The 144,179-nt window shown below is 43.8% G+C and overlaps 3 protein-coding genes, 2 long non-coding RNA genes and 1 other non-coding gene across 18 annotated transcripts; 3 read left to right on the top strand and 3 right to left on the bottom strand.

Moving 5' to 3' along the window:
• The first annotated feature begins 6,024 nt into the window (after positions 1-6,024).
• RD3 (RD3 regulator of GUCY2D) lies at positions 6,025-8,259 on the top strand. The gene is made up of 2 exons (XM_036442658.2): positions 6,025-6,332; positions 6,820-8,259. Exons 1-2 carry the CDS (start codon positions 6,037-6,039, stop codon positions 7,115-7,117), a joined length of 594 nt encoding a protein of 197 aa, XP_036298551.1. The 5' UTR covers positions 6,025-6,036; the 3' UTR covers positions 7,118-8,259.
• Positions 8,260-23,353: 15,094 nt separating this feature from the next.
• Positions 23,354-39,984, bottom strand: LOC118721537. 2 transcript variants are annotated; one of them, XR_004988761.2, is made up of 5 exons: positions 39,261-39,984; positions 31,531-31,612; positions 31,269-31,403; positions 24,888-24,961; positions 23,354-23,548 (listed from the first exon to the last, which is right to left on the bottom strand). It is a non-coding gene; the product is annotated as an uncharacterized LOC118721537 (long non-coding RNA). The 2 variants fall into 2 exon arrangements; XR_004988760.2 differs by lacking the exons at positions 23,354-23,548; positions 24,888-24,961 and adding an exon at positions 29,472-29,538 and having other exon boundaries at positions 39,261-39,978.
• On the top strand, positions 33,649-33,781 carry LOC118721847. The gene has a single exon (XR_004988857.1). It is a non-coding gene; the product is annotated as a small nucleolar RNA SNORA42/SNORA80 family (small nucleolar RNA).
• A 2,595-nt stretch (positions 39,985-42,579) lies between the features above and the next one.
• Positions 42,580-80,150, bottom strand: TRAF5 (TNF receptor associated factor 5). Of its 3 annotated transcripts, XM_036442631.2 has the most exons (11): positions 80,043-80,148; positions 57,643-57,861; positions 56,406-56,463; positions 53,737-53,838; positions 51,336-51,500; positions 50,384-50,461; positions 49,974-50,048; positions 48,538-48,630; positions 47,133-47,273; positions 45,478-45,646; positions 42,580-44,301 (listed from the first exon to the last, which is right to left on the bottom strand). In XM_036442631.2, the coding sequence occupies exons 2-11, from the start codon at positions 57,858-57,860 to the stop codon at positions 43,724-43,726; spliced, it is 1,677 nt and encodes a 558-aa protein (XP_036298524.1). In that variant the 5' UTR covers position 57,861; positions 80,043-80,148; the 3' UTR covers positions 42,580-43,723. The 3 variants fall into 3 exon arrangements, with proteins under 3 accessions (XP_036298524.1, XP_045439067.1, XP_045439066.1); XM_045583111.1 differs by lacking the exon at positions 47,133-47,273 and having other exon boundaries at positions 80,043-80,150; XM_045583110.1 differs by lacking the exon at positions 53,737-53,838.
• A 6,006-nt stretch (positions 80,151-86,156) lies between these two features.
• On the bottom strand, positions 86,157-129,082 carry RCOR3 (REST corepressor 3). 10 transcript variants are annotated; one of them, XM_036442620.2, is made up of 12 exons: positions 128,675-129,079; positions 128,143-128,199; positions 119,809-119,886; positions 116,965-117,017; positions 115,199-115,360; positions 113,168-113,292; positions 112,206-112,284; positions 107,406-107,624; positions 105,179-105,256; positions 97,692-97,749; positions 89,237-89,478; positions 86,157-88,756 (listed from the first exon to the last, which is right to left on the bottom strand). In XM_036442620.2, exons 1-12 carry the CDS (start codon positions 128,859-128,861, stop codon positions 88,412-88,414), a joined length of 1,683 nt encoding a protein of 560 aa, XP_036298513.1. In that variant the 5' UTR covers positions 128,862-129,079; the 3' UTR covers positions 86,157-88,411. The 10 variants fall into 10 exon arrangements, with proteins under 10 accessions (XP_036298513.1, XP_036298514.1, XP_045439065.1 ...); XM_036442621.2 differs by having other exon boundaries at positions 128,678-129,078; XM_045583109.1 differs by lacking the exon at positions 128,675-129,079 and adding an exon at positions 119,250-119,506 and having other exon boundaries at positions 128,143-128,213.
• A 12,590-nt stretch (positions 129,083-141,672) lies between these two features.
• On the top strand, positions 141,673-143,488 carry LOC118721538. Its single transcript, XR_004988763.2, has 2 exons — positions 141,673-142,569; positions 142,806-143,488. It is a non-coding gene; the product is annotated as an uncharacterized LOC118721538 (long non-coding RNA).
• Positions 143,489-144,179: the final 691 nt, after the last annotated feature.

Raw genomic sequence — 144,179 nt, 5'->3', positions numbered from 1 at the left:
AGACGCCCACCCAGGAGAGGGAGCCGGGACTGGGCGGCTGGCTGCACTCCGGGGAGGGGGTCGAGCTTGGGGGCAGGGAAGGTCTGAGCTGTGACCATGGGGTCAGCCCCTTCCAGCTGTGGTCTGTCTCCTGATTGCACATTAAAAGATGAAACAGAGAAGGGCTGGAGACCAGGATGCCAGGACACAGGCTTTATCGAAGAGCAGAGTACCACTGCCAGCTGCTTCCAGAGAGAGAGGGGCGGAAGAGACCGAGGGCCGGGGTACAAGCACCTTTAAGGGGAGGAGAGGAGACGGGGCTTAGGGCACTCAGCACACGCTGATTGGTGGTTTCATGTAAGGCCTCTGATTAGGGTCCTAGGGACTTAGGAATCAGGGGGCTTAGGGTATTTGGCAGGTGCTGATTGGTGGTTCAGCGCTCAGGAATGGAGGAAGGGAGGACCTATCACACCTCTGCTTCAGAGTGAGGAAGAATGCCACTCATTCATTAGTTCATCTGTTCATTTATTCGTTCAGGACCCACTGAGCAAGTGCTTACTGCATGCCAGCAGATTCAACAAATTCAGCTCTTGCCCTCACACAGCTTGTGGCCGGGTGGGGAGCGAGGAACATGTCTGTTTCGGATGCCATGGGGACAGGCCGTGGTGCCAGGCAGTGCCAGGCACGCCGTTCTGCCTCGGTGCGGGGCAGCGAGGGGCGGGCTGCGGGGGGTGGCTGCAGACCTCCCGGGCGCGTCCTAAAAGGTGAGCAGGTGGTGGGCAGGTGGGCAGAGGCGCACAGGTCAGGCTGGGCCACACCCGGCTTGGCGAATGACGTTTATTATTTTTCCAAACAAAAATAAGGTCAGTTTGCAGTCTGTGACGTTAGCCTTGGACCTTGGCGAAAGCCGGGCTGGGAGGAAGGTCATCCATCCAGAGAGGGAGCCCCCACGCTGCAGCCACATCGGGGCCTCTGTCCAGCCGCCTGCCTGCTCCGTGAGGCAGTGGGCACCCTGAGACAGGCTGGCCCAGGTGCTCGGGGTCCGGGGGACTGGGCAGAGCACCCCTCGCCCTGGCCTGCCGCTGCCCAGCTCAGCTGTTAGAGCCCAGCGTCAGAGGGGGAGCCGGAGTGGGGCTCCCCTTGTAGCAAGAAAGCAGCTTCCTGACAGGGACCGCACTGTCCTTCCTTCGCTGGCCCGGGGCGTTGGCCTTAGTGCTCACCGAGTGCTCCTCCTGCAAGGGCGTCGGAGCCTGGCTTCCTCCAACTCTGACGTACAACCCACATTGTTCCCGCCGACCACCCTGGTCCCCGGCCCCGGCCCCTTCCCACGGCTCACTGCCTGGAACCAGGCTCCTTTGGCCCTGAGTCACGGAGGCGGTGTCTTGGGCGTATCTTACGAGCTACAGCTGGTGTAGGTTCGCCCAGGGAGCCTCGGAAAAGACATTGTCCTCAGGGAAGTTTAAAAATAGGCTGAAAGGAAGGCCCGGAGAGGGTGGTGGTGGGAGGGGTAAGGAGGGGGAGAGGAAGGAGGAGGGGGAAGAGCAGAGAATGAGAGAGAAAGGGTTTGGCCACAGGGCAGAGACCGTACTTTCCTACTGGTGCTGGGTAAACTGAGGCTTCACCCCTGAGCCTTCCCCTCATGGGGGGCAGGGGATTCAGCTCCCCGAGAAGCCAGGGTTGGGCAAGGCCAGGCCCAGGATTGGGGTCAAGCTGGCACCAAACCAGGGGGTCCCTTACTTCTTGTGTTATAGACCCCGCTTTGGAAAGAACCCTGTGGACACATTTCCAGCAAAGTGTTTCTAAAGGCATAAGATGACGTGTGTGAGATTACAAAAGAAACCAGCTGTATTAAAATACAGCTATCAACCTAGTTTTAAAATATGTCTTTATTGATTTCATAGAGGAGGGGAGAGGGGGAGATAGAAACATCAATGAGCCAAAACCAGTTTGGCTTAGTGGATTGAAAGGTCCCAGGTTCGATTCCGGTGAAGGGCATGTACATTGGTTGCGGGCACATCCCTGGTGGGGGTGTGCAGGAGGCAGCTGATCGATGTTTCTCTCTCATCAATGTTTCTAGCTCTCTATCCCTCTCCCTTTTTATAAAAGAAAAAAGAAAAGAAAACATCAATGATGAGAGAGAATCATTGATCAACTGCCTCCTATACACCCCCAACTGGGGACCAGGCCCAAAACCCTGCATGTACCCTGACAGGGAATTGAACCCTGACCTCCTGGTTCATAGATCGACCCTCAACCACTGAGCCACACCAAGGACCTTCCGAACGACCTCGAGGACAAAGCGGGGCCTTTGCACGAATTTCGTGAATCAGGCCTCTAGTATAAAATAATAAAATCTAGCAGCAGGTCTACTCTGACCAATACCATGATTTCCCAGGAGTGATGAGCTGACGTGATATTTCAGCACTGCAGTGTTGTACCTGTGGTCTCTGTCTGCCGGGGATACAGTCACAGGAGGGATGGGGCAGCTGAGGTCTGGGGACACGCTCTCATAACTGGCGGAAACACTATACTTTCGTTCCAGTTAGTGAAAGCAAAGGTGGTTTTTACCCCATTCTGTGTTCATTAACCACTGAATTATCCCTGTGGGCCCCAGGACACGACACTGAGGGACAGTCACAGACCTTGTTAGTTTAGTGAACACTTACACGGACATGGCTACTCTTATCACCTCATCTTACAGCCCAGGACACGGAGGCTTGGAGCCACGGAGGTGATTGGGGCACAGGCAGCATATGGCAGGGAGGGAAGGCTGGTGGCATTGAACTTGGGTTCCCTCTCCTAAAGCCTGTACTCTCCCCCAAAACCTGCCTCCTCACCCGAGCAGGCCATCCACCGGGGCCAGAGCGGGCACGACCTTCATTGGCATTGGAGCCGGTTCACAGCGGTGACCCTGAAGGTAGAGGGTGGCACCCTGGCTTGCCCTCAGCAGGGCCGCGGTGGCTTGTCTACTTGTTCCCACGGCTCTCTCAGGGAGCCCAGCACAGCATGGTGTCAGGCTCACCGCGCACTCCCACCTGTGTCTGCTGGTCCTCAGTGGGTCAGAGCTCAGGCCTGGTGTTCAGGCTCCAGAGCCCAGACCTGCCCAGAACCCACCTCAGTTTGTTCCCTTGACACCACACCCGACCCTGAGAAATGCCACAGCGCCCCAAACGGGGGAGGGGCGCTGAGGAGCAAGCCAGGCCCCCAGACAGAGTAAATTGAGGAGGCTTCCTACAAAGAGTGAGTTTTGAGCTGGACTTTTTCCAACTTTTAAATTATGGTCAGCCCTAGCTGGTTTGGCTCAGTGGATAGAGTGTCGGCCCCTGGACTGAAGGGTGGTCCCAGGTTTGATTCTGGTTTGGAGCACACGCCCTGGTTGTGGGCTTGATATCCAGTAGGGGGCAGCCGACCAATGATTCTCTCTCATCATTGATGTTTCTCTCTCTCCCTTCCTCTCTGAAATCAATAAACACATGTTTTAAAAAATAAGGTTCAATTATGAATACGGAAATGAAGAAAATTTGGAAGAATAGTGCAATAAACACCCATAAATTCTCCCCAGAGAAAACGATTGTTAGCATTTTGCCACATTGCCCTGTGTGTGTGAGCATATATATGTAACGTTCTCTGAAGGATTTGAATGTGGGACATTGCAGACACATCACATACTCATCATTATTCCCCTTGGACCCTAATGCCATTTTTTTATGCCTCAGAAAACCAATACTCATTTCTTAACCCCAAGCTCATATTCAAATTTTCTGAAATGTCCTAACTTTTTCTCAAATAAGGATTCAATCCATGTTCCAGCATCGGGGCAGACTGTCCGAGCTGTTGACTGAATGGGAAGCGGGCATTCCCCCCCGGAAGGTTCCAGAGTCACCACGGTGCCTGCTCCCAGGGTGGGGGGTGAGCAGGAGTGAGGGGCCTTGAAGCTAACATGGGGGAGTTTGGTTCTGCCATGGGGGTTAACCCAGAACAAGGGGCGGGGAGTGGGAAGAATCCCAATTGTGCAGAGCACTCAGCAAAGACCGTCCCTGTTCTTCTGACGAACTTCTGGGTGTCTTTCTTTCTTTCTTTCTTTTTTTTAAATATATTTTATTGATTTTTTTACAGAGAGGGAGAGGGATAGATAGTTAGAAACATCAATGAGAGAGAATCAGCTGCCTCTTGCACACCTCCTACTGGGGATGTGTCCGCAACCCAGGTACATGCCCTTGACTGGAATCGAACCTGGGACCTTTCAGTCCGCAGGCTGACGCTCTAGCCACTGAGCCACACCGGTTTCGGCCCTCTGGGCGTCTTTATCAGACCACACCTGCCATCACTTTCTTCCCTAGACACTCAGTCACAACTCGCACTCACACGGGGTCTCAGCCGTGAGTCAGGATGTGGGGAGACCCTGGGATAAACCTCTGGGGCGGTCTGGCCGGCCTGCCAATCTTGGCTGCTCTCCCTCCTGCCACCTGCCTCCCCGCTTTGCCCTTAAGAACTTAATCAGACCAAAGAGCCTCCAGGGAGAGCAGCTGGCACCAGGGACAGAAATAGCCGGGCAGAAAGCCTGTCTCTGTCCAAGCCTCCAGCTCCGGCCGGCCAGGGTTGGAGGCAGAGAGCGTGGGTGTTGGGGAAGGAGAAAATTCAGAGCATGCTCCTGTCCCCCTGAGACCCGCCCTGGGCCAGAGAAGCTAAGCACTCACCGGGCCCAGGACTCGTGTGGGGTCACGCCACCCAGTCCCTGCCGCCTGGTGATGTGGGTTGGGCATCTATCTCAGGGGCACGAGCCTGACCCTGGGAAGAGGGCCCCTGCCCCGGCCTCCACCCTGGCTCTCCTCCGGCCCAGCCGCACCTGAGTGAGGAGTCCGGGGGATGAAGGAGATGGATGTGTCCATCCTGATCAGGCCTTAGGTACTGAGGTCCAGAAATCCCTGCCCAGGCAGTCTCCTGCCCACTTCCTGAGCCTGAGCTGGTGTCCTCCACGGGCCCAGTCGCCGAGGGTGGATGGCATCACCAGCGTGAACAGCTGTTGGTAGGGTTGTGGGTGAGGCTTGGACGTGAAGGCTGGGGTGTCCATCCTCCCTCGGGATGTAAGGAGGGGAGGGGGCAGGCTGAGGGCCAGAGGCTGCTCAGCCCACACTGCCAGGTGCCAGCGGAGAACTCTAAGGAGGCAAACCATCCTCAGTTCCAAGCTGACCCTCCAGGTTGCTATGCAGGTATATTGACAAGGAAGGGAGACGTGCCCGTTTTACTTTGTAAGTGTCAGGCAGAGGGAGGGACGCTGAAGAAGGCACGGAGCTCTGGAGTGGCCCAGCACAGTCCCTGGCCCCTGCGGGCACTGCTGACCCATGTGTATTCGGAGTACCTTCAGTGGGGCAAGCGGACACTCGAAATGACACCTTTTGGTGCTAGGCATCAACCTGACCCGAGTATCTTATTTGGCTTTGAAATACTCATAATTTTAAAATTTATTTGAATTTTTTAAAAAAATCTTTATTGTTCAAAGGATTACATTGGTCTTTCTCTTCTCCCATCCTCCCTTCCCCTCACCGCCAGGCCCTCACGGCCCCATGGCCTGTGTCCACAGGTTATGCATGTATGCACACAAGTTCATGGGCTGATCTCCTCCCACCCACCCTCCCCTGCCTTCCCTCTGAGGTTCAGCAGCCTGTTCGTGCTTCTATTCTCTGGCTGGCCCATGTGCTTTAAACCTCAGCAGGTTTCCTTCTCCGTTTGGCGTTAGCAGGGGTTCAGGAGGCAGTTTCCCTGGGCTCAGTCATCTGGGTGTTCTAGAGATTATTCTAACCACGGAAGTACCTCGCGTTTATGGGGTGCTTGGGACATGCCACATTTATTCACCACGGGTTCTCACACAGCCCCACCTTGTCTTCCAGAGTTAGAGACGATGGCTCCGAGGGGTTAAGCGGCGTCCTCGGGACCACTCCGCTGTGAGGACAGGACCGAGCGAGCGGGTCTTCTTCCTCCGGCCCAGCTCTCCCTCCTCCCTGCTCCTCCCACCCTCACCGGCCGGCCGTGGGGCCTCAGCAGCAGGGTTCGGGGGCCATGTCCCTCCTCCCGTGGCTCCGGTGGAACGAGGCCCTGCCCCGGCTGTCGCCCCGGAGCCCGGCTGAGACGGTGCTGGAGACGCTCATGCTGGAGCTGGCGGGGCAGATGCGGGAGGCGGAGCGGCAGCGGCGGGAGCGCGGCGGGGCGGCCGGGAGGGTCCGCACCGGCGTGGACTACAGCTGGCTGGCCAGCGCGCCCCGGGCCGCCTATGACCTCAGCCCCGCGGAGCGCCTGCACCTGGAGGGGGTCTGCGCCAAGATCCCCCCGGCCTCCTGCGGGCCTGCCATCCTCAGGTAGGCCTGGCCCTGGCCCGGGGCCCCGCTGCTGAGCTGCAGGCTCCGGGGAGGGTGGCAGCTGTGGCAGGGCCCGGGGTTACCAGGGCTGAGGCCAGGGCGCCCGGATGACCCGCTGTCGGTCAGAAAGAGCAAGGCAGGAGGAGGAATCTGGAACATCAGGCCGTGCGAGGGGCCCAGAGTGGCTCCTGGGTGCAGGCTCATGCGTTTTGATAGGAGAGAACCTCAGGCCTTTGGACTTGCTGATCTCCCTGTCAGGTTATTATCCTGAATTTATTTATATATATAATTTCTTTACAGAGAGGAAGGGAGAGGGACAGAGAGCTAGAACGAGGGGTGGGCTGGGGCCACAGGGAGGGGGGGTGACTCTGAGTTACTTCAGGAGAAGTGGGGACGTGGAGGACTTGGGACTTGACGTTAGGGGGTGCACGTGGAAGCCCCGAGCCCAGGTGTCACCGCCAGGTGACCTCCCCTCTCCGCCCCGCAGGTTCCGGCAGCTGCTGGCGGAGCAGGAGCCGGAGGTGCGGGAGGTGTCCCGGCTCTTCCTCTCGGTGCTGCACGAGGTGCTGGAGGGGAGGAGGCGGGAGGAGGAGGCCCGCAGGCTGACCCGGCAGTGGAGCCTGCGGCCCCGCCGCGGCCTGGCCCTGCCTGCCTTCAGGCCCCGCGCCCGCATCTCCCCCTTCGCCAGCGACATCCCCACCGTCTCCGAGGACGTGGAGCGGGGTGCCCGGCCGCCGGCCCGGGCCTGGAGCATGCCCGAGTTCAGGGCACCCCAGGAGGACTGACCCCCCGGCTCTGGGGGCAAAGCCACCGGTGGGAGGGTGTGAAAGGCCTGGGACCACCCCAGGCTCTGGAACCTCCTGCCAGGCAGCCACGGGCAGCCCCAGCCTAAGGCACTCCTGTGAGATGGAGCAAGCCCCTGCCCACCCACCCCTCCCCCTAAAGCAGGGCCCCTCCCTACGCGGGGTCTCCGCAGACAGACCAGGGCCCCACCTTCTGCTTCTGTCTGGAAGACAGATAATTGCCCTGATGTTTTGCCACGCCCCGAGTCCTCACCCCACCTCCAGGGCTGTCCCATTCACCCCATCTCCCTGGGTAACTAACGATGAGGGTCCATTCTCTGCCAGTGTCTGGCGGTCCCGCCACTGCAGGTGGGTCCCAGCCTCGTGGGCCAGCAGAGCTGGAAGTGGCCACAGAGGTCACCGGGTCCACCCTCCTGACTTCTGAACGAGGACCCTAAGGCTCAGACCAGGCTGCTTCTTCCACCTTAAACGGATCCCTGTGGGTGGCAGGTTGTCCCTGAACACTGTCTCTGCCCCTGAGTCCTGGAGTCCTGGGCTATGAGGGGACAGGTCCAAGGACTGCACCAGCACCTGCCCATGGTTTGACTGCTGTCTGGCCTTGGCCTTGGCCTTGGCCTGGGGGGGCTAAGCTGCTCTCCAAGAAAATCGCTGGGGCAGAGGTAGGCTGCCATCACCCCACCCCAGGGCGTCATCTCCTGGGGGGTGGCTGGTCCCCACAGCTCCTCCTAGAAGCTCAGCTCCCCGCTGGATGCTCTGGAGAGTCCGGGTCTCTGAGCCAGGGCCCCTTCGGAATCTGGCCATGCCTGCCCTCGGCCTTCCCCGGAGCCCACGCCCCTAACTGGCCTCGAGGCACCGGACATGCCTTAGGAGAGCCTGCCAGCCTGTGGTTAGCGCTCGGTGATGGGCATGTGGAGTCTCCCCTGTGGGGGTCACCCACAGTGAGTCCGCACACTCTCTGGGCTGCAGTGGGGCATGGGGGACGGTGGGGAAAGTGTCTGTCCCAGTTACCCATGCACACTCAGAAAACCAAGGGAAGCAAGTACTTCAGTGGCAAGTTTGTCCCCAGCCCTGGCTGGGGCGTGTGCAGGAACCAATCACTATGTTTTGTTTCTCTCTCTTCCTCTCTCTCCTCGCTCACTCTCTCTCTCTCTCCCTCTCTCTCTCTCCCTCCCTCCCTCCCTCCCTCCCTCCCTCCCAGTTCCTTCCACTCTTCTTAAAAATGAATGGAAAAATATCCTCTGGTGAGGCTTAACAACAACAAAAATAAAAGATTTCTGTTAAAAAAGAGCTTCTGGCCCCGACCAGCCTGGGAGTCTGTGGAGGGGGGCCAGGTGTGGCCCATCTTCCTGATGAGTTTCACCTCCTCACCGGAAGTGGTTCTCCCGGAAGTCAGAGCTGAGCGTCTGCGGGGTCAGAACCAGGCTTGCAGGTCCACAAGGGCCTGGGTCAGGCTCCTCCCTGGCGCCCTGAGTTCTGCCCGCTCATCCTGGGGGGCCTCAGCGCGTCCTGGGGGAGAGGGCCACCACCGCGCTGGGTTTGCATCTCTAAGAGACTTGGAGCCCTGGTGCTGCTTCTCTGCCAACTCGCCCAGAGAGAGGTAGGTGTGGGCGCCCGCAGAGGCAGGGGGTGGGGGAGGTGAGGGGGTAGGGTGGTGGAGCGGTGGGAGTCGTGGGGGGGCTGGGGGGTGGTGAGGATGGTGGTGGTGGGAGGAGTGGGGGTGGGGGTGGGGGAGTGGTGAGAGTAGGGGAGCCGGGTGGTTGAAGGCAGCCTTCACTTCGGTGGGGTAATTCTGAGGCATTTGGGAGCTCATGTTGTTGGGCAATAAGGAGTTAAGGCAGAAGAAACTGGTGTGTTGGCTGGTCTTAGAGGTGGTTCTGAAGGTGGTGACTGGCCAGAGGCTGGGAGAAGGGGCGTCCCTAGGTCTGTTCCCTCCAAACACTGTTGAAGCAAGAGGTGGATCCGGACCACCAAGGGCACTGGCTAGTGAATCTTAATGTAAATAAAATGCCAGGAGAAGGCAAGTCAGCAGGGGGAAATCCGTATATTCCCTCACTCAGCTCAGTGGGGAAGAAATTTTGTTTTCACTCAAATCTGGACAGAGAATCGTAAAATGGTTAAAAAAAAAACAAAACAAAAAAAACAACAACAACAACAAAAAAAAAAACACCCTCTCACCCAACACTGTCAAGACGGAGTTGTTTTGCTCATTCACATAATTGGTAAAGGTTAAGAATGACAAAAATATACTCGTACATCTTAAACATCTTAGATATTTTATGTTAAGATATAAAATATGGCTCATTTAACAGCAAAATTTTTAGTGTAGGCCCCAGCTGTGTACACTTTTGTGTGTGTGTGTGTGTGTGTGTGTGGCAGGTGTGGGTTGTCTGATGGGAGTGCTACACGTCTGGTGCATTGGGTTGTGTGTCTTTCATTATACAGTAACAGTAAGAACTGGTACAAACAAGTTTTGGAAACAACAGAGGAGAATCATGGTAAGCAGATAACTGAGTTGGAAGGGGCAGAAGATTTGGAAGAGAATTAGAAAAGGATCTACTAGCCTGGACCTTTCAAGTGCCCGCGGGAGGAAATGCGGGGTCAGGGCTAACCCCGTGGGGGTTCAGAGGTCAGTTAACAGAATGTCCGATGTTTCCTCCTTCCCCACCACCTGACAGGCGCCTCTTCTCCCCAGAGGAGAGGGAGACCCGTAGCTCTCCGTCTTGTGTTGCTTTTTCAGTTGAGGTAACTGGCCACGAAAGCCTTATCCACACATCTCAGTAGAACAGACGGAACCCACCAGCCTAGGGTCGGCCTGCAATGAATCCCAATTGGGAATCAAATCTCGAAAGCCTTATCCACGCGTCTCAGTAGAACAGATGGAACCCACCAGCCTAGGGTCGGCCTGCAATGAATCCCAATTGGGAATCAAATCTCAATTGAGATTCAGATTGTTAAAGGGAGTAAGGATGTCCGCCTCCGTTTCTAGTTTAAAAACTCAGGAACGTATGAAAGAACAAAACAGCTTGAGAGGCTCCTGGTGAGTGTGTGTGTTAGCAGCTGTTGGCTGTTGAAGGGATTGGGGTTAAGGATGCTCAGGACTTCCAGGATTATCTGTTTGCCTGAACTCACCACCACTGGCCATTGGAGGGAGCCAGTGGGGTTGGACCACTCAGCAGTTCCATGCTATTTCACTTTGGGTTTTTGTTGGGAACATTTTCAAACAACAAAACAGAGGGAAAGTGTAAGGAGCTCTCATAGCCCCATCTTTAGGGTTTAATGGTCATTAACATTTTACTGTATTTGCTTTCTTTTTTTGTGAAGTACTTTAAAATAAATCCCAGACACCGTGACATTGCACCCCTGAGTATTTCAGTATGCACTGCAAAGGAAATTTACCTGTGTCTCCACAATACCATGGCTCCCAGCAAAATTAACAGTGATTTTTTAAAATGCCATCTAATACCCAGGTCCATATTCAAATTTCTCTATTCCCAACAAGTGATTTTTGCAATTTGTTTTTTAATCCTCACCCGAGGATATACCCACTGATGGAGAAAGAGAGAGAGAGAGAGAGAGAGAGAGAGAGAGAGAGAGAGAGAGAGATTAATGTGAGAAACATCGATTGCACCCCCAGGTATGTGCTCTGATCAGGAATCAAACCCATAACACTCCACCCCATTGAGCCACCCAGCCAGGGATGCAGTTTATTTCTCTGAATAAGAATCTAATCAATCCACACATTGACAAGAAAGTTGTGATCTGTTTTACCTTTGATCATGCTGTACATCCCCTTGACCGGAATCAAACTAGGAAGCCTTCAGCCCACAGGCCAGCGCTCTCTCCACTGTGCCAAACCGGCTAGGTCAGCAACCGAGATTCTTTAATATGTTGCAATAATGCTAAAAATTGATAGTGACAGTATATTTAATCTGATTTCTCATTTGATTAAAATTCTCTCCTCCTCCATATGTTTTATTTTCTCAAACATGCTTGCAAATAGCCAGCTAAAACCTTCCTTTTTCCTGCCATTTAGAAACAAAACACTAAACTATATATATATATATATATATATATATATATATATACACACATATATATATGTGTGTGTGTGTGTGTGTGTATACACACACACACATATATATAGTTTAGAATTCACATGTGTCAAACACAAGGCCCACGGGCCAAATCCGTCCCGCCAGGCCTTGCAATGTGGCCCACACCGCGCTGTCATCACTGCACTCCGCTGCGTTTCCATCACAATGACAGTTTATGACTGTTCAGTAAACCATTCGGCCCGCGATTTAGGCTGGATTTTAGATTTTGGCCCCTTCTCTGATTGAGTTCGACACCCCTAGTTTAGATATATATATCTATACACACTATATATATGTGTGTGTGTATATATATATATATATATATATATATATATATATAGTGTGTACACACCGTATTTTTCGGACCATAAGACGCACCAGTTTTTAGAGAAGGGAAATGAAGAAAAAAAGATTCTGAAACAAATAGTGTCCTAAAATATTTTATGTGCATTAAAACCCAACATCACAGTCATAAACACATGTAATCAACCCTGTAAAGTAAACAGCAGCATTTAGAACCATTTTAGAGCCGGGCAAGCACACAGAGACCACACAGAGCCGGGCAAGTAAAAAAACTTTTTTTTTAAAGTATATGTGTAGGCTATATTTGGACCATAAGACGCAGGGACTTTTCCCCCCCACTTCTGGGGGAAGAAAAGTGCGTCTTATGGTCCGAAAAATACGGTATCTTGAGGGAAATCTCAAGAATTCTAAGAGTGGCTAGTGAAAAACGTGTATTTTTTTTTTTTTTTATGCTATCGTTCAACACGTAGTTATATCTCAGTCTGTCTTAATATATTCACCTGGCTCTCCAACAAAACATGATCCATTTCAAAAGTTATTCATCAGCAAATCATTTTTTTTTACAGTTATTGTAATTTAATTTAACACTTTGCATCATTTGTTAAATGGGGGAATTAGTTGTTTCTTTCTGGTGAGTATTATTACATATTGTATTGATATTATAAGCGGTTAGACATGAGCAGAGCCAGGATGATGGACTGGGTACCGAAGGCCAGCAAGACCCCAGGTGCCTAACAATGGCAGTCACTTGTAGGGAGGGACCTCGCCCCCAGGTGACTTTTCCTCCCCAAGCAGATGGCTGGGCACAAGGTTTGGACCCCTTGGTCTTTCCTCCCTAGAGGTACTAGCGAGGCCTCGGCTGTATTTCAGCTCCAGGCCCAGTGAAGCAGCAAGACCAGCCATGGCTGAGGTCAGCACCAGCTGCACTGGATAATGACCCTGCCCTGGGGCCGGCCAATCCCTCAGTGGAGACCACAGCTCTGACAGGCCACACCTGGAAAACTACTGAATATTCTATTAGGATCTTTCCCTGGGATCTCCCCTAAAATCTCTGCTCTTAAAACCCTTCTGATGCCGAAACTGGTTTTGCTCAGTGGATAGAGAGTCGGTCTGCGGACTGAAAGGTCCCAGGTTTGATTCCGGTCAAGGGCATGTACATTGGTTGCAGGCACATCCCCAGAAGGGTGTGTGCAGGAGGCAGCTAGTCAATATTTCTTTCTCATTGATGTTTCTAGCTCTCTATCCCTCTCCCTTCCTCTCTGTAAAAAATCAATAAAATATATTTTAAACAAACAAACAAACACACACACACACACCCTTAGGATGGAGTGCCCAGTGCACTTTCCCTCCAGGGAGCACACCCACCTTTCCCTTCCTCCCTTCCCTCCCCCTCCTTTAGCTTCCTCCCTGCCAAGCTCCTATGGCCTTCCTTTACCTCTATAACTTGTTTCCTAAGCCGTTTCTTCTAGGAATTACTTCTTCTACCTCCGTAAGTTGCCAAGCCAATGTTCTCTTACAGTTTGGGTCTTTCTCTGAATTCTTTCCTAGCCAGAAGCTAAGGCTGCTGAACCCAGGTCCGGTCTGACCCCACAGGTCAGACCCCGAGTGCCCTCCCCACAGTCTACAGCAGTGTGAAGTCAGCATGCTAGATTGAGTAGAGGGCCCATCTGAAAGTAAAATCATTGACTCCAAATCGTGACTTTATCATAGTTAAGGGGGAAATAACAAAATAATGTTTTCAAGTTCCTAAACCTGTCCAAGAGTTTTATATTACTGAGAAGGGCATTCAACAAGCCAACAGAGATGGCAGCATTTTTATATGGCTCTTCGGCCCCTTGAGTGTGGCTCTTCCACAAAATACCACGGCCTGGGCGAGTCTATTTTGAGGAAGTGGCATTAGAAGAAGTTTACGTTTAAAAAATGTGGCTCTCAAAAGAAATTTCAATCGTCGTCCTGTTGCTGTTTGGCTCTGTTGACTAATGAGTTTGAGTGCATTGCATTCCAGTCAGGAGCAGAGGCAGCTTTGCCAAAGCCTGCAGCCGAACCTGGCGGTTCTCCAGCCGTGTCCCCTCCTGGCTGGGACTTGGTGGTGCGGGTGCAATTCCATTCCAGGAGCAAGCTGCTCCTCCCACTGGGAGCTGAGTCCTGAGGCGAACAGCTCAGAAGCTGCTCTGGCAGCTCCTCGGGGCTGTAGGTCTCGCTGCTCGGCTCTCACTAAGGGTCCAGGGCACAGGGCGGAGGAGACACTGTTGGGGTCAGCACCTCCTGCGCAGAAAAGAAGCTGAGCCAATAGGCAAAGAAACTGCTCCAAAATGCGAAAGGGATGGGAGAAATACAGCTTTTATCCAAAAAAGCCTGCCCACCCATATTGATATGGACAGAAATGGCTTTGTCATCGAGAAAACTTTTCACTATAGATGCAAGGGGGGAAAAAATGTGATCCCTTTCTGTCTGCGGCAGACAAGATGGAATGGGACGACACAGGAAAAGAAAAAAATTCCTTTATTAATATTTGAATGGTCCTTTGCAATTTACAAATGCTTTCTTTTTTTATTGAGGGATTATATGTGTACATATCTTACCATTGCCCTCCCCCCACCTCATTCGCATACATGCCCTCACCCCCCAGAGTTTTATGTCCATTGGTTATGCTTATTTGCATGCATACAGGTCCTTCGGTTGATCTCTTATCTCCCCTACCTCTTCCTACAGGAAGCTGCTGTAATTTGACAGTCTGTTTAATGCTTTACTGACTCTGTATCTATCTTTTTGTTCATCGGTTTATAATGTTCTTTACTATCCATAAATGAGTGAGATCATGTTGTATTTTTCTTTCATTGTCTGGCTTATTTCACTTAGCATAATGTTCTCCAATTCCATCCAGGTTGCTGCAAATGGTAAGAATTCCTTCTTTTTTATGGCAGCATAGTATTCCATTGTGTAGATTACCACAGTTTTCTGATCCAGTCATCTGCAGACAGGCACCCAGGCTGTTTCCAAATCTTAGCTATTATAAATTGTGTTGCTATAAATATAGGGGTGCATATATCCTTTCTGATTGGTGTTTCTAGTTTCTTAGGAAATATTCCTAGGAGTGGAATTACTAGGTCAAATGGGAGTTCCATTTTTAATTTTTTGAGGAAACTCCATACTGCTCTCTACAGTGGCTGCACCAGTCTGCATTCCTACCAGCATTGCATGAGTCTTCCTTTTTCTCTATATCCTCGCCAACACTTGTCATTTGTTGATTTGTTGATGATAATCATTCTGACAGGTGTGAGGTGGTACCGCATTGTTGTTTTGAATTGCATCTCTCGGATAATTAGTGACTTTGAACATGTTTTCATGTGTCTCTTGGCCTTTCTTCTGTCTTCTTTCGAAAACATTCTATTTAGGTCCATGGCCCATTTTTTATTGGGTCATTTATTTTTCTTTTATTAAGTTGTATAAGCTGCCTGAGGGTGTTGGAGATTAAACCTTTATCGGTGATAACATTTGCAAATATTTTCTCTCATACGGTGGGTTTTTTCATTGTTTTGTTGATGGTTTCTTTTGCTGTAAAAAAGCTTTTTATTTTGATGTAGTCCCATTTGTTTATTGTTTATTTTCTCTTTAGCTTCCATTGCCCAAGGGGCAGTATCAGTGAAGTTCTTTTGGCATATGTCTGAGATTTTGCTGCCTTTGGATTCCTCTAGTATTTTTATGGTTTCCCGTCTTATGTTTAAGTCCTGTATGAAATTTGAGTTTATTTTTGTGTATGGTGTAAGTGGGTGATCTAGTTTCATTTTTTTGCATATTTTCCCAACACCATTTATTTAAGAGACTGTCTTGACTCCATTGTATGTTCATGCCTCCTTTGTCAAGTATTGAGAATAGTGGTTAGGGTCAATATCTGGATTCTCTATTCCATTGATCTATATGTCTGTTCTTGTGCCAGGACCAGACAGTTTTGAGAACAGTGGCTTTGTAATATGGCCTGAAATCTGGTATTGAGATCCCTCCTACTTTATTCTTCTTTCTCAGGATATCTCAATTTGGCTATTAGGGGTCTTTTTTTATTCCATATGGATTTTTGGAGAGTTCTTTTTAGGTCTATGAAATATGCCGTTGATATTTTAATGGGGAGTGCATTGAATCTATAGATTGCTTTGGGTAATATGGACATTTTAATGATGTTGATTCTACCAATCCATCTTCCTCTATCACTTTTTTCAGTGTCCTGTAGTTTTCTACATATAGCTCTTTTACCTCCTTAGTTAAGATTATCCCTCGATATCTTAATTTTTTTTGGTGCAATGATAAATGGGATTGCTTTTTTAATCTCTCTTTCTATAAGTTTACTATTGGTGTATAGAAAGGCCATAGATTTCTTCGTGTTAATTTTGTATCCTGCTACATTGCCGAATTCATTTATTAAGTCTATTAGTTTTTTGATGGAGTCTTTCGGGTTTTTTTTTTTTTTTTATGTATAATATCCTGTCATCTGCAAATAAAAACAGCTTTACTTCCTCTTTTCCAATTTTTATTTCTTCTTGTTGTCTAATTGCAATGGCTAATACTTCCAGTGCTATGTCAAACAGGAGTGGTGAGAGTGGGCATCCCTGTCTTGTTCCTGTTCTTAGGGAAAATGGTTTTAGTTTTTGCCTATTGAGTATGATGTTTGCTGTGGGTTTATCATAAATAGCTTTTATTATGTTGAGGTATGATCTTTCTATTTACACCTTGAGAGTTTTTATCAAGGGTGTTGAATTTTGTCAAATGCTTTTTCTGTATCAATTGATATGACTATGTCATTTTTATATCTCAATTTGTTTATGTGATGTATCACATTTATTGATTTGTGGATATTGTACCATCCTTGCATTCCTGGGATAAATCCTACTTTATCATTGTGTATGATCTTTCTGATTTACTGCTGGAGCCGATTTGCTACAATTTTGTTGAGGATCTTGGTATCTATGTTCATGAGGGATATTGGCCTATAATTCTCTTTCATTATATCGTCTTTATCTGGTTTTGGTATTAGGGTGATGCTGGCTTCATTGAAGGAGCTTGGAAGTGTTCCTCTTGAATTTTTTGGAATAGTCTGAGAAAGATAGGTTTTAGTTCTCCCTTGAATGTTTGGTAAAACTCTCCTGTGTAGCCATCTGGTCCTGGGCTTTTGTTTGCCAGAAGCTTTTTGATAACTGCTTCAATTTCTTCCATAGTTACTGGCCTATTGAGCTGTTTAGATTTTTCCTGATTGAGTTATGGAAGGTTATATTTTCCTAGGAATATGTCCATTTTCTCCAGGTTGTCCAGTTTGTTGGAATAGAGTTGTTCATAGTATTTTTTAACAATCCTTTGTATTTCGGCGGGGTCTGTTGTTATTTCACCTCTTTCATTTCTGATTTTGTTTATTTGGGTCCTCTCTCTTTGCTTTTTGGTGAGTCTGGCTAGAGGTTCATCAATCTTGTTTATCCTTTCAAAGAACCAACTCTTGGTTTTGTTGATCTTTTGTAGTGTTTCTTAGGTCTCTATGTCATTTATCTCCACTCTGATCTTTATTATTTTCTTCCTTCTGCTTACACTGGGCTTTTCTAGTTGCTCTTTTTCTAATTCTTTGAGTTGTAGGGTTAGGTAATTTATTATCATTGTTTCTTGTTTTTTGCAGTAGGCTTGTAGAGATATGAACTTCCCTCTCAAAACTGCTTTTGCTGTGTCCCATAAATTTTGGATTATTGTGTTATCATTGTCATTTGTTGCCATGATGTTTTATTTCTTCCTTGATCTCTCTGGTAACCCAGTCATTGTTTAATAGCATGCTGTTTAGTCTCCATGTGTTTGATTTCCTTGGATTTTTTTTTTTTTTAAGTTGATTTCCAGTTTTATGCCACTGTGACCGGAGAAGATGCTTGATATGATTTCTATCTTCTTGAATTTGAAGAGATTTTGCCTATGTCCAACATATAGTCTATCTTTGAAAATGACCCATGCCCACTTGAGAAGAATGTATATTCTGTGGCTTTGGGGTGAAATGTTCTGAAGATGTCAATTAATTCCATCTGGTCTAGTGAGTCATTTAGGATTGATATTTCTTCACTGATTTTTTGTTAGAGGATTTGTCCAACGGCGATAGTGGGGTATTAAAGTCTCTTACTATGATTGTATTGCTGTTAATCTATCCCTTGATATCCTCTAGGAGGGGTTTTTTTTTTGTTTTTGTTTTTTTGTTTTTGGTTCTTCTTCATTTCCTCTTGGTTCTTACTCATATTGTCAAATTAGTCTTCCATTATTTTCAGCCACCTCTGACCATGTCTCTGAATTCTTTCTCTGACAGGTTGCTTGCCTCTATATTGTTTACTTCTCTTTCTGGTGATGCCTGCTTTTCTTTTATGTGCGGGCTGTTTCTTTGTCTCCCCATGGTCTCTCTTCTCAGGATGTATGGTTATGTAGTTCTTTCTCTCCTGCATTGATTTAAAGGTTCAAAATACAACACATCCAGGTAAAACACAAGGCACTGAACAGAAATGTATTCACGATATTAATGACCTCCAATAAAGGTGACCACCAGAGAAAGGCAAATTAGGCAATAGGAGAGAAGGAAGAAGAGTAAAAAGAAAATGAAAAAGAGAAGTGTCAAAATGAAATTGGGAAAAGAAAAAGAAAAAAGAAGTAAGAGAGACAAGAACAAGACTAAGAGAGAAAAGGGGAACCAACTATATAAATGAGGAGTAAACTCCAGTAGAACAACCACTAATCCTAGCAAATGCCAGCAACAAGTACCTGGAGATTAATACAAACTACAACACCAACTAATATTAAGCGAGGCAAGGGAAAACAGAAGTAAAAAAACAAACCAAACCAAACAAACAAACAAAAAAAGAATAAGCAAAACCAATCTCATAAGAATTTGATATGATCAACATTCAAGCAAACAACAAAAGGACAGAGAGAAAAACAATTGTTGAACAGTTATGACAGCAAAGAGAGAGTTGTGTATGGACTTGGAGCAGGGGATTGGAAATTAGGTATATAAGTAGGGTGAAATTTTAGCAGGGAATAAACAGAAAGAATAGGGAAAATCTGAAGCAGGAAAGTGTTAAGATAAATAGGACACCAAAAGGGAAAAAGTTAGGAAGAGAGTGATGGCATAAAGGTAGAGTTAAGATAGGGTAAAATGATGCTAAAGGAAAGATGAAAATAGGGTATAAAATACTGATCCCAAAGTAAAATAGAGAAAATAAAATGACACTTTAAAAAAAAAAGGAAAAAAAGGTAAAATAGTACTAGTAGTAATAATAATGATTGAAAATAATTAATAAGGAAAAATCAAGTGAGGAAAAAAGAAAAATTAGTTTCTTAAGTAAAAGATGCAAATAAGGAAAAAAAAAAAGTGCAGTAGTGAAGGTCATTCACTTCCTCTATCGTTCTGTTTGGCACGCCTGTTTCCCAGTCTGGATAGTTTTGCAATTCCCTGTGTTCCACTGCTCCTCAGTGTTGTAGCCAGTCCTGATTTTTAAGCAGGTGGTGTTTTACTTTCTCGTATTACTTTATTTTTGATTGCACAGAGTCAATTTGATTCAGCCCCTGGTGGCAGTTTTTCTGGATTGACTTCCGGGTCTCTCCAGCCTTCTTTTCTGGGGCACTCAATACCGGTTTGGAGGTGGGCTGCCTCAGAGCTGGCTCTCCTATGGTCACTCCCAGCTCTGATCCCCAGGTTCCAGAAAAACAATTTCCCCCTGCAGTCTCTCAGGGTATCCCCAACTGGGTTATCCTATGTATTGGGCTTAGTAATCAGAATTGGAAAAAGCCCAAGTGTGCGGACAGTGGGTCTGCGTGCCAAGACCAAGCAGCCTGCACTCCTGTGAAATTCTTAGTCTGACCCTCCGAGTCAGATTAAAATGGGGTGCTTTTTAGAGATCCCCTCTGGGTACACAGTAGGTACTTTCCAAATGTACAGTCAGATGGATGCATATGGACACCAAGTTGCAACTTACACAGGGCAGGGACAGAGCGGAGCTATGAATGAACATAGAGGCATGTATCGATCTGTATCATACATTACATTGTAAATTCAATGAAGCCAGGTCTGATTTCAGTTGGTATTCCCCAAGATATACCTGATACATAGTAAGTGATCAGTACACTTCTTAGGAATTCATGCTTTCATTCATTCACTCATCAAATGTTTACTGAGTGCCTCTGTGTGTAGTCACCATAAAGAGGATGGGCAGGGGTGTGGTTCTCTCTAAGCGTTTCAGACAGAGAACACTCAGCTGAGCTTTCAGCTCTTCTCTGACTCACCCTGGAAGGCTTCCTGGAGGAGGCAGGCTTTCCCAAGCGTTAGGGGCAGAAATAGAATATTGGAGACTAGCTATTATAAGAAATACAAATCATATTCTGTTAACTGATTGTTTTGTTCTGATTAAAGAAAGCATTCTAACCTGGCTTGGAGTTGTACGCATCCTCTCCTCCTCACCTCCTCCCATACACCACCACCTGGAAGTCAACCTTGGAATGTGGTACGTTCTCATCTGTGATCATGGAAAGATGAACCACCTTATTGTCCACAAGCAATTGAGTCCCAGAGGGGTACCCCAGCCCAAATTGCATGTAATCTGTAACCATTATACCCATTTTTATTCCTTTTGCCTACTTCCCCATGTAATCTTTGTCCTGCTCAATATAAGCAACTGGCTTATGGTGGGGTGGAGAGCAGATTTTTATGGATGACCTGCTGCTCTCCCATCCTGCCCGCAGTATTGGAAGGAACACTCATATATGATTCAACCCTGTCTCTGCTTAATTGGCTCAAGTAGTGACAGGCAGCTGGGATTGCCGTTTCAGAATGTGTGAAAGGCTACTTCAGGCTTGGCCCATAAAAACTTCCTAAAGCAATGTAATTTAGCTCCTCCATTGTACACTGAGCAGGGACAGAGCTAGGCTTTTTAAAAAGAAATTTCTTTATTGACTAAGGTGTTATATATGTGTCCTTATTTCCCCATTATCCCCCAGTCCCCCTACTCATGTCCTCACCCCCGTTTGTGTCCCTTGGATAGGCTTATATGCATGCATACAAATCCTTTGGTTGGTCTCTTCCCCTTACCCCAACCCTCCCCTATCTTCCCTCTGAGGTTTGACCGTCTGATCGATTCTTCTGTCTGTGGATCTGTTTTTGTTCATCAGTTTATGTTCATTATATTCCATAAATGAGATCATGTGATATTTATCTTTCTCTGACTGGCTTATTTCACTTAGCATAATGGTCTCCAGCTTCATCCATGCTGTTGCAAATGGTAAGAACTTTTTTTTTTTAAACCACAGCAGAGTATTCCACTGTGTAGATGTACCATTGTTTTTGTTTTTAGAGAGAGTAGAGGGAGGGAGGAACATCAATGTGGGTCACACACATTGGTTGCCTACCGCATGCGCCCCTGGGGCTGAGAATCAAACCTGTAACTCAGGCATGTGCCCCTGACAGGGCACTGAACCTAAGACCCTCCTGTGTGCAGGCAGATGCCTTAACCACTGGCCGGGGCAAGCTAGGTTTTATGGGACGTAAAGCATATGCAATTTGGAGGGCCCACTAAGAAAAATACACAATTAGGCACTACAGATGTGAATATTTATTTAGAATAGAAATTGCAAATTTTATAACTTGACAATTTCCAGAAAAACATTCTAGTTTTATTAACTGTTTGACATTATCTCTATATTGCTTTATTTATTTATTTGGGGAGAAAGGAGTGTAAATGTCTTTGTAATGATTTTGTATTTTTTTTATACATAGAGAACTGAAAGATTCAGTTTTTCCTCTTTCATGGTTGATCAAAATTATTTTTAAATGAAAGGATGCAAAATAAATGTCCTCACCCACAGGTACATGAGCTGGAGCATGGCTATAAGTCTGTGCCCTACATAAAGCAGAATTCAGATTAATTCTATTCTGTAGGATTCCCATAAACAACAAGCACAGTGCCTTTGTAACTCTATACGCTCCATTATCAAGTTGTGGACCGAATCTTTATTTTGATAGATAGATGAAAACTAATCTCTTACAGCTTCACATATCTCATTATTGGACATTTTCCATAACCTACTCTCTGGCTCCGTATTGCAGGAAGACGCCCTGTACCTGCTGGTGCTACGAAAGCTCAAGACCATGTGACACAGTGCTAAGGACCTCGCTGGCCTTGGCAGGGCCCTGATGCTTCATCGGCTTCCTGGAACCCCAGCCCCTGCTGAGGAGGAAATGGAGAGGAAAAGTTCAGGAGGGACAATCAGCATGGGGCTCACAGCTCCTGGTCACACACAGACCCGCAGGTTTTTCTACTAGAACATACTTTACAAGCCTCTTTTCAGGTTTTCTTCATTAAAACCCTCTCTGCTATCAGGGTGGGTACTAGATTGATCAGGGTGATCACTTCATAAGTTCTATAAATGTCAAATCACTATCTTGTACAGCTGAAACTAACATATTGCATGTCAACGATAATGAAAAACTTATAAAAACTACTTCGTGCTTGTCTGAAATTGTTTACAATTCAGCCAATTTAACTTCTATCTTGGAAAGCATTATAGTTCTCCAAAGTGAGGTTTTTAAAGTAATTTGACCCATTATAACACCATTTAATTTGACCCATTATAACACCATTCACTTGGGTAACTGCATGCTAGGAGAGAAGGGTGCTGTCCAGACCTCCGTCTGTGCTGTCAGTCTCGCCTCCAGAAAGCACGTGCCCTATTTCAATTAGCCTACAAATTAAAAAATAGTTTTGAAATAATGTCTCATGCCTACATTTTATTTTATTCTTCTTCATGCTCATCCCATAATTATGAATATTAGTTTTCCTGGAGGGGAAAAAGTCTATTCATAAACTAAACTATCTATTTCTTCAGTAAAAAAACATTAAAAACCCCACCTGAGTCCTCTGATAGCACATGCCAGAAAGTCACCATTTCAACTATAATATAAGGAAGTAACAACACATCAGTACTATGAGCCCAGACAATATTGGGGGGGATAATTATGTTAAACCTCTCTGTAATTAAAGATAATTTAAGTACAAAATTATAATATTGTTTTGAGTTACTATTACCGGGGGGGAGGGGACCCTTCAAGGAATTGCACTCAGTGACACTAAGATTTTATCCATATTGCTATACTGTAAACTCAGCAAATGGCATTTAAGATTTTTTTAAGGTATTTTGCCTGAATAACAACATAATACCTCAACTTCCAATTAAAAATATAAACCTAGCCCTCTCTCACTTCTAACAAGGCCTTCTTTTAAAGGCAACTATCAAATACATGGTTAGACTGGATATGCCTTCACCCACAAACCCAAAGGGCCCAGAAGCCCAGCGATGTGTGAAACCCAAGAGGCAGCAGAAAGGCTGACCCGGGGAACTGCTTTCTCCTCCTCATTTCATCAAACACTGCTCACCTTTGAGGTGAAAACTTTGGCGGCAATGCGTAACCAGGACAGAGCAACAGGAGTTAAAGAACACTACCTCATGCTCCACACAACACTGAGATTATGAAAACAGATGCTACTTGTTGAAAGAAGGGGACATTACTAAAAATAGTCTTCCTGGGTTTTATGCTTCTAAGTAAGAAGCACATGGGTAAGCCTTTGTCTTTCCCATGCCATTGGCAAGTCTTCTGCTTTGTGTAGGACTGGGTATAAGTGTAGATGCAATTATTAGGCATATTCCCCAGAGCAGACTCAGTTTCTTTCCCCAGTACCTGAATACAGCGTAAGCATCCTACCATTGCCACCACCGGCTTGAGCTTCAGGCTCGCACGTGTTGGATGCGGACCTTTGCAAGCAAAATGTGACGTCCCAACCCTTTATTGCCTGTTACAGAGGATGCAAAGACTGTTCTCCGGAGTCTAGACGTGTGTCAAGACACCTTCCCCCAGCTCTGCAGTGTTTCTGTGGTTTCAGTTTAGGCTCTGCATCCTCATTGGCCACTTAAACCGAAAGGCTGAGTTTTGGAAATCAAGAAGTTGAGTCTGGCTTCAGACCCTCTGCAGACAAAAATTAAAATTGATTAGAATAAATTCACGACATGCTATATTATATATACTTACACTTTTCTTGATACTTAGTGTATCTTTGGATAACATAATGTTAAGATGAGAGCACATTAAACCTTGAAAACAAAGTTAAATTAACAGTGGAGCTTTACTTCAAACGCAATAAACAGTCATTAAACTTTAATACTATTAATCATCAAGGTTTACCATCAGATTAAACAAACATTTTATATACAGTGGCTTTCAGCAACCCCCTTTTCTGTGACCTAAAAAAGTGGGAGAAAAATAAAGTACACCTATGAAAATCTACATTTCAATTAAGAGGTTGCCCTGTTGGGGAAAACCCACAAATAAGGACTTGGAAAGAATGAACAAAAAGAATAGCAAAGGAAATAACAGGTAATAAATTTCTTGTATTTGCAAATCATAGATAGTTACTTTGAATGTTAGAATGTTTCAGCCACTTCTAACCTCAAATTATTTCAAGTATTTAATATCAATATTGCATTAATTTTGAGAGAAGTAAAGCTTATCAGTAAATTTCTAATTCCATAGCAATTAAATCAAATGCCAACTACCAGGTGAAATTCTAAAGTTTCTACCTAATGAACCTTATGTGTCCTTCAAGGTTCAAGTCAAATACTATGATCTCCTTTGGGGAGGCATGCATGACCTGCTAATCTGAAACAGATTAATCATTGCTCTGGATACCCATCCAATTTGTATGGGCAGTATTTCTTTTTCTAGAAGTCTCTGCCTTCTTAAAGCCCATAAAAAAATGGACAACTACAAAAAGAAGAGTAATCACAAATACAGATATAAAATATTCAAGTTTAGATATCATGTTTAGCAACTTAATTTCTAAGCACCTGATGATTTAGAAGAGCAGATTGTATCCTAACTATTCCAACACAAGACAGAAGATGAAAACCAACTCGGTCATTTTGATATTTAAGAATCTTTGGATATTTTTCTTTTTAACAGATTCCTTTTCTAAGAACTTGAAATTCTGTATTTTAATTATACTAAAGTACTCTAACAAGCTTTATAAAATATGTTAGTGTGTACTTTTTAAAAGATTACAATAATCTAACTGGCCTTTTTTGATGTTTTGAAGCATGTGGGTTGCTCTACTAATCTTGATCAACATATTTAAAAGATGACAAAAATCTAATTTTTGAATTATATTTACAATGTAAGTCACCAACAAACAAAATTATTTTTTTCTTTAACATATTGCACACTGTAACTGCTGTGCTCTTGAGAAACCAGAAAAAATGTAAAAAAAAAAAAGTATCATAAAATAAACTTAACAGGAAGTTCATGAGACCTTGGGAAGGTGATATGTGGTTGTTTCCTCCTTTTTTCCTTCTTGTTCTTTTTCTTGATGTTTCATCTTTTGTCCTAGAAAACAAAAACAAAAATCTATTAATGATTGCTTCAATAAGTCAGAGATACAAAGACTTCCTTTCATGTTTTTATTGACTTGAGAGAGGAAAGGAAAGGGAGAAACATCAAGGATGAGAATCACTGATCGGCTGCCTCCTGCACACCCTCTACTGGGGATTGAGCCTGCAACCCGGGGATGTGCCTTTGACCAGAATTGAACCTGGGACCCTTCAGTCTGCCGGCTGACACTCTATCCACTGAGCCAAATTGGCTAGTGCATAGACTTTATTTTTTCAGTAGTGATTATAGTCACATGGTTTGAAATTTAAAAGATAAAAAGTCCCCCTTTCACCCTGGTCATCCAGCTACCTAATTCTTCCCAAAGTCTACAACAAAGACTTCAGATTTCTTATGTATCTTTCAAAAACATTTGTAGGTATTTGGAGAGTTTATTGTCCCAGAACCATCTGTTAAGAGGACTATCATTCTCTGCTGAATTGCCTTGGCACTTTTGTCAACTGCCATAAATGTAAGGGTTTATTCCTGAACTCATGTCTGTGTGCCCTTTCCTCTTATAACAATGCCAGTGATGGAATTTAGAACACTCCAGTTCCCCTTTCCAGCATGACCTTATATTAACTAATCACAGCTGCAAAGACTATTTCCAAATAAGGTCACATTCTGAAGTTCTGGGTGAACATGAATTTGGGAGAGGATACCATTCAACTCACAACAGCATGAATACATTTATACTTGTTATATCTTCCCCTTTTATCATAATAAAATTTCCTCATTGTCTCTATTTTTCAAAATCTAATTTTCCTACTTTGTTAATTTCATAAAATTAAAAGGCAATCTATTTCTTTTCATATTCCAGAAGAGAATAGCCTAAGAGTAGTATGCAAATTGACCATCACTCCAACACACAAGATGGCCAGCAGGAGAGGGCAGTTGGAAGGGACCAGGCATGCAAGGGAGGGCAGTTGGGGGCAATAAAGCCTGCAGGGGAGGGCAGTTAGGGCCAACCAGGCCAGCAGAAGAGGAAAGTTGGGGGTGACCAGGCCTGCAGGGAAGGGCAGTTGGGCAGTACCAGGCCTGCAGGGGACGGCAGTTAATGGTGACCAGGCCTCCAGGGGAGGGCAGTTAGGGGAAAACAGGCTGGCGGGGGAGCAGTTAGGCATCAATCAGGCTGGCAGGAGAGTGGTTAGGGGGTGATCAGGCTAGCAGGCAGAAGCAGTTAGGAGCAAGCGGGAAGACAGGCAGGCAGGCAGGCAAGCACTTGGGAGCCTGTAGCCCTAGATTGTGAGAGGGATGTCCGACTGCCTGTTTAGAGCTGGAATTGGGCCTAAACGGGCAGTCAGACATCCCTTGAGGGGCCCCAGATTGGAGAGGGTGCAGGCTGGGCTGAGGGACACCCCATCCCCCCAAGCACGAATTTCATGCACTGGGCCTCTAGTTATATATAATATCCAACTTCCCTATTCCCTGAAAAAAAATCTTAAAAGAACTAGGTTTCCACTGCCTATCAATTTATTTTCAGGTAACATTTGCAATGTTTTCCATAAAGAGTAGTCTATGTTTTTTAAAAAAACTTTTTGAGTCAATCTCGGCAGTTTGGAGCCTATACCATTGTAAGGTATGGTTTCTCAACAAGTGTTCTATGTAGATTCTAGAGCACATGTGTCAAACACAAGGCCTGCGGGCCAAATCCGTCCCGCCAGGCCTTGCAATGTGGCCCGCACCGCGCTGTCATCACTGCACTCCGCTGCGTTTCCATCACAATGACAGTTTATGACTGTTCAGTAAACCATTCAGCCCGCGATTTAGGCTGGATTTTAGATTTTGGTCCCTTCTCTGATTGAGTTCGACACCCCTATTCTAGAGGAATCAATTCTTTATTGTTCATAACCATTTCTCACACGATAGAACATTTAACATTCTGGGCCCCTATCCACTAACTCTTTCCAATATTAAAAAAAAAAAAAGTGTATATATTTGTATTGATTTTAGAGAGGAAGGGAGAGGGAGAGAAATTGAAACATCAATGATGAAGGAGAACCACCTATCAGCCACCTCCTGCATGCCCCACAGGGAATGGAACTGCCCCCTCCTGGTTCACGGTTGACACTCAACCACTGAGACATGCCAGTCTTCATGAAAACCCGATTCCTACCCTCTCTGCATTTCCAAGTGTCCCTTGGAAAAGGGGAGGGGGGTATCACTTGAGGACCAATGTCATAGTAGTTAAGGTGAACTACAGGGAAGTGAGGGCATGTGCTTAGCATCCTGTACCACGGAGCCCGACATCAGCAGGGGCTGGGGCCTCCTGTCTGTTCTGGACCCTATGCTACGACTCTGGGGAGACAGAAGATGAAGCAGAACAGAAAAGAAGCAAAAGGGAAAACAAGAAGGGAGATGTGGGGACTCCAGTGGTATTGGGGACAGAGCCCGCTCCCCAAGCTGGTTCTCCTGGAAGAGGCCAGAGGAAGAGGCCCCGAGCTTCTGCCCGGAGCTCAGAGTCCTGTGAACCCACTGGAGCCCGTGCAGGCCGGCCCCTCCTGCTGCAGTTCCCTCTCCTCTGGACTCGAGGCTATGCTGGGTGTGCAGCCTCCCAAAAGGAGTTATATGAACTACAAGGTTTTGCAGGAGCAGATCAAAGAGGGGAAAAAGGCAGCAAAGGAAGAAGAATGGCCCAGGACACAGGTATTTTTTTCAGAAAAGAGGAAAGGGCAGGAAGACAGGAAATCTGAAAAAAAGAGATCAGTCCCAGTATTCTGTCAAGTGGACAGACTGGACAGGTTGGAAAATTCCAAAAGGGACAATGATTCTGAACCCAGTGGATATTAAGAAAATAAATTATTTCTGAGTGGCTAAGTACTATATGAAATGAAGAGAGGAATGGGAAAGGGCCCCGTGCAAGACTTCCACGCTATTATTTATTTCAGATTTCAGGGGCTGATTTCTTAGAGAGAAAAATCAAATAGAAACAATAAAGCTTCTGGTTGCTGGGGGGGGGGGGGGGGGGGGGGGGGCAGGAGAGAAAGTAAACTACAGAGCCAGATTTCTTGGGTTTGAATACAGGTTCTGAGACATTGAAAAAGAGACAGACACCTAGTACAATTACTTGACTCCTCTGTATGTTTCCTTATCTGTAAAATCAGAATAGTAATAGTACTTATTTAATTACTGATTAAATAAGATTACCTGAGACATGTAAAGTTCTTAAAACATCTCTGGTACATAGTAAATATTGGTAAATATTAGCAAATATTATTCCCTAAATTTGTCATTTCAATAATTTTTCTAGCACAGGATAACAGTTTTGAAATACTTTTTTCTCTATTAGTTCATTTTTTCCTTATTCCTCTTCCTATACTCCTTTTAAGTAGCTAGGCAGCTGTGAGCTCATTGATTTAGGAAGAAATAAACCAGGGTAGTAAATGGAAGAAAAAAAAAGTCTTCCTGAACTTGATTCCTAAAAATGTAAGCCATTTGGGGTCCAGAGAAGCTTCCACATGTAGATAACACTTTAGGAACAAATACAACTGAAAAGAACAAGAATTAGTCTCACCTCCCAACAACCCGAGTCCAAGTTGCAATAAAAACAGAAATTTCTCCAGACTAAGGGGAAGAGATATTGTGGGGAAGTGCTAAGAGTATAGACATTGATAGATTCTAAAACGAAGGGCCTTGTGTCCTGACTCACAGAGCACTGGGGAAGCAGTAAAATCCCACAGAAATCGAAGGTGGGGGTGGGGGGAAGGAGGCTTGGGATCTAACAATGACTGGGAGAGGAGGTTATGCTGACCAGGCTTTAAACGGCCTTGCATTTAGTATCCTGAATGGCAGTGAGGAAGCTGAATTATGCCAGGTCCTTACATGTGACATGGAAGTAACAGAGAGAGCCACTATACCCGAAGGGACAGGCAGACAGGAGTAAAGACATGTCAGGGCCAGACAGAACGATAGACATCCCAGAATATACCTGTATGAGCAGACAATACTGAGAACTAGGTGAGTATCTTCTCCCCATCCATGCCTTGGAAACATACAGACTGCCCCCCGCCTCCTCACCCCTCTACCACTTCACTTCACCCCTGAAACTGAACTCAAAGTTGGGAAGTAAGTTTTTAATCTATCTGTAGTTTTCTGAGTTTTTTTTTTTTTTTTTTTTTTTTAAAGAAAAAGGACAGTACTGGGTTAGCTCCATGTTAGCTATGCTGTTAAACACTTCCTCCCTTATACCTCATTAAAATTCCATGTAGAGCTCACATGGTGTGTCTCAGTGGCTGGACACTGACCTATGGACCAGGAAGTCATGGTTTGATCCCCCGTCAGGGCATATGCCCGGGTTGTGAGCTCAATCCCCAGTGTGGAGTATGCAGGAGGCAGCGAATCAATTCTCTCCCTTTCCCTCTGAAATCAATAAAAATAAATTTTTTTTTAATTTCCTTGATTTTATTTTAATTAATAAGGTACAGAATCCTATAACCAAATTTTATATTAAATTATTCAGTTACCTACTTTTCTTTCTTTTCTCTTTTTATTCCTTTTTGGTCCTCTTTTAGTATTAACTTCTCTGTTGGTAGAATCTAAAAGAATTAGATTTTAAAAGAATTAGAAATAGTCTAATTTATAATAGGCAAGCAAGAACATCTCTAGGGAAAAGAAATAAACTTCATGATCAAAGGATGGAAAATCTTTTTGTTATAGTAACGTTACATTAACTTCCTGTCAACAATAAAAAACAAATGTTAGAACTAGAAACCCTAAGAAAAACCAAACTATACAAGAAAGTCAGTTCCAATACGAAGTAATACTAACACATGGCATGGTTTTAAGCAAGTGATGAACTATCAATGCACTTGATATCATGACTGGAAACATTCTCCTTTGAGTCCCAGAAACCAGGACATTAGGTCCACAAAAGGGAATATAACCCTAGCACACAACTTGACACCGCAATAACAATATTTATAGTGCGATAGTAATTTAAATGCTGATTAGTTTTGAACCTTTAAAGTGAGAACACGAACAAAAAAATGAATGAGTTACTTTTGGTTGTAGATCATACTATAAATATTAACTACTGAAAACAAAAAATATATATACAGTAGGGAGAAAAGATGGAGTAAAGAAAGGGTGTAAAATAATTGACTAAAGTTGATGGAACAGAAAGTAGAATTACAAGTATCTTATAATACTGATGCCTAATTAACTAATGAAAAAACTAATTACACTACGACTAGCACACACTGAGAGGAATAGGTGAGACAAAGGAGTAATTTAATGTGAACTAATCATGGATATTGCCTAAAGCTGAATGTGGAGAACATCTGCTATAATTTGATTGCCTGGTATCTGATTCTCCTTTCTGTGTTTGGTGAAGGTTCTTCTGTGTGCCTCCCACTGTCAGTGCTGAAAAGGCCAATACTAGCTTTTCCAGTTTCCTATGCAGCTGGGACATGGGCATGTGATCAGGCTCAGTCAATCACTGCCTAGGAGCTGGTGACACAAGAAGCAGAGATACTTAAGAATGAACTTTGTAGTGATGGCAGAAATACTCAGTGGCTGCAGTGGCAGGGATGCCAGTGGCGGCATTTGGTGACCATGGTCATGCAGGCGGAGGGATCCAGGTATAGGAATGGCAGTGGTCGCAGTGTCCCCTTGGCAGACTGAGCTCTGTGGCACGACTTTGCCTGTGGTTTTAGCTGCAAAGTTTCACTTTGTTCCTATCGATAGACAGAGATTAATTCTCTAGCTTCTTGGCAATTCTGTGGGCTACTCACTGTCCTCTCATGCCTTCTCCATTTAAACCAGCCAGAGCTGTTTCCTTTACTTACAACCAAGAACTCCTACAAGCCCACTGATAAATTGAGAAATAGAAGTGAAAGCACGTTACTTAAGAATCAGAAACCCAAATGTCAACAGTGGTTATTTAGCACATTCAATTCCTTTAGCTTATAATAAACCTTCCTGAATACTACTCCCCTGGCTTTTGTCTAGAAAATACCTTTTCCCCCCTCCAATTCTCAATTTAGAGAGAATTTCCTCTTAGAGTCTTTCCTGGTCTCCATAATTCATGTAAACCAAGTCACAGCTCTCACCTATATTGTAATGGACTATTGGTCTTTATTGTCCAACAAAATAAAAGTTTCTTGGCTGATGGGGTCATGGCCTGCTGACCATTATGCCTGGAGCACAGTGAAGTATTCTCAATAAACGTTTGTTGAATAAACAGAAGTTATAAAGGATTTTAATACTTTTTCTCTAAATAATTTAACTTATAAACAAAAAAACCTCAACAGGGTGATAAACACACCGTTAATACTTGAATCTGTCTCGCTTTCAGAAGACGAAGAAGAAGAGGGAAACACACGGTCATCTGAAGAGTAAGATGTTGATCTATGTTGGTGTTTCTGGCTTTGCTCTTTTTCCCCCGTTTGTTTGTATTTGCCTTAGATTGATATCAAACATGACACAATTAGTCTCTCAAATATTAGCAACAAATGAAAGAGAAACAAATAATTTATAGAACGTATGTGAAATTGCTGAAAAGTAATTAAAGTGAGAAAAGCTCCTACCTTCATTTCTGCTGGTCCTGGCATCTTCAGGACTTGTGCGTGGGGACTTCTTACTCATGTCTACAGAACCTGCCTGCCATGGCTGTAACACCAAAATATTGGCAAGTTATTAGAGAATGTAAAAGCAAAATAATGGCTTTTGGAACAAAGAAAATAGAAACCACATTTTAAATTCTTTCTGAATGGAAAGAGGGTCAGGTGTTAGTCATTCATAAAGTAGTTTTATATTTCTATTAAATGATAACCATTCATATCCCTAATTTGCATATCTGCCATCAAAACAAAAGTCAAGTATGTATTTCCATAACCTTGGCAAAAATCTCATACAGATTTTATCAAAATAAGGACCCTGTTTTATTTTTATTTTTTTATTTAAAAAAAATATATTTTATTGATTTTACACAGAGAGGAATTGAGAGGGACAGAGTCAGAAACGTCGATGAGAGAGAATCATCGATCAGCTGCCTCCTGCACACCCCCCACTGGGGATTTGCCTGCAACCAAGGTACATGCCCTTGACCGGAATCGAACCCGGGACCTTTCAGTCCGCAGGCCAACGCTCTATCCACTGAGCCAAACCAGTCCCGGCAGGACCCTGTTTTAGTTGAATTTTGCTTTGTAATCTACAAGAACAAGAATATAGTATTGATGTGGTGATACTATGGATTACATTAGTCAAACTGGTTTTCTTCATTAATGAAAGGAAACACCAACTGCTACAAACTGAACTTTTCCAGTTAATTCGTGCAAAAGTCATTTACTATTGAAGCTCAAACCCAATATGACTGAATTTAGAGAGAGTTTTCAAGAGGTGAAGTTAAATAAGGTCATAGCAGTGCACCCTTAATTGATAGGACTGATGGCTTTCTAAGAGAAAAGACACACACACCACACACACACACACACACACACACACACACACACAGGAGCAACACAAGTAGAAAAGGCCATGTGAGGATGCACCAAAAAGGAGGCCAGGAAGAGTTCTCTGTAAGCCAGGAAGAGTTCTCTCCAGAAACCAAACTCTGCTGGAACTTGATCTTGGACTTTCCAGCCTCCAGAGCTGTGAGAAAATAAATTCCTGCTGTTTGAAAGCCGTGCAGCCTGTGGAACTGTAGCATTGTGGCAGCACAAGCAGACTAACAAACCGAGGAAGGACAGCTGCGATTGTGGCTGCCCTTCAGAACCCGGTGTTCCCCCTGGCACCTGCAGCCCACCATTCCCATCTCCTTGGGCTTCATGTTTCCCTCCCACCCTTAACACAGCCATCTTATTATAGGATGAAGCTTTTGATGTTCCTCTCTATCACTATTCCATTGGTTCCTAAACTTTAATACACATAAAAAAGACAAAGAAGCTTTAAAAAGGCAATTCCTGTGCTCCACACCCAGAGACCTTCACTAGAACATCTGGAGGGAGACCTCGAGCAATTCAAGAAGCCGTGACACCACACTTTGAGAAGCAGTGCTCTCTTAGAAATCTCATCTAGTCACACTATTTCAATGAATTTATTACTTTATTTGTCCAGCTCTTCAATCCCACATCTCTAATAAACACTTTCCTTGGAATATCTATTATCACTCTGCTCTTTAAAGTAAAACTAAGCTCTTTGGAGACATAGCCATTTCTGTAAGTAAAACCATTTTTTCTCCTAATACATGCATTCATACACCTAATTTATTTACTAAGCCCCCAATCCAGTACGAAAAATATAGTGGTGAACAAAACAGACCAGATTTCTACATCCACAGAGCTTATATTCTAGCTTCAGGAGGAGAAGCAAAATGATTTCTAAGGGTAATTGTTAGGAAGAAAGTAAACAGGTGCTATAATTGAAGTGCCCTGCTGGACAGGAATGTCTGCTTCTAAATAGGTGACACTTGACCTGAGATTTGAAAGATGAGAACCATCCAACCATGTGAAAGAAAAAACTTGCAGGAAAAAAACTTTTGATCAGATGGAAGATAAGTTCAAAGGCCTTGAGGTGGAACAAGTTTAGCATTTTTTTGATATTCAGAAGGATGGAAGGTAAGTCTCAAGCACTGTCATCAAAGGGGAATGATATGAACTGAGCTAAGAGGTAGACATGGACCAGGCAATGTAAAAGTACAAAACCGGGCACGGGTTCGGATGGATGGCAGGCCTGTCCCCCTCGGTCTCTCATATGCCCCGTGCCAGAGCAAACTGTGGCCTCCAACCATTGCCCAACCTCTTCCCATAGGCTGCTGGCATTGAAGCAGGTTGCACAGGGGGAAGCAAAAAAAAAAAAAAATTATATAAGTAAAATCAATTTTATGTTAAGGAGTTGAGATTTCATTCTAAGTACTAGAGGCCTAGTGCATGGTTCGGGACCTCTGGCTCCTAACCACTTACCTGCCTGCCTGATCGCCCCTAACCACTCTGCCTCAGTTCCTGTACCCAGGACCCAGGCTTCCCTCCCTCTTGCCGGCCACAGGCACCCGGAACCCCAGGCGGCGCCATCCGGGTCCCAGCTCTGTCAGGAAGGACATCAGGGAAGAAGACATCTGGTCTAATTAGCATATTACCCTTTTATTAGTATAGATTAATATAGATAGTGGGAAGCGACTAGAGGCTTTTAAGCAGGGGAGTGTCAAGATATGACATAACAAAACACAGTCATATGATCAAAAACACAAACCAAATTTTAAAAATCACTACCAAAACAGATGTCAAGGAGCTTATACCCTATGTTTTGTTTTCTTCTCTTTTTTCTTTTTTCTTTTTTTTTTAATATATCTTATTGATTTTTTACAGAGAGGAAGAGAGAGAGAGAGAGAGAATTAGAAACATCAATGAGAGAGAAACATTGATCAGCTGTTTCTTGCACACCCCCTACTGGGCTATGTGCCCACAACCAAAGTACATGCCCTTGACCAGTACTGAACGCTCTATCCACTGAGGCAAACTTGTTTTGGCTCCATATGTTTTCTTAAAGTTTTATAGTTTCAGGTCTTATATTCAAGCTTTAATCCATTTTTGTGTCTGTCCAGTTTCGCCATTACCATTTACTGAAGAAGTACTTCCTTCCCCATTGTGATTTTGGTACCCTCGTCAAGGATGTGTTGCCTATATATGTATGAGTTTATTTCTGGGCACTCTATTCTGTTTTATTGGCCTATGTTGGTTTTTTTTTTAATGTCTGAAACAATTTTTGGTTATCACAAAACAAGTTGCTACTTGGAATCTAGTAGTTAAGAGGCCAGGGATATAGCTAAATATCCTAAAATGCACAGGAAAGTTCTTCACAATTAAAATAATCCAGCCCCGCCCTGACTGGTTTGGTTCAGTGGATGGAGTGTCGGTCTGTGGACTGAAGGTTCCCAGGTTCGATTCCAGTCAAGGGCATGTACCATGGTTGTGGGCACATCCCTGGTAGGGGGTGTGTAAGGAGGCAGCTGATCGATGTTTCTAACTCTCTATCCCTCTCCCTTCCTCTCTGTAAAAAAAAAAAAAAAAAAAATATATATATATATATATATATATATATATATATGTTTTAAAAAAATAAAATAATCCAGCCCCAACGACAAAATTGAGAAAGTCTGTTCTAGCCCAAACCACCAAAATCTCTTACCTGAAGTACTGTTAACAGCCAATAACTGGGTCTCCTGATTTTACTTTTATACAGTCTCTCTCCCACAAAGCACAGCTATATGATCTTTTAAAAACAATTTTACAAACTGATGAACAAAATAGATCCAGAGACACAGAAGCATGGAACAGACTGACAAATCTCAGAGGGAAGGCGAGGGGGGCAGTGGCGGTTTTGGGAAGAGATTAACTGAAGAATTTACATGCATACATGCATAATCCATGGACACACAATAGTGTGGTGAAGGCCTGGGTAGGGGGCAGGTACGGGGCGGAGGATTAATGCGGACGATGGAAAGGGGGACATCTGTAATATTTTCAGCAATAAAGATAAAAGAAAAAATAACAACTTTAATTGAATTATAATTGACATACAATATTATATCACGATTAGGGGACATTCAGCCTTTCACCATTAAGCATGTTAGCTCTAGGTTTTGTAGATTCCTTTTATCAGAGTCCCTAGTTTGTTATTTATTCATTTGTTTGTTTTTGGAACACTGATATGAACACAGGTACATATTTTATGTAACTTAAGTACACATTCTATTTGTTTGCTCTCTATAAACAGAGATAATTTTTAAGACAGAAAGCAAAGTAAAGAGCCCTAGCTGGTTTGGTTCAGTGGCTAGAGCATTGACCTGTGGATGGAAGGGTCCTGGATTTGATTCCAGCCAAGGGCACATGGCGGGTTGCAGGCCCCATCCCCACTAGGGGGCATGCAGGAGGCAGCCAATCAATGATTCTCATTCTTTTTTCCCCCTTCTTCTTAAGCAAAATGGCTGCACTCTCTTATTCTTGATGTTTCTCTCTCTCCCTTTCTAAAATCTCTCTCTCTCTATCTCTCTTTCTCTCTCTCTCTCTCTCTCTCTCTCTCTCTCTCTCTCTCTCTCTCACACACACACACACACACACACACACACACACACACACGTAGTGAATGCCATCTCCTGGAGAGACTATCAAGACCATATCAAATGCTACCACCACCTCTCCTCACTCTTTACCATCTCACTACCATTTCATCAATGTAGCCTCTTTGATGGAGATGGGAACAGGGGTGCTGAATTGCAGGTGCAAAGAAACTTATTTGGGAAGCACAAGCCAGGCCAGGCAAAGCTCAGCTGGCCAGGAGCTCCAGCTACTGAGTCCTTTATGAAGCAAGTGACACTGCTAGTTCTCTGGATTATAGACAGTAGTTATTTCTACAGCTTTTAAAGAACCAACCACTTCTAGATGGATTAGACTCTGTTTGGGATTCCAAACATGATTTTCCTCAAGTTGGTTGAGTTTATTTTATTTTTATTTTTTATTTTTTTAAAGAACACAGCTGAATCTGTTGTGTTCATGGTGCTGAGTTTTTAAAATAATCAATACTGAATTTTGCCAAGTGCTTGTTTGTTTGTTTTTTGCAGCTATTAATAGAAACATGTAGTTTTTCTTATGTAGTCTGTTAATATGATAAGATATATTAATTTATTTTCAATTGTTGAACCTGCCTTGAATTCCTGGGTTAAATGTTAGTCACAAAGTGTTTTTCTTTGACACACTACTGGATTCAATTTGCTAATTTTATTTTATTTTTTTAGAATGTTTTTGCATCTTTGTTTATGAGGGGCCCTGATTTGTTTTTTTTAAAATCTGGCTTTGTTTTTTTTTAAATCTGGTTTTTAAAAATCTGGTTTTGGTATACCAAAAACGTTTGGTATCAGGAAACGTTAGGTTAATAAAATGAATTGGGAAGTTTCCCTTCCTCTTCTATTCTCTGAATAGCTTGCATAGAATGACTATTACTTTGTCTTAGAAATAGTAATTAATTTCACTGGTGAATTTAACCAAATGTTTGGTTAAGTTTGCCAGTGAAACTACATGGCACTGGAGAGTTTTTCTTTTTGGTATAGAACTACTCAGCTTATCTCTTGCTTCTTGGGTGAATTTTGGTAGTTTTGATGGCGATCCATTTCATCTAAGTATAGAGTTATTTGAAGAATCCCCTTATTGTGCTTTTAATGTCCAACATGATCAGTAAAAACACCTCCTCTTGGAGCATGTATGTTATAGAAATGACCAAGTACAATGGTCGGCAAACTCATTAGTCAACAGAGCCAACTATCAACAAATTGAAATTTCTTTTGAGAACCACATTTTTTAAACTTAAACTTCTTCTAACGCCACTTCTTCAAAATAGACTCGCCCAGGCCGTGGTATTTTGTGGAAGAGCCACACGCAAGGGGCCAAAGAACCGCATGTGGCTCGCGAGCCGCGGTTTGCCGATCAGACCTAGTACAATCAAATACAAGACAAAGCACAGAAAGGACATACCTGCAGCAGTACTAGCCTCAAGCCTTGTTACCACTGACTTTCAATTCCATTTTCAGTCAGATACCGAGTCCTTTTGGTTTGTCCTAGCAAATTCCTCCTAGGCCCAATACTGCTTGGCACAGCCCGTTAAGACCCCTCATCTATCTACCTAAAATATTCCACCTGTCACCTAATGAGTCTCACTGCCTTTCTCCACATCCTTCACATTGCTGCCAGACTTACCTTCTTATACTCCAATGTTTCCACACTGCCTACAAGATAAAGACCCTTCACATCTGGCTTAGTCTTGCCTTTTGAATTGCAGTTCATCTTATGCCTCTAGATAACTCCTTTTAAAATATATTTTATTGATTTTTATTTTTTTTTTACAGAGAGTAAGAGAGAGTGATAGAGTTAGAAACATCAAAGAGAGAAAATCATCCATCAGCTGCCTCTTGCACGCCCACCCTGGGGATATGCCCGCAACCAAGGTACATGCCTTTGACTGGAATGGAACCTGAGACCTTTCAGTCCACAGGCTGACGCTCTATCCACTGAACCAAACCGGTCTCAGCTCATGCTATGTCTCTAAATCAGGTGTTTTTAACACGTAGGCTTCAGAGGGGAGGGCTGCAATCATCTTGTCTTATACAAACTGCTCAAATGTTTGCCGAGAACAAACATGCGCGCACGCCAGCGGCAGGTGATAACAATAATGGCATGCAGGGGAAGAAAGTTGATGGAAGAGGACTGGGTGAGAGGTACCTAACGAAGCATCGAGTACATTTTGAGGATGTGAAATCTGTATTACTGAACTCAGAGCTTAAGATACCCGATAAAAATGGAACGGTCAAGGGCCAGTGTGGACAGCTCTGAAAAAAGTGTGTAAACAATGGCCAACTTTTCAGAAACAGGAACTTTCTAGACAGTATCCAGAAAAAAAAATTCCTCATGAAAAACAGCTAGAAGGGAGATGCCCAGGTGTATGGGAAAGAGAAAGTGGTAACAGCACCAGCTTTGGGGTAAGCTACCCAGGAGATTCACATTTCAACTCCATCACACCCAGCTGTCACTGCAAGCAAATTACGTCAATTCTCTGTGCCTCAGTATTCTCATCCGTATCTAATTATGGAGTGGTGCGGTGATGAAATAAAATACGTGTAAAACGCTTAGGTCAATGTCTTATTCTTAAGGGATTCTTTCCTTAATTGTTTATTTAATAAGAGGAAAGATTAGGAAGGGAACCTGCACCGAGATGGGTGGTCCTTGGGAGAGATTTTCATGCAAAGTGGAACAATTCAGAAGCAGCCACAAAGAGTAGGTTCCCAAAGAAAGTTGGAGGAAAGAACATTTCCAGGGGAGATGAGGGGGGTGTCTGCGGGCTCTCAAAATGGGAGGCAGAGCAAGACCTGAGAACAGGGTCAGACCAAGGTCACACCTTGCCGAGTTCAGCGGGACCTCCAATAACGTGGTGTTACTCATCCTGGTTTGGTTGAGGAGATGCCCTGGGAATGGTGCTGGTTAATATCAGCCTATGCTACAATGACTTTCCTGATACTAGTTTTGCTTCAAGTCGCAGAAACCACCCACAATATTGAGGATTTACTATTATGGATATGACAAGCCAATGACTATGAGTAAGAAACGGTTACCAGAAAGGGCTCATCTCCTGGGGGGAACCCTGAGTGCTGGGCGCAGCCTGACTTGGGAATGAGAGGCCCACCATCATGGCTTTGACCTTAGAGGCCTGCTGGGGAGGGAGTTGGGGGAAAGGGAGAAAGAAAATGCCCGCGCAGCCTCTGCCCGGCCACACTTACTGTAAACTGCAGGGGCAACGACCTTCCTGGGCCGGCTCCAGCCGGGGCCCGAGGGTGCAGAGGAACGAGGGGAGCTGACGCCCGACGCTGGACCACGAGCTACTGAGCGGGGTGGGCGGGGCGGGGCCTCCACGCATGCGTGCACTCGCCAGCCGCCGGAAACGTTCGGTCCACGACACAGATAGGGGCGGGGCCCACGTGGCTCTTCCGGCGCAAGGCCTGCAGTCAAGCCTGTGGGCCAGGGGTTGCCCGGAATCTCAAATCGTGGGGCCAAATTCTATAACAGAGTGTCAACAAATGGCAGCATTTACCCCCAGGAATTTGTTAGAGATTTCATTTCAGGTTCTGTTACAAGATTGTGGCCACGTGGCCAAGTTTTCCAGGATTTGTGTTGGTTTTTTTTTGTAGATTAATTTGCCCAGATTTGATACTAATAAGATATTGAGACTGTCTGGTAATGTGGTTTTTGCTCCATGAATTGGAGTCTTCCCTGTGGTTCCTGTGAAGTCTTCCGGTCTTCGTGCTGTTCTGCACATGTCCTTTTACGTTTAACCTACCAGCTTTTGTTGTTGTTTACTTTTCATAATGGGCCCTAGGATAATTTGTTTTTTTTGGTATGTTGATCCATCTGCTCATTCAGCTGAACCTTTGTATTCTTTTGGATTTTATAGGTAAGAATCTATCTGTAAATATCAATTTTGTCTCTCCCCCCTCCCCCCAAAAATTTTTTTTTTCAGTACAACATTGTATAGTAGCATCAGGGGTAGTTCTTTCCAGAAGTTATTTGGATTGCCTATTATGTGTTCATTTTTTTTTTAAAATATATTTTATTGATTTTTCACAGAGAGGAAGAGAGAGGGATACAGAGTTAGAAACATCGATGAGAGAGAATCATCGATCAGCTGCCTCTTGCACAGCCCCCACTGGGGATGTGCCCGCAACCAAGGTACATGCCCTTGCCCGGAATCGAACCCGGGACCTTTCAGTCCGCAGGCCGACGCTCTATCCACTGAGCCAAACCGGTCCCGGCTTATGTGTTCATGTTTTTTGAAGGTTTCTGGTAGATAACCTTTTTAAAAAATGTAGACCATAGGGGGTAAGTAGTTAGGAATAATTTTTAAAAGTTATCTGGGGGTCGCCGAGACCGGTTTGGCTCAATGGATAGAGCGTCGGCTTGGGGACTGAGGGGACCCAGGTTCGATTCTGGTCAGGGGCATGTACCTTGGTTGCGGGCATATCCCCAGTGGGGGGTGTGCAGGAGGCAGCTGGTCAATGACTCTCTCTCATCGATGTTTCTAGCTATCTCTCTCCCTTTCTCTCTGTACAAAATCAATAAAATATATTTTTTAAAAAAAAAGTTATCTGGGGGTCATATTGGCAGAAATGGGTGGGAGATTAGATGCAGACAGTGAGGAAGGAATCTAGATCAGTGTCCAAACTTCTCATTCGGATGGTGAAGTCATTATCTGGGGTAGAATGCACAGAGGATTCGTGTGGAGAGAGTGGGCAGATTTCCGGTTCAGTTATACTAAAGCTGACTTTAAAGGCCCTGTAGGACTTCTCAGTTTAGATTAGGGGTGTCGAACTCAATCAGAGAAGGGACCAAAATCTAAAATCCAGCCTAAATCGTGGGCCGAATGGTTTACTGAACAGTCATAAACTGTCATTGTGATGGAAACACAGCGGAGTGCAGTGATGACAGCGCGGCGGTGCGGGCCACATTGCAAGGCCTGGCGGGACGGATTTGGCCCGCGGGCCTTGTGTTTGACACATGTGGTTTAGATGATAGGTAGGTAAAAACCTAAAAGGAAATGTGCAGAACAGCACGAAAACTGGAAGACGTCACATGAATCACAGGGATATAGCAATCTGCAGCTTAAAGACCAGGGTCAGAGAGTCAGAGGAGGGAGCAGCATGGGGGTAGATAATGAGTTCGAGAATCAGCTGTGGGTGCACCGGAACAACTACTGTCCTCAGGGTGGCATTTGGTCCTACGGACATTCCTTTCCCATCTCCCCTGTACTTCCCTTACCTCTGAACGTTCCTTCTCCAAATGCTTTGGAGGCTCCTCTCACTCCTCCCCTAAACAGTAGGGATCTCAGGTGATTTCACCACCTGATTTCCCTGCTGTGTATCTAGCAAAACTTTATCTCCAGCCCAGAGTTCTTGGTAAGATTAAGACCCATGTATCCAACCATTTTCTAGAAGAAAAGAGGCAGTCGGCATTGGCGGTGTCAGTGGATTGTCTGAGGGACCACACAAAGGCTTGGTATCTCCTGTTTACTTTCATTCAAGGCCGGCCGTATGAGTTGAACTTGGCCGTGACTATTTCTTGTTTCTCTGAACACGTCAAATTTGGAAGTCAGGGTTTGCAAGTCAGATCTGTTAGTATGCATTAATATGACCCCACCTCCACACCCTTCTTTAATCCTGCACATATATTTCTGAACGTTAATGCCCCTTTTATGCCCAGTATATTGTTTTTTTCTTCACCAGGAATTGATATAAAATAAAAATGGAAATAAAATTGAAATCTTATTGACATAGATAAAAATGATTTCATATTGTAAAAGAGGAAAAATGTTTTACATGGATCTGCCTCTTTAAAACAAAAATTGTAACTCTTATTTTGTAGGAAAGGAGGGCTTTTTACTCTAGGATACCTTTTTTTGTGTGATCAGTTTCAATGATGAAGGGATTCCGAACCTGTAAGCAGACCATGCCATCGCTTGTACTTTTTATGTGGAGAAATTGGATAAAACACAAAACTAGTATTTTAATAAATTCACTTTAAAATGTTTTTCACATCATCTACTTAAAATGAGTTACAATGATATGATCTCCCACTCCCCAGGAGGACGGGTGATCTTGAACCTGATTAGGAACACCGAAAATGAACACAGAGAACCACCTGTGTGGTCTAGAGGAAGGCTTCCTGAGTTAGTCTGACCTAACATATTGACCACTGACTGTACCAGGGTTCACCGGCAGCTACAGTGTAGTTCTTGAGTGTGTTTCTATTGTGAACTTATTTCTTTGAATTTAACCCCTTTGAGATGATTTCTGCACCATAGTGCTTTAGCATCTTGAAAATTTCAGTTATTCCTGAAGCCACTGGTATAAATCATGCTTCTTCTTCAGGTTAACTGTTTAGAAGTTGTAAGGTGCGTGGTCATTGCCTCAGTGAGCTGCGCTGAGTGGCCTTCAACCGGTGACACTTGTCCTTGCAGGATCAAGGGAGCCAGGCCAGGAGGGGAGGGGGCGGTGCTCAGTTGCATGAGAATGAATTAGGACTCAGGTAAACTGGGTATTTTTTTGATAACCTCAGGTCTATCAAGAGTCAGAAGGACTCAGTCTTGCCTTGTATACCTTCAGACCTATACAGAAAACATATGTAAGAACATAATTATTTCTTCACAGAATACTTAGGTTTTCAACAAGGAAAGTCAAGAGTTTATATAAATACCCATTTTCATATCAATTTATGAAATAAAAATTTTCTCAAGAAGAACAGAACTGTTTTTAGCAGTCAGTTTTAGATGGGAGTGCTTCTGACGCCCATGGGAAACTGTAATGATGTCTTCCCTCGGTTTTAAATTCCTCACTCATTTATGCCATTTCCTCCATCGTATACTAACTTCTGCCCATCCTCACATTAATTTACTGTTAATACCAAAATATCTTTAAATTATTTGTATACATATACATATATATTAAGTTGAACCTTATTAAACTCTTAATATTTGATTTTGATCTATGAAAACAGTTTTCCATATGGTTGACCTTAGTAAAATCTGGACTTTAGTTGGATGTTTATATCTCCTTTTTTTATATGCTATGTGGTACTTTTATCTGTATTTATGCAGGGAGAATGAAGATGCCTACTCTTGTCACCACTTATGCAGCCTTCAAAAATTGTGTCTGTTGACTACTGGTGACTTTCATGAAAATATTTAGTCGCTCAGTATCTGACCCAAAAAACGTCTGTTCCAACTGGTCATACTGTCTTGTAATTACACCATCCATCTACTGATCTGGAACAATCCACCCTAGAGTACGGCTTTCATAGGCATACGGTCAAGTCTAGAACGAGCAGACCAAATACCAAACATTTTCAACTGGGAATTCCACACCTGCGTCCTCCTTGACATTTAACATAGAGAGCCTGCCCTGAGAAACCCTTGCTAAGCACCAGCAAAAAAGAGATGTCCCGGCCCTTGCTTTCAAGAAACTTACCATCTTTGGAGAGACAGAAAAATATAAATAAGAAGATATCCTAAGTGTTTTAAGTTTCAAACTGGAAAAGAAGGCAGCACTTAGGAAGCTTTAAAGTGACTTCCCATGCTAAGGGCAAAAGCCAAACACAAATGTGGACTGAGTTGAAATTCAGTCGCTGTGCTAACCAAAGGTTTCCTGCACGGTTGTGGAGCCAAGAAATCCTTTTATCCCCCCAGAAAGAGGGACTAGAGCTCCTCCAGGTCAGTTAAATCCACTGTCACTTTCAAGAAGACGGTGTCATCTTTGATGTAGGTGCTCTTGGCGTTCTCCAGAACGGAGTGCGCCACGAAGCGCGGGCAGCCGGAGGCAATGTTCATCTCCCCATCGGGACGCTTAAAGCTGCTGCTGTTGGGGTCGGCCTTGAAGGTCTCCACGATGTGGTTCTTTTTGCCACTCTGGTCCAGCAGCATGAGGGTGACCCTCTGCCGGAACGGCCACTGCAGCAGGGAGTCAAACTCCCCTCGCATCACCACGAAGTACAGCGACAGGTGCGTGCCCTTCCCGGAGCCGTCCCCGTTGAGGTAGGCTCTGGCGCAGAGGCGGTAGCCGCACCGGCTGGTGTAGAAGGGCTGGCTGAAGATGGACACCGTGTGCCCGTCCAGCGCCTCCCTCTTCTTCGCTGCGTAGTCCGTCACCTTCCAGATGAGCTTGCCGTTGTAGCAGGCGCCTTCCAGCAGCTTGAACCGCTCTTCGTTCTTATTCAGCTGTGCTTTGTGAATATTGATGTGGGCGTCGTGTCTGCTCGTCTCCCCTTCCAGGACAACTGCAAAGAGAAGCAAACACACACATGAGCACACAGATGCTGTAGGCCTGAGCTGTGTTTAGAATTTGCCCAAAGTGGAATTTTGCTCTCTGAGAAGAACCGATAAAACTCTGACATCCTAAAGATGAAGTGGATTCGATGTCCACCAATGGGCCCCTAGAATTACTAAGAGCAACTCAGTGAATCTCATGTCTTGGCAAGAACGGCACCAAGCAAACTTGAATGTGTCCTCTTGAGGGGAGGGGGGGAGGGAAAAAGGAGAAACAATTGTAATAATATGAACAATAAATATTTATTAAAAAAAAAAAAAAAAGAATGTGTCCTCTGGAACTGAAACCCACCGACGTGTAGAGAAGACACTCAGCATTCAACTAACGTGTGTGAGCACTTGAGCCCCTAGTTTTCAAACCGGGATGCTTTTAAACAACCAAACCCTCTTATATCTCCCTGTACAACCCTGCCTCGAGCAAGTCTATCGGCATGGCACCAATTTTTCAGCAGCATGTGCTCACTTCCTGTCTCTGTGTCACATTCTGGGAATTGTGGCAATACATCAAAATTTTTCATTACATTTGTTACGGTGATCTGTGATCAGGGATCTCTGATGTTACGAGGATAAGAGCCGTCACCCAGCAAACTGATTACGACTCACTGAAACCTCAGATGACAGCATTCCTTGGTGATAAAGTATTATTTAATAAAGACGAGTATATTATTTTTTTTTCAGGCAACTCTATTGCACACTTAATAGACTAAAGTATAGTGTAAATATAACTTTTATATGTACTGGGAAACCAAAAAACCTGTGACCCACTCCATTGCAATATCTGCTTTATTTCAGTGGCCAGTATTTCCAAAGTCTGCTTCCACTAAAAACAATGTTCCAACCACGTTTCTCTTAGCTTTCTCATGATTTTCCACTCTCAATTAAAAACCATCGTTCCCTTGTTCTTGATATTTCCTGGGAAATATCTACCCTTTGCCTCTTCAAGCCCCTGCTAAGGCTCTTCATAATTTTTATCTGAGTAGCCAGACTACCATGCTATTTCGAAAATACCAGATTCAACCAGTTTGTCCTGGACAGCTGTGACTCCATTTGGCCAGATGTTAGCTTGTTGCATGAACACCTGCAGACAAAAGAGTCCTCAAAAGGGAAGTAGAAAATATGAGACATACCTAATCTTTGATCATTGCTTTCCAGCAGGGTGATCTTCTCTTTCACTGTATCAATCACTTCCACCAAAGGCCTCAGATCAAGTCTATTTTGTTGCTGGTTTGCCATCTGTAATAACTGACGCACTTGAGCTTCTAGCCAAGCCGACTTGTCAATGTGACTGGCAAGAACCTTTCAGTATAAAATGGGCATTCATACCTTAGTCAATTAATATCTTAGTAATTTATCAAGATGCAATTTTCAATTCAAACATTTCACATTTAATTAATCAATTAATGAAATGAAAACTATATAGTCCAGAACAGAAAATTCAATGAGGATGCAGAGAGATTAACCACCTATATCTCTTCTCTTCCTCCTCCTCCTCTTTCTCCTCCTTCTCCTTTTCTTCCTCCTCTCTCACCCAGCTCCTGTTCCAAATCTTTAAATTTCTCTTTACCTGATTTTTAATCCTCTCTCAATTTCTCTTCACTTAGCTAACCTCTCTTTAGGTCTCCGGTCTCATGTTGTGTCTCCTCTTACCTATCATTGCCTTCTTAGAAGTTATCCTCCTGACTCACTTCTGTGAGAAGGCAGAGAAGGAGCTGGAAGTCAGCCCAGCTGTTCTGGCCTGAGCACTACAAATGTACACAGTGCCCCGAGATGAGGCCTGAACTTCTGATAGCTCTGTTTACATGGAAGAGGTTAAGTATGGCTAAAACTATAGTTCCCCTCTCCCATGCTTTAATTCTGACTTCTCACTTTATCAGAAAAAGAATTTAAATGGTAACATATGATGCATTTCCTTTTCTCTCTACACACACACACACACACACACACACAGTGTATTGACAAACTATGCAAACTATATGGTCTGCATCTTCTTGGATCCAAATTTCAAAACTATTGCCCATACCACATGTCTTGAAATCTTTTTCACTATAAACTTTATAATTTTATAATCACAATAAAGACATTATCCATTAGGAATTTGTTTATGGTTATTTCACATTCATGATTTACAAATAATTTTGCTATATCTTAATAGTATTTAAAGCATTTTCTTCCCAAGAGAATTAATAGTTTTACTGTGTTGACTATAAAATGCAGAACTATAGATGTTCTCAATGAACCAAGTGACTAATATCGGCCCAACATTAATTAAAACCCTAAATGCCATAAATGATATAAAAGAACTAATGTTAAACTTGCTAAATGTACTAGGATTCTGTAAAAGATCTTGATTCTTACAAAATACATACTTAAGCATAGAGGAGTGAAATGCCACAATATATGCAGCTTATTCTCAACTGGTTCAAAAGGAACGAAGGGAGAAGCCTGACTGGTGTTCACAGTGGTTAGAGCATCGTTCTGCAGACCAAAGGGTCGCGGGTTCGATTTTTGGTAAAGGGCACATACCTGGGTTGCAGGTTTGATCTCTGGCCCCCGTCAGGGAGCTTACAGGAGGCAACCATTCAATGTGTCTCTCTCACATCAAAGTTTCTCTCTCTCTCTCTCTTTTTCTCCCCCTCCCTCCCCCTCTTCCACTCTCTCTAAAAATCAATGGAAAATATATCCTTGGGTGAGGAGTAACAACAAAAAAACCGTATAAGAGAAACCCTCACTGCCAATTAATTGGAGACTACTTCTTGGCTATGAACAGCAAGGTCATTCTCACCTGGATGTTTGAGAGGAAGTTTCCGTTTTTGCCAAACAGCTGTGTGAACTGCTTGAACTCCTTTTCGAATTTCTTTACAGTTTCTGCGAGCTGCTGGATTTTACTTTCTTTCTGTTCTAGGCTCTTATGTAAGTCAGAAATCTAATAACAGGAATGCGAATGAGGTCATTTAAATGCATGCATACAAATTAAAATTAATATAGTTCTAGGCAAATATTGCAGGTAAGAAAGTGTTTTGAGAAAAACCATATGTGTGTGTGTGTGTGTGTGTGTGTGTGTGTGCGCGCGTATTTCTAGGAAAATATTTACAGGTGCTTTGAAAAAGGCTTGATTCACAGATTTCTCATCAGCTTTTCCTATGCCTAACCCGCTATGATGGTTCATCTAATGACAGTGACATCATGTGGCTGAATTTACTGAACTGGTTCTCTTCATTCACTCAGGATGCACTTACTACAGAACCACAGTGTGCTGATCACCATGCCATGTTAGAGGCCATGTGCATAGTACCAAATAATAGCTGAAATCTGCTGAATCTATCATCTGTAATAATAAAAGTATAATATGCTAATTAGACCAGACAGCCAAATGACCTTCCGGACATCTTTCCGGATGTCCTTCTGGACAACCTTCCAGACGAAGCCAGGGCTGTGAGGGCCGAGGTAAGCGAGGGCCAAGCCCCTTGTATCAATTACGTGCATCAGGCCGCTAGTAGCTTTTATAATTCATGAGCTCTTTTATCCTCAAAGAACTCTGAGTGTCAGGTATGAATATCACTCCCATTTTACAGATGACAAAACAGAGGAACAGAGAGTTTGAGTAATCTGCCCAGCACAGAGCTAGCCAGTGGTAGGCAAAACGCACTACTCTCTCAGAATTTGTAATTTGTTTGAAAGAAATAACCAAACATCTAAGCGTGACCTAGGCAACTCTTCTCTCAGCAAAGCTTCTCAAAGGCAGGAGTTAGGACTTACTACAAAACACATAAACCCATAGTGCCTAGAAGAGATTGTCAACTGTTATTTCACGGTAACATAGACTTCGTTTAAAACATCAGACACCTCCTAGGCACCTCCTAGGTGCCAGGTATCATTAACTAAAAGGAGTGTGGAGAGCCTCCAGACAGGACTATGGGACATGGGTTTGAGATCGAATCCCCACACAAGTTACAAACACATGAAACTTTCTTTTGAGTTGAGTTCCTTCCTCTGTTGAACGAGGAACTTCAAGGCATCTTCCACTTCTAATATTCTACAATCCTAGGACTCTGGCCACTTGATAGAGAAAGGCCTACCTCCAGTCGATGTCCACAGAAACAGAATACAAGAATACCAAGAATGGCAAACCCCAGCAAGTCTGCTGCCCGCCCCCCCTTGTATATTTGAACCCTTGACTATTCATTTACCTGTTCTTCCAATTTCAAGTTCTTTTCTAAAACGAGAAGCATGTGGTCCCGTAAGGCTGAGTTCTCATGCTCCTTCAGGTTTAACCGTTTACCCTTCAACAGGAAGAGAAAAAATGAGGCAAGAGGTGGAAAGGGTCCCCAAATGAGGATGGTGATGGGATACTTTGCTAAAACAGAACTTGAACAACTTTGCTTATTTGTTTCAAGGTGGGTTGCCGGGGGTGGGGGTGAGGGGGGAGGACGGCCCTCCAGTCCCCTTTCCAGCGTTAAGATTCTACAGTATCCATGAGACAATCTTAAACTTACAGGGGCGGAGAATCAGGCCATTATCAAAATTCTCAGTGCTGATTTTCTTCCTTGTCCTGAGAATAAAGGGTGGGGCCCAGTAGGTTTACAGTTGTGAGTACGGGAAACAGAGTTTATTCTTGTATTATGTAAGATAGAGTTTTAGCGATCACAGTTGCTAAAGGCTTCCTGTTTATTGTATATCTGCAGGAGTATTAATGGGGGCCCTTTGAACTTAGGAGAAAGAGAGAGGTAAGGAAAATGTGCCGGAGAGAGGGGGGTGGTGGTGGAAGAGGTGGGGAATGCATAAGTGTGCTATTCTTATATTACTATTTATTAATTATTATCTTCTTTGCCATACAAACAACTGTAATCCTACTTTTGCCCCACCCTGTATATGACTGTGGGCTAAATGTAATTATTGTCATCTTTCAACTCTTCCCACATAAAACCTATCTCCTAGGTGGATTAGTTCCCGATCAGTTCTAAGCTAGGTTAGTTCTCCCTCCTGCGAAGCACATTTCCATCCTTCTATCACCATCCTGCTATCACAGGCTGAAGGTGTGCAACCTAATTATAATTCCAGCCCAAGCAAATGTAGTGCCCTCACAATCATTGCAAAGTGCCTATGTTACCAATAGAAGCAGATCTTAGGGATTCTGGGTGGCCCATGAATTCGAAGCAAACATTTGTTAGCGATTGCCCTTCAATTTAGGGTTGGCCCCTTGGCCAGAGAATAAATCCCTTCCCCAGCTTTGGTACGGAGGTGAATTCCAGAATACAATCCAATTGGAAGTTTGGGTGGAACTATAAAGACGATTTCTTTCAGAGCTGGAAAGCAATTCTGTATTTCATGCACTGGAAGGATATATATATATATATATATATATATATATATATATATGCGCAAATATAAATGTATATTTACATATATTATGTATTTAAGTACATATTATATATATTTAGTATATACTACATGTCTCCTGTTGGTTCTATTTCTCTGGAGAACCCTGACAAATACAATTTCCAGTCTTCAAGTTCTCAGAAGTGAATGTGCTTTTCCATCCCAGATGGAATCGAAGAGTACCAGGAACTCACCCAGTGAATTACACAGTAGACTGTAGAGGCAGAAACCAAAAGGCGCACCATACCTTTACACAACAGCCATAGTGCTTGAAAGGACAGTCTTGCTCCACCTCAGGACACACAGCCAGGTGTTTATCCACCTACGAAACGGACAGCCTCACGCTACAGACACGCATCGGCCATCCTCCAACTGTCTGGTGTAACTGCAGCAAGCAGGGAGCCCAGGGAGGCTTGGGGAGAAGGGCGGGAACAGGGGGAGGAAAAGGCGATGCTAAGGCTTGGTGGAGGGAGTGCTACGGTGACAACGGGGGAGAATTCTCGGGAAATGGGAGGGGCAGACAGAGACATGGTTATCATGGGTATGTATCGCTGAAGCCTTGGGCCTTCGCCTAGGCTATTTTGTCAGACACACCCCGTCATGACTGCTAAGACTTTATCTTACATGAAATCTACCGAGAGAATTATTTACAGTTACCTCAGATCTGAGAATAACATGCGAACACTTGTTGGGACAAGGCACTGGGTACTCGGGACACAAGTTTTCTTCGTGATTCTGAAACAGAAAAAGTGTGATGAGACAAAGCCCCCTTTGCTTTTATGCCCTCGGAGAGTTTATTCAGATGTCTCTCGGGGAACCTATGCATGTGGCTTACCGTCAGAAAGGTATGGCCTGCCGAAACCGGTTTGGCTCAATGGATAGAGCGTTGCCTGAGGACTGAAAGGTCCCAGGTTTGATTCCGGTCAAGGGCATATACCTCGGTTGCGGGCACATCCCCAGTAGGGGGTGTGCAAGAGGCAACTGATCGGTGTTTCTCTCTCATCGATGTTTCTAGCTCTCTATCCCTCTCTCTTCCTCTCTGTGAAAAATCAATAAAATTAAATTAAAAAAAAAAAAAAAAGAAGGTATGGTCTACTTCCAGAAAGGATTGCATGTAGATGGCCGCCTTCTTGGTATAAAGGAATTCAACTCCATTAAGGTTCCCAGTTATTCCGAAAGGAAGTCAGAGGGCACAGGACGCTGAGAGGGCAGGCTGTGGGAGTGATCAGCGTGGCTCCTCTGGCCCAGGTGAAAGGCAGCCATGCTCTTGTCTTATGCCTACAGCCAACCTCCCCGGTCAGACCACAGCATCTGAGGACAGACAGCACCGCCACCTCCTGGTGACCCGTCTCTGCGTCACTCCTTGCACACTCTCCTCAGCAGGTGCCCAAACAAACACGTTTGCCAATAATTAACGAATGCCACCCAGAAGGCTTTTGTTCCTTACAGAACTTCTCTCACATCAAGTTCCTCTTTAGACCTAGTGCCTCTGCACAAACATAAATCCAGAATGGTGGGCTTCTGGTAGCCCATCTGATGCCCTGTGATCACTCAAGCACAATTCAGCCCCATAAAGGTGAGGAATCTTTTTATTTTTTTTATTTTTTACCTGTAGATTGATGACGACCACCTCCTTTTTGCAATAAATGCATTTTTCCTCTCGAAACTGGCAGTCGGCACTCAGATGCTCTTTCAGATCTTTCCGGAGGACTGACTGCTGACAGCTCTCATTGGAACACTGCACAGCTTGAAATAAGCACTGCAGAAGGTGGTCCTGCGACAAACACAACAGGGCGGTGGGAAGGAGGCGCTGAAAGGCCTAGGGAGAGCCACTAGGGGGCGCTGGGAGGAAGGACGGCCATGCCTGCTGGCTCTGAGCACTGAAGAGAGGGACTGCTTGGACCTAGGCTGTGAAAGCCAGTCTTGAGAGGTGGGAGTTGGGAGGATGGGGGAAGATGGGAGAAGAAGGAGGAGGTATAACGAGTTTATTTTAGATTACTTAGGAACAGGCTCATATTCTCAGGTTAGTTCTTGAATATTTCCTTGAGGTGTGCCAATGAATTGACCAGACCTCAAGAATATTTATTTCCTTTGTGCACGCTTTATCCCCTCCCCTAGCACCAGGCACTAATTTGCAGATGGTAAAAGCCAGCACAGAGGGGGAAAGGGGGAAGAAAAGAAAGGATTAAAGGAAGAAAAGGGAGGGAGAGGAAGCTGGTCCAGAAAAGGAGATAGGGGACATATAGGACCCACAGGCCCACGAGGAACTGGGAATGGCCAGTCTTACAAGGTCAGGAAATATTTTCAACTGGAATATAGGAGACTAATGCCATCATCAGAATTCATTCTAGCTGTCTTCACATTAGAGATGTATGAAAACAGACATAGTTTAATAGAATGTTTGAATGACTGTAAGTTACTGTGATTCTGACAAGTGATCAAAATCCTAATAAGGTTTGTCTGCCTGAAAAAAAAAAGTCCTTTAAAACAAGGTTGGAAAGCTATGGCCCTTGGGCCAACCTGGCCTGCTACTTGTGTTTGTAAATAAAGTTTTACTGGAGAATAGCCACATGTCTATCTATTTGTTCTCGGGTGATCTAGCCTCTAAAATGGGGAAGCTGAGCACTGGTGACAGACACTGCAAAGCCTAAACTATTTACTGTCTGGCTCTTGGCAGCCACAGTTTGCTGACTCCTTCTCTGAAGGGGAAAAAAAAAAAAAAAAAAAAAGAGCAAGGAGTTTTTCTATGGGAGATAAATAAATACACCTATTTTTCCTCTGCCTCTGCTGGCAAGAAACAAATGGTGATGACAACTGAAATCCACATCTTATCCAAAATTCACTGCCGTTACCCTCAACTCATCAAAGCAGTCAGTGTCCATCAGGATTCTGCTATCTGTGAGATCCCCCCACCCTGTCCTACAAGGTGGGGAGGACAGGGAATGAGGGGAAACCCGAAAGAAAGAGGTGAAAAGAAAGCAGCCACTGTTCTCCAGAAGCTCGTGATCTGGCCACTAAAGCTGACCCCTGGTCCATGTGAGCCTCGTGTCCCCTTCACGCTTAGCGACAACCCAAAGCTGGAAAGAGGCCCTGCTTGAGGGCCTGACTCTCTGACCATCGGAGCCAGTGGCCAGGGGCTGTCATGGGAAAACACAGCCAAAGTTCCCTGAATTTTTAAAGAACTCCCTGTGCTAACAAGGAAATCATTTGCACATGTATAAGCTCAGTGCCTGCAGGGTCTGAAGGGCTGTGTTCCAAAACGTGTGGGCTGTGGGCGGGAGTGGAAAATCTCAGCAGCCTCCGAGCAATTCTCTGGAAGCTTGGGATGCCTGCGCCTTATTCACTCGGCGGCGTGTGATCAAAGCTGATAGGGGCCTGCCCTGGCGGGGCCACATCTCACCCCTGAATTTCACAAGCTTCCCGCTGGCTGGCAGAGCTGGGCAGGACAGGGTAGGACAGTTTCATTCGATAGGAAGCTCACGCCCCTTCACCTCCCCTGTACCTTTTGTTTGCATCTCCTAACAATGCTTCACCTTTCAACTCCATCCTGTCTCAGTTCTGATCTGCTTTCTGCCTTAGATCATAAACTCTAAGAGGCCAGGGCCCGCAGCTGCCGGGAAGCAACCACTCTGGCAGCTGCAAATGCCTCCGGGCAGTCATACCCTGGCTCCCACACTAAGAACCCCAAATCCTTCACAGTCCCGCTCCCCCCCCCCCCCAAAGGACATGCCCTTGCTTAAGCGTTCCTTTTGGACCAATGCCCCTCACCCACAATGTGAGGCCTCCTTCAGGTAGCATGTCCTCCATGCCTTCCAGGGAGAGCAAACCTCCTCACTCACAGCTCAGCCCTTCGCATGTTGTGCTATAGAATTTCTAGGTAGGAATTCTCTGAGGGCAGCCCAATGGCCACCCTCCCACCCCCCATGCTTAGCCCAATAACCGTCACAAAAAAGGTGTTCAATGCCCGTCACTGGGAATGGGCAAAGGCAGATGTTGTGTGCAATACCAACCTGGTATCGTCCCAGAGTAATCTTGGTGTTACACCTGGGAGCATTTTTGCAATACACATATAAGTTGAGGACTTCCCTTTTGCAGCAATTGTCCTTAAACACCTGAAAGATAAACATGATAGGTCTCACACCGAAGCTCTAGAGCAGCATGAGTTATCATGAACTTGGTCTTCAGGTACATCTCAGAAGTCGGGTGGAAACTTCCAGACAGCGGGGTTGGAATGGAAAAAAATGTCAGATTCAGCATCAGAAAGGGAAAAGCTGTCTCAGATACATACTTCTGACAGGCCACTACACATGCAAGGCAGAAAATCGATGTCCAGAGAAGCTCCCTGTGAATGTGACCCCGCATGCTCAAAGGTCAGGAGGCGGGGCTGTGGCTGAGAGTGATGTCTCCAGCTTCCTGTCCCAGCAGATGGGTTTGTATTAGTCATCAGGTAGCGCCCCTGCAGCTGTGCGGACTTGCTATTTCAGCACAAACCAGGGGTCGGCAAACTTTCTCCATAAAGAGTGAGAGAGCAGTATTTTCAGCTTGGCGGGCCACGTTGCAATGGTCTCTGTTGCAACCATTCAACTCCACCATGTACAATACTTAAATAAAAGGGCATAGCTGTGTTCTAATGAAACATTATGTATGAACACTGAAATACAATTTTCACACGATGCATAACATTATTCTTTTAAAAAAATATTTTTTATTGATTTCAAAGAAGGAGAGAGAGATAGAAACATCAATGATGAGAGAATCGCTGGAGATACAGCCCTCAACTCAGGCATGCACCCTTGACTGGAATCAAACCTGGTGCCCTTCAGTCTGCGGGCCAATGCTCTATTCACTGAGCCAAACCAGCTAGGTTTGGCTGGTTTATAACATTATCCTTACTTTTATTAAAACTTTTTATTTTGAGCCGGGACCGGTTTGGCTCAGTGGATAGAGCGTCGGCCTGCAGGCACATCCCCAGTAGGGGGTGTGCAAGAGGCAGCTGATCGATGATACTCTCTCATCGATGTTTCTAACTCTCTATCCCTCTCTCTTCCTCTCTGTAAAAAATCAATAAAATATGTTTTAAAAAAAACCTTTTTATTTTGAAATAGTTTAAGACTCACAAAAAAAGTTGCAAAAACATATAGAGTTCCTGTGTGCACTTCTTCTGATCCCTCTCCCCCCCAATGATTTAAAAATATAATAACTGTTATTAGCTCACAGGCCATACAAAAACAGGTGTCTGGATTTGTTCCATCAAATCCCGAGCTGCCACATGCCACCCGCTGGCCAGTGTTGAGGCAGGCACAAATACAGCACTGCCCTATGCTCTGCCTTTCAGAAGGCATGATAAGAGCATAGAGTAGGAGCAAGTATCAGATAAGTGTTCAGGTTGGAGAGAAAACTGCCCAGCCAGTATGCCTCAATGGTTGAGCGTTAACCTATGAACCAAGAGGTCACCAGTTCAATTCTCAGTCAGGGCACATGCTCAGGCTGTGGGCTTGACTCCCAGTAGGGTGTGTGCAGGAGGCAGCTGTTGATATTTCTCTCTCATAGATGTTTCTGTCTCTCTATCCCTCTCACTTCCTCTCTCTCTAAAATCAATAAAACAAATTTTAAAAAAATTAAAGGAAGAAAACTGAGCATGACCATAGCTTAGATACAACTAAAAGAACAGGCAACCAAATAAACAACATATTAAGAAGGCTTTGTCAGAATAAAAAACTTGTGCTTCAAAAGAAGCCATCAAGAAAGGGAAAAGATGACTCACAGAATGGGAGAAAAATATTTGCAAATGATATATCTGATAAGAGACTTGGATCCAGAATATTTGAAGAACTCTTAGAACTCAACAGTAAAAGACAAATAACCCACTGAGAAAATGAGCAAGGGAATTGAATGGGCAATTTTTAAAAAGACATATACAAATGGCCAGCCATAGGAAAAGATGTTCAACATCATTAGCCATTAGAGAAATGCAAATCAAAACCACAAGACATATCTTCATACCCACAAGGAGGGCCATAATAAAGAAGATGGACGATAACAAAGCCTGGCAAGGATCAGGAGGAATGAGGACTCTCAGACATTGCTGGCAGGAATGCAAAACGGTGCAGCTGCTTTGGAAAATACCTAGTCTGGCAGGTCCTCAGAGTGTTAAACATAGTTACCATCTGACCCAGTTACTCCACGGCTAGGTATCCACCCAAGAAACATGTACAGTTTACGAGTAAACTTTAAGACGTGTGAATTCTAGTTCAGTAAGGCTGCTGTTGGACATAATAGCCAAAGGAAGTATTTGCGATTAACCAGATGAGAAAGAGAATTCCAGGAAACAGGATGTTTCATTTCTCCAAGTGACTCAGGATAGCTGGAGCCGGGATAGGCAGGGGCAGAAGGAAGAAGCAGGAGAAGAAACGTGGGGAGTCAATAAAGACCCAAACAGGCCTCTCAGACAGCGTCAAGAGTGGGGTCAAGAGTGGGGTCCGACCTGGCTCCTCAGCAGAGGTATATGGGCCCCAGGGAAGGCCGCCCCCTGCTCTCCCCTCCCCCCGCTCTTTCCCCCCCCCCCCCCCCGCTCTCCCCTTCCCCCCTCCCCCTCTCCTGCTCCAATCTTGATGTCCAATCAGGGCACTGGCTTCTCATCAACTAGAGTCTTGCTAACCCAAAGCCATGATTTTCTTACCTCATGGGATTTAATAACTTCCTTATCTACAGGGCAGAGCGGCACTGCATTTGATTCTCTGGGGAGGAAAATAAAAATAGAACCAGAATTAAGAGTTGACCTTGACAGCTCTTCAGCACTCCGGCCATGCTTGGGCCCCTGATGTGTCTCACCCGCCCCCCCCCCCCTTACCCCCCAGCAGCCCAGGCCCTGTCTTTACTCATGCTATTCCTTCCCCCAGAAGGCCCCCAGCACCCCACCTCCAGCACCTCTCCAGCCTAAAACACTCCCCTTCATTCCCAGGACACAAGTAATTCAAATAGTGAGTTCCCCAGACAGCGTTCAATGCCCTCTCCATCCCTTTGCTTACCACACTACACCGCCGCCTGTCTGCGTCACTGGGCTGGAACATTCTAGAAGGCAGAGCCCGGGTCCTGTTCCACCCTGAACCTCCAGCTCTCCAACTCTGGACACTAGAGCCTCGTTTAGCAAGGTGCCTGGCACCCACGTTCACTGAATGAACGAGCCCATGAATGAATGAACGGGTGTGTGTTGCAATAACCCCCTTTCTCAGCTGGGCAGGATACAACCTCCTTCCTGACCCTCAATAAGCCCTAACCACCCACTTTTATGTCTCTTCTGGTCTGTTCCCTCAACAGGGCATGAGCCAGGCTTTACAGCCGCCCAGGCGTGAACAGCCCCCATGCCAGCGAGATACTTTGGCTCAGTCGATAGAGCGTTGGCCTGCAGACTACAAGGTCCCACGTTCAATTCCGGTCAGGGGCATGTACCTTGGTTGCAGGCACATCCCCAGTAGGGGGTGTGCAGGAGGCAGCTGATCGATGATTCTCTCTCATCTATATTTCTAACTCTACCCCTCTCTCTTCCTCTCTGTAAAAAAATCAATGAAATATATTAAAAAGAAAAAAAGAAAAAAGAGATTCCTTCTGAATGCAATGCCACCGCTGCCTTAGGCAAGGAAGGGCCAGGTGACTTGGGGAAACACATGCAAAGCAGGCGTGGTCTGCATTTTTAACCAAAGGTGAACACGGGCCAGCCAGTGGCAAAAATGAAGACGGCTCCTAGGGTCTCACAGGAGGAGCCTGGGAAAGCCCTTCCTCAGATTCATGGCTCTGTGGCCGACCACAGCCATCCCACAACCACGATGACAGCTGAGAGGCCACACTTAACATTGAGAGCCCAGGACATCCCCGCCTCCGGTCTGCCTGCTGTGGCCGGAGTTGCCCTGCCCACTCACCTCAGGACCAGGATGCAGTGCTGGCAGAAGCGGTGCCCGCAGCCTGTCTGATGGGGGTTGTGGAGCACCGAGTGGCAGAAGGCACACTTGTACCGCTCTTCCAGCTGCTCCACAAACCGGTACTCAGTGTGGTGCTCGAAGTCCAAGGAAACGGAGCTGCCGGAGTTCTGGCGGATGAATCCACCGGGACTGCCTCCTTGCTCCTCAGGATAAGCCATTCTGGGGGTCAGGGGGACAGAAGGAAAACTGAGCGTGCCCATACTCCATAACTTCAGCCCCAGGAGCTTTAAGTACTGAGCACCACCCACATGGTCACTCGGCTATGACCTTGTGGCCGCAGTGACAGCCTCATGCCACTGGGGGGCTCCTGCAGAGGGTGAGCAGGTGGGAGGCTGGACCAGGGGTCTTCCCGCAGGATTCCAGAAGATTCAGCCCTTTGCCCATCCTCCTTGTCACAGGAACACTAAATTATCCTGTAAGTTTGGCCACACGCTTACACAAAATCTAGTCAGGGTTAACTACATTCTAAGCAAACTCTTGTTATGAATTCTCTTCCACTCAACTGGGAGAATTGAAACAAATGTTTTGTTGACATTTTTTTTTAGAAGCAAGAACCACACACCCCAACCCATTGCTTGCGGTGTACAGTAAGTCCTCACATAATGTCATGGAATGCTTCTCGGAACTGTCGCAAAACAACGGATCACAAAACCAAGTTTACCCTAGAGCAGCTGATATAAACAAGAGTTAAGTTCTTACAGCATCTCATCAACATTATAAAAAAAGTGATGCTGTTATTTAAGGACCTGCTAGCCTATCTAAAAAGAATAATATGCAGATTGACCGTCACTCCAATACACAAGATGGCTGCCCCCACGTGGTCAAAGATGACTGCCCCATGTGGACACAAGATGGCCACCTCTAGGTGGCCAGCAGGCGAGGGCAGTTGGGAGGGACCAGGCCTGCAAGGGAGGGCAGTTGAGAGTGATCAAGCCTGCAGGGGAGGGCAGTTAGGGATGACCAGGCCGGCAGAGGAGAGAAGTTGGAGGCAACTGGGCCTTCAGGGAAGGGTAGTTGAGGGTGGATCCAGGCCTGCAGGGAAGGGCAGTTAGGGGTGACCAGGCCTGCAGGGGAGGATCGTTAGGGGCAAACAGGCTGGCAGGGAGCAGTTAGGCATCAATCAGGCAGGCAAAGGAGTGGTTAGGGAGTGATCAGGCTGGCAGGCAGAAGCGGTTAGGGCCAATCAGGAAGGCAGGCAGGCAAGCAGTTGGGAGCCAGCAGTCCTGGATTATGAGAGGGGTGTCCCAGATTAGAGAGAGTGCAGGCTGGGCTGAGGGACACAACCCCCATGCACGAATTTCGTGCACCGGGACTCCAGTAAGTAGGTAAAACACTACCACCAACCCACATCATTTCTCACCTGAACTGAGTAAGAACGCATTAACTGCTTCCCCTTCCAATCCCTTCTCCATACAAAAGCCAGGGTGATAGTTTCAAAATGCAAGTGTGATTGCCGGTTATCTCGGTTATGGCTCCCCTCCTCATTCAGTGGGTCTCCAGGGAGAAAACCTTCATACTGAGCCCTCCCCACCCGCCAGTATCCTGGGCTTCTGCCTCCTTGCTTTCTACATTCTAGCCACGGGCGTTCTTTTAGCTCTTCTGTTACACCATGCTGTCTCTTGCCACAGGGCCTTTGCACAAGCTCATGCCTCTGTCATGAGTATCTTCTAGGCCCCTTCACTGAGTTAACTCACATTCGTGCTTCAAGTTTCATTTCAAGCTTCATATTCTCAAGCCAGCTTGCTCTTTCCCCCTGGTCTAACAGCAAGAGGCCACTCACCAGACTGGAGAACATGCATGGCCCCCAGGGAGTGGCTCGGGGCTAGGGTGGGTGGGGTGAGGGGGGTGTCACTGTATAATTCTTACAAAAAAATGTTTAACTTGTGTGCATTGCCTATTCAAAAAAACCCAAACATATAAAAACAAAAACTACACATCCACTGTTATATCTGTCATAAAACCAGGTTTCTTTCCTTCATAGCAAGACATGATTTGAAATCTGGCACGTGTGTGTGTGTGTGTGTGTGTGTGTGTGACTTTGATTTGTACCCGTGTTCCTCAATGGCACACAGATGGTGTCTGGTCTTTCTTGCTCATTGTTGCCTCTCCAGCTCTTAGCACTGAGCCAAACTTGGAGAACACCCGAGCTATTTCTTTGAATTGATGTTATTAAAGGAACATTTTGAAAATCCTCAACAGAGCTGCTGTAGTGACTGTTGACCTCTGGCATGGTGATTCTTAACCTTTGAGAAAGAACTTCCCCTTGCCTTCAAACATTCGATAAAAACCCTAGGCCTTCTCCCTGCACAACAGCACACACGCCTGATGTCTGGACCTTGAGGGACCCTCTGCACCCACCCGTGCCCCCCAGACGTACTGTGCCTTCGGCACAGTGCCAGGAGCGGGGCCTGGGGGTGTGCCTGGCAAATGGCTAATGAACGGGAAGCCATCCTAGGTGGTCCCGGGGGGCAATGCACTTCCACAAGCCTGGGGTACAGGAAGGCTTGGCTCCGGCCTGGCGTCCTTTGGCTCGCTCTCGGGACTCCTCGGGAGCTCTTGCAGCTGATGAGGTCAGCGGGGTCCGAGAGCAGCTGTGCAGCCTGATCGGAAGACGGCCCCCATTCCCCGCTCGGCTCTGCTCCAGCCAGCTGCTGGCCTCTCGCACTGCAGAGGGGGCTGAGTCTGGGGTGAGGCCCGGGTGCGGGGAGCAGAGGAAGCAACTGGCCTCTGCCCGCAAATGACACTTTCTCTCCGGAGGAGTCCAACAGGCCTGGGGTCATCATTGTTTTTGCTCCGGGGTTTGAGGCTGAAGCCCTTCCTTTTCTGTCTCTGCGTGTGTTTCCTGCAGAACTCAGAGGGTGGCAGGTGGCACAAGAGGTGATTGTTCCCCTTTTTGCCATGGTTTACTCTTGAGATTGAACATGTTCGTTATGAAGGCCAGCAGGCAGAGCCCTAACAACCAAGACCCACCTTCTTCTCAGAGAAAGTGCAAGACCAGTTCCCAACGGCCCCACTGCCCTGTGCTCTCTAGTTCGAGGGAGACCCACAATTCACCCCCTGTGCCTCTCTCAGAGACCCTCCTGAGAGCAGGCTCGTCTGGGTCACACGGCCTCTACATTAGGACTCAGAGATGCACCTGGCGGCAGCAGCAGGGTGTTTGGCCCCCAGAGAGAGGCAGTGGGGTGCACAAAGCTCAGTTTGGGTCCCTCCCCCGCCACACCCCCCCCCCCCCCCCCCCCCCCCCCCGGACTCTCTCCTCTTTCCTACGGTAAGAATTTAATACACTCGTCTGTACATCTTTCTCCACACAGCAATCCGCCGACATTTGTCTCGGGACCTCCCCCCTTTAGACTTTCAATAATTAAGGAGCCAAAGACCCAGGAAAACCAGCTCAAGAAAAAGAAGTAGGACAAAACTGGAGGATGGACACTGCTTAAATTCAAGACTTTCTACAAAGCCACGATAATCAAGGCGGTGTGCGCTGGTCAAAGAACAGACGAGTAGGTCCATGGAGGATAAGAGAGAGCCCAGAAATAGACCCGTGTAAATATAGTCACCTGATGTCTGCGAGCAGGGGCAATACAATACGCAAAGACAGTCCTTTCACAAACGGTGCTGGAACAACTGCAAGTTCACGGAAAAATGAGTCTAGACACGGACTTTACACCATTCACAAAAATTAACTCAAAATGGATCAAGGACCTACATGTAAAACTATTAAACTCCTAGAAAATAACACCAAAAGAAAACAAACACCTCTAGATAAAACTTGAGTTTGGCAATGACTTCCTAGATACAGCACCAAAAAAAGCACAATCTATGAAATGATTAATAAGTTGGACTTCATTAAAATTAAACATTTCTGCTCTGTGAAAGATACCAAGAAAATGAGAAGATATGCCAGAGAATGGGAGGAAATATTTGCAAAAAATATATAGGATAAAGACATGTTATCCAAAATACACCTTACCAAAGATAAAAGCAAATGCAGGACGCAGCTTTCTCTGAATACCTTACCTGCCTGACAGGTCCTCCAAAGAAAAGGAGCTCAGTTATCATCAGTCTCCTTTCTGAGGGTTTCATCAGCCAGGGAAGACTGACTCATCACAGAAGAAGAAACCAGAAGTTGACAACTCAGACCAACTTTGTTTCAAACTCTCATCTCCCATGTATTCTTTCAAGGGCCCATTCATTTTTCCTAAAAATCATTAGCTCTCCCCCAGAAGGTCTACACACACACACACACATATACCCTTTCCTTATTAAAATGGTGTTCAAGCCGAAACCAGTTTGGCTCAGTGGGTAGAGCGTCAGCCTGCAGACTGAAGGGTCCCGGGTTCGATTCCGGTCAAGGGCATGTACCATGGTTGCGGGCACATCCCCAGGGGAGTGTGCAGGAGGCGGCTGATCAATGTTTCTGGCTCTCTATCTCTCTCTCCCTTCCTCTTTGTAAAAAATCAATAAAATATACTTTAAAAATAAAATTAAAATAAAATAGTTCTTCTTTGGGGGATAATAGCCTATATAACAGGAACAGCAAGAGCTCAGGTTTTGCAAAAAAAAAAAAAAGAAAGGAAAAAAACAACACTATCCTAATTACTAAAAGCGCTTGTTACCTCCTTACTGCCTATCCTGCCACGGATGGAACAGGCCACGTGCTCAGCTGAGGACCACTAGACAACACCCCACGTCATCGTCAGAAACACCTTCGAGGGCTTCTGTGAGACGCAGGTGTGGGGAGAGAGGGAGAGCACAGCCGAGGAGTCCTGAACGCGGGCCACAGCGGGAATTCCAGCGTTTCCCACGGTTCTTATCTTTTTGGGGTGGTACACGGAGAGGACCGGGCAGGGAGTTGAGGGGAGGGGGCTGCCCTAAGGCAGCGGCCAGGAGAGGCCACATCGGTGAGGCCCCGTCCGGAGACTGGCACAGGCATGGATGGAGAGGATGCGGGCGAGACGCAGGGGCAGCGAAGGGCATGGGCCGGAGACCTAGCCCAGGCGGGTGCCTTCGGGACAGCCCAGGGGAGCGGGTGTGTGTGTGTGTGTGAGAGTCGGAGCAGCTGACATCTGAGAGCGCTCCCAGAATAAACCACACGTTTCCCAGGAATGACCTCGTTTCCCTGTGGTCTCCACGGTTACTTTAAATCTGCCCGAGGCACTGCACTGCTTTTCACTGTACAAATCATTGGGTGGTGGTTTCGGTGGTATTTGACATAATCGGGTTAGTTCTATAGGTCAGGAAAGTAAGGCCTGGAGAGATAAGGCATGAGAGAGAGAGAGAGAGAGAGAGAGAGAGAGAGAGAGAGAGAAAGAGAGAGAGAGAGAGAGAGAGAGAGGAAATCTCGAAGGCAGGACCACAGCCACCTTCTTCTCCTCCCACTCACCCCGGCCGCTGCAGCACGGCCCTGGCCCATGTGACCCCGTTTGGAAATTACCATATTTTTCGGACCATAAGACGCTCCGGACCATAAGACGCACCAGTTTTTAGAGAAGGGAAATGAAGAAAAAAAGATTCTGAAACAAATAGTGTCCTAAAATATTTTATGTGCATTAAAACCCAACATCACAGTCATAAACACATGTAATCAACCCTGTAAAGTAAACAGCAGCATTTAGAACCATTTTAGAGCCGGGCAAGCACACAGAGACCACAGAGCCGGGCAAGTAAAAAAACTTTTTTTTTAAAGTATATGTGTAGGCTATATTTGGACCATAAGACGCAGGGACTTTTCCCCCCCACTTCTGGGGGGAAAAAAGTGCGTCTTATGGTCCAAAAAATACGGTACTCCGGGCGGTGCTGCTTCCCACAAGTAATCCCCATTCAGCCTGTGTGACACTCCCCCCCTCCCCGCCCCCCCAGGCCCGAGGTCCCTCCTGCCAACGACTGGATGAGACAAACACTCTCAGGCTGCGGGGCTGCAGGGAAATGCACGCGGCGCCTGGAGGAGCTCGAGGATGTGGCCTCTTCAGCTCTGCTCAGGCCTCGCCAGGAGCATAAGAAGCCGACGCCCAGATGCTCCCTGGAATAACGGGGCTGGGCACAAACCCGGTATTCCCCGGAGCCGCCGAGACCCACGGAAGGAGCCCAGGCTTAGGTTACAGGGGGAGAGATGGTGGTTAGGAATGAGGAAGATGCCAGTCCCAAGATGCAGCGGCCCAGGGAGACCCTGGCATCCACGCCCCGGGCAGCTCCTCTTGGGTACCAGGCGTTCACTTGCCTTCCTCGGGCTGCTCTGGCCCTTGAATTCCCAGATCCTGCTCTTCAGGGAGAACCCTTAGGACCAGGAAAGAAGGAGAAGAGAGCACAGCAGGATGGCACCAAGGAGAACAGAGGGGCTGGAAGCCCTTACACAGCCTCTTGTCTGCTCCGGCCCCGGCCCCGAAAGGCCCGTCCTCTGAAGGAGAAACCCCTCAGGCAGCAGCTGGGCCTCTGCCCCAACCCTGCCCTGCTCCTCCTCTCCGCTCACCGCGGAGCTGAACACGACATCAGACACAACCGGCCTGGGAGAAACTTCCCTCAGGGCTAACATGGCCAGGCGGCCACGCAGGGACTGGGGACACCAGCGCAGCCGGCCAGATGTGACAGGAGCCACCAACCCACGGTCCTGTCCAGACGCTGGCTGTGTTCCCTCTCCTCTTCCTTAGACTTCCTCGGAAGAGCGTTTCCTGGACACAGGACAGAGAACGGTGTGGCTGTGCGCTTGATTCCTTTGAAGAGAAGTGTGATTTCTCCCCAAGTTGTCAGGAAACCTCTGGTTCCTCTTTTAGCGAGAGGGCAGCTAAGCGCAGCCGGTGAAGGCGCGGGGCTCAAAGGCTGCAGGGCTTCCCCGCCTCCCTCCGGGGACCTGCTGCCGCCCTAGCCCTAACCCTAACCCTAACCGCCCTCGGAGGAAAGCCTTGGATGGACTCGCCCTCTTGCTCAGACCAGCCAGAGTCTGCCTGGCTCCCAGCAAGGCTGCAGGAGACCCTTCAGGTTTGCTTCCAGAATTTAGACTAGGGGTGTCGAACTCAATCAGAGAAGAGGCCAAAATCTAAAATCCAGCCTAAATCGCGGGCCGAATGGTTTACTGAACAGTCATAAACTGTCATTGTGATGGAAACGCAGCGGAGTGCAGTGATGACAGCGCGGTGCGGGCCACATTGCAAGGCCTGGCGGGACGGATTTGGCCCGCGGGCCTTGTGTTTGACACATGTGATTTAGACTAAGAGAACACAATAAACTGCTACTGATCTTCCCACACAGGGACTCCTTCCCCTTCAGGAAGCTCTGACTCCCAGACTCGCAGCCCCCACCTTCAGCCCCAACTCTATTCCAGTCCCCACTGCCTGCCAGGGCCCGTTCAGCCAGTGAGTGTAACTTAGAAGGGAATTCAGAATTAACATGAGGTGTCCACGGCAAAGGGCTGTTCTGTTGGAAGCAGGGCCATGAAAACAACGCAGGACTGCCCAAACCGGTTTGGCTCAGTGGTAGAGCGTCGGTCTGCGGACTGAAGGGTCCCAGAATCAATTCCAGGCAAGGGCATGTACATTGGTTGCGGGTACATCCCCGGAGGGGGATGTGCAGGAGGCAGCCGGTCAATGTTTCTCTCTCATTGATATTTCTAGCTCTCTATCCCTCACCCTTCCTCTCTGTAAAAAAATCAATAAAATATATTTAAAAAAAAAACACACAAAAAACAGCGCAGGACAAATCCGAGTCAGACAGACAGAGGGCTGGAGGCTGTGATACAAAAAGGTGAGAATGAAACCTAAGGCCTGGAACAGGATCCGGCCCGGGTTACCGTTACCGAGTCTCTGTCCCGGCTCCGCACCAGCTAATGCCCAGGCTTTGGCCCATCTGCGTTCTGACAGCAACCGAGTGAGGTGGGACAGGCCCTCCGGCCAGGAGGCAGAGGAGGCCTTGGGGATAAGGAGAAACCGGGGGTCCTCCCTGCCTCCTGCGGTCTGCCAAGCGCCGTGCGTGTGGTAGTCACCCCCGTGACTGTGGAGTGGACCTGTGTGGGCACCGATCCCGGTTCTATTGCTGAAGTAGCCATGGGACCTCAGGCACGCTACCTACTCTCCATGCGTCCTCAGTTTCGTCACCTGAAAAATGTGACGATGGTATCACTTTTGAAGATTAAGCAAGTGAATACTATACATCAGGGGTCGGCTGGCCCACTATTTGTTTTTATACATCAAGTTTTATCAGAATGCAGCCACGCGCATTTGTTTGTAAGTGGTCTACGGCTGTTTTTGACTACCCTGGGAGAGATGACCATATGGCCCGTAAAGCCTCAACTATTTATTATCTGGTTTTCTACAGAAATAGACTGCTGACACCCCTCCCCACCACACACACACACACACACACACACGCACAAAGAGTTTATAACGGTGGTAAATAATACGTGTGGGGGGGCCATTATTATGAATAGCATTTGCCCCAGAGGTCATGGTTATACCGGACTACCTCCCACTAGACATTTATTCCTTCGGTTACTCACTAATTCCTTTGCTGAGAACCTACCACGTGCAGACACCAATGGGGAAACGGAAACCTAACACTGTGGGCGGGGTTCCTCACCATCCCCACTGGCCGGCCACTCTCTCCCTCACCTCCCTCCTCCCCGGCTCCAGAGCTGGGCCTGCAGACCTGTGCCCCTCATCAGACGCCACAGGCTCCTCCCAGCAGCCTCTCACCTCTCCCAAGTTCATCTGTGCCCTGCCTTTGGACAAGCTGGGGCACCCGGATCACCTGAGTGCTGGGGTTTGTGTGTGAGGCCCTATGTGGTTTGGAAAATCATATTAACATTACTTCGGCAGTCATAATTGTAATCATGTATAATCAGACCTGTCAACTAGCCTTCCCTCAACAGCTGCCCGCATACCCTTTCTATGGCATTTGGTACTTCCTTCTAGAAACTCCCTAGTCCTTTGGCCCTGGGGACGCTGCCCTTTTTGGTTCTCCTCTCACCCCTGACCTTCCCCGTAAGAGGCTCTCTACGGGGCTCCCCTGAGGCCGGGTCAGCCCGCTACCCTTCATTCCTGCCAAGACACCCACCTGTTCGCGTGTGAGAGGCTCCCTCACTGTCGCCCTGTTTCTGAAAGCAGTGTGTCCCCCTCCATCACCATCATCACCTCAGACTCACAGTTCCCCCCACTTCCTCCCTAACCACCCACTGCTCTCACACAGACAGGTGGACATCTTGGCAGGTGATGGAGATCCCAGTGGCCCCTCAAGCAGAGGGGACCGGGAGCTCGGATACTCGGCCCACAGACCCCAGTTGGGATTTAGTTTGGAATTCGGGAGCATTTCTAAGGAGGACTAGGCAGGGCCTTTGCTTGGCCCCACTCTCCATGGCCTCAGGGTGCCCTGAGGAAAGGGGAGAGATCTGAGACCACCCACAGAACAGACGAGTCCCAGAGGCCTCAGCAACCGTGGCCTGACCTTTCGGTGAATCTAGCTCCCCGAGGCCAGCGTCACTCTGGCCATGCTTCATCCTCCCCCAGACGCTCATGCTACCCCAAGCTGACCACAGACATGTGACATGCTGTCTCTGCCAGCTGCCCGGAGCTGGGAGAGTCCGTGGGTGGCTGGGGCATGAGTCGGTGTTCCCGGGGACACCGACGGGGCAATCCCCTCCTCCCCCAGGCCTGAGCGGAGAAGCTTCCAGAACCCCATCGCCCCAGGCACACCCCAATGCTCTACCCACGCATGGGCAGCCCTCCTGGAGTCCTGCTCACAGAACGGTATAGGGCTGGATGCCTGGGACTGGCAGGCGTGATCAGGACAAAGGAAGAGGGGGAGCAGGAGGGCAGCCCACAGAGGAAACCACAGAGAAGCAGAAACTGTGAAAGGCTGACATTCCCTCATAACCGACACGGTCAACCGTGGGAAGACTGAAAGGATCCACTAGCCAAGCGTTTCACAGCTTCTTCAAAACAGTGAAACTCATTAAACCAGATCTCACACAGAAAAAAAGAGTGTGCAGAGGGCCTGGCCGACACGAGGCCTGTTGGGCTTCCACGACCTGATCTTCCAAGATGCTGCTGATACCGGGACGCTGATGATGAAAATGACGATAGTGACACCACCTTACACATATCAATCCTTTGCCGTTGGTATTTTCCCATACAAGATCATCCCCAGTCCTCCAACGAATCCGGAGGCGATATTTCCATCATTGTATTTCCAAGGAGGCACTGAGCCCTCTTTCCATCAGGGCTAACGTGGCCAGGGGACCACACAGGGACTGGGGGACACCACCACAGCCACCCAACAGGTGACAGCAGCCCACCAACCCACGGCCCAGTCCACGGCCCAGCTGGCTTTGGTGTCTCCAGGGCAGAAGCTGGCTGTGTTCTCTTTTTTTCCTTTTCCTTAGCCTTCCGCAGAAGAGCATTTTCTGAATTGTTAAGCCACTTGCCCCCTACCACATGGCTGGCCCAGGGCAGGGCAGGCACTCGGATCTAGGCCTTCTGACTCCAAGTCCAGCACTCTTTGGTCTGGGACATGGCCAGGGGAAAATGAACTCCATCTCAACCAGGGGGTCTTCCTGAGAGGCTGCACAGCTTGGAGACCAGCTCAGGGAACCGGACCTCTGGGGTCCCGCCCCTTCTGCCATTCATCTATCTGTGTCACCTCCCCCTCACTTAGAAAATGGGACATCCCACTCTTTGGCTCATTCAGACTACATGTCAGTGTCCTGAGAGCTGCAAGTAATCTGGCCCCCACCCTCTCTGTCCTCATTCCCCAGCACCTTCCTCATTCACACGCTCCAGCCACACCGGCCTAGCTTTCTCTTGACAAGCGGAAGAGCCTTCTGTTTGCTGCCCGGAACGGTCTTCTCTTTGACACCTGGCTGGCTTTCCCCTCACGTCAGGCATCTGCTCAGAGGTTACCTCGCACGTGAGGCCTTCGCTGACCCACATGGAAACTCAGCATCCCTGGCCGCCCTCAGCCTGCTGCATTTTTCTCCAAAGCACTTCATGCCATCTGGCATCTTGTGTTTCCTTGGTTACTGCCTGTCTTCCCTGCCAGAACCAAGCTCCACGAGGTGAAAGGTATTTCTTCTGTGTATGAGGTCCCAACGCTTAGACCAGCGCACCTGACAGGTGCTCGGTAGGTACGTACCGACGGTCTGAATGGCCGCCTAACGGCATTCTGCAGAGAGCTGGACAGACTCTCTCCCAGCGCCCACACTTTCCACCTCCACTCTTTGAAAAGTCCTCAAATCCCACCAGTGACAGGTCAGAAAGCAAAGCGGGGAATGACGGCTGACGTGGGGAGGGCGGGGAGTGGCAGGAGGGGAAGGGCCCAGCCTCTGGGGCTGGAGAGTAGGGCTTGACCAGTGTCTCTGCTCCTGTGAACTAGCTCCTGAGGTGCCACTGTGGGGAGGCAGGTACCTGGGAGGCAGGGGGTACCTGAGGAGGACTCAAAGGTAGACAGGCCAACACCTCAACTCCATAAGTGTGTATGGGGTCCTTACCTCGGTGCCCACAGACACGAGAGATCTCAAATCACATCTACTGGGTCTTTTCCTGGAGATGGGTGAGAGAGGGTGGGGCCAGGTTTCCCCTGTCCGCTCACTCTCTTGTTTTTAATGTCTACTTCAGATGTTTCTCGTCTCCACAAACCTTGACCCCTCCCTCCAGGCTTACCACGAAACTTCACTTCCTACTGCTTAGAAAAAAAAAAAATAGAAGTCTTCAGACCAGAACCACCTCCATTTCCTGCCGCCAGACCTCCATGTCTCCCTGCTCAGGGCCCCTGCTCTGCCCCCCCACCCCCAGGGCCACAGGAGAGGTCACCTCTGCATCAGGCTAGACGGTCCGGTCCGCTTCAGGGGTCTTTTATGTCAGTTATCACCCAGCCCACCTGCTTCATCATCCAGCTCTCCCTTCCAGCAGGGTCCTCCCATCAGCCCTCAAATGATAGCCAGCTCCCTAAGATTAGAGCAACACAAAACAGTCCTCCAGTTTCTCGAGCATTCTTCCCGTTCACAGCCAAGCTTCTTGACTCATCCTCGCTCCCACATAGCGGGGCGGCCATCTCCACAGGCCCTGCTTCTATCCAATCCTCAGCGCGCTCTGGCCTGGCTGACACCCATCCAGGCACCCAAACTGCTCTCATCCAGGTCCCAGTGACTCCTAGGTCACTAATGCCATCCATGGTCAATTCTCTCTGGCTTCTGCGCAACATCTGACATTGCAGACACCCCCCCTTTCCTTCAGTCTCCCAACCCCCCCAGAAAACACACTTTAATATTCTCTCTCCCTCTAGCTTCCTGGAACCACAGTGTCCTGGCAGGAAAGACCACGCATGAACTAGCAACTCCCAGTTGTTTCCCTCCTCTGCATCTAGACCTACTGCCCACCGGTGTCTCCCTCTGACTCCCAAGCCAACAAAATGGAACCCATTGCCTCTCCTCAGCTGCTGTCCCTCCGGAGCTTGCTCTTGAAGACCAACCCTTTGTCTTGCTTTGTCCTCAGACAATGAGCATCATTCTCGGTGATGCCTTCCCTCTTCTCCCCCCACATCCCATCAATCAGTCAGAGCTCCCCTGAAGGTACCCGATGGACACATCTCACCGACTTCTCCACATCGCCCCCCTCCCCCTTCAGTTCAAGCCGAATCCCCTCTCACCTGGGCCATGGCAACAGCCTTCTGTAACTGGTCTCTCTTCCTATAGTGGGTCCCCCCTCCTCTTCCTGCCCCCACGCGCTCCTCCGAGGCATTCTCCACACAGCAGCTTGATTTAGCTTTTGAAAATGCCGAGCTATTGTCACGCGCACAGTCTCCCATTGCTCTCACAGTTCCAATTCCCTAACCTGCCCACATCGCCAGCGTCATCCGTGAGCTGTCTCCCGCCCACCCCTAGCTCCGCCGCCTCTCTGGTCTGGCTGCTGTTCCCCATATGAGTGCAGACACTTCCCTCCTCACAGCCTGAGTCCTCAGGCTGGTTTCCCTTTGCTCCAGCTGTTGTCTCTGCTGCAAACTTCCTCTCCTCCGTCTTCCCCCTTCTCGCTGAGCTAGACTCATCCAAGCGCAGCTGAAGCACACATACTCGGCTAAGCCTCATGTGCCCCTCAGGTCCATTTCCCTCATCACGTGCCCTTTGTCACCTTGAACTTCTTCTTTGTAGCACTTATGATTCCAACTCATTTTTTAAATTTTATTTTTATTTTTACTTTTTTTTAATGAGATGGGTGATTGCATGGATAAAGAGGTTTTCCTCCAACTCTGGTGAGTGTGTGTGCGTGTGTGTATGTATCTACAACTGATTTTTTAAAAATATTTTTTAAAGATATTTTATTGTTTTTTACAGAGAGGAAGAGAAAGAGGATAGAGAGTTAGAAACATTGATGAGAGAGAATCATCGATCAGCTGCTTCTTGCACACCCCCTGCTGGGGATGTGCCCGCAACCAAGGTACATGCCCTTGACCGGAATCGAACCTGGGACCTTTCAGTACCCAGGCCGACACTCTATCCACTGAGCCAAACTGGTTTCAGCTAAAAATATTTTTAATTGATTTCAGAGAGAGGAAAGGAGAGGGAGGGAGAGATAGAAACATCAATGATGAGAGAGAACCATCCATTGGTTGTCTCCTGCATGCCCCACACTGGGGACTGAGCCTGGAACCCGGGCGTGTGCCCTGACCAGGAATCGAACTGTGACCTCCTGGTTAATGGGTTGATGCTCAACCACCAAGCCACACCAGCCAGTCTACAATTCATTTTTTATGTAATGACCGTTTCCATCTTAGTCTGCGCCAGCAAATAGGAGGGAACTGTGTCTCTCTTTTTCCAGGTGCTGGCACAGAGCAAGCACTCAGATATCTCAGTGAATTAATAGCCGCCTACCATGTGCTAGGAGCTTTACATGGGTTGTTCCCCTCACTCTGCACAGCAAACCAATGAGGCATGGGCACTAGTTTCATTATTCCCATTCACACTTTACACACCAGGTCCCGAAGCTCGGGGGAATTATATAATGTGTTTGAGGTAACAGGGCTGGTAAGGACGCAATCTCAGGCTTGTGTCCCATCAAAACCACTACAGTACATTGCATATCCCCTCTGCCCCCCCCCCCCCCACGGTGCTCACACACTCACCTTGGACTCAGGGGGTGCTCAACCAAGAGGGTGGACACCATGTCATCTTTCTTGGTCCTCATGGTTTACAAACACCCTTAAGGTCTACAAACAAGAGTGACGATGCCTTCCTAAGTGACGGAGGAGAATGGAATTTGAGGGGTTCACCTGGCCATAGGTAACCATGCTGAGCTGGACCCCATGTCTTCTGGCTCTTTCTCTGGTGTGATGCTCTCTACAACACAACCACAGCCAGGCTCTGACAGGTGGGATGGTGCGGGAAAGCTGTGCGGTCGAGTTGACGCAGCAGGCCCAAGACTGCTAGCCTGAGAGGTGTCTTCTCACAAGGATGGCCCCTGGCTGATGTCTGAGGAGGGGGATTTGGGGAAGGTTTTCCTAACAGATACGGGGGGCTCCCTGTACCCTCACTGTCTGCAAACAATGTGGTGTATGCTGAGCACCAGGCTTTCTTTGGGAAGTCTGGGAATTGGGTATACGTTGGGCAGAGGGTGCCTACATGATCAGTCCTCGATAAGCACCCTGGGCACTGAGTCTCTAATGAGCTTCCCGGGTTGACCACATGGTCACACATGTTGTCACAGCCCATGGCTGGAGGAGGTCAGCACGTCCGGTGTGCCTTCCCTGGGGACATTTTTGGGCGTTCCTGCCCGGTTCCCTCTAGCCTTTGCCTCGTGTGCCTTTTCCCTTTGCCCAGAGAGCTTTGAGTCTTTTCACTGGAATAAACCATCGTGGTAGGACCAGATGCTGAATCCTGCGAGTCCTCCCGGCCAATCATCAAACCAGGGCATGGTCTTGGGGACCCCAACACAGAAGAAATGAGTCTTGAGGGTTTTGTTTTTTTTTTAATTTGGAAATTAAATCAGGAGGCATTCTGGGCAGAAGAAATGATGTGGAGAAAGCTCAGAGCAGAGAAGCCAGGGGTGGAGGCTCCACAGCCCTGCAATGAGACCTGAACAGAGTGGGTGCTGAGCACACTGACCACCACGGTGATGGCACGGCAGAGATGGGAGCTGCAGAGGTCACACTTGTGAGAAAGAGCAAGAGTCAGTGATGTGAAGCCACACCCACGGAACTGCTAGTACCAAGGAAGGACTGAAAGCATTTAGCGTCTGTCTGGCTGTCCACAGCTAATCTCTGGCATTGCACTTCTAAGAAAGGTCCGGGGAATGCCATTTGAAGGTTGAAGTAGCATCCCACAGTATTCCTCAACAGAAGGAAACTAATCTGCTCCACAATAATCCACTTTCCTTTTGTTGAAGGCAATTACTTGACTTTTTCCTTTATCTTTTTGAAACGCCTTTGCCCACAGTCCCATATCCCCATCCTATCCCTCCTGTCCACCCCTCTTCACGCCTCAGGAACAACCCCACACACCTGTTTAATCGATTCTTTTATTCTGCAGCTGCTTAGACATAAGCTCCAGTTATCTTCCCTTTAACCTGGAAAAGCCTGGTAAGTTTTCCGAGGTCGCACCACAGGCCTCTGCCCAGCCTCTTCCTCAGATTCCCAATATCATAAAGGCAGGAGAGGGGCTTCCGTGGCCTGCTTAGCTCCGCCCACCCCCTGCTTCCATCCTCCAGCATCAAAGGGCCCTTGGAGCACAGCCTGCTGTTCCGAGCCTCGCCCCTTAGTAAGAGGGAACAGAAAGGGCGCTGGCCAGCAGCCTCGCATCCAGTCAGCCTCACTCCTTATCCTGCTCTGACTTCACAGTTGGATCCCACTAAAGCTGGGGTGGAGATGCTTTTTTTCCCCCCAAGGGCCATTTGGTTATCTATAACATCATTTGAGGGCAAAGGTCATCATCTTAAAAAAATTAGCCTGCTATATTTGGTCAGACATTTAAAAAGGGAACTCCCCGGTTAACAGGTTTTAATGAACTCAACCCGAATGCCTTGGCAGGGCCCGACCAAATGCTATAAGCTCACCGACCCTGGCTCCTGCGGCTGGGCTGCTCCAGAGATTGCCAAGTGGCAACAATAGGCTAGTGACAGGATGGTCTACCCTGGCAGGGGGCAGTTCTCTTGCTTGTCTGTTTTTAACTTAAATGTGAATGCCTTTAGGCTAGACTTACATTTTCCACCTCCCCAGAGGCCCCACGATCCCCTATTGCTATCACACACAAGGAAGAAGAAAACCGACTTTGCCAAATAGCCTCCGGACGAGAGAGAGAGAGAGAGAGAGAGAGAGAGAGAGAGAGAGAGAGAGAGAGAGAGAGAGAACACTCATTTAATCCTTCCAGTAACCCCCAGTGGATGGCATTACCACCTCTGTTTAGCAGTGGGAATACAGAAGTTCACCAAGGTCGGGCAGTTTGCTCAGACCATACATACAACTACAACCAGCCAGTCACAAACCCAGAACCGAGCCCAGGCCTGCCAGAGTCTGAAGTCCACGCTATTTCCAGGATGCCAGGCGTGAAGGCAGTAGGCCTCGATTAGGCTGTGCCTGAAGGAGGCCCCTCTGCAGCCGTGGGAGAGAACCTGGAGGGGCAGGAAGGGGGGTGAATGCACAATGAAAGTCGCTCAGGGAAGAAGTGGGGTGAACCTGAGCTCGGGGAGCGGCCCTGGGGATAGACCGATCAGGATGGGCCGAGGGGAACAGGCTGGGGTGAGTGAGGGCAGCTCCATCTCTGGTTTGGGAGAACACAGGGGACGCGGTGGCTTGGGACAAGAACCTAAGGGGGTCCTCAACCATCCCAGGAAAGACTTTGTGTCTCACACATCAGCGTGGCCAAGAAGGGAGCTGGGTGAGGGGCTTGCTCCTCCTTTGCTTTCCTTCGGAGCAGAGGGGAGCTCCGGGGAGAGGAGCCCAGGGCATAGCGAGCCAGCGGAGGACCCAGCCCCCCGTGGGCACTTGCAGGGGCGGGAGGAGGAGGAGGAGAAGCTCGAGGTCACGGAAGGGCATGGCGGTGGGGACAGCGTGGCACCCTCCAGGGAGACGGGCAGCAGCTGCGGAGCAGGCTGGCGGCGGAGGATTACCCGGCCTGGAAGCCAGACCCCAGCCTCGCGGCAGGTGCACGCACAGGTGCAAGGCTGGCTGCGACTCTAGAAGCTGTCGGTGAGGGAGAGGACGGGGCTGGGGACACAGGGAGCCTATGCTTAACAAAGCGTGTGTGGGGGGGGAGGGGGTCAGTTTTAAGAGCGCAATGGCAGGAACTATCTTGTGTCAGAGGGAGGAGAGTGCTGAATCAGGCCTCCACGTGGAGAAGGGCTGTCTCTTGGTGGGTGCTCAGGACAGGAGATAAAATAGTTGTGGGGGCCCTCGCCTGTGTGGCTCAGTGGATACAGTGTCGGCCTGCGGACTGAAGGGTCCCGGGTTCGATTCCGGTCAAGGGCATGTACCTTGGTTGCGGACACATCCCCAGTAGGGGGTGTGCAAAAGACAGCTGATCGATTATTTCTCTCTCATTGATGTTTCTAACTCTCTATCCCTCTCCCTTCCTCTCTGTAGAAAATCAATAATATATATATATATATATATATATATATATATATATATATTTTTTTTTTTTTTTTTTTTTTTTAAAGCTATGGGGTACACTCAGGGATGCTCTGAATGGTTGAGAGGGGACGCTGATGGAGCACATGACAAAAATCGAGGCTGAGGCCAAGACCGGTTTGGCTCAGTGGATAGAGCGTCGGCCTGCGGACTGAAAGATCCCAGGTTCGATTCTGGTCAAGGGCATGTACCTCGGTTGCGGGCACATCCCCGGTGGGGGGTGTGCAAGAGGCAGCTGATCGATGATTCTCTCTCATCGATGTTTCTGGCTCTCTATCCTCTCTCTTCCTCTCTGTGAAAAATCAATAAAATATATATTTTTTTAAAAATCGAGGCTAAGGATCTGCAGAAAGTAAGCAAGATGGGCTCCCTCCCCACACGCCCCAGGAGGGATGCCCACCGGCGTCATTGAACACGGGGCCGGGAAGGAGGTGGGAGGAGGCTGAAATGGAAAGGGGAGGTACATGGTGGTGGGGGGAGCCTTGACTCAGGGCGGTGAACACAATACAATATACGGATGATGTATTCCAGAACTGTACACCTGGAACCCACGTAATCTTATTAACCAGCCGCCCGGATGAGTTCAACAAACAAAACCGTGAAAAGCCCTGGGCCCACAGACCCCACACCCATAGGCGGGCGAAGCCCTTCTCGCTGCAGCGCCATCCACGCACCACGGCCCGCCCCGGACAGCCACACGCGGCGTGTGCTCCGTGGACTGGACCTCGTCTGTCAGGAGTGAGGAGTGATTTCACTTCTATTTCCTCCCCGGTCGTCCAGCCATTTCCTCACAAGACGGAGCTTGTGGGGGCCTATGAGTCAAACACTGCCTGACCCTCCGAATCAATCTGTCCTCTGGGCAGAGCAGCAAACTCCCGGGTCAGACCTCGGCCTCTGCAGCGGCAGGAGCCCACCAGCCCCGGGGGGTGGCTTCTGCCCCGGGGCATGTTCCCCTGCTGCCCGACACACACACACACACAGACACACACACACACACACACAGAGACACACACATACACACACACAGACACACACACACAGACACACACACACACACAGAGACACACACACACACAGACACACATACATACACACACACAGACACACACACACAGAGACACACACACAGACACACACACACACACACACACAGAGACACACACACACACACAGACACACACACACAGACGCACCTGCTACACGCTGCTGGGCTGAGAGCTCCTGCCCCAGAGAAACCGCAGAAAAGCCGCCACCCGGGCAGGAAAAGCTCCTCGGAGGCTGGGCTACCTCTGTTCCCCCTCCCCCTGGGCTGCCGGCTCTCAGAGGGCCCGCCTGCCCGTGACAAACCACCAGGCAGCCTTTTCTGGACGCTGCTCTGGCTCCCTCACACACCCCTCCTGCCCACCATCCCGTCTTCCTGCAGCCCCGTGCTGTGAGGAAAGCACAGGGGTTGCAGTCAACAGGCTTGGGCCAGGGCTCTGGCCGGTCCCTGCATGCCAGGACCTCTTTCACGTCGCTTCTGGGCGCCAGCTGGCAGCCAGGGAAGACACAGCAGGCAGCGCATCTCCCTCCTCTCGGGAAGGCGGGAAGGCGGTGAGAGGCGCAGGTGGGACAGGTTGTTTGGAGATTGCTCGGTGCTATTCTGAGCTCTGGGATCTGAGCCGGTCCTGCTGACGGCTCCACCTCCCTCCGCAGAGCCCCTCCCAGCACATGCTCCCGGCCACCAGGCCCCGGCAGCTCGGAGCCCGGGGGAGACCCATCTCAGATGAACACCGTGCAAACATCGGCGTAGGCCCACTCTGCGCCTGGCTCCAGAACACCCACGGGAACAAATACAGAGCTGCCCCCAGCCCGCCCTGCTGGAAGGGCTAGCACCGTGGTCGGCAAACTCATGCGTCCACGGAGCCAACGATCAACAGTACAGCGACTGAGATTTCTCTGGAGAGCCACGTTTTTTGAACTTCAGCTTCTCCTAACACCACTTCTTCAAAACAGACTCGCCCAGGCCGTGGTATTTTGTGGAAGAGCCACGCTCAAGGGGCCAAAGAGCCGCATGTGGCTCGCGAGCCGCAGTTTGCCAACCACGGGGCTAGCAGCGTGGCTGTCTGTTCATGGGGTGGGCCAGGGCATCTGCAGGAGAATCTGCTCCATGGTGAAGAGTCAGACCTCACAGGCATTGCCAGAGTCAGGGTGCCCTTGCTGACCCCCTGGGACGGAGGAGCGGTGGGCAGACTCGGCTCCCTGAGAAACCAGGGTGGGGGCCTGGAGCACAGGAGCCAGACGCCTTTCGGAGCCCGGCCTGGCCCAGGGGGAGCCTAACAGCCTCTTACACCCTGTGCTCTCTGTCTCCATCTGGAAGAAGTGGACAAGAGGCCCGCGTTGGCCTGACTCATAAGAGTGGAGGGCAAATGAGGACAAAAGGGCAAGAACAGTGAGAAAGTGCTTTAAGAAGGAAAGGGCTTTACCAGCAAGGGATTAACATTTTTCCTTCAGGGTCCTCCCCAGACAAGCTGAGGTCATCACCACGCCCTGCCCCTGGCTGGCCTATCAGGACCGACTGAGAGGCTTCCATTCCAGCTGCATCGCTCTGCACACCATCGCCACTGGACTACCCAAGCCGCCAGCCAGTCCTCCCAGTGGAGGGGACGCCGTCTCCTTGCCATACTCTTCTCACTGCCCTGCCTCCCCCAGCCAGGGTGCCCCAGATGAGGCTTGCTGACAGACTAAACCACGACCATCCTATCCCCACTGCCCCAGGCCTGGGCCCAGAGGACCTGAGAGAGCCGCCTCCTCCATCCCCTCCCCTCTAGCAGGACTCCCGGACGCTGGCTCAGACGGCAGACTGCCTCCTGCCTGCCTATGTCCGAGACCCCGAGAAGGGCCTCCAGGATCCGAGACCCAAACCATCCCACTGAGCTCAAAACAAACAAGAACAAAAACGTGTTTACAGAGGGGAGGCATCCTCTGCTTCTATCTCACAGTCATTTCCTGCAGCAACTGCTGTCTCTTGCATTCAAATTAAGAGTACCCTTGGGAGGTTCTCACCCAAACCGTCAGCTGTGCCAACAGCCCTGTCCCTGGCAGTGTGTCTAAGGCCTAAAATTATTTTTCACACACACTCAGCACGGTTCTGTTCCTAGGAGGACTTCAACCCATTTTTTTTCTTTTTCTTGGCGTGTGATGTCTTCCTCAGCCCTTTTAAAATGCAAATGTCTCTGACGGAAGGAAGCTTCTTCCACTGGCCCAACCCCAGTTCCCACACAACAACTATGTACGGAATTAAATCGGCTCCTGGATGCCTGTCCTCACAGGCACGGGTCAGAGCCCGGGGGTGCAGAGGGGCGGCCTGGGCTCGGAGCCAGGCCTCCTGTCACCAACCTCCGGCGGGCCCCGGGCAGGCCTGCCTGCCACCGCGAGAGAACTCGAGTTGCAATGAAAGTAAATCTGAAATCGCCAAATAAGGAAACTCTGCAGGAGGTGCAGAACCAGCTGAGAAAGTCTGCCGCGGGGGGGGGGGGGGGGGGGGGGGGGGGGGGGGGGGGGGATCCGTCAGGAACGCGGTCCCAGCCCTGGCCGGCTGGGTGAGAGCGTGGGCCTGGGAACCGCGGGGCGGCGGCTTACATTTCTGGTCAAGGGCACCTACCACGGTGGTTGCAGGGTGGATCCCTGGCCCCAGTCTGGCGCGTGTGGAAGGCAACTTCTCTCTCTCACTCTCTCTCTCTCCCCTCTCCTCCCCTCCCTTACATTTTCTCTTAAAAAAGAAAAGAAAAGAAAAGAAAAAAAAGAGCCCAAACCGGTTTGGCTCAGTGGATAGAGAGTCAGCCTGAGGACTGAAAGGTCCCAGGTTCGATTCTGGTCAAGGGCTTGTACCTTGGTTGCGGGCACATCCCCAGTGTGGGGTGTGCAGGAGGCAGCTGGTCGATGTTTCTCTCTCGTCGATGTTTCTAGCTCTCTATCCCTCTCCCTTCCTCTCTGTAAAAAATCAATAGCAAATATTAAAAAAAAAAAGAGAAGAAGAAGAAAAGAAAAGCAAGAAAAAGAAAATCAATGGGAAAAATTATCCTCAGGTGAGGACTTTATAAGAAAGAACATGGGCCCACTATTCATTGAACATTCTCAGAACTGCCAAAACCCCGCGGACCGTAGCACGGGGGAGGCACTGTGGTGTGGAAACTCGGATGGCACCAATTCTCTGCCTGCCCCTGGGAAACTCATTCACTTCTGAGTCCTGGTTTCCCTCCCAGGCACCTTCCTTTGAGGGGTGCGTGTCTAAGTGCGAGGTTACCATTCATTCCAGCATAAAGTTTCATTTCACCCTGGAATGCGCAGGTTGGAAAGCCGTGCAAAAGTGGAGGGGACCCCTAAGGGGACAGAGAAGGATCCAGGGGGGTGGGGTGCGGGGGTGCGGGTGCACCCCAACTCGAACCTGGCCCTCCAGCCCACAGCCGCGCTCTAGAGCAGCTCCCCTGCCCGGGACCCGTGTCCGTCCTCGCCACACCCCTCCTCCCCACCGCACCCGCACCCGCACCCGCACCCGCACCCGCACCCGCACCCGCACCCGCCGGCCTCCCTGCGCCAGGCGGGGACTCGCTGGGGCCCTAGCAGCGGGGCGCGGGGCGCGGGGCGCGGGGGCATGAAACTTTCGGTTTCAGAGTAGACGGGACAAGCCCAAAGCGCTCCCGAGTCCCGCCACCCCAGCCCCACAGCCCACAGGTGCCCCGGGCGGGCCTGCCGGCCGGACTCACGTATGGCTGCCGCGCTGGGCTCCGCGGCGCCGTCCGCAGGCGCTGGCTCCTCCGGGCAGCGGGCACCAGCCAGGCCGGCGAGGCGGGCGCTCTCAGCCCCCAAGCCCAGCGCAGGGCCCGCCCCCGAGGAGGAGGACGAGGAGGAGGAGGAGGAGGAAGAGGAGGAGGGGCGGGCCGGCGATGGGGGGCGGGGCCCAGGGCGGGGCCCCAGGGAGCAGTTGGCGAGGTGGGTGCAGGATCCAGACCTTCAGATGCACTGGACTGGAAGGTGATGGGCAGGAGGCACTGAGTTACCCAGAGCAGATAGAACTTTTAAAATTATATATATATGCTAGGCGCTCAGCAAGTGCTAGAGCCACAAGTTGAATGCAGTGCGGTGGCTCTAGAGTCCCGTATCTAGGGCTCTTTTCCACCAAGTCTTTGTGAGCAGAGGTTCTGAAGGATGCGTGCCGTCTACATAAACCTCCTGTGGAAATGGATAGCACATAAAGAGCATGGACTTTGGATGGAAATGGACCAAAGTTTCAATGCTAGCTTCTTCGGTTTCAGTTTGGCAGCCATGGGAAAGTTACTTAACTGCCCTGGGCTTCCAGGACTGGTCAGTAAAAGGGGGAAACAATGACATAGCCAGCTCTGATGCGCATAGGAGTCAGGCAGGAAACATACAGCAGGGAGGTTATTTTTTTTGTGTTGCATTTTTTCAAAAAATATTATGATTTTTTAATGTTGGGGAAGGGAAGGAACATTGGTGCATGTAAGAGCACTTATGGGGTCTCAGGGAGCAGCCAGGCTCAGTGCCAGCCTGTCTTTATTTTTCAACAGGAGCCAGACATTCAGATGCAAACCTTTTGGTCGGTGAGCCAGACTAACCACTCCATCCCAAAGTGGGGCCTGCCGGCATGGCTCCGGGACCCCAGAGCCACCTCACCATCTTGTTGTGAGAATGAAATGAGGTGATGACATTCCTGCTCTCCTGACACAGAGCAGGTGTTCCATGAACCTTAGTATTTCTCTCTGTTCCCCACACAGTATACCTTCCTCCCTCTTTCTCATTACCCACCCCCCATCCCCAACACTGTAAGCGATGTGTTTGATAAAGGTATATCTCCTTTCACTGGCTAGAAACAGGAGTGTCTAGTATGCATATATGCAGGTATGCTCAGGGCCCTCGGTACCAGCACTGACTGTGATTCATCTGTTTCTCCCTGCCCCTCTTCTCCATCAACTGAATAAAGCAGTCAATATGCTTTAAGAAGAATATCTAAGCTTTAAATGTGATGGGGATCAGACGCTGGAGTAGATAGTGAATCACCAAGGTGGTAAGTACAGACCACATGACCCCAGGGCTAGGCGCCTAAGTAGCAAGGTAGAGGGATTTTATTTTATTTTATTAATATATTTTATTGATTTTTTTACAGAGATGAAGGGAGAGGGATAGAGAGCTAGAAACATCGATGAGAGAGAAACATCGATCAGCTGCCTCTTGCACACCCCCTACTGGGGACGTGCCCGCAACCAAGGTACGTGCCCTTGACCGGAATCGAACCCGGACCCTTCAGTCCACAGGCTGATGCTCTATCCACTGAGCCAAACCGGTTTCGGCAGTAGAGGGATTTTAGATGGCTGATAGTAGGAAGTCAAGAACATCTTCCCAGGTCCCCTTGTAAATCGCAGAATCCTAGGCGGGGTGTCCGGAAGAACAGAGGAAACCAACCCTGGGACCTAGCCCAACCCGATGGGGAAGACATGGTCCCTTTGCTGAAGGATCTTGAAGATGGATGGGAAGAAGAGGAACAGGACATACAATACAAACATTACATACTCGCAGTTATAGCTACGATTTATTGTCTTATTATGCACCAGGCAATGCTCTCAGTGCTTTATTCATATTAACCCATTGAATCATCAGGTCTATGTTATAGATGAGAAAAGTCATCTCTGGAACCACTTGCCCAAAATTGCCAGTTTTTCAGTCTGGGAGAGGTGGGGTTTGAACCTGTGCAGTTTGATTTTGGTGCTCTTAGCCACTATGCCACCCTGCCCCTCAAAGATATGGTTGGTGTGGATTCAAATAAAATAACAATGAGAAGGAAATAAACATTAGCAGTTTGAGTGTTTTTAACTATTTGCAATAAACAGAATCAGTGCTGAATTTGGATTCATCTACTAAAATGAGGGCAGGATTGAACTATACACTAACTTTTTACACAGAAGAAAAGGGCTAAATATTTATATGTTCCTTCTAAACACCCTAAGATTATCCTGACTTCAGAAAGACATAGCTTCCAGCCGTATGGCTGGATAGATCAAGAGGGTAAAATATTGCAGCGCCGGCTGGCAAAGAAGTAGTGCAGAGGGAGAGAGCAGGGAGCCACCTACTGGAATAGCAGATGGATGCATCCTCTTCCTCAGGCCGCCCTTCCCTGACAAGATTGATCAACGCAGTTAGTGGTTAGTTAACACGGGGTAAACGGTCCTATCTTCATCGTTTAGAGATGAGTGAGATCAGGCAAGGAGGAAGTATCCTCTCCTTGGGTCTTAGATTGCACCTCTAACTTCCACTGCGAGTGATAATGGAAAGTCTTTGCATGTAATGGAAAATATGATAGAGCAGAAACCACTGTCAGGCAAAAAAGCAGACTCAGGGTCCCGAGGACATAGAATGCTCACTTGCTCACCAACAGTCCTATATTGAGCAATGAATGAATGAATGAATGCCTGTGGATTCTCTGTACTTAATTTCTTCACCCAGTGATATGTGGCACCTTTGCTTTCATCAAACGACCTTTTCCCAGGTGTCAGTGTGCTGATGGCACCACAAGAAGAGAGGCAGGGAGTGTTGAGTAGGGACGGGGTGAGCTTCCCCGAGGACTGATGTAATTTTTTAAATAAAAGGCTTCCTTTTCAAGGACTCTTTTTCCAAGGATACATCTGTGAACGTACCACAGTTCACTCACCCATTCATCCATTCATCTACTGAAGGACATCTTGGTTGCTTCCGTATGTTGCAATGATAAAGAAAGCTGCCATACACATTGGTGTGTGGGTTTTGGTGTGGACATACATCCCCTGTATCTGTGCACCCAGCAGCTGCTCTTTTAGCTTAAGAGCTCAAGAAGGACTGTGTGTGGGTTTTTGTTTGTTTTGTGTGGGTTTTTTTTTCCCTACTTGCGTCACTCTATTCTTATCTATTATGTGTGGGCCCAGCACCCATTTGAAAAGGCCTATGCTGTCCCTGTATTTGTTCCAGGGGATTCCTCTCACAATGCACACACGCACTTGCTCATGGGAAGATCTATCCACTGAGGTCAATGGGGTGTGAAAATCCCCTACGATGACTGTATTACTCAGTCTCTCCCTTTATGTCCATCAAGATTTGCTTACAAGAGAGATAAGAGATCAACCGAAGGACTTGTATGCATGCATATAAACAAAACCAATGGATGAAAAACTCTGGGGAGGGAGGGCGTGTTTGGGAGTGGGGGTGGGGGCAATGGTAAGATATGTACACATATAATACCTTAATAAAAAAAATGAAAAAGCCATTTCATGAAAATGAAATGGCTCAGTGGATAGAGCGTCGGCCTGCGCACTGAAAGGTCCCAGGTTCGATTCCGGTCAAGGGCATGTGCCTTGGTTGCGGGCACATCCCCAGTAGGAGGTGTGCAAGAGGCAGCTAATCGATGATTCTCTCTCATTGATGTTTCTAACTCTCTATCCCTCTCTGTAAAAAATCAATAAAAGATATTTTTAAAAAATGAGAAAAAAAAAGATTTGCTTTACATATTTAGATGCCAACTTTGCAAAGGATTATAACCTCTTGTTGGACTGCTTCCTTTATCTCTATGCAATGTCCTTCTTTGTCTCTCACAAAGTCTATTTTGTCAGATATAAATGTTGCTATCCCAGCTTTTTTTTTTTCTTTCATTTGTATGGAATATCTCTTTTAGTCTGCGTGTATCTTTCCTTCTGACGTGGGTCCCCTAAGACAGCATGTATAAGTGTCTTGTATCTTATTCATTCAGCTACTCTAAGCCTATTGATTAGATCATTTATTTATTTTTTAAATATATTTTATTGATTTTTCACAGAGAAGAAGAGAGAGGGATAGTTAGAAACATCGATGAGAGAGAATCATCGATCAGCTGCCTCCTGCACACCCCCCACTGGGGATGTGCCCGCAACCAAGGTACATGCCCTCGACTGGAATCAAACCCAGGACCTTTCAGTCCGCAGGCCGACGCTCTATCCACTGAGCCAAACCGGTCTCAGCTGATTAGATCATTTAAAGCCACTTACATTTAAAGTTATTATTGAAACTTGACCTTTTGGGGTACTGGATGCTCCGACCAACTGAGCCAGACCAGTCAGGGCAGCTGTTGAGAGATGGGTTATTGAAATTACAGACTTTACTAGCAGATTGGCTTGTTTGTTTGTTTTTTCTTGCACTTCTATCAGGTATTCTCTTGGGAACTGGCACCTTTATCATTATTAAGTGACCATGTTTATCCTTGATAACATTCTTTGCTTTGAAATCTTTATCTGACTTTAATATAGTTTCTCCAACTTAAAAAAAAAATCAGCCCCTGAGGATATGTTTATTGATATTTAGAGAAGGGGAGAAAGAGAACTACATCCATTTGTTGTTCCATTTATGTACTCATTGCTGGATTCTTGTTATGTGCCCTGACTAGGCATATCGGGACAACACTCTAACCAACTGAGCTACCCTGCCAGAGCAACAGTATGTTATTTTTTTGTTTGTTTTGTTTTATTTTATTGATTTCTTACAGAGAGGAAGGGAGATAGTTAGAAACATCGATGAGAGAAACATCGACCAGCTGTCTCTTGCACACCCCCTACCGGGGATGTGCCCGCACCAATGTACATGCCCTTGACCGGAATCGAACCTGGGACCTTTCAGTCCGCAGACCGACACTCTACCACTGAGCCAAACCGGTTTCGGCAGTATGTTAGTTTTTTATTGCTGCATAACAAATTACCCCCAAACTAACTCAAACACTCGTTACTTCATAGTTTCTGTGGTGTTAAGAAATCTGAGCACAGCTTAGCCGAATTCTCTGCTTCATAGTCTCTCAGAGGCTGCAATGGAGGTGTTGGCTCTCTAGTCATCTTAGGGCCCAAATGGGGAAGGACTCGTTTTCTAAGCACGAAGTTGTTGGCAGGATTCAGTTCCTGCCAGGTTGTTACTCGGAGTTCCTTACTGGTTATTGGTAAGGGGCTGGCCTCCTATCCTTGCTATTATACATGAACCTAACATTGCAGCTTGCTTCATCAGGCATGCAAGCAAAGACAATGGAAAATCTATCAAGTCAAAAGTCATAATCTTTTAACCTAACTACAGACATCCCATCACCTTGGCTGTATTCCATTGGTCAGAATCAAGTCACTAAGCCCTGCTCACACAAAAGGGTTGAATACCAGGAAGCAGGAATCCAATTTGTTTTATTCCCAAACTCTGTTGTTACTAAAATTTATTGCTGCAGGGTATTCCTTCACTAAGGCAATTAAAGTTATGACAAAAATGTAAGTTGGGAGGAGTTACATGTTACCTATTTTTCCTAACAGAAAGCTATGTATTCCCATAAATGCTATTAGAAAATGAAGTAGTTTCTTAAAGACATTTTACTATATAGCATGGTTCCTCAAACTTCATTATTGAATTCTTTCTGTATTCATTTATAGATACCTTCTTATAACAAATTTCTAACTTAAAATTATTTTTTGCTTGTTCCCTACACCTATTCCTATTGATAGAACTTTATATTCTTTCATCTTTATTCTACTCACTTAATTGTAGGATTAAGAAAAAGTTTTGATCATAACTTACCTTTACCTCTATCCATACTGAATTAGAATTATAGAAAAAATATTCTTTCATTAATATTACCAGATGCATCAATAGTGTGATTTATTTTTAGTTCTGTAAGAAAATACTTGGGTGATTTTTCAAAAATGATAACCCTGAAATTAATAACATGGTCATTAAAGATTTCTAGATTTCGCAATTTTATAAAATATTTAGAATTTCACAGTGAAGAGGTCCTAAATTCCTCATACAACATGAAATTATATAAAAATAGAAGACATAGACATCTTTAACTCTTTAATCCTTTGATTAAGCAGCAAGCATATCACTCTTCCAGGCCAAACACTGCTTAAACAAAAAGAAAAATAATGACGTGCAAAATATTTACAAAATATGCAAAGCACACAATAAAGACATCTCATTATATACATGTGTCATATTACTAATGAAGCTAAGATTTTTCTACTGTGTGCTCTAGTGTACATAAATCAAATCACAGCACATCCCTCAGATACAGCACTTTGGCCTGTGGCTGGGATAAAACAGATTTTAAATGAATCACAATATACTTAACAGCTGGACAGATGCCGGTGCTGACCAACTTGACTGACATAAGCCACATATTGCATACTGAAGGCCTACTGACAAGACAAGACAATAAAAGCTGTATAGTATGCACATATGCAAGACAATCTAAATACTTTAGGCTTTAGATATCTTTTGTCCCATGGCTCTTAAAGTAAAAATAAGTATAAATTCTTGAATAGTAAGTATTTTAAATTAGATTCTATCTGTTTATAGTCCAGGGCCAAAACTATTTAAGATGATCCAATGAGAATGACAGACACACATCCTGGAAAAACTTTTTGATTATGCCAGAACTTTAGTCCTTAATGGAAAGAAGTGGTCTAAATGTCAAAATTAAAACTGAATCAATGGACTTGAGTCTAGAGCTCTTTAAGGCTTTAGAGCCAATGATAGGGTCTATCTTCCCAATAATTTGGGAATATATGACCCCTCAAATAATAAATTAGGCTCTTGAAGGTTGACTACTTTGTGAAGTAGTTCTGAATGTGAGAATGTGAATGTGCAAACACTTAGCCTTGTATTCCACTAGTACAGCAATCTGAGCAATCTGTCCCTTTGCACAGTCATGATTCCAATATGAAATCATCATATCAAAAATATTAGTAACATATTGTTGAAATACTATCACTTTTAAAATATTCTTTGTAATGATTATGTGTTGAATTAAGAAAACCTGAAATGTTTGCTTTTTTTGTCTCTTTATAAAAAGGGGTCTCAGCATTTTAAGTTAACAGCACAATTGTGACAATATACGGATATATCTTTAGATAACACAGAACAAATCCTTAAATTTATTTCATAAAATAATGTTGATGATTTAACCCTAAACCAAACCCAGTCATACACATTGGCTGCAAGAAATACACAAATGTATCCAAATAGTACAATAGAGATTTATCAAGAAACCATCATTTATATTAAATGCAGACCATATTAAGTATGAGGGCAGTTTTAAGTTCAGAACCTAAACGCAGAAAGGGTATTGTAATAAATGCTTCCATTATCACTATCTCCACATAACTGACAAAATATAATTCGCTTCTAACATCTCTAGGTATAGGCAACAACTAGTTAAAAGCAGACAGTATTTAGAAACATTAAAACAAAAATCAAAATGAACTTCATTTTCAAGGAACTTAAAGACATTATACTTTAACAAGTTAAGTCCTCATTCCTATTTATTATTATTCTGATTCCATTACTGATAGATGACAGGTCAAAGACCTTTAAGCAAGAACTTTGCACTAGGACCCCAAGCTCTATTTTAAATGTTAGTAGGTTCAGTACATTCTTTATGATTTCATATAATTGCTTTGCAATTGATTTAATTGCTTTCTTTGAAAGGAACATATTAATATTCCTTTAGAAAAGAAAGCAAGATTTTTTTTTTAAAAAAGGGATATGTGGCTATAATTTCTTAAATATGCATTAAATGAACATATGCCAAAATATGAAATGCAGGCTACTCATTCTTACACTCCTAACATAGGAAAATGTTAAAATTAAATTAAAGAAAGAAATGTCAAACATCCTTATCTTAAGAAACTTGAGGAGTTTTCACAATTCCTAAGTCAATATTCTTATACTAAGAGCCTTGACTATGAAGAGGCAGGAATATAAAGAAATCTCAATAAAATAAATACAGTAAAAACAACAAAAAAAAACCCCTTGGTATATAGAATAATCTTTTTTTTTTCTTTTTCTTTTATGAGAGCATGTTGCTGTACATACACTCTAGAAAGGAGCCTAACTGTAGGCTTTTTCTTATACAATGTCTCAGTTGGTGAACTAAAAAATGTCTTGGATTTCCTAGACATCCACTACGCTAGCCCACTGCCTTAGTCCGCAGCCTGAGGATCTAGGAAGGATTAGTCTTTCCTCGTTCTTGTTGGTCAGATGAGCATGGGTACATGGTGGGTGAAAAGTTACTGCAGCTCTGTCCAACTTAATTTTAGTGCAGTGAGGATTGTGAGTCTGTCTGAATTCCGATAAGTGATGGTGGTTGCTGACCACCAACTGTGGACAACACTGGTCTTGGGTTTAGACGGGGCGGCATAGAGTTAGCAGGGCGAATGAGAGGCGGAGGAGGCTGATTTAGAGTTGGCCGAGGCTGGATGAACCGAGCCTGCTGCTGGAGCGGAGGAGGCTGCCGGTGAAGAGCGGGGGCAGCAGGCAGTGTTGGGCGAAGAAGTGGTGGAGGCTGGTTCAGAGTGGCAATGGGGGCTGTTGGTGTTGGAGTGGATGGTGGGGCAGGAGGTGATGGACCCAGAGTCCGAGGAGCCTGTGGGGTCTGTGCCTAGAGGTGAGGAAACAAAAATACATGTAAGAGATGACAGTTCCTAAGGAGCTTAATACAATATAGTTTGGGCTGTCACAGGAAAAACAAAACAAATCAAAACAAAACAAAAACATAACACCAGTATTTTTTGGAAGCACGAGCTTCTTTTATTTTAAACAGAACAAAACAAAACAAAACAAAAAAAACAAAAACTGAAAAAGCAATGAAGCTACCAAACAGGCATCTTTATTAGTAAACAGCTTAATACTAGGAATAAAAATATGACTATGAAAGAACAATACACTCTCCATTCTTCTAGGATCAGATCTTAGCAAGTCATTATGACTTAAGAGTCACAAGAGATGCACCACTGAGTAAGTGTATTGTCAACCTTTCATGCTCATTTAGCTTGTCCTCTGACCAATTAACCTTACAGACCACCACACAAAATGGTGATTCCTCGACTCATATTAGCTCAAATTCCATACACAAACACACCTCCTCTTCTTCATCAGTGCTCTTCCCTGATGGCACATTAGAAGCACTTTTTGTCTCCTCCCCTAAAGCAGAAGCATCACCATTAGAAGCCTGGGTTCCTTGTTCTGCTTCCCACTCCTGCAATACCTCCTCTAAGTTAAACCGACGCCTGTAGTTTACAAAGAAGTTCTTCACTTGGCCAACAGTCTTGTTGCCAATTACATCTGCAATAGCTTGAAAATCTTTACCATATTTGCGGACACCTGGAAGGCAAAGTAAATAATACACCTGGTGAAGGATCAATAAGGAGAGCTGTGTGTACTATACATCATGCACACACACAAGATACCAGCAATGAAAATCCTTTCTGATAAACTCTGCTCATTTCTTAGTTCTAAGATAGAGGCTAAGATATCAGGGTCCCAGATGAAAACAATCAATTATGTCATTTCATCGAGCCAGCCACTTGCCTTCAACTGAACAATCAGAGACTTACCATTTTTTACATACTCAGTTATTTTCTCCAATCCTCTTTTGAACTCTCAAATACAGTCCATTTATTGTAAAGCATTGAATTCTTTGTTCCATCCTCAATTCCATATTCATTTATTTCCCTAGTAGCCAGTCACCTAAATTTGAGCAACACCGTTTGTAAACAAGACAGGATGGTAATGAGCCATCTCTTTTATCCCCTCAATGGAATGAGTGAGTAGTCTTAGGGTTCCCCCATTAAGAAAAGCATAATTTTGGTCTTAATACCAAATTTAATGATTATTTGCTATCTCACCAGAGTACCAACAAGTAGAAATGAGATAAGAATTAACAAGCAAGAGAATCATCACAATCTGATAAACAAAAAAAGGGGAGGTCTTTTTCAGTTAGTTGAATGTCAACTCATGTAATAGTTCTGAAGACTGTGTCAATGAAGGGGCCTTAGCTATGCCTTCTAGACGTAAGGATAGGTTACAGCAGTGAATACTGGTAGAGCACTTGTGCTTCTCATCACTATCTCCAATTTAAGGACTGTACATTCAGTCATTTGAGAACCCAACTTTTCATTATGGATATTTTATTAAATTACATTATGAAGGATAATATTTATGAACTTGAGATAGTCAATTATGCTATGGAATTTAAAAATGACTTTATATAATCAGATGGCTAATAATTTGCTCTTAAGAAAATTCACTGACTTATTCTTGAAACAGATGCACTTAGCTCAAAATATAAAGTTGTCAAAAATTTTTATTTTATAATTTGAAAATGGCTTTTTAAAGTACCAGAAAATAATAACTCATTAACCATAGAAATGAGAATGGAGGGGGAAAAAATACTGATGCTTATGATATAGTCTGAAAGCAGCCAAAGATATGGGGACTGAAGTAAGCAATAAGTATACAATCACAGATGAGAGAATAAGGTTATGTTAAGACCCCAGCAAAAATAGTAGATATATTCTTACTGATACCTATTGGCATTACCCAATGACCTTAAAGCACCAACATGATGGAACATGATTTTTATTTTTAAACTCTGCCCTTATTTTAAACTAAGAATTTGGGAATATGTATCTCTTGCTACACTCACCTAGCTAGGCTTGACTCTTAGAGCATTTGGGGGGAAGTCTGACATTATTAAGCTATAACCATATCCCATTTTTAATATAGAACTTGAGGTATGTAAATTATGCTTATTTGTTCCATTCTCAAAGGAATAGGACAGATAACACATGCATGACAACACAGTAGTAATGATACTCAATATTTTAGCAATATAAATTAATTTATATTCTCTTAAAATTCACGAGCTAATTTCCAATTGGAAATTCATACTGAGTATAAATTCTAATGGTGACTAGGTTCTACTGATGGTTTATATGGCAATAAAAATTCAAGGCTAATTTCATATTAGGAATTACTTCTCTATTGCATATACTTTGGAAAACAGCAAGTCATTTGAGATCACTGCACTGAAAAATAACTACAAATCAGAAATACAATGCAGTTTCTTAATTTCATAAAAGACATTTAACTTACATTCTAGAAATGCCTGAACCTTACTGAATACATGAGCTTAGAAACAAAACCTCAATGTATCATCAAAAAAAAACAAAAACAAAACCTCAAATAAATCTGGATTATGTCTTCTGTATTACTAGCAAGAAATCACATTAAGACAAACTAGGACTCCAAGTCTGAAGACTTTACAGCCCTCAGAACACCTATTCGCTGAGCAACACACATTCCAAAACCCACCATTAAGCTGTTTCCAGGTAGATGCCTTTATATAACTGTCCCTGCTTCTTCTGACTCTATTCTTTTTGATCTTCTACTTTATTTTCTCTTGATCAATGGACTTTACCTTGTCACAATATTGCTGCATTTCCAGAATTACAGACCGCCAAACCAAAGCTGCTTCCTATAAGAACTTTAGTTTTCCCAGACATTTTCAATGTCAAGAACTTTTCCCAAGTCACCTTGGTGTGTTTATTATTAACTCATGTATGACAGCCTTATATTACCTATTTTTGCAAAATGTCAAGGCTCAGACCACACTGCAGACTGCTGTAGTCTAGCTAAGGACCCCAATCATGTCCTGAGAACAAATGGGCCAGATATTAAGGCCCTCAGACTGCAGGATGCCTGCACAGGGTCTGGGCGTGAGCTACAGTTCCTTGACAGTGTCCTCTGTTTGCAGCTTTGTCTGTTTGCCCCATGTGCTGTGACAAATTTCCTAATTTTCTGTTTGCCGCAATGGGAAAGGTTGGGAAGTACGGTCCTATGGGATACACGCCAGCCCCAGCATCACCACAGGATGTGCTCAGGAACCATGACTGATTTCTCTTCCTGATGAGGCTTCATTCTACTTTTCCTCCCCAAACCACGAGAGTCACATATAGCTGACTTCTTTGCCACCTTCACACTCCCAACTGCTCAACAGCCTATTTTGGCTATAAGGAGGAATTCTTAAGCTCTATACAGTGGCTGACGGCTATAATGTGGAATTCTTAAGTTCTAGGCAGTGGCTGATAACTAGCAAATTCTAGTAAAATGCCAATTAAAGACTTAATTGCTCCTTTAGAAAAATCCCCAGCGAGGCTCCTGGATGATCTGGCCGGAGCAGCAGTGCCGAGCAACTGACTCTAACCACATATGACATCAGACCTCCCTTAGTTCCAATTTGTACTTGGGTAAGGTGGTCCATTCTTTCTTCAGTTTGCAATTAACAAGGCCACCTGCCTGCTTTATCAGCAAGGTACTTAAATACAGTGATTCAACCTCTCTCTCCCTGAAGATGTAAAAGGCTTAGGTCCACTGGAACCATGGTTTTAAATAAAACTTCTCACCTTTAGGGCAAGGGGCCAGTTTTCAAAGATTAGTGGAATAAAACTTGAGAGACTCCTGGAAGAGGTAAATTATAAATTTCTCAGGGAGAGAAAAAAAAATTGTTTTCAATCAAATTTCTAAATTCCATTTGAAAGTTAAAATGAAAGCTTGGAGTTCTATCCGGCAAATGATACCTTATAAACTTTAATATATACTTTTAAAGTTTTGTTTGGGGAATTAACATAAAAAGAAAATTCATTAGGATACTATATTATCATTACATTTTATGAAAGCCCACATTTTTCAATCGGTATTCTATATTATCCAAGAAAATACATTCATATTTTTTTGAGCTTTGGCTAGTAAGATAGTAACTTCAGGAACAGCTGTAATATAGTGTTTCCCAATTCTGGACATGGAATTATACACTTTTTTTCTTATATAGAAAGGATACCAGGAACCTGTTTTTGGTATACTTAAAAAGTTATTTAAAAATTTGTGGACTACAACGAAGAAAAGCAAAAACATTACAGAGGCAAACTACTTCTAAGTAGTGGAATTTGGGAGGATATTTTTTCCTGCTTCTTATAGCAAAGTTTCTTAAAGTGAGCATGTACTTGGTATAATTAGGAAATCTCAATTTAAAAAAATATTATCTTGAAATAAAAAACACAGTAACACCTAGAAACTTCAAGGGTGTGGTTCTTTCCTATCAGTTAGAGATTTTAAAACTCAAACTATTTGAAAATATGCATTCCTTTCTACTTCCTAAAGATCCCTTCAAGGCTTTGTATTAAAGAATGATAGAAAAACTGCCAACTGCAATGGGACAGTGACTGGTGTATCTGGGCCAGAACTGAAAGTCAATATCATACATTCTCTTTTCTAATGTCCAGCTCTTCTCTTCTGATTTTACATCCCCATCTTCCATAGTTACCCTACACATTAAATTCCATCATAAAAATGCTCAGAGTTTTGAATCACTAGTTATTTGAAGCAAGTGCAGCAGAGGGCTGATAATTAATACTTTTTTTTAATCTCCATTCTTATGATACCTGTTATAATAGAACAAACTCTCTAAAGCACGGCTTGCCTTTTAGATAGGAAGGCAGGAATCTCTTATTTCCACTTCCTTTTGATTGTTCATGTGCTAGGTAGGTCACAAGAATCCTTATGTATTAACCAAGTGACATCTTTTTGCCCCTTCTTTAGGCATGAGTCTAGCTTTTTTAAAAAGTAGGAGATGAGAAAGAAGACAAATTCTAGATTTGAAACTTTATTTTTTCCTAAAACAAAATGAATGTATGAACTACAGGGAGAGAAGGTAACATTGAACTGTAAGCATAATCCTCTTGAACATAGTTCTGTTATTTTTTGTTCTATAAGGGAAGACTTACAATTAAAAAAATTAACTAAAAATTAAAATTGACATCTTGATAAAATTGGGAAAAGTTTTTGTTGTTTATTTTAAAAAGCACAAATATTTAGTTGAGGAGCATTTTTTTCTTTAATATTAATGACTACCAAATAAATATTGCACATTTAAGAGGAGATCTAAAATAAAAATGGCAAATATTGTATACCATGCTTCTGCCTCTATGTACTCTAAAGAGTAAATGTTATTACACTTTATAAGTTGTTATTTTTTAACAGAGTTAATAATTGTTACATTTACATGAAAAAAAATCACACACCTAGAATCTATTTTCTTTCCTAATTTTTCTTTTTTTTTTTTTTTTTTTAAATATATTTTATTGATTTTGTACAGAGAGGAAGGGAGAGAGACAGAGAGTTAGAAACATCGATGAGAGAGAGTCATCGATCAGCTGCCTCTTGCACACCCCCCACTGGGGATATGCCCGCAACCAAGGTACATGCCCTTGACCGGAATCGAACCCGGGACCCTTCAGTCCCCAAGCTGACGCTCTATCCATTGAGCCAAACCGGTTTGGGCTCTTTCCTAATTCTTTTTAAATTTATTTTCACTTGAAAGCATTATAGATGCTCCCTTTTTTCCCCATTGTCTCCCTTCACCCTACTCCAGCCTTTCCTAATTATTGCTAAATAAGAAATGCCCATCATATGAATATCAAAATTGATTTTAGGTTAATTTCTTAAGGCATTATAAGTTAGAAAAAATATTTATATGACACAAACTAAAAACAGGGATATTTCATCATTAACAAATATGTGAAGACTATAATTGCTTCACAGTTAACTAATTTGTTATAATAGAAATTTTAGATACTTAAGGCTGAAACTGATTACAGAAATTGAAGATATAGCATTCTTGGCAAGTATTTAAGAGGATTTAATCATCAGCATTTATAAATTCCCACTTGGGGACTCTTGAAGAACGTATTAATGTTATAACATAGCTAGAACTAAAACTAATGTAATAAAGTGATAGATTACACAAGGATAAACACACATTACTATTTTGTCTGAGCATGATTTTTTCTTCTAAATAAGGGAGAAAAAAGGGTACAAGATTTATTATTTACTTAAATATTAAAATAATATTAATATATTCAAATATTTAGTATTTTAAGTCATTAGTATTTAGATTACAAATGGCAAATAAAGTGGAAAATATATATTTAGGCTCTAGGAAATTATCTTAATACAGTTAGTTGGCTTTAAAGGAGTTACAACAAAAGTTTACTTAATAGTAGAGTGACAAATCTCACTATGACACTACAGTGAGTCAGTATTTCTCCAGGCCACTGTAATAGTCAACTAGGAGCAAAGTAAAATAATACACTTAACAAATGAGCATCAAACCCGAATACCTATGCATAAATACAAATCCTATGTAAATTAAAACATGTTACTAACAAAAAATAAATGATTTCTTTGTAAATTTGAAATAGCCACATAATAACATCATATAAAGGTTTATCAGAAATAAGGATTAAAAAGAAAAAGACAAAAAAAACCAATTGCCTGCTAAGATAAAATATTTCTTGATAGCAAACTGTCCATGTTAAAATAAAAACTGCAATTATGTACCTCAACCACACTGAAACTCAGGTACAAGTGACATTGCTATATAATTATATTGCTTATAAAATACATTATATAGACGTGTGAACACATGAGGCAAAATGGCACTTTTTAATTCTCCCTCAAATAACTATCTTGGAAAATAGCTTTATATTGTCTTATTTTATGTAACAATAACAACAACAAAACTGACAACAATAACAAAAAATGGAAACAAAAATTCCAGAGTCAAATAAATAAAAAAAGACATTAACATATAAATGAAGTACTTTCAAAATCCCAAGAACATGCATATTTCTGTATAAATTGCTGCACTAGTGTAATTTATTTAGGGTTACTTTTTAGATATGCATAATAATATATTAATAAATATATCTCAGCAGAGAGGAAATATTTGATTATATCTAGAAATGCTCCACTCTTTAATATTTATAAGGTGAGGTAATGACCACACATGTAGTTCACACTATACATGCAAATCTTCGGATTGTCCCTTCCTTGGAATGCAGCTTTGCATAATAACCAACACAGCCATAAGATTCAACAGACTCTATCCCTTAGTGCTGTAAGAACAGTTCTAAATCCTGAGGGCAGTATAGAGAAACATTAGCCCAGATTTTTCTCGGTGATTCTCTTCAGAAAATTCTCTCACCGGGATAATTTCTTACACTAGAGAATAGGATTAATATACTAACCTTTAAGCAACTGAATACTGGAAACCAGGGTTAAATTCTATAGGCTACAGACTGCGATGGAGGGAAACACAGGCTTTGTGTCAATAAAAGCAATGCCTACTCAAATAACTATATTAGAGCTACAAGTCATAGTTCTAAATGAATCTGAAGAAGCCATTAAAAATACTAATTTTAAAATCGCTAGTTTGTAATTTTAAAACAACAATTACTGAACATTATAAATCAATTTTGTTCTGACTCATTCAGAAACATAGTTCTACCATACAGATTGCTCAGTGCATATCCAGTACCTTGCTTCCACAGGCCAGGCATTTTATTTGTGAAATGACCGTGTGGTGCTTTAGAGGCCAAAGAGAAGGATGCCATTATCCTGCAGGCACTCTCTTGTGACAATTTCAAACCACACTGGCTTGGTAGTTCTTATTCATTCTCATCCAAACTGCAGAGCCATCTATTAATCCATCTTTAATTACATTATTCTCACATCCGAATGGTGCTTGCATAGTATTTTTGAGTTAAATATGTTCTCTATGTTTGAATATTTGGAAATATTTTTAAAGGTACACTTGTATGTTTCACTGGGCTCAATTCTCTTACAGTAGTGAACCTAGATAAAATAGCTAGTGCTGCTCAACAAAAGAGGGATCAACTACGAAGGAACAGATTGCAGGCCAAACTTAAAATCACACAATCAGTTCTCCAGATAGTTTATTTTGAAGGGAGAAAAAAAAAATCAACTACAACATTGAATAAAAATATGGAATTTGCCCTTCTGTAAGTAATTCAAACACGAGAAAATCCAAGTTTATAATGCTTCCAATGTGCCCAACAGTATTTCTCATACAAAAAAATGTTCTGCCATAGAATTCAACAAAACATTCTTATAAATACTGTAGTGCATTAAACATGCTAAATGTATATTTTTTTGACATATCACTTTTGTAATATCTATACATTTTTAAAGTCAGGTATCTAAGCATTCAGTGGCACATCTCTTAAGTGTTATATGCTGAGAATAAAGTACACTATTAAAGTTTTCAATGCCCGATATTTATCAAATAGATACACTACTATACAAAGAAACCAAAAACCCATACTAGTTTATTCAAGCTCTTAACCACGAGTTGTCAATGACTGATATGGTAAGAATGAACCCAACTGAGGAATACCAAAGCAGAGGCAAAGACCACAGACTGTGCGAGCTTGTCAGACCATCACTTTCTTAGAGTTCTGAGAATGAGTTACACACCGTTCAGGACTCAAAATGCACAGAGGCTCAGTATGTCATATTCACAAGGACAAAACGGAATCGCTGTTCACCAGGACTTCGTGGTGAACACAAGAGCCCTTTCTCGACCCATTTCTAAAGGTAAGGAAGAACTACGGTGGTCACCTTTCATGCCAAGTTCAATAATTATTAACAACAAGAACTGCTTATCTTTAATATACCTTGCACTGCTAGAAGCTGCTCCTCTGTGGTCCAACGGGCATTAATTTTCTGATTTGACTACAAAATTAAAGAAAAGTTTCCTAATGAGGATATGAAGATAGACATTTTTCCAAAGTGCTTACTTACTTTTTTAAAAAATTTTTTCACCAAATCATAGACATCAGATTACTAAAACTCTGATTTTGGAAGATTTAATTTTTATAATTAAAATATATTCTGAGTTACCCTTTACCCACACAAAAAGATAATGAAAGAGAAATGTACACGTTTGGGAGAATGAACAACATTCACATTTAGACTCTAGTCAGAAAACCTATATAAACAGGCCAAAATAATTACTCATTTTCCAACTACAATGTTCCCATCACTCACTGCACACGTTAATTTTAGCCTCATTTTAAACATTCAAGAAACTTTGTCTTTATATTGAATCTGTGACCTTTTCTAAAATTTCTTCTCTTCACATTTAGAAGGTATTACCTATAACCTAGTATTTTTGTTTATGAAATGACTGTGTGGTGCTTTAGAGGCTAAAGAGAAGGTTGCCATTATCCTGTGGGCACTCTCCTGTGACAATCTCAAAACAGTAGTGTTGTATAAATTAACACAGAACTGGAGATCAGGCTTAAGCCCTAAACCATTTCTGCAGCAGAAAGTGACCCACTCTAAGAATATCTCCCCCAAGGCCTCCCGTATTCCTCTCAATATTTTTATTTCAAAAAACATCCTAAGTTTAGGATTTTTATTATGGCAATATTAAACAACCGATTGAATTCCACTGGTGTATATCACGGTTAGTTCTCAAGGACTGCTGGCAGTAAATGGAGAACAGAGGTAAGTACACCGATCTACGAGGTTGGCAGTAGATACTGCCCAGAAATAGTGCCCTCATGTGATACAGGGACATTCTGGGCAAAACAGAAAGGCTTCCTTTGAGAAGGGGTGATTAGGGCTTATCTTACTCATGGTCTTCGCAATAAGAGTTTCTACAGAGCACACAAACTCCCTGATCATGTGTGAAGTGGTATCAGTAAGCACTCAGAAGAGAGGAAAAACAAAAATTAAAAATTAAAAAAAATTATTAGAGAAGAAAAAGTAAGACAGGACTTAGAGAAAGGGAGGGAAAAACCTAAAGAAAACACTGAATTCCAGATGATGAGGCTAAAACTGAAGAGCAAGCAAGCCAGGCAGACAATGGGCAGTGCTCGGCGTTAGGATACTGGCAATGAAGCAAAGAACAACAGTAAAAGGTAAAGAGAGAGAGGAAATAGGGCATACAGAGGCAGTGATAAGAAAAAGGTTAACTAAGGCTGAAGAAGTGAAAATAAATAAAAATAAATAAATAAATAAATAAATATGATAGAGGAAAAACTAGAAAATTTAAAGATATGCTCCCCATGCAATCTAATGTTACAAAGGTAGATAAGGGAGGTCCTTGGGACCTAAGGATAATTGATTCTAGAACCTATTTAAAACAGGCCCAAATATTTCAAAGTAAATGGCTAAAATAATAAAGGGTTGATTGCAATTTAATGTGAATATGAAATGAAAACTTACAAAAATTAAAAATATAATGATCTTATGTGTTCATTTTTTTTTTGGCATATCTTCTCTGACTATATAATGGTAACACCCCCAGCTTTGAAATTCATATGAGCAAGGAATGAGTTATCTTTGCTTAGAAGACTTCAAGAATTTTTTAAGGGGCTCTCGATTTTTGGTAATCTAATTATCCTTTTTTGAAATGCTTTTCTATTGGTGATTATTCTTTTTTTCCTCCAATTTTTAATTTTGTTAGCTACCCAATCTGTCAACAATGTTGCAAGTGATGAGAGCCATTCTCTTCTATTTTCATAGATTTCATGAAGTTTTGCATCTTTTGCAAGATTTATAATTTCATTTTGTTTTGTTCTGCATTTGCACTATATGAACAAGAGAGTAATCAAGCGGTATGTTGATGGATGGGATAGATGATAACTGGAGTGAATTCAGGAGAGGTCGTGAGAAACACTGGTCTGGGAAATGCGGGGAAGAAGGCTAAGGTGATGAATTTAACGTAAGATACAATGAAAATGATATTCAGGTGGAGCTCTGGATCCACTCGAGGCTAACAGAGATCCAGAGATCCATCTATTCAAATGTTCATGAGGGAAAATAATGGGGTCAACTCTTACTCAGATGTGAGGTTCTAAAATCAGCGTATGAGGTTTTTTAAAAAATACATTTTATTGATTTTTTACAGAGAGGAAAAGAGAGTTAGAAACATCGATGAGAGAGAATCATCGATCAGCTGCCTGGGGATGTGCCCGCAACCAAGGTACATGCCCTTGACCGGAATCGAACCTGGGACTTTTCAGTCCACAGGCTGACGCTCTATCCACTGAGCCAAACTGGTTTCGGCCAGTGTATGAGTTTTAAAAAGTTTTGTCAAATTTACTTTTGAAATGTTCTCACAAAGCAGCCATGGAGATGGGCACATCGACCCAAAGAGTAGGTATTCTTCCAGCACTGGGCTGGGCCACTCGTCTTTTACTTCAATCCCAGATGAAGCCTTTGGCTCGAATTTAGGGTATCATTGAGTGAACAATACGAACACATATGTAAATACACAATCTCACTAAGTTCAAGGATATACTCACCAAGGCGGCCTGTGGAAGTTAACACTGACTGAGGGACAGTGGGCTCACACCTCCCAGCCTCGTAGCTGCTCACTCAGGGGCATACACTTGATAAATGGAGTTCAGGCAGAATGGCAGTTTTACTGCGTTTGCTATGACTAAATGTTTTATTTGCAGAATATCTGTCCTTCAATTTGTGCCATTTAAATGTACATTATCGAGTGATAAGATTGGTATTTTCAATGAGAAGAGAAATGAATTCTGAGGATAAAAAACTTGGAAAATGTCTGTATTTATGTATAGAAGGAAAATACAACTGAGACATCTATATAATAAAGAGGTAATATGCAAACTGACCATCACTCCAACACACAAGATGGCCACCCCCATGTGGACACATGGCTGGCAGGGGAGGACAGTTGGGGGGACCCAGGCCTTTAGGGAAGGGCAGTTTGGGGGAACCAGCCCTGCAGGAGAGGGCAGTTGGGGGGGAACCAGACCTGCAGGGGACAGTTGGGGGCAACTAGGCTGGCAAGGGAGGGCAGTTAGGGGTGACTGGGCCAGCAGGGGTGGGCAGATGGGGGTGACCAGGCCTGCAGGGTAGGAAAGTTAGAGGTGACTAGGCTGGTAGGGGAGGGCAATAGGGGTGACCAGGCCAGCAAGGGAGGGCATTTGGGGGCAATCGAGCCAGCGGGGGAGCAGTCAGGCGTCGATCAGGTTGGCAGGGGAGTGGTTAGGGGGTGATCATGCTGGCAGGCAGAAGTGGTTAGGGGCAATCAGGCAGGCAAGCAGTTGGGAGCCAGCAGTTCTGGATTCTAAGAGGGATGTCCCAGATTGGAGAGGGTGAAGGCTGGGCTGAGAGATACTCCCCCACACCCACGTGCATGAATTTTGTGCACTGGGCCTCTAGTGTTAGTAATAAAAGAGAACATAGCATCAAGTTAAAGGAAAAAGAGAGGTTGACATCTATGTCCAGGGCTCAGAAAAACGCAAAGGAAACAAGGAGTTAGAGTTGTGGAAACTAGTCATTAGCAGAAACCTCAGTAGAAAAATGCAGGCCCAGGGCAGGGGAGGAGGAGTTGAAATTGTTAAGGAATTAAACAGTCTAGGTGTGACAAAATGGAAGCGATGGAAGAGGGGACAGACTGAATGAGAAAAGGAGTAAAACTTTTTAAATACATAGGATTCTTTGAAGTCACTGATTTTTATATTCTCTTTTAAACCCAAGAAACTTCAGTAGAGATTAATTTAGATATCTAGGAATCTGAAACTGTGTGATAGTTGTGGTTAGCTGGATGGTACCACTGAGAACATTCTACCACAACCCCAGTCTGAAATACCATTGTTTTAAAAATAATAAAATGTTAATATAAAACAAAAAAATCTAATACAGGGTGGGTAAAAGGAGGTTTACAGTTGTGAATACACAATAGTTTAGTCCTATAGTCAGCATCTTTACTGCATTCTTTCCCTGCTAACTTACTTTGTCTTTATATCTGCCCCATTTTTGTCAGAAGTGGATTTGTAACATCTCTGAATGGGAAGAATTAGAAAAAGTCACCAAGTCAAACCTTCCACGCAAGGCCAAAAATTCCATAGAACATCCACATGGAAGGATGTCACCAACCCATGCAGGAAAACAAGCACAGATGGGGGAACTCCTGGCTTTAAAAAGCATTACTCAGTTTCTTGCTTCCTGGATTAATTAACCTCCTTGCCTCCACCTCCTTCCACCCAAAACAAAACCAAACATGCCATCACCCCCAACACTCTCATTCAAGGAAATACATGACTTTCTACTTGCAGTGTTCTTTGGATTTATCACTTGCTGTCCGTTTCTACAATTAATATCTGGCCTTACCCGGTGCCCCTTTACCATTTATTTTATCACTCATATGTTTGGGATTTTTATAGCTGCAAAGTTTTAAATTACCCTGTATAATACTGACAGGATAACTTCCCTAAAATTAAAAATTTTCATTATTTCCTTCCTATATTGAAGAAATTAGAAGGTGTTTCCATCTGACTTAATTTAAAAGGTAGACTTCTCTCACAAGGACTTTTATTCTCTGGTCATTACCCACTGATCTCTACCATAAAGAAGTCCCTGTTCAGCTCTCCCCTGTTATTATCTCTCTGATATCTGGTGGTAATTGGTCCTCTGAATCCAAGTGGACCTTCCTAAGTAGACAATATATTACTTGAGAAAAGACTGATTTACATGGACTGGTGAATTCTCAATAGTTATTAGCACAATAATGAGCACGTAAGAAGTGTTTAGAGAATACCTGTTGATTGGTTTTTAAAAATGCATTTATTTTCTTCCACTGGATGTATATTTGGAATGTACTGCTCAACACCAAACCACTGTTATGAGTCCTGGTGCCTGTCCTTTTCGTATGTAACAAAATCCTACTTATCCTTCAAACCTCAGCTGAAACATCCCCCTTTAGGAAGAATTCCCTGATGATCCCAGGTAGAATGAATAATGACCACTTGTTTTCCTTGTTAACACTTCCCTTATAAATCTATCATACAACTCTAATCAGTTTCTAGACTGCAAGTTTTTTGGCTTTTTTTTTAAGCAGATGGAGAAAAGGAGAAAAAAAGAAAATCCATCTCTTCCTCATTTTTATGGGTCCCCCCTTTTCCCAAACACACACTACCCACACTGCCTTACACAGTGCTTTACATGAAATAAGTGATCAATATATATTTATTGAAATATGGATGTTCTTCATCAAAATTTTCCCTAGATGAAAATAACAAATACAACCAAATGAATAAGTAAAGCATTTTAGTAACTGTTTACTTCTAGTTGAGTTACATCGTTTAGTAGCCTATTGTTCCAAAAGTTAGTGAACTTCTTTAGGTTAGAAATTCCAAGGTGATAAATTAAATGATTTTTCAAAGTCTTTGCTATGACTGTAAATCTAGTATTTTGAAATATGTATATCTATTCAATTTGCTCTCCCCTGAAAAGAAGGAATAATAAATATGCTGGACACTTTATAGATGATAAAACATATATGCATTTTCAAGTCATATGAGTTCAATAAATCAAGCTCAAAGTAATATTCAAACTTCAATGTACAAATGGTAGAGAGTTAAGACTGTAGTTGTTTCATTTTATTTATTTTTACAACAAACCAAAAAAAATGTAATAAATGTTTAGTAACTTCTAGCCCAATAAATGGATTTAAATGGGAGAATCTATTATACGATTTTGCTGTTACATGAAAACCTCCAAAACTAAGAGTCAGCTTATTAATCTAAGACTCCAACTGGAATCTAAGAATCTGATATATAGCCAGAGGTTCACTATTTATAAGACATGTGACCTTTACCAAGTCAGTTAACCTCTCTGAGGCCCAGTTTCCTCATGTAAAAGAATAGAATTTGCTTCATCTCCTTCTTTGGATTTCTGGGAGCATCAAATTAGGTAGCACACAGGAAAGTTGTAAGTGCTATTTCTCTTGTACATCTTACTTTATATCATGTTAATGAGCGTGATGGTCCTGCACTTTCCTGGAAAGATTGGGCCTGGTATTTTCTGAGAAAAAAAAGTTAAATTTTTCTTTCTTTTTATTTAATGCTTATAAATTATTCAGGTTTTCTTCCTTTTCAAGATAATTTTGGTAAGACATATTTTTCTTGGAATTTCTAAGTTTTATTTACATTTTCAAACACATTGGCATAAAGTTCTTCATGGTATCCCATCATGTTTTAAATACCTGTTGCAATTTTACATTTAATTATTAAGTTATATTTTTATATTATATGCATTTTTGCTGCAATAATATAAAAATTATAGTAGTGTCTTTGCTATCACATTATCTTCAAATAAATAAATTTCACCAGAATGTTTGTCAGTTTACCTGAGTTTGGAATGATATTAGTCTATGTATATTTCACTCTTTTCCATTTCCCAACCTTGAAAGAGATTATTCAAAACAAATAAAACTTTCTTCCTGATTCTGTTTTCTGAAAGGCTAAGATGGCAGAGGGTGCATTGGTTCTGAACCATTTCTGCTTTGCCCCTCCCCAGCCCTTCACACACACTCACTTGCAGATATTTCAACCTGTGATTTAGTTGGGGGAGTGGGAAAATGTCCCATTAGCACCAAATAAAGTTATTTGGTTAGTACATAAACAGAAAGGCAAGTCCAGGATATGAAGCATAACATAGTAATCTTTAAAAAACATAGAGAGAAAAAAGAATTTATAATAGAAGCTCTGTAAAAAGACTTGATTGAACCTTATGGGCATTTAATGCCTATAATTATCACAAATAGCAAAATATTAAGTTTCAGTTGAAATACAAGCAAGATTTGAGAAAATGGTCAATCTATTTATTATTTTTACATTTCATATTCTCAGGAATATTAAGTACAAGAATGTAAGTTCACATGCTAAACTCCTAACTGGGCATCTTGGCTAAAGGATAAATACCTTAAATTAAAATTGAAATCTGTTAAAATTAGCTCTGTATTTGGTGATCTTTTTCTTGCTGTGTTACCAACTCACACCAGCAGAAAAGGGCTTTGAGCAAACACTGCTGCAGACCCAGAAATGGCCTGGCTTGCTCATCAATGACCTTCTAGTTTAGTGCACACTGGGCCTACTTGTATAGCTGTGTTTCCTAATTACTTTGCTTGACAGGAACTGCTAAATGCAGAAAGGAAAAATTATTCAACTTAAATTATTAGCCAAGGCTCACAAGGCTATGACAAAATAGACATAATAAATTATCCATAGTATAAAACTTTAAACCTTCAAAGTATTAACAATACATGTGACCAAAATAGTAGCCAAATATGGATAACTCAAAGAACAAGGTTAGTCACATATATTCTTCAATGACGTACCTCAGGAGGTTTGAATTCTTCAATTCCCCCTTCCATTTTCTGTTTAAGTGCACTGTTTACTTGCTTAGCATTCTGAACCTTCAATAAAAATAACCCAAAATATAAGTCAGAATATGTACTTAGGTGAGTACTCACTAAATGAAAAGGAGATGTACCAAACCCTCTTAAATTTTATTTAAGGAGGATAGACACTTATCACACTTAGGGTGCAATATTCCACTCATTCAACTAATATATACGCATAATCTATCTAATAGATTAATAGACATAGAGCACAAATCATAGTATTTGAATGACTTTCAACAATATCTCTTCTAACCAAATATAACTGACATACAGAAATTAAAATCCATCAATATTTTTCATTACCATAATGTATTTTATTTTTATTGATTTCAGAGAGGAAAGAGAGGGAGAGATAGAAACATCAATGATGAGAGAGAATAATTGATCAGCTGTCTCCTACACGCCCTCACCTGGGGATTGAGCCCGAAACCTGGGCATGTGCCCTGACAAGAAATCAAATCAAGCCCTCTTGGTTCATAGGCTGACGCTCAACCACTGAAGCATGATGGCTGGGCACCATTAATGTTTTGATAAAAAACTAAGAGTCATCAACAAGACAGTTACTGTCATGCAAGAGGGGTAAAGGGCACAGGGCAGCAGATATGGGATTAAAAATGAGGGATATGATTGAAAGGGAATTTCAGAGATAAAACTCACATAATTTGGTTACCACTTGGTTTGTGTGTGTTGGGGCAGTGACACTGACAAGGGATGAATCAAAGATGATTCTGATGTTTCAACAGAGAACATTTGGGAGTTAGATGAAATATACAGCAGGTAGCTGGAAATACAGCTACAGAGCTTGGGAGAAAGTCACAGCTTGAGAAGTAGATTCAGAAGTCACTGGCATATAATGTAAGGTTGGCTGGTATAGACCAAGAAAGTAGTTTTAGAAAAGTAACTAGATTTAAGGGATAAACAACAGAAGCAAACAAAAAAGGGAAAAGATGACTGAGAAAGTCCAGAGACCAAAAAGAGCCATTCACTCAGTACTTATTATACTATGTGCTAGACACTGTTTTAGGCACTTATGATGTATTACCTTGTTTAATTTCTCCCAACCATCACATTATTATCCACATTTTAAGATGAAGAAATGGAAGTTAAGAGAAGTAGAGCAGCTTCCCTAAGTTACATGGGAAGTAGATAGTGCAACCAGGGTTAGAACCTAGGTTCTCTGACTCTAGATGCTGACTCTTAACCACTACCTGATGATGATGGTACTTTTGTACTACTATTACTACTATTACTACTATTACTACTACTACTACTACTACCACCACCACTACAGTGTTTCCCCGAAAATAAGACATCCTCTGAAAATAAGACCTACTTACAGGTTTCCTTCTGAGTGAAATATAAGGCATCCCCCCAAAAATAAGCCCCCCCCCCCCCCCCCCCCCCCGGCTAAACATGAGAGATTTGGTCTGAAAGAAATGGAGTCACAAGAAATTCACCAGGAAATTCAGGAACTGGATTGTTATGATGATGTTCCAGAAGATGACATGACATGATTGTCATTGAATAAATGAGTAAATTCTTGATACTGTAGGATTCAGTCTGTCTGGTTTGTGTTGACAACTACTGTACTAACCGTACAGTATACAGGTAATAAATGTCCTTTATTTTCATTTAACAATAAATGTGTACCGTATTCTTCTTCATGGAAAAATAAGACATCCCCTGAAAATAAGACCTAGTGCATCTTTAGGAGCAAAAATTAATATAAGACACTGTCTTATTTTCGGGGAAACAGGGTACTACTACTACTACTGGTGATGATGATGATGATGATGACGATGAGAACAGCCACTATTCCTTCAAATGTGCCAAACCCTACTAAAAATCTACATGCATCATCTCAAATAATTCCCAACAACCTGTAGGAAAAGTATGATTATAATCCCTAATTTCCTAGATAAAATATTGAAACATAGAGATTCTAAGATTTCTTAAGATCAAAAAGCTAACAGATAGCAATTCTGGGATTCAAACCTAGACAAGACAGAGGTATCTTACAATTTGGAAACAAGGTAAATTTTAAAGAACAAAGCTTATGTAAATGGGTCACGAGAAAAATATGAAAAATTTTGAGTTTACTGAGGTAAAGTGGATAAGCAAAATGGACAGAATCATTACAACTATGACTTTTATAAAATACCTGGCGTTTTAAAGAAATCAACTCCATGTCCAGCTGCCTGAGGATAGTGTTGGCTGCATTGGGACTACAGGAAACAGCTACCACATCTTCCTGGGTTAAATACATGCCCTTAGGGGGACGGCACTTAGAACGCTGAGAATGATGGCGGTGTTGTAAGCTCTGATACTCTCTCCTTCCAAGTCCAATCTTGCTAGTTTGAACAGGTTGTTCAGTATTACCCTAGAAGAACAAAAATAGAAATAACAGGTCATTTCATTTTGAACCTAAGGTGAAAATTGTCTGTTACTAGTAGAAGTATCTAATGCAGTAAATACATCTAGAAAAACACTTCTAACCAATTAGATTATGTATGAGTCCAAACACATACACGCATACACAGAGCTTACCAGTTGGGGGGGAAAAGTATGCAACATAATGTAGTCTTGATTTCTACATAAATGTTTGATTTCTACACCCAGAGGACTTGGAACAAAAGAAAAATAGTTGAATTCTAAACTATTCCTGTTTGTTCAAAAGGGGATTTATTTTTGCTAAGCAGTAAAGGGCAAAACAAAAACAGTGCTATTAACATTAAGTACAAAGTTTTTATAAGAAAGTAAGTGGCCTAGCTGGTGTGGCTCAGTGGTTGATGTCAACCTATGAACCAGAAGGTCACGGTTTGATCCTTGGTCAGGGCACATGACTCTGTTGTGGGCTCAACCCTCAGGGTGGGGCATGCAGGAGGCAGCCGATAGTGGTACTCTCTCATCACTGATGTTTCTATTTCTTCCTTGCTCTCTGAAATCAATAAAAATATATATGTATAAAAAATGAAAGTAAGAAAAGGGATAAATTAGGAATTATGATAAGTGGCAGATTAGACAGCTCATAAAAAAGTTAACTTTTTTTCTATCTCTCTCTCCCTACCTCTCTGAAATCAATACAAAATATTTTTTTAAAAAACAGAACAATCTTCTATCATGAAATTGTGAAAAAAGAAGAAATTTGTGCTAGTTTTGCTAAAATACCTCATACTGCAAAAGTTATGGCCACCATGGGTGGTAACTACTCAGTTAAGAGAGAAAAGGCATTAAATTTGTGGGTGGAAGATAAACAGAAAGCTTATGTTCCAATTGATGGTGTGTTGAGCCAAAAGCACTGAACCTTTATCAATACTTCAGCAGGGGATCCCTAAAAGGAGTGACACTAAGCCATTTACTGAAAGTAAGGGATAGTTACACAGATTCAGGAAGAGGTTTGGATTGAAAAATATAAGAATTACTGCTGAGGAAGAGCTGTTGCCAACAGTTAAATAAACTAAGGAAAAAGGCATGCATTCATAGGCGAAAATATATCATATATAAGGTATAGTAATAGCCATGATTTTAGGGATCTCCTGGGGTGTTAGAACATATCCTCGGGCCGAAACCGGTTTAGCTCAGTGGTAGAGCGACGGTCTGCGGACTGAAAGGTCCCAGGTTCGATTCCGGTCAAGGGCATGTACCCGAGTTGCGGGCACATCACCAGTAGGGGGTGTGCAAGAGGCAGCTGGTCAATGTTTCTCTCTCATCGACGTTTCTAGCTCTCTATCTCTCTCCCTTCCTCTCTGTAAAAAATCAAAATATATTTAAAAAAAAGAAAAAGAAAAAAAAAAAGAACATATCCTCGGTACATAAGGGGGAAAACTACTGTATCCTAAAACAGAATAACACTAGAGATCCAGTGCACAGGAGCCCTCTGGCCTGTGAGCATTGGGTCGAAACTGGCAGTCTGACATGCCCCAAGGGGAGTGCAGGCCAGGCCGAGGAACCCCAATGGTGCATGAATCTATGCACCAAACCTCTAGTAAACACTATAATTCAACAATAAAAATAACTGCAAAAACATATTGGGCAACAACAATAACAAAACGCTGCTAGTAATTAGCTGGAATACATACAACATGATTCCATTTAAATTAACTATGAAATGGACAAAACTAAATGGGAGTTGCTCAGAGATACATACATATGTGATAAAACCATTAAAATAAGGGAAGTGAATAACTGACAAATTTCAGGATAGGGTTCTCTTTCAGGATAGGGGTTCCCTCTGGAGAGAAGGGAGGGGAGAGTGAAATTAAGGAAACACGCACAGGACTTCTGTTTAAGTTCAGCGATGGACACACTGATGTTTATTTTATTATTATTCTTTATACTGTATGATTTTAAAAGTCAGATCTGTGTTAAAGACAATAATATAGTATCATTCCCTACTGGATGTCCTTACCATCTGTGAAAGAGCAGAGAAGTGAATGAAGCTGCTGACACGCACTGTCAGTCCTGGACTATTAGGTCTAGTAATAATTAACGTCGTTTTCTAATACTTTTTTAAATCGAATTTATTTAAACAATACAACAAAATTTAATCAACAATATAGTTGCCGTTGTTTTCTACTACTTGTGCCCAACGCTCAGGAAGCATTTTAATCCCTCTGTTGTAAAATTCTTGTGATTTTGATGCAAAAAATTTGGTCAATGCATTTTCGAGGCATTCTTCATTATTAAATTTTTTTCCAAGAAGAAAGTTTTGCAAAGAACCAAACAAATGGTAATCGGAAGGGGCAATATCAGGAGAATATGCAGGTTGAGGGAGAACTTCCCATTCCAAGTGGCGCAGTTCTTCAGCAGTGATTCTTGCAGTATGCGGTCGTGCGTTATCGTGGTGAAGAATTACACCCTTCCGATTAATCAGCGCGGGTTCTTTTTCTCTTAAAGCTTGGGCTAACCTTTCCAATTGGGCACTATACACTGCACTTGTAATGGTTTGGGTAGATGGTAAAAGTTCATAATGAAGAATTCCTTTAAAATTCCACCAAACACACAACATCACTTTTTTCGCATGCAAGTCAGGTTTTGGCGTGGGCTGCGGAGCCTCATTTTTGTCCAACCATTGAGGCCGCCTTTTCAAATTAACATAGAGCACCCATTTTTCATCTCCGGTAACAATTTGTTCTAAAAACGGCAAACGGTTTTGAAGAGAGAGGAGCGAACTGCAAATTGTGACTCTTTGATTACGGTTGTTGTCGGTCAACTCATGAGGAACCCATTTTCCAAACTTTTGGACTTTGCCAAGTGCACGCAATTGATTGGAAATTGTTTTTTGTGAACAATTTCAAGTTGTCGCAAGCTCTTGTTGGGTAATTTGAGGATTTTGTACCAAAAGAGCTTGAAGAGCTTCTTGATCAAAATTGGATACACGGCCTTGACCACTCTTGTCATCTAACGAAAAATTTCCCTCGCGAAATTTCTCAAACCAACGCTGGCATTTTCTGGCGCTAACTGCATCTTGACTAAGAGCACTACAGATGTTTTTTGCAGCCTCACTTGCTTTCTTCCTAATTGGAACTCGTAAAGCATGCAGTGCCAAATATGCTCTTCATCTGCCATCTTCTTAGCCCTAGTTTTGCAACAAAAACCAAACCAAACACAAACTTTTTCAAGCAAAACTTGTTAATTGCACTTCACACGTTCTGTAGATACCACGTGTTTGAAGGTTATGTCAATACAAGTCAACGCCAAGCAAGATCTTAAACGAATGTTTAAAAATGACATTAATCATTACTAGACCCATACAACCCTGCAGTATTCTTACTTTTTAACTTATTCTCCTCTCACATTATTTAATAACTGGTGGCCCAATGCACAAAGATTCATGCAAGAATGGGCCTTCCTTCCCCTGGCTGCTGGCCCCACCTTCGCTCTGGCCCAGAGCTGCCTTTCTGCCTTCCCATGCTGCCCAGAGGCCCAGGGCAGTGCAGAATGCCTGTGTTGTCGCGACAACACAAGCGTCCTGTCCCTGGCTGCTCAGGGCCTGTGTATGCAAATTAACCTGCCATATTTGTTGGGTTAATTTGCATACACACTCCCGATTGGCTGGTGGGCATCATGAAGGTATGGTCGATTTGCATCGTTCTCTTTTATTAGTGTAAATAGAATGAATTCACAGGCAAACAAAGACAAAATTTGTATGCATTACTTCGCATAGATGGACACACAATGTTACTTTCACTATTTCATAGCTGCTAATACCTCATAAGCCTTGACCCATCAACATAAGGACTTTTTTTTTTTTTTTTTTTACAATTATACAATTTGTTGCCTTAATAAATGTGCATGTATAAAAATTAAGCCTGTTCTTAATGATTTTAAGCCATCATTATTATCATCACATTGAGGAATATGTGTGCTTTGCTAGTTAGAGATTCTTCCATCTTTTCCACTGAGGCAGCTTTCAAATTTCTCTGCTGTCAGTATACCTGCTACTCATTTCTAAGTTGGTATAATATAAAACAAAGAAAGAAAAACTGGGTAGGCCCTGGCTGGGTAGCTCAGTTGACTAGAGTATCATTCTGATAGGCTAAGGTTGCAGGCTGGATCTCTGGTCAGGGCACAGAGAGGAATCAACCATTGATTCCTAAAATCAATAAAATAAAAATAAAAAAAATAAAAAGTGCTAACAACCAAAAAGCTTAATTGTACACAAAATACATGAGGGTATTTTATTTCCTTTCTATGGATTAGAGTAGGGATCATGACAGGGTTTTTGATACTTCTGAATGGACATGATAATCAAAAATTACTTAAATCATTGGCTAATTGAAGTTGCAAACATTAAAGCTTTCCAAAAAAACTCTAATTAGTATTAGAATTTATGACCTCCTAAATCATTATGTAAAAACATTTTTCTTAATATAAAGAAAAGTCTTTTTTTTTTTTTTTTTTTTTTTTTTTTAGTGGATCTGTAGAATAATTTTACAAGCACTCTGATGATCACCATTACCTCTTTCTTGGCTTCTTTTTTGGGATCATAATCACTATCATTTCCATCCATTGGATGTGTTTCTTCCACATCATCATCACTGGGAAGAGACAGAGATTAGTAAACTTAATTTCTTTCTTTTTATTCTATCCCAGTGCTCTTATCAAATGGTAATATACTTGCTAATAATTTTACTAAATATTCCCCAATACAATAAAGGTTGTCCCTGAGGAGACAAGCCTTTAAAATTTAGATTTCTGTAGTGTTTAGAAATATTTAAGGCATATAGAATCATTTAGCTAACATATCCAGCTAAATATCTTTCCTAAATAAATAAGGAAGATATTTAGAAAGAAATATTATTGGGAAAGAGAACACATATTAACTTGATGTAATACTTATTATTTCAGTTCTCCAGTTGGTTAAGGAAGACAGACAAAACCCAGTAAGCAAAATTATTTTATACTGCCATAAAGAAACAGCTACAGTAACATGGACTTCAGAGTCACTCAAGTAACTGTGGAAAGAGCATCTTCTAGAGAATGTATTTACTAGATCCTAAATATATGTATTAAATATATTACTACTAAAAGAAGCACTTGTGATTACAGTCAACACAGCTCAAATATAACTCAGTTGCAATGTTCACTGGCTATGAATAACAGTTCAGAGTTGAAGAGAGTTCTTACTACCCTGTTTCCCCGAAAATAAGACAGTGTCTTATATTAATTTTTCTCCCAAAGTTGTGCTAGGTCTTATTTTCAGGGGCTATTTTATCTTTCCATACGCTAGGTCTTATTTTCGGAGAAACACGGTACTAAGATTTTTGATCACTCAGCCCTTCCTATCAGAGCAGAAACATGAATGTAAGAGTGAGAAGTACTTACAATATGTTGTGATAATTTTTCTGCCTTAGGAAATGTAAACAATTCAATACAGTGTTCCTATCAATGTAATTAACTATATAAGGGCATGCAACCTACCTGTCACCCTGATTATGTCTATTAGCTAGTTTCCGAGCCTGGCGATCCATCAAGCTTGTCCTAGATCGAGTTTTTTTCCAGGAATAGTAATATTTTACCAGACTAGCAATGGTCTTATCTGGAAGCTTAAAAAAAAAAAATCATATTAATATCACCAAGTTTAATTCATAAACTCCAATGAACAGAATATTTCTGATATTATTCTTTGATACTTAGCAAACAAAAGCATAGATAAAACATTTTCAGACTATCTTTATAAATTATAAAGATAAAAACTGTGTTGTAGTCATAGTACTCCACCCACACCTCTGACACTGACAGTGTTGAATAAACATGCCTATTGTTCTAAGGGAAAGGAGAAAGACACAAACACAGTGAGAATGGCTCCAGAAGTCCTCAACACAGTCAATGTGATAGTATTTAATATTTGTTTTCCTTAAGTAATTACTCAATTCTTTTTTCCCTCTGTAAATTAGAATTTTTTATTGATATGTAATTCACATATCATAAAAATCTCCAATCTAAAGTAGACAAGTCAGTGGTTTTTAAGTATATTTGCTAGTATGTGTAACCATCACTAAATTATGACATTTTCATAACTTTGAAAAGAAATCCTATACCTGTTAGCAGTCATCCTTATTCTCTCCTTAACCTAGTCTTTATGGATTTGCCTATTCTGAACATTTCATATAAATGAAACCATACAATATATAACCTTTGATGGCTTAATACACATGTGTCAAACACAAGGCCCGCGGGCCAAATCCGTCCCGCCAGGCCTTGCAATGTGGCCCGCACCGCGCTGTCATCACTGCACTCCGCTGCGTTTCCATCACAATGACAGTTTATGACTGTTCAGTAAACCATTCGGCCCGCGATTTAGGCTGGATTTTAGATTTTGGCCCCTTCTCTGATTGAGTTCGACACCCCTAGCTTAATATGAAGAAAAAAAGTCTTTTTTTTTTTTAGTGGATCTGTAGAACAATTTTATAATATGCTTCTTTCAGTAAGCACATGTCCCAGAAAAGCTATTCAATTCCTAACAATTATTTTTTTGAATCACTTTGTTTTAAATCCAGGTTTTAAAATGAAAAATAATGCAGATAGATTTTAGCTACCAAATAAAGTATTGGAGCAAAACCTGACAAATGATCATGCACTGATTTGTCACCCAGGCAAACAAGAATGCACATTCCCAATCAACAATGTTCTTCTCGATTATGGAAGACACTTAGATATATTTACAAACATTATCTAGTTTTTTTTAAGTAGTTTTTTTGTTGTTGTTGTTTATAAATATATTTTATTGATTTTTTACAGAGAGGAAGAGAGAGGGATAGAGAGTTAGTTAGAAACATCAATGAGAGAGAATCATCGATCAGCTGCCTCTTGCACACCCCCTACTGGGGATGTGCCCGCAACCAAAGTACATGCCCTTGACCGGAATCGAACCCGGGACCTTTCAGTCCACAGGCTGACGCTCTATCCACTGAGCCAAATCAGTTTTGGCCATTATCTAGTTTTTATCCATTAAGGTTAAAAATGTTTAATGCAGCACTTCTCAGGTTTATATTATTTTGACACAATACTAAAAACTTAAGAGCTAGAAGTAAAAAGTGATTTTTTTGGAAAAAAAAGAGCAACAGCACTTGGACAACAATGAATTACAGAATATTTAAAAATCGATGTTCACATATAAAAGAAAATTAGAAAATAAAATATTTATGCTAAAAAATGAAACTTTTAAAAATAAAATGATTTTTTTTCCTGGAATGAAACTTTTTAAACAATACCATTACACATATATTTAGGTCATAATAAAAATTAATTTATTACAATGAAATAGCAAATAACTGTCATGTCTTAAAATGGTTGTAGACAATAGGACTCTCTGCAAATATACCTATTTCAAAATATTGATAAAAATTAACATGATTGGAAAACTTGTTTTCTATTTAATAATTAGGAAGTTTAATATCAGCATAAAATAGCATGCAGGTATGAATCACAGTAAGACCAAAATTACCATACCATTTGTTGGATCCTGTGAAAACTCTTCCCATGAAAACTAAAGGCTTGTTCAAATAGGACTTTATCTTCCACTGTCCACTCATCCGGAAAGGGAGTAAAATTAGGGAGATCAGCAAGGGACTTCTCAATGTTATGTTTATGCCAGAACAACATGCCAAGTGCCTTTGAAGAGAAATCAATCCCCTTTGGTTTTTAATGGGCTTACGTTCCATCACACTTAAGAAAATTAAATACAAATTATGTTAAAATCTTAAGCCTATGACTTCAACTAAAGATACACTCACAGTTTGGGATTTTAAACAGGGCTGCTCAAGTAGCAGACTTAACTTATTATTCCTTTTAAATCAATGCCTCAGAACAGTGAATGTTCTGGCATACCATGTCTGCTGCAGAATCTAGGAAACACCATTAGCTGAGGAGAGTGACTATGATTACTAAAGCAGGCTTGAAGGCTCATATCAAGACTTTTACCCACATTTATTCATCTGTCAATGTGAAGAGAAAATTATGCTGAAAAAAATCCAAAAAACCAGTAATGGAATGAAAACTATGGATTCTAACGTAAAACTGGAAGTGCTCAGTTGATACTTTGAGAAATACTTGTTTTAACTTTTTAAAAATATATCATGGGCTAAACAATTCTAAGAAGAGAACCTCAACTATAACAATCTTTTATCATATATACATTTAAAAGTTCTTTATTATCATAATGTACACAAAGAATTAGTATGGGCATGTTAATAACTTCAATGACTTTATTAGCAAATCATAGCAAAGCCTGAAATGAACGATTTTCAACAGTTCCACAATTTTCTCTTCTAGTGTTGGTAAATAGTAAGCCTTTATCTTTCAATAAGGTACTGAATATCATTTAAGGGATAACATTTTATTTCTAAGGAGACTTAGCAACTTTTTCAATATTGAGCTTTACAAATAATTTTTGTACTTTGGTAATATTCCTTTAAAATGAACATGAAAATGAACCTATATGCAATCACATTTTAAAGGATTAACTGTCTTAAATATTAAACAGAAAGTCAAGGCTTAAAAAAATACATAATCAAAGGCTTCAAAATCCATAAAAAAGATTATTGTATTTAGATAATGTTTCAATTTCACAAAAATGATTTTTTATTATGTAACCATGTAACTGACCATAAAGTTAGCTCTTAATAATCCAGGTTAGAGGTAATTCACTTATTTTACTAATAATTCTAATAAAGGTTTATCTCATACTTAGTTGAAATGAGATTTAAGAATCTCTATTTCATTTTTATTTTCCCATGCTCTTCATCCCCTCATTACTAGGAATAAATAAATCATAAGCTAGATATATTTCCTTTAAGTTATCTAAATTAAAAAAAAGCCCTTATGTATTATTTCATTCATAACTGAAAAATCTTAAATATTTCTAAAAGTTTAATTTTAAGTTCTTTTAGATTAAAAAGTGAAAGAGAATTACCTATACTCAAAAAAATTTTCCCTTTTTAGTAAGCATTTATCAGAGTAGTCATGAAGGCTTTCAGAGAATTTTATAACTCAAATAGAGCAACAAACAGAGGTATATAGAGAAAAATGTTCAAGCCTTTGAGACAAATAATGTTTATAAAAACAAAATCCTTAATGTTGAGAGGTCACATTTGCTAGGACTTTTGGTATTCTAAAGTTGGTTGAACTGCTGAACTTTTAGGACAGAAATGATGAGATATTCTTTGAATTTCATAAATGTTGAAGCAAGCCTTAATATTAAAATTTTCTTTACATACCTGTTCCACATTGTAGCCATGTTTCTCCTTTGCAATTGCAATATATTCATCCACTGTAATGAAAAAATGGTATATAATTAATTATATTTACTTCATTTGCTCAGGTCTACGTTTTGTGTGTGTGTATTTTTTGTCTTTTTTAAAAAACAAAGAGAATTTAAAAATTTATATTACAGGGATAAAAAAAAAAGCTAAAGTTATTTTTCATGAAATATTACAAAAAAGTCTTTTAGTTCTATGAGTAAGATCATAAGTACACTTGGTTTAAAATTTTACTTAGTATGACTTATATGACCATACAGTACATACTTATTACATCAGTTACTGTAATTATTTTATGCAAAAAAAATCAACCTGTGAGTAGCCAACAGAACCTAATTATAGTATAATATATTAGATAATTTTTTCTATTTTTCTGCCAGTCTTTATTTGAAGTCACTTAGCTATTTAAGACTCCATTTCCTATTTAGAATAGGCCCAAAGCCTTTACCTTCCTATTTTGTCAGCTATACATAGTTAACAACATATTTAAATATACTTTAGTATCCCTAAAATGTTCTCCAGCATTTTCTGCTAGCTATACAAAAGGTGTTTGAATATTGCAGTTTCATTCATCCTCCATATGTAATCAAGCAATTAGAATTTAGATAAGAATAGCTTCAATAATGATACACTGGCTATTTCAAGGCCTCATTGAAGTCTGCCACTTCACATTCAGTAAGACTCAGTTTTATGTGAAGTCTCTATAGTCCTTCTTGATCCATATATATTAATATTATAGTATTATAATGTGTGTGTGTGTACATACACACACGCACACACACACATATATATATATATATATATGCATATAGTCTTTAAGCACATTTTTGAGAAGCAGTGGTTAAGAATTCTGATTCTAGAACTGCTAGTCTACCTGAACTTGATTCTCAGCCTTGTTACTAGTTTTTTAACTTTAGGCAATTAAACTTGACCTTGTAGTACCTTAGTCTCCTCACTTTAAATAGTGATTAAAATAATATTATACCTTCCGCCTAGGATTAAATGAGCTAATATGTGTACAGTGTTTAGAATAGCACATTTTAATTACTTTATAAGAATGTGTTATCATTATTGGTTGGTACAATACAGACTAATTTATAAATATGTTGTTATAAGAACTCATAATACTTAAACACATGACAGGTCTAAATATATGCTGATTAAATTTAACAAAATGTCATATAGTCCTATAAATAGAAGGTTAAAAAATACAATCAACTTATGGTTCTTAAGGCAGGCTCTACATTAGAATCAGTGGAGGAGCTTTTAAAAAAATAAGTCTGGCCCTGGCTGGTGTGCTAAGTGGTTAGTGTCGGTCCCAGAAATCAAAGGGTCATAGGTTTGATTCCTGGTCAGGGCATATACTCAGGTTGCTGGTTTGATCCCCACTTAGGTTACATATGGGTGACAGCTGATTGATGTTTCTCTCTCAACCAATGTTTCTCTCTCTCTACCTCTCCCCCTCTCTCTAAAAATCAATAAAAACATATCCTCAGGTGAAGATTAAAAATAATAATAAATAAATAAAAAGTAAGTCCAGGCTCCTCCTCTGAAAATTCTGACTGAATTGGTTTGAGATAAGAGACCAGACATCGGTAGTGGGGTTTTTTTTTTTTTTTTTAAAGTTCCCCCAAGTGATTCCAGTGCATAGCCCTAGACCTTCAGTTGGATATTCTACATGAACACCATTCTATCAGGAAATGTTGGTTTTATGAATTTTGTTTATATTTTGCTCAGAAAGCACCTCTGTATAAAAACAGTGCTAAAAAAGCAAAAACCAATGACACCCTGATACTCAATTTACAAATGAAAACCTTTGCCTATGAGGAGTGAACCAAAGAAACCCAACAGTCACTTTCAGGTTTCTCAGCATACAGTTCCAGGCCAAATGTAATTTCATGTTTTTGTTTGAGAATGCCTAAAGAGCATTCAGTTCCTAGATTACCAGTTAGACCTTTTGCTGGTATTCTAAAGTGCTTAAATAGAAAGAATGATCTGGTATACAGAATATTATTCAGTTTTCAACTTTTAGTTCTCTTATTGCATCAATAAGTATAATCAGACTTACCATTACATAATCATTACTTTTCTAAATAGACCATCATGGGATAGCTATAAGATTTAGTAAATGTTTTTAAAAGACCAGCTTATTTCAGAGCCGCTAAAGTAGCTGCTCAGTGGTTCTTTTGCTTTAGTAAGTTCAATGTAACTAAATGGAAGGATGGGGATCTGAGTTTTGTTACCTGCACGATTCCTATATCTGATGTGCCGCAAAGGATCAGGTCCGCTACATCACATTGAAGTCTAAAGCCACACCATGATTCAAGAAGTGCATGGCCAATGATCCGAAGACCTCCGTCAGAAATGGAGAGCACGGAGATGACCTGATTGATGGCTGCTGGAGTCAGTTCTTGCCCCTTTCCTCTTTAACATGGTACTGATAGTGGGCTCTTTGAAGTTGGAAGGCATTTCTTTACATCTCCATACACTGAGGAAAAACCTGGGCAGATGTCTACATAGTAACTCCCTCCCCTGCTTGAGGATTAAGCAGCAAAATGCCATCAGATCCTAGGTTTCCTCTGTCTTCCTGGACCTGACACACTTGGAATGATCAACCCACTGCCTTTCAAAAGGAAAAACATTCTAACAACCTCCATCAAACAAAACAAAACAAAACAAAACAAAACAGACAAACTGTTTTTTCTTATGAGAATCTAAGAGACCCAAAAACAAATAAAAATTGCATTTTGAATTGGTTAATAGATGCCTATTGACATAAATGTTCAAGTTCAGAAAACTTACATTTGGCATCTGGAATAGTGTGATATGGAGACCATACAAGCATTCCTCCATTGTCTTTATCTGTGTACTTTGTAGCACCTGGGGGAAAAAGTAATTACTTTGAATATGATGGATTTTTATTTACATTCAAAATGAGTATAATGAAGGTTAGTTTGTTTCTATTTTATTATAGTACCTGCAAAGGAGGGCAAAAAAACAAAGTACAGAACAATAAAGAGAAGGAAAACAGATTTACATTAAATACATTAAATATGTTATTAATAAAGATGAAGGAAATTTCATAAAAATTGAAGCTTACTCCCTTTAAATTAAAAAGAAAGATTTTAAGTACATTACACATCCCTACTTCTTTATAGATAACTAGAGGCCCAGTGCACAAAATTCATGCACAGTGGTGTGTCCCTCAGCCCAGCCTGCACCTTCTCCAATCTGGGACCCCTCGAGGGATGTTCGACTGCCCGTTTAGGTCCAGTAGGATTGGGCCTAAATGGGTAGTCGGACATCCCTCTCACAATCCAGGACTGCTGGCTCCCAACTGCTCACCTGTCTGCTTTCCTAATTGCCCCTAACTGCTCTCCCCTATAGCTCTGGTACCCCCCCGCCCAATTGCCCTCTCCTGCAGGCCTGGTCCCTCCCAACTGCCCTCTCCTGCTGGCCATCTTGTTGGCAGCCATCTTGTGTTGATGTGATGGCCAATTTGCACATTACTCTTTTATTAGATAGGATTACTGACTTAACCTTGTATACATGTGGGTCTTCTGCATGTGGGTCTCTGATCTCATGCATGCAAGATTTCCATACTATGTATTAAATTTTGTTATCTTCTCTTGCTAAAAAATAAAATATATATTGAATTTTAACCACATAAAATAAAAGCACAAAAGCAAAGAGCCAAGTCATTCAATGGAAATAATACAGACATCCTATCTAAATAGGTCAGAAGCCTTTACTTAAACTCTTGCTATTTCAAATGGGTATCCTAAACTTCAATCCTTTAAAATGGCACCGATTCTTTCACAAAAGATTATAAGATAATTTAAATCCTACTTAGTTAAGCTTAGATTGCAACAAAGGTTTGCATTAAGTCTCAAGTCTTTTTTGTTGTTAATCCTCAGCTGAGGATATTTTCCCATTGATTTTTTAGGGAGAGTGAAAGGGAGAGGGAGAGACAGAGAGATTGATTGGTTGCCTCCAGCATGCACCCCAACCAGGGCCAGGGAACCTGCAACCAAGGTACATGCCCTTGAGGGCAAGTCTCAATAGTGTATTATGCTTAATATTTAAATATATTTTCTTGCAGGGGAGGGAAGGAGAGGGAAAGGGAGGGGAGGGGAAGGGAAGAAAGAGGAGGGAAAGGGAGGGAAGGTTAGTGCCCCCTGCTTGGGTGCCAGTTGCTGTCAGATCTTACAATGCTAAGAATTTTGGGGAAAACTTAACTGTTATTCTCCACGGGGAAAATTTTTTTTAAGTTTAAATTTAAGAGATATTTAATGAAGATATTTTAACACTTCCCTTCCCTTTTATCTATAACAATATTGAAAATTATGTGTCAAAACTTGTCTGATATTCATGAATAGTACTGAGAATTAAATTTGACTCAAACAAAATAACCAAGCCTTAGAAACATCCTAACTTTTGAAGTGATTAAAAAACCAACCAACCAACCAACCAACTAACACCTCAGTAGCAAGTTACAATTTTATAAAACTAAAGGATTACAGTTCTGAAAATAAAATTACTGTCAAGTTTTTTTTAAAAGGTTAAATGAAACCCTTAAAAGCTTAATCCTTTTGAAAATTTTTTAGATCTTAACTACAGTTGGTAAATTATTTTTTTTAGATCTTAACTACAGTTGGTAAAATGTATTTTTTAGATCTTCTTAACTACAGTTGGTAAAAACCAATTGGTGAAAACCAACTATCAAACAAAAGTACAGTTGGCCCTCTGTATCCATGGGTACCACATTATTCACAGATTCAACCAACCATAGGATCAAAATATTTGGGGAAAAAATGGTATGCTGTTGGGGACACGTACTATTTAGGCCTACTAATGATGGTTGTGTCTATACTGAACACATAGTTCTTTATCATTACTCCCTAAACAATATCTATAATAATAAAAGTGTAATATGCTAATTAGACCAGACAACTGGACAACCTTCTGGATGTCCTTCCAGACGACCTTCCGGATGATCACACTATGATACCCACTGGTGCCAGACCAGCCAAGGCGGGTGTGAGGCAAGTGTGATGGTCGGGGACCCAGCCACCCATAGCTCCATCATTGCCCTGCAAAGGGAGGCCCAGGACACTGGCCAATCAATCAACTGGGGGGACGGGGGACTCCATAATCACCCCAAAGGAGGCCCAGCCACTGACCAGCAGGGTGAGGCTGGTGGGCAGGGCCTACCTCCTTGGGGTGATCGATGGCAGAGCCCCGTGATTGATTGCTCCAAAGAGGGAGGCCAGGCTACCGGTGGTGGTGGCGGCGCTGCAGCAGATAGGTGGGTCCTCCCTCTGTGGGGGCAATCCATTGTGGAGCCCTGGTCGGGTAGGCAGGGCCTACCTATTTGGGGTTTTCATTCGTGGGGCTCCCGGACCATGAGAGGGCACAGGCCAGCTGAGGGACCCCCTTCCAGTGCACGAGTTTTGTGTACTGGGTCTCTACTCTACATCTATATATATATAAAAGCCTAAGTGGAACCACCAGAAAGACTGGTCGCTATGATGCTCACAGACCACCAGGGGGCAGATGCTCAATGCAGGAGCTGCCCCCTGGTGGTCAGTGTGCTCTCACAGTGAGAGTGTGCTGTTCAGCCAGAAGCCAGGTTCACGGCTGGCAAGTGCAATGGTGGTGGCAGAAGCCTCTCCTGCCTCTACAGCAGTGCTAAAGGAGTGGTGAGAGTGGCAAGAGCACGCTGAGTGCCGAGTCTGGTGGTGCCCGGACCAGCTTGGGCCCATCCCTAGCCGCATACCACTTTGAGCACTGCTACAGGATCAGGCCTGAACCAGCAGTCAGACGTCCCCTGAGGGGGCCCAGATTGCAAGGGGTGCAGGCCAGGCTGAGGTACCCCCTCGACCCGCCGTGCATGAATCTGCACCAGGCCTCTAGTAGTACAATAACCATTTACATGGCATTTATATTGTATTAGGTGTGAGTAAGTTAGAGATGCTTTGAAGTATACGGGAGGATGTGAGTAGGTTATAGACAAATACTATGCTATTTTATATGGAGACTTGAACATTCAAGAATATAAGTATTCTCAGGGATCCTACAACAAATCCTCACTGGATACCAAGGGATGACTGCATAACTTTGATAAGCTAGGATTTCCACACCAACAGCAAATTTCAAGCTAAGTACAAAAATAAAAATATATTTCTTTTAAAATTTCCTTTATGATCTTTAATATAATATACCATTGAACAAATGGTATTTTATAAAGGATCTATATAAAGGATTTAATATTAAAATATTAAGATACTCCAAACATTTTTTAAAGTTCTACCATTTATATGTGAGGCTCTGAATTATATACTTAATTCACCAACTTTACTCTGGGGTTTAAACCAAGGCTTTCCAAGGGATACAAAAGCATGAGTAAGTTTTATGGAAATCAAATTTAGACATTCAACTTCCCTAATGTTCTTTCCCAAGACAATCTGCTTGAACTCACTTGCAGTCTAAGCTATTTGCTCATCCTACCACTGGCCTCTTTCTTGATAACAGCCCTTCTCTCACTAAAATAAAAAGGCATCTCATCCATCCCAAGTCTCCTAAGAGTACACTGCCAGGGTGGCTCAGTTGGTTGGAGCATTGTCCTGTATGCCAAAAGGTTGCAGGTTTGATTCCCAATCTGGGCACATACTTAGGTTGTGGGTTCAATCCCAGGTCAGGGTGAATACAGGTGGCAAATGACTGATATTTCTCTCTCACATTGGTGTTTCTCTCCCTCTTCCTCCTTCCCCACCCTCCTCTCTCTAAAGTCAACAAAGACATGTCCTTGGATGAGGATTAAAAAAAAGAATGCACTGCCTAAAAATTTAAAATTTCTGTAGTGCCAAAGGCTATTGGCAAAGCCCTCCTTTACTCAAGGAACATGACTACTATAATTTTAATCAATTATGTATTAATTATAATAATTCAAGCCAAAAGAGTTTTAACACTTAAAACCTTTGCTCACAAGAATACATATTATGGTGTATTATGGTGGTAGAGAAATTAGGTGATCAATAAAGCATTTTCAAGCACAAAAATACATTATAAAAATCTGTGGGGGAAAATGCATAGAAACAATATCAAAGACAAAAAGGAACAATATAGCCAAAACCGGTTTGGATGGAGCGTCGGCTTGGGGACTGAGGGGACCCGGGTTCGATTCCGGTCAAGGGCATGTACCTTAGTTGCGGGCATGTCCCCAGTGGGGGGTGTGCAAGAGGCAGCTGATTGATGACTCTCTCTCGTCGGTGTTTCTGGCTCTCTATCTCTCTCCCTTCCTCTCTGTACAAAATCAATAAAATATTAAAAAAAAAAAAAAAAGGAACAATATAAACTTTCAGATTGTCAGGAGCCTGTTCATATATTCCATAGAATAGATACCATCGCATTACTCTAGTATTTATAGTTAATTGGATATATTTAAAATAAGAATATAAAAGCTTTATATCAAACTGTTAGTATTTTCAATAAACTGAAGATTACATTTCTCAACTATCTATATATCTATATATATAAAAGCTTAATATGGAAGTTGTCCCCTCGGGCATTTGACTGGGAGTTTGATCGTTCACAATGACCTGCCCTGACCACCAGGAGACAGTACAAAACGAAGGGAGACCCCGGCTGCCAGCAGCCACTAGGGACTCTACCTGTGCCCAAATTTTGTGCACTGGCCCTCTAGTTTAAAATAAGTGACAAATGATGGATTCCAACTTGAAATTAAGTGACTCTTTTTTCAAAATTCTCTTATGTGTATGTACTCTGGTAAATTATTTTGAAGAACATTTCTTTATATACATTAATTTTTACTTCATCTTGTGTTATAGTTAACATCATTTCCCTTTTACAAATAAGAAAACTAAGGCCTGGAACATCAGGTCACTATGCCATATTAGCTAAAAGGCATATGGTAAGAGGTGAAACTCTTAATCTCTACACAAAACTGTTCCTTGTGATATAAGCATAGTCAGTAGGCAAAGACCTAGTAAAGAATCAAAAGAAAAGGAACCCAAGGAAATAATCAGAAATCTAGTTAGTAAATTTTTATAAAGGCATTCTTCGCAATGGCCTATTAATTAATGTCAACTAAAGGACACGTGTCCCCAAAAAATGTATACAAATTTTAACAGCTGATAGCTCAGTTTTGAGAATAAAATATATTTTAATAAACACTACCTTTATAATTATCCAAAGTGCATGTATACATTTTTTGGGGGTACCCTATATTCCTAATCTCCTAACTTCAGTAATTCTAACTTAAATCTCAATTCTTCTCATATTTTCTTAAAATTATTTAATAATTTATTCTTTGTGTTTAATTTCTATCATCATCTCCTCCCATGAAAGTATCCCGCCCACACACAAACCCTTACTGTTCCTACATTCTGATCATAATAATTTTGGCACCTAAAGAATTCTTCTAAATGTCTTTGATGGTTATGGGTGAATAATCTCTATGAAGATGGACTACTAGTAAGTGTTTTATGAGGCTAAAGATAATGACATGAAAAAGAAAAAGGGAGAGAGGAGCTACCATATCTCAATTTCTATCCTTAATAAATCTTTTATTCTCTTTTCTAAAGAAATGTTTAAATTCTCACCCAATTACATTAAATTGATGTTTAATAAAACTTCACACAATAGTATAACACTTAGAATAAAATATAAAGCAGTGGTATTATGTTGAATGCCATAGTGATTATCTCCTTTTAAAAACTGTCTAATAATTGATAAGCTACATTTGCTTGAAAAGATTTGCCTATAACATCTATAGACAACTATACACTGGTTGATTAGGGATCTTGTGATTAGGAGTCAAATGACGTCAGTTTAAATGGTAACTGGTTTTAGTTGTGCCCTCTGGTTAAGTATTTTTCTACAGGAGATTAAGGATAAAATGATTAAGTGAATCTAAAGAATGTGACATTTATCCTTATTCTAATAAAGAGTATCATTGTAGATGATTGTAGGCTCAGTAAGTAAATTGAAAATATAACTTTAAAAAGTAATATCTCAGTGATTTCCCCCCCTCACAAATATTCATAGGTTCAAAATAAGCAAAATATGATAAATTGGATAATACAAATAATGGCCATGTAAAACCACCTTAAAAAGTCTTTTGCATTTTAAAATTATTTTTCAAATTTTTAAGTTTGTTCTAGTATTTAGTCTATTATGAAACAAAAGAATGCTTTAAAGTGATCAGGCCATGCATGATGCATGAATTTGTTCCAGTATAAAATCTTCCTTTTAAAAACAAGACCCATAACCAACATGTGCATAGTTGTCTATGAAATACAAACCTAACTAGTATTTAGGTATGTTTGTTAAGTGAAATAATTCTGGCGCCTGAATTCTAATTTGGAGATAAGTTTATCAATTTCCAAAAAAGCAGAGTCCCAATAAAAACCCTAAATATAAAAAGGTATAAATGTATGAAAATCATTCCTAATGATGGAATTTAATCTTTAGTGAATAATTGCCCAGTCATATAATCCTGGCAAGAATCGCATGACTATTTTTTTTTTTTTTACTTCCATTTTATAACTAGGGAAACAGGCTAGAAGCCCAGTGACTTGCTCAGAGCATAAAGGGAAGAGCTGGGTGGGAACTGAACTCAACCTACCTGAAGCCAAAGCATGACCTTCTCAACTGTAGCTAAAACCTGAGACAAACAGTAGCGGGAATTAAAGTGCCACTCGCCTACTAGCTACATCAAAGAAAATTAGTTTCACAAAACCTTCATATTTATTTGAAGCCCACCAGTACGCACACGGATAGCTTTTGAGTAAAATGTATTAAAACGAGCCGTGTCATTTAGAGGGCAACCCAGATCTGGCTGAACACTCCTGTATTGCTTTTTACCTTTTGCAAAAAATAGCCCGCACTGACAATGCTTTTGAACACCCTTTACTTTACTCTCTCTCTCTCTTGGAACAGTAAGAGCTGCTACCTACAACTCTTTGAAAGGTTGGTAAAAGTCATTTTGCACTGCCAGCTATATACCCTACAATCAAATAAACAGGCCGTTTCCCCAAGAAAATACAACGAAGCCCTGCTGACATCTAACACAGAGGCAGCGAGCGTTATTATGAGCCGGGGTGGGGTAGGGGTGGGGGTGAGGGGGAGATCCAAACCCAGCCCCTCCAAAGCCTCAACTGCAGAGGGCCTGGGGTGGGGTTGGGAGAAGGAGACACGCTCCACCGCGGGAGGGAAGGAGGCTCCGGCGGGGGTGCCTCCATCTGCGGAACTCTCGCCCAATCCCCGTCCCGGCTGCCATCCCGTGACCGCCAGAACCTGTTTGTAGAAAAGTAGACAGGGAGCCCGCGAGCCGGGCTGGCAGAGGGCGCAGGAACCTGGCTGCGGCTCCGGGAGGAGAAAATGTCTCCTTGGCGGCGGCCGCCGCTGTCCTGTGGTCTGACCCGTGGGGCTGGCTCTCCAGCGAGCGAGGTGTGTGTGTGCCTCCTGCTGCTTCTCCTCGCCCCCTTCCCCCACCACTCCCTCCCCCTGGCCCCAGCACTCTGCAGAGCGAGCTGCCTGGAGCAGAGCTGCACCATCCAGCCAAAGGGGGGGAAATTTTTTTTTTTTTTTAAATAAAGAAAAAAGAAAAATCCCTGGAGCGTATGGGTTGGGGCAGGCTCGCCCAGGGCTCGGGCCGGGGACAGCAGCCCGGGCGCCGCCGCCGCCTCGCCCCCAGGCCGGGTGCACCGGCCGGTGACATTGGCATGATGCTCACACACAGGCTTCCCTCCCTCCCCCCCCCCCCGGCCCCGCGGACCCCCGATCCGCCCCGGGGCCGCCTCCCTGAGCTCCCCCCGACCTCGCCCTGAGCTCAGGAGGGTGAGGGGGGCGATGCCACCAGCGGGCAAGCAGCCTCCGGAGAAACCATGTTCACCTTGCCATGCACACATCTGCCCGCACGCCCCGCGTGTCACGGCCCCGCCGCGCCTGACAGCCGCCTGCCCAGCCCAGCCCAGCCCCGCATCCATCCCCTCGCCAGAGCTCACCCCGACACCGCCACCCCACCCGGCCCCCCACTAACCCACTCCCCGAAAAAAGGGGAGACAAGCAAAAAATAAAATAAAATAAAAAAATTAAAAATAAATAACCTACCTGGATCAAATTCAGGGATCCGGGCTTGGTATTCAGCTCCGACTCTCATCCCAACATCTGCAAAGCAATGCCGACGAGAGAGAGAGAGAGAGAGAGAGAGGAGAGAGGAGAGAGAGAGAGAGAGAGAGAGAGGGGGGGGGGAGAGGGGGGGGAGAAGATAGAAGATAGAAGATACAGGAAAGAAGAGAGGAAGAGACTCTTAATAAAATATAAAAATCGTGGAGGGGATGTGGAAAGCGGCGGCGGCGGGAGGCGGGAGGGAGATGTGGAGTCCGGGCGGGCGCTCGGGGCTGTGGCGGAGGCTGGGGGCGGGGTGTGGGGGGCGGGGGCGGGGGCGGGGGTCGCGGGCGCTGCGGCGCGGCTCCGGGCGGGAGTTCGAGGCCACCGCAGCGCCCGGGCTCCGAGGGGCGGGAGCGCGGCGGCGGAGGGAGGGGGCTGGGGGAGGGGAAGGGAGGAGGGGAGGGGAGGGGAGGGGAGGAGGGAGGGGGCAGCGGGCTGGCGGGCTGGTTGGCGGGGAGGAGTTCGGGGCTACCACCGTGCTCGTCGTCGCTGCTGCAGCCGCTCTCGGGCTCCGAGGAGGGCAGCCCGCCGCCGCCGCCGCCGCCGTTGGTGGACGAGGCGCCGCCGCCGCCGCCGCCCGCGGGGCTCTTGGCGCTGCCGTTGGCCGCCCGGAGGTTCTTCCCCAGCAGCTCGGGCCCTTTCTCCATCATGCCGGGCATGGTAGACGAGGGGAGGGGGCGCGGCGCGGGGGGCGGGGGGAGGGAGGCGGCGGGGTGAGGGGGGAGGGGGATCGCTTCGGAGCGAGGGCGGGAGGGAGAGGAGGAGGAGGAGGAGGAGGGTGTTAATAGGGAGCCGCCATCACCGCCCCGGTCCGGCGGCAGCGCAGTCGCCTCACCACCACCCGCCCCGGCCCCGCCTCCCCCCTCCTCCTCCTCCCTCCGCCCGCCCCGCGCTCCCGGGTCCCCGCTCGGCCGCGCCGCGCTGCCCGGCCGCCGCCGGTATCCCTCCGCCCCGCAGGGAGGTTCCGGCCGCGGGGAGGGGACCGGGGTGTTGGGGGAGGAAAGGGGAGAGGCCCCGGGGAAGCCCAGCTCCCCGGCGATGGCGATCGCCGCCCCTCCTCGGGGCCCCGGGCTCCATGGCCGCCTCGCCTCCTCAGGGGACTCTTTGGCCTCCCTCTCCGGGCGGAAGGAGCGCGGAGGCGCGGCGGCAGGAGGCGCGACCCGAGGCGCCCGGGTCCGGGGGGCGGCCCCCCTTTCCCAGGAGTTTGCGGGGGGCCGGGCGCAGGCTGGAGCCCGCCCTTCTCCCGGGACCGGCGGCGGCGGCGGCGGCCGGCGTGGCGCTGGGGCGCGCTGCCCGCCATGGAGTCGGTTAGTGGAGCCGGCGACCTCCGCGTCCCCGGGCCCCTCCGGCCGAGCAGACGACCAGGCCGCGAACGCCGCAGTGGTTTTTGTTTTTATTTGTTTGTTTCGGGATCTCTGACCGGGGACCTGGCTTCCCGAAAGAGGCCGATGGTGCGTGCCCCCGAGCTGAGTTGCAAAAGGGCTGAGCAATGCAGCTCACTTTTGCTAAGATTTTTTTTTTTTCTTTTTTTAAAGCCTTTGGCCCCGTTTTCCTCTTTTGACCTTTTCTTTTTTTCCCCTTTCCTTTCTTGCTGTTGCATTCGTTCGGCAGTGGGGCTGTCCGTGGTGACGGGAGGACGGGGTTCTCGCCTAGTTGGCGCCGGCCCCGCGGTGCTGCCCGGCCCCGGGGCCAGGGCTCGGGCCGCGCGGTGGAGGGCGGAGCCCCGAGGCCGAGGTGAGGCCAGAGCCGCCTTCTGGCCGGGCTTGCAGCCTGGCAGGAGATGGCTCCGCAATGCTTTTCTGGATTGCGTTAGGCAGAAGGAAGAGGGAACTGCGGTTTTTTTTTTGTTTTTCTGGTCACCAAAATTGGAGTACCTTGGCTTCGCTGCCAGGCTGCCTGGTGTTGGGGCCTGTTGATGGTTTTATTTGTGTGGTTTTTTTTCTTCCCTCATTGAGTATTTGAACTGTGAGTATTCAGTATGCAGATGTAGGCAAAGTGGTAGCTTGGGGTCCATAGGGAAGGTATTTCCCAAACACTTAAAAAGATTGCCCTGGAAGAGTGCTATTTTAGGTTAGAGTGGATCAAACCGGAAATAAGTCCAGTCCCCCTTTCTCTTCTCTCCCCCCCAACCGTAGCTTGCCTTCACTCAAAAGAAATCAGGAAGTGAGCCAAGAAAAGCCTGGGAAGTAAATATTTGGCAGAGAGGCCTTGTGTAAAGAGCAAAATCTCCTGGGCAGGACAAAAATCTGTCTGGTTCTGTTAGTGGAGATAGTTACATCTCTATCAAAGCTTGATATAATTCCATTTAATATTTAAATCATACAGCTAAACCTTTTTAAAATATATATATTATTGATTTTTTACAGAGAGGAAGGAAATGAGAGAGAAACGTTGATCAGCTGCCTCTTGCACACACACCCCCCCCCCCCCCACACACACACACACACTGGGGATGTGCAGGCGACCAAGGTACATGTCCTTGACCTGAATTCAACCTGGGACCTTTCAGTCTGAAGGCCAAGGCTCTATCTACTGAGCCAAACCAGCCAGGGCACTAAACCTTTAAAAAAAAATAAAAAAAAAAATAAAAAAAAAATATATATATATATAGATATATATATATATATATATATATATATTATGTATTTTTTTTTAATTGGTTTTTTACAGAGAGGAGGGGGAGGGATAGAGAGAAACATCCATGAGAGATCAGCTGCCTCCTGCACACCCCCTACTGGGGATGTGGCGGCAACCAAGATACAAGCCCTTGACTGGAACTGAACCTGGGACCCTTCAGTCCACACGCTGAAGCTTTATCCACTGAGCCAAACCCGTTAGGTGTCGGGGGCTGTTTCTCTGTTTTCCTCGACCTGCGTGGAAAAGGACAGGTTCCTGAGTGGAGGAGCTGGAGATTAAAAAATTAAAGAAAAAAAGAGACCAAGAGGCAGAAATAGACTCATCAAGCTAGGACCCGGGTGGGGGCTGTCACTCTGAGGGAGAGACAGTCAACACCCACCACAGACAACACAGAGCATTTATTTATTTGCAAAAGAATAAAGGGAGGTTTCCCTGAAAAGCTTAATATCAAAGGAGTTTTGGGTGTGCCCAGGTCCTATTCAATCCCTCATTCCTGGGATTTAGCATATCTAGACCTGGGTAAGTCAAGCTCCTATTCCTTCCTCATTCCAAGCACTTGGATAAAGATAAGAAATCTGATAACCGTCTTCCACATTTTGGGGAAACATGTTTTCAGGGCGTGGCTCTGCCTAGCCTTGAGTTCAGCTGATGATAATTAAAGGTCATCCATGTGCATTCCCAGGGGACCCTCTACAGTTAGGGCAGGACTAAACCTTTTAATTCTATTTTATTAACAACTACGGTTCTGAATATTATTTTAATTCCCATAGGATTTTTCTGAAAGGAGAAAATGTCCTGGCCAAATGAAATGAATAGCCATTTTCCTTGACAGTTATATTTTTCATTGTAAATTATAAAACATTGGTACTTTTGTTTTATACACAAGCTTCTGATGAACATGATTCAGCATCTCTAGTCTTATAACACAAAGGCCAGTCTCTGAATTGAGTGAATTACAAAGATGTCACTCTGAGGTCTCTCGGCCAGCCAGCTTTCTGACACTCAACTTTGTAACACCCACTTTTCCACAGAAAAGAATTTCTGCATACGGTTATATGCACAACATTAAAGATTAGGGGTAATAATTAAAAGATAATTATTAATAAAACTCTTAAAAAGATTACACCTTTATTTTTATCTTTTTAGTACAGCAAAGAAGGCTGAGCAAGGTAGACTGCATTCCACTCTTAAGAGAAGGACCTCAGGGAGGGAGATGGGTAGGTTATAGAATTTTTAAAAAGAAAAGCAAGTGTCTATTTTGCCCCTGAAGAAAAGGAACATGAGAACATGGCCTGATTATAAAGAATAATAAAGGGCCTTAAAAGGACTTGCCAGCCGAAGCCAGTTTGGCTCAGTGGATAGAGTGTTTTGCCTGCAGACTGAAAGGTCCCAGGTTTGATTCTGGTCAAGGGCATGTACCTTGGTTGTGGGCACATCCGCAGTAGGGGGTGTGAAAGAGGCAGCTGATCGATGATTCTCTCTCATCGATGTTTCTAACTATCTCTCTTTCTGTTAAAAATCAATAAAATATATTAAAAAAAGATTTGCCAATAATTAACAGGACAATTTAGAAAAAGATACGACTTAAGGAGAAATATTGGGAATGTCTATTGGGTTAAAGGAATAAAAGAATCTGAACAAGGAAGAAAATGTTAAGAAAGGGTTAATAAACAATGTCCAATGATACAGTCATGTTAAGGGCTTAAGAAAAGGGCTTTCATTTGTCAATTAGAAGGGTGTTAGTTATTTTGTTTGGCTGTTTTCTTACTGTATTTAATTTTTTAAATTTTAAATTTGGAACAGACAATACTGGTACATTCTCATAGTTCCAAAATCAAAATATGTGAAAATATACTTCAATATTGTACTGGACATCTCAGTGATGGCAAACTTGCATAGAAAAAAACGTATAAGGATTGGAAAGATGTTTTATTTGGAGAAATCGTGACAGTCTACATGTAAAATTATAACCCATAAGCTATTAGTATTACTAAGTGAATTTAGCAAGTTGCTGGATTTAGTCAGCGTATAAAGTTCAATTATGTTTTTATGCTAGAGGCCCAGCGCACGAAATCAAGCACGAGTAGCTCCCCGTCGCTTGCTGCGGCTCACCGCCCCGCCTGCTACTGCTGGCCACTCGCTGCCCTGCCCACAGCCGCTCATGGCTCCGCTCACCGCTGACCCGCAGCCCCTCGTCCCTCGTCGTCTCACCCGCAGCCGCTCGTTGCTCACTGCCCAGCCTGCAGCTCGTCGCTCACGGCCCAGCCTGCCCAGCCTGCAGCCGCTCCTCGCCCACCACCCTGCTGGCTGCCCTGCCCGCAGCCGCAAGTTGCTCGCCGCCCCGCCTGCAGCCGGTCAGCGGTCCAGCCTGCAGCCACTCATGACTCCACTTGCCACAGCTCGTCGCTCCGCCCTCCGCCGCTCTTTGCTCCGCCCGCTGCCACTCACTCGGCGCTCAACACCCCACCTGCAGCCGCTCATGGCTCGCTGCCCTGCCCGCAGCCTGCCATCGCTCACCACCCCGCCCGCCGCCACTGGTTGCCTGCCCGCCGCCACTGGTTGCTCGCCAGCTGGCCCACAGCCGCTCATCACCCTGCCTCCCCCCGCGTCCCCTGGCCCGAAGCCGCTCGTGGCTCGCCGCCCCACCCACAGCCATTCGTTGCTTGATGCGCCACCCACCACCAAACACTCGTCGCCCCAGTCATCACTCCAGCCGCCGCCGCTGGTCACTTCGCCCACCGCCGCTCGCCGCTCGCCGCCCCGCCCGCTGCCACTCGTAGCTCCGGCCGCCAAGGATGGTCCCTCACCTCCCTGCCCACCGCCGCTCATCGCTCCGCCTGCTGCCACTCATCACTCGCCACCCCGCCCGCCACCACTCATCGCTCACCATCCCACGCGGCCCTCCACCCACAGCTGCTCATTGCTCGTAGCTCCGCCTGCAGCTGCTGGGCGCTCACCGCCCCACCCATCACTCTGCCCACCGGCGCTCCTTGCTTCGACCACCACCATTCATCACTCCTCCTTCCACCACTCGCCAACCTGCCCACTGCCACTTGCGGGCCCTGGGGGAGGGACTGAGAGGTGGTCAATGCACCTCATGGCAACTGGTCAAGGGGCCGCTCCGGTTGTTACGTTTATGGTCCCTGGCCTTTTATTATATAGGATACAAGCACTAAACAACTAGAAAATAAATTTTTTTAAAGCAATCCTATATCATAAAGAGCTAATATGCAAATGATTGTCACACCCTCGCGTCAGAAATGCTCAGACACTCAACACTGAGGAGAGGAATGGGGACCAGCCACGCACACAGGAGCTCACAAGAGAGGAATCGGGGCCAGCCAGGCTGAGGCCCTGGTGAGGGACAAGCTGCCCGCCCTGCTGTCTTGGGTGCCTGTGGCTGCAGCCCGGGGAAAGCCGTCCACACATGGTCACCTGTGGCTGCAGCTGGCCAAGGGAAGGAAGCCTGGGTCCCGGGTGCCTTCAGCTGGAGGAGGGAATCCTCTGTGCACAAATTTTGTGCACCAGGTCTCTAGTATAAAAAATATGAAATACCTTGCATACTAGTATCACATGGCTGCTATAATTACTACAAACAGTTGCTTAAAACAAATTTATTCTCTCAAAAGTTCTGGAGACCAGAAGTCCAAAATCTAGGAGTCAGGGTCACATTCCCCCAGAGCCTCTGGAGATAATCTGTTTCCTGCCCTTGAAGCCCCATCACTCTAATCCCTGCCCCCATCTTCACATTATCTTCTCTGTGTGTGTTTTGAATTTCCCTCTTCCTCTGTCATACAAAGACACTAATGGCATTTAGGGCCCACCTGGATAATCCAGGATTATTCCTTGTTTCAAGACCTATAATTTAATCACATCTGCAAAGACCTTTTTTCTTTTCCCAGATAAGGTAACATTTCTAGGTTCCAGATATTAAGACCTAACATCTTTGGGGCAGCATCCAGCCCTTTACACCTAGGATTAAATTTAAACGAAAGATATGTAGTCTAAAAACTACATTGTTCAGAGAAATTAGCGAAGATACAAGTAACTGGTCATAGATGAGAAGACTCTAATATAAAAATGTCAGTTCTCCCCAAATTGGTCTGTAGATTTAGTCTAATCCCTAACAGAATCAAAGATTTTGTGTGTGTGTGTGTGTGTGTGTGTGCGCGTGCATTTGTGTATACACATGTGCATGCACGCATGTACATTGATAAGCTGATTCTCAAATTTATATGGTCATTTCAGAAGACCAAGAATAGCCAAGACAATCTGGAAGAACAACAAAGTTGGAGGATTTATACTATCAGATATTGGGAAGTAGACCAGTGGAGCCCTGGCCTGGCTCAGTTGATTGTTTCATCCATGCACCCAAAGGTCGCCATTCCCAGTCAGGGCACATGATCAGGTTGTGGGCTCTATCCCCTGTTAGTCAAGGTGAATAGGGAAGACAGTGATCCATGTTTCACTTTCACATTGATGTTTCCCTCCTCCTCCTCTCTCTAAAATAAGTTTTAAAAAAGGTAAATCAATAGAACTGAATAGGGTTCCCAAACAAATCCTTATGTGAACATTTTATGGAAAAGTTGATTCTGTACAAATGTGGAGGGAAAAAATGGACGTTTCAATAGATGGTGTTGGGTCAATTGAATATCCATGTAGATGGAAAATAAGAAACTTTGATGCCTACTCGTTATCTTTATAACTGGGTAGTCAAATATTTCTTAAACAGGACACAAAAAGCTCAAGTTATAAGGGAAAATATTGAACAAAATATTTCAGGAAAATGTGAAAAATATAAAGAACCTTGAATTATGTCAGGAAACTACAAATAGTTTTGTATTCCTGGGCCATGAAGTCAATTCAGGATGAGACGAGGGGTAGGCAAGGGCTCATCCACAGAAAGCCCTTTATAGCAGTCATAGGGTTAAGCAATTTCCTCTCTAGGTAATGGAAAAGGACCAGAGGGATCTAAGCAAGACAAGGATTTGGCTCAAATGATATTTTAGATGGAAATTGAATTTGGCAAAGAAATCAATTAGAAGGCTGTTGAAGTAGTCTAGAAATGATAAGGCTTGAATTATGGCAGTGGTAGCAAGGATAGAAGCAGGGATAGAGCTAAACATTTAGTAGGTAATTACCAAAATTGGGGAATAGGTTGAATATGGACAAGAAAAGGGAAGGGGGTAGTCTTAGACTGGTGCCTTCTGGGTAGGATGATTGTATCAACAACAGGAGGTAAATACTGAAGACTTACCATTTGAGGTATGCAGAAGATGAATTAGTTTCTAGATATATTCTCCGTGGGGAGATAGCATTCAGTTGGGTATATAATTTAGATCAGGCCTGGAGAAAGGGATTTGCTACTAATTGATTATAGCTACCTAAGGTCCTGAGATCTAACTAGATTACACAGGAAAAGCATGTAAAATGAGACATATGAGCTGAGAATGAAAAGCACAGAGACACAAACATTGAAGGGCCAAAAGAGGAAAAAGAATCCATGAAAGAGACTGAGAAAAAAAAATAGAAAAATATGAAAACTAGGAAAGGTGTAACAAACTTCCTGAAAACCAAAAGTGTAGAGAAAGCCAAAGGCCAGGGAAGCAGCTAAGTCTGATGAGATAAGGTGTACGTGTGCGTACAGTGCTTAGGCAAGTGAGAGTCATAAATGATGTTGGTAAGAGAAGTTTTCCTGGCATGAAGGACTGAAATAAAGAAGTAGGGAAATTTTGTTCAAATAGTTATTAAGCATTGTCAATGGAAAGGTCGCTGGCATCAACTCAATTCCAAAGGAATTCCAAATTTGAAATGCAGTGGAAAAGGTAACGTTATTCAGTGCAATCAGTTCATTTTGTGACACCAAACTGCTCACAAAATATTCTGTATCAAAATATTTTTCATCTTTTTTTAAACATTACTGTTACGATTAGTTTTTAGTCTTTAATACCAACACACTCCCACACAATAAGCTATGAGTGACCTTTGAAAAAGATTGAAGCATATCTACTTATGCCAATATAGAACAGTCTTTATATTTTAAGGGGTAAAATCGATGTGCAAATAGTTAATACAGTATTCATCTATAATTGTGTGTGTGTGTGTGTGTGTGTGTGTGTGTGAGAGTGTGAGTGTGTGAGTTTGCACAGGCTGCTATGACAAAGTATCACAGACGAGGTAGCTTATTAGCAACAGCAATTTATTGTTCACAGTTCTGGAGGCTGGATGCCCAAGGTCTTGGTTGGGTGAGAGCCCTCTTCCAGGTTGCAGACTTTTTCTATAACTTCACCTGGGCTAGGTATCTCTTGGAGCCTCTTAGAAGGCACTAATCCTATTCATGAAAGTCCTAAGTACCTCCCAAAAGCCTACCTACAAATACCATTACCTTTGAGGGTTAGGATTTTAATATATGAATTTGGGTGGAACACAAATATTCAAACCATAGCAGTGTGTCTCCATCTCCTTTCTAACACACACACACACACATAAAATATATGTAATAGCTTGCCACACATGCTCAGACTATTTTCAAGAGGGTTCATGGAAGTTGTTTACCTCTGAGGAGTGTCAGTCTGGGATGGAAGGGAGACATATCTTTTTATGTATAGCTTCACACAGCTGGCCTCTTGTCATGTGTATGTATTATGGTTTTGAGAAAATAAAGTGCAAAGAATTAACAATGTTTAAAAAGTTAGACAATGATGTTAAAGATAATATTAAAAATGTAGAAGTAAAGTTACAGCTAAAGTTAAAAGCTAATAGAAGTTGGGAAGTAGAATGGAAGAGGAAAGATAGAAGATGAGGTGTCACCCTCATTTTACAAAAGGAAACACATGTAAGCAGGGCAATAATTGTAGACAACACTTTGATTCACCAACTACACTAGGCACACAGGAAGGATCTCAACAGAATGCTGTTTTACTCATATTATCCAGGCTCATAAGGAGTTTCTTTATGATACTTTAGAAGTGCCTGTCTCAGGATAAATTTAACTCTGAAACAGTCCGGTGATGCTGCGCAGCATGGCCAGGAGACTGCCAGCATTGAGCCACTTGTGCTAGGCTCAGTCTGGTAGGGACAGCCCAAACATACTTACAGAGCCTTTTGTTTTTGTTTTAGAGGCCCTGATCTTTAAGGAAAATCATAATCTTAAGAGATGAAAGGAACTTTAGAGGTCTGATAACCCCCTTTCTCTGTATGCTACAACATTACAATTTATAATGATTTATTTGGCTAGTGAAAAGTCTAAAGTTTATATTTAACTTTGCCCTTGATACAGAGACTTACTCATTCACTTATTTTCTTTTTTTTTTAAGTATTGTTTTTATCACGTGTTTCCCTTTATTAGTAAGATTTTGTTGTTGTTTTTTTATGTATGTGTGTGATATTTTCTTATTCATTTTTTAAATTATTTTTCTTCTTCTTAAAGAAGTCCCTTTAACATTTCTTGCAATACTGGTTTGGTTGTGATGAAATCCTTCAGCTTTTCTTGTCTGGGATTTCACTTCTTTCCCCTTAGTTTTACAAATTAGAAAATAGAATTCACGAATTAATTTTTCCTATTTAAAAAGATGTTTAAAGAGCCAAAACCGATTTGGCTCAGTGGTAGAGCGTCGGTCTGCGGACTGAAAGGTCCCATGTTTGATTCTGGTCAAGGGCATGTACATGGGTTGCGGGCACATCCCCGGTAGGGGGAGTGCAAGAGGCGGCTGGTCGATGTTTCTCCCTCATCGACGTTTCTAGCTCTCTATCTCTCTCCCTTCCTCTCTGTAAAAAATCAATAAAAAAATATATTTAAAAAAAGATGTTTAAAGAATTATATTAAAATCAGTCTATAGGGAACTCTAGGATCCAAATTATGAGGTAATCTAAATATTTGAAGGTAAGATTAGATGCATTTACTTCTGAAGTGGAAGCAAACTGACATTACATCAAAATGTGAAAATAATCCTAGAAAGCAATATGAAAATGTCTCAGAAACATGCTGCTCATGAGATTAGGGGGCTCCAGAAATATTTTCTTGAAGATTGGAGATAGTAACCTAAATGAAATATGCAAAATAAAGTATAAATAATGACAAGAACACAGTCACTGGCACATACCCTGTTTCCCCGAAAATAAGACAGTGTCTTATATTAATTTTTGCTCCCAAAGATGCGCTAGGTCTTATTTTCAGAGGATGTCTTATTTTTCCATGAAGAAGAATACAGTACACATTTATTGTTAAATGAAAATAAAAAAGGAAATTTATTACCTGTATACGGTAGTACGGTAGTTGTCAACACAAACCAGACAAACTGTGAATCCTACAATATCAAGAATTTACTCATTTATTCAATGACAATCATGTCATCATCTTCTGGAACATCATCATAACAATCCAATTCCTGAATTTCCTGGTGGATTTCTTGTGATTCCATTTCTTTCAGAATCAGTGGACCAAATCTCTCATGTTTAGCCTGGGGGTGGGGTGGGGGGGAGGGCTTATTTTTGGGGGGATGCCTTATATTTCACTCAGAAGGAAACCTGTAAGTAGGTCTTATTTTCGGAGGATGTCTTATTTCCTGGGAAACACGGTAGTAACTATTCAGATTAAGAAGGCTGAAAGGCTAATCCTTACTATAACACTTTAAGTTAAACTTTCCCAACATTTAGAGCCTTCTTAGAGAAGTAGAACCAAACTGTATAACTGTGCTGTTGAAAGCATTGTACCCTCTATTTTGTAAAACTGCTATTTGAAAATTTCTGCTTTTTAGATAGTCCCTTGTTCTGTGAGTCAACTTTTCTATTTTTAGATGGTCCCTTATTCTGTAAATTAACTTTGCTTTTTAGCTTGCTTGAATAACAGGGAAGATAAACTTAGCTGTCTGACCTTGTAAGCTAGGGATTGATACTCCCATACTCTTATGCCAGATGTATTTTTTTTAACTGAATAGAACTATATTGTGCTCAAGGCCACACGCTTCCAGAGAGAAATCTACTAAGCTTTAATAAAAAGAAAACTCCTGCTTGTTGCTTTGCTCAGAATTTGAAATCTTTCTCTGAGCCCACTGTCATAATAAACAGTGTAACTCCATTTCTCTGGGCGTTGCTTGGTTTTTCTCCAGCCTTCTGTAATAAGATGATAATAATTATTAAATGTATAGATTAGAAGTAAAATCAAAGAGCTTCTCCAAACTGACCAAGGAGATGGCACCCTGAATGGTTCTTTATTTAAATAGAAATATTTCTAGGAATAGCAATACAAAGAAACACGTTCCCTGGAGAATCTCAGCTTATTAGGATATAAAGAGGATTTTTAAAAAGGCACTGTTACCTACTGTGCTATGTTTAGCCCCTCCTTCCCTTTGGACACAGAGTCTCTTTGTTATCCTGATCTATTCCCATTACTTTGGGTTATCGGAATAATGCCATTTTATTTAGCATAGGCCACATTTGTGGCTTTAGGGCTTGCAGGTATGAAATACTTTAACTGTCCAAACATCCTTTTCTACAAAATTATTTGTAAGTATCCCCTTTTTACTTTTTCCCAGTCTCGGAAGATGTGCTCTACTTCCGGTTCAAGACCAAGTAAGCCTACCCTCATCCCTACCCTTCTTTATCCTCTGTGTTAAAATCTCTATCAGTTAGTCACTGGTCTGTGTTATTCTTTATTTTTTAGTATAGTTTAAAGGAAGTTCCCCTCTAGGAGTAGAGAGGAACTTGTGATAACAGAGAATGAAGATAAATAGAAAACTAAGAGATGTGAAATGAAGTGTGGGGGGCAGGGGAGAGAAACTTAATAGCAACAAGCTTCTATTTTTTTTTTTTTTTTTTTAGCCTGAGGTCCCTGAAATTGACTGTTTCCTGTGGCTTTTTCTTTAATTCATTATCTTCTAATAATTCCTCTTATTTTCTTAATCTATTTCAAGGTAGATTTCTATCACTTGCAACTTTAGCAATAAATTCTTCCTAATATAGTAGTATTTATAAATAGAATTAAGTCTTGATTTTCACACTGGCATATATTCGATCTGTTTATAAGATCTCCTTGCAGTATTTCTAACTTAAATAGTAAATAAATTAAATATTGGAAGGAAAGATAAGCATTTTTCTCTGTGACTTAATTCAGCTCAGTACTTTCGTATCCCATCATGTAATCCTGATCCATGTTATATTAGAAAATGTATTGCCCCAAAGAAACATTAATTCTCTGGGACAGTAAATCTGAAGCCATAATAATGAAGGGCATTTTATGACTAAATGGGATTTGAAATGGGCTGCCTGCCACAACGCACCCTCCTTGGAGTCAATCATTTTAAATTGTAGAGTATTTAGTTCCTTTTTATATTTTCTCTTCGGGCCTTCAGGTGTAATAAAGGGTTCTTACCTTAGTTAAGGTGAGACCACTACAATGATACTTTCAAAGTATTTTCCTTCAAGAAAAAGAAGAGTCCATCCCATTATGGTTACATGACCACCTCTCCCTCCCTTTTATTTATTTTTTTAATTTTTAAAAAATATATTTTATTGATTCTTTACAGAGAGGAAGAGAAAGAGAGTTAGAAACATCCATGAGAGAGAATCATCGATCAGCTGCCTCTTGCACATCCCCCACTGGGGATGTGCCCGCAACCAAGGTACATGCCCTTGACAAGGTACATGCCCTTGACTGGAATCGAACCCGGGACCTTTCAGTCCGCAGACCAACGCTCTACCACTGAGCCAAAGGATTCCAGCTCTCCTTCCCTTATAAGGTAGGCACTCAGGTATTTGGGGACAAGGGCTTGGGGTATTTGGCAGGTTCTGATTTGTGCTTCAATCATGTACAGTACCTGGTTAGGCACTTGCAGGTTTCATCAGACTCCTCCCACCAGTTGGGGGAAGGGAGGATCTATCACAAACGTTATTTGAGAACCTACTAATTTGTGCAACAACCTCCTCCTGGGGTTACAAGGGTTAACTAGTCCTGGTATTTAATGAGGCCAGTCTGGTAAGTCCACAGGCCATTAACTACAGCTGACAGGGCAGAGGCTCCACAGCTATGGCCCCGCAGAAGGGGGATTCTGTAGGATTTTCTGTAGGACTTCCTGTAGGATTTCTGAAGAACAAGTAGTAGATGGCCAGGATGAGTACATTTATATTAAAATCTTGATATATTGGGGGTATAGAAGGTAGTAATACATTTTAAATGTGGTCAGAAGAGGATTTTCTGAAATTAAAAAAAAATTTTTTTTGAGAGTAACTTTCTTGGCCAATAACAAGTGTTTTATGAGGCCCTGGTAATTTGTCTTAACCAATATTTTATTTTAAAAAATTAGGATCCTTACAAAGAGAAATTGCTTTTGAAATACCCCCCCCCCCTTCTTAGTTCCTATTGCATTTGTTATCATATTATCTCAAAACACGTCAGTAAGAGACTGATACCGAAGGGCTTTGAAGCAAGAAGAGTCTTCCTAGTCTTGAATCTAAGGTAATTTAAAGTGTCAGATCAGTAGGCATCCAGGGGTTTGTTCAAGAACAAAGCTTTACCTATTGCCTGGTCTTATGCATTTTAATGCACCGTACATTAAGAATAAAGAAAGAAGGTCTTTTTTTATTAATTAAAATTCTTTCGCAGAATTTTCACAAAAACATTTTATAACTCAGGCAATTAAGTACGGTGTTTGTTGTTGTTGTTGTTTTTAGAAGAATGACTCTGGCTTTGAAAAGCATTCTTCCAGAAACTTAAAGTTTGCCAACTGCTTCCAGGTTTTTTTTGTTTGTTTTTTAATATATTTTATTGATTTTGTACAGAGAGAAAGAGAGATAGAGAGTTAGAAACATCGATGAGAGAGAGTCATTGATCAGCTGCCTCCTGCACACCCCCTACTGGGGATATGCCCACAACCAAGGCACATGCCCTTGACCGGAATCGAACCCGGGACCCTTCAGTCCCCAAGCCTATGCTCTATCCATTGAGCCAAACCGGTTTCGGCTGCTTCCAGGTTTTGATATATTTCTCAGGTTAAAAGGTTATCACAGTAGGGAGCATCAGAAAGAAGGTAAATTTTACCTAGAAAACAATTCTATTTTTGTACTGAAAATTGAATTTGTCTTTTTAGACAGAATAAATTTACATTTCAAACAGCAAAGGAAATTCTGTAGAGGATCCCTACCACATTTAGACACAAATTATCTATAGTCTACCACCTTTAGTGACCTCTTTGCCAATTATCCTGCAGAGAAACTCTACTTATATGGGCATTTAAGCACCATGAGGAATGCATGACTAATTTTTAGAGACAAACAGTCTAGAATACAATAAGCTGTGGGTTATATGTCCAAAATCTATTTTTTCTGAAGAGGGCAGACTAAGGCCATTGAGATGAACATAAAGTGAGTAAGTAAACAGTCACAGGTGTTGGTGGAAGTGACAGGAGCTCACACTGTGAGCCCAAAGTCTAGGCTGCTATAGAGTGGCCTGCAGATGCCACTCCCAAGGGTGAGCCAGATGCCTGTTATCCTCCAGGAGACTGTCAAGGTCAAATACACCTCGCCGCTCGTCCCTGTCTTCATCCATCAACGCTGAACTCTCGTCCTTGACTCGACCTTAAACTTTACTTCCCACCTCTCCACACATCATTTCCCTGCATCTTCAGGGACTGCTAGTCCATATAACTCTCTCATTGTCTCAGCTCTCACTGGGAACTCACCTCCAAATCTGTCTCAACTCTGTGGTCGGCAAACTGCGGCTCACGAGCCACATGTGGCTCTTTGGCCCCTTGAGGTAGGCTCTTCCACAAAATACCACGGCGTGGGCAAGACTATTTTGAAGAAGTGGCGTTAGAAGAAGTTTAAGTTTAAAAAATTTGGCTCTCCAAAGAAATATCAGTCGTCGTACTGTTGATCTTTGGCTCTGTTGACTAATGAGCTTGCCAAAACCAATGAAAGCAACAACAAGCCATAGAAAGTCTAAGAAGGGACCAACAAATACCAGGTATCTTTACTGGTTTGTTTTGGGACCTCAGACACACTGGTTAATCTGATTCGTAGAGTATTAAGGAAGGAGAAGTATATGTCTTCACTCAGAGGCAAGGAAGGTTTTACATTTGTATGGCAAACAGATTGTAAGGTGACTTCCATGATCTCTATCACACCTTCGCACAATCCCCTCGCCTTGAGTATACACGGGACAGGTGATTTGCTTGTAATGGCTGAATGGGATGCCACTCCTCTGACTATGTTATGTAACTTAGTCTTGCTAGCATGCTCACCTTCCAGGCTCTCCTTGCTGGCTTGATGAAGTAAATAGCCACATCGAGGAAATCTACACAGCAAGGAACTGTAGGTGACCTCCAGCCTCCAGCCAGTGAGAAGCC

This window comes from Pipistrellus kuhlii, unplaced genomic scaffold (genome assembly GCF_014108245.1).
Source record: "Pipistrellus kuhlii isolate mPipKuh1 unplaced genomic scaffold, mPipKuh1.p scaffold_m20_p_18, whole genome shotgun sequence".
Classification (NCBI taxonomy): domain Eukaryota; kingdom Metazoa; phylum Chordata; class Mammalia; order Chiroptera; family Vespertilionidae; genus Pipistrellus; species Pipistrellus kuhlii.
Note: the sequence above shows the minus strand (reverse complement) of the source record. Positions and strands in the feature narration are given on the sequence as shown.

Excerpts from the sequence above, each read along its gene's own strand:
- RD3 (XM_036442658.2), top strand. The coding sequence starts at position 6,037 with ATGTCCCTCCTCCCGTGGCTCCGGTGGAACGAGGCCCTGCCCCGGCTG. Across the intron at positions 6,333-6,819 it reads TGCGGGCCTGCCATCCTCAG|GTTCCGGCAGCTGCTGGCGG; the intron begins GTAGGCCTGGCC and ends TCCGCCCCGCAG.
- RCOR3 (XM_036442620.2), bottom strand. The coding sequence starts at position 128,861 with ATGCCCGGCATGATGGAGAAAGGGCCCGAGCTGCTGGGGAAGAACCTC. Across the intron at positions 113,293-115,198 it reads TTCACAGGATCCAACAAATG|CTTCCAGATAAGACCATTGC; the intron begins GTATGGTAATTT and ends TTTTTTTTTAAG. Across the intron at positions 112,285-113,167 it reads AGACATAATCAGGGTGACAG|TGATGATGATGTGGAAGAAA; the intron begins GTAGGTTGCATG and ends GTCTCTTCCCAG.
- TRAF5 (XM_036442631.2), bottom strand. The coding sequence starts at position 57,860 with ATGGCTTATCCTGAGGAGCAAGGAGGCAGTCCCGGTGGATTCATCCGC. Across the intron at positions 56,464-57,642 it reads CACTGCATCCTGGTCCTGAG|AGAATCAAATGCAGTGCCGC; the intron begins GTGAGTGGGCAG and ends TTTCCTCCCCAG. Across the intron at positions 44,302-45,477 it reads AAGCAATGATCAAAGATTAG|TTGTCCTGGAAGGGGAGACG; the intron begins GTATGTCTCATA and ends TTCTCTTTGCAG.